General features: G+C 38.8%; 3 protein-coding genes and 1 long non-coding RNA gene across 6 annotated transcripts in view; 2 read left to right on the top strand and 2 right to left on the bottom strand.

The window, feature by feature from the left end:
- KIAA0408 (KIAA0408 ortholog) overlaps window positions 1-2948 on the top strand; it is a 9416-nt gene extending 6468 nt beyond the window's left edge. The window contains exons 4-5 of the mRNA XM_040965480.1: window positions 1-163; window positions 2357-2948. The exon at window positions 1-163 is cut by the window's left edge and continues 1137 nt beyond it. Of these exons, the coding sequence (XP_040821414.1) occupies window positions 1-163; window positions 2357-2530 (337 nt within the window). The 3' untranslated portion in view covers window positions 2531-2948. The remainder of the gene's footprint in view (window positions 164-2356) is intronic.
- A 24484-nt stretch (window positions 2949-27432) lies between these two features.
- On the bottom strand, window positions 27433-69969 carry LOC121146035. Its single transcript, XR_005882143.1, has 3 exons — window positions 68875-69969; window positions 47511-47559; window positions 27433-27668 (listed from the first exon to the last, which is right to left on the bottom strand). It is a non-coding gene; the product is annotated as an uncharacterized LOC121146035 (long non-coding RNA).
- A 352-nt stretch (window positions 69970-70321) lies between these two features.
- Window positions 70322-111206, top strand: ECHDC1 (ethylmalonyl-CoA decarboxylase 1). 3 transcript variants are annotated; one of them, XM_040965256.1, is made up of 7 exons: window positions 70322-70473; window positions 84615-84651; window positions 85170-85391; window positions 91880-92022; window positions 94081-94133; window positions 96714-96794; window positions 110725-111206. In XM_040965256.1, exons 3-7 carry the CDS (start codon window positions 85172-85174, stop codon window positions 111131-111133), a joined length of 906 nt encoding a protein of 301 aa, XP_040821190.1. In that variant the 5' UTR covers window positions 70322-70473; window positions 84615-84651; window positions 85170-85171; the 3' UTR covers window positions 111134-111206. The 3 variants fall into 3 exon arrangements, with proteins under 3 accessions (XP_040821190.1, XP_040821191.1, XP_040821189.1); XM_040965257.1 differs by lacking the exons at window positions 70322-70473; window positions 84615-84651 and adding an exon at window positions 79114-79123; XM_040965255.1 differs by lacking the exon at window positions 70322-70473 and having other exon boundaries at window positions 84287-84651.
- Window positions 111207-113224: 2018 nt separating this feature from the next.
- RNF146 (ring finger protein 146) lies at window positions 113225-130300 on the bottom strand. The gene is made up of 4 exons (XM_040965253.1): window positions 130222-130300; window positions 128106-128208; window positions 122321-122427; window positions 113225-114963 (listed from the first exon to the last, which is right to left on the bottom strand). Coding segments are annotated over exons 3-4 (1053 nt in total). The 5' UTR covers window positions 122323-122427; window positions 128106-128208; window positions 130222-130300; the 3' UTR covers window positions 113225-113912.
- Window positions 130301-144179: the final 13879 nt, after the last annotated feature.

Genomic DNA, 144179 nt, shown 5'->3' with positions numbered 1-144179 from the left:
CTTCCGAGATCAACGGACCAAATATAATTCCAGTGTCAATAGTGGCGTGGTGTTAAGTCAACATTCAGAAATGCTCCCAACGGAAGAAGACTTTCAGCAAAAAACATCTGTGTGGGAGCTACAGCAAGTGAAGCAAGGAGTAGATCGGAAAAAGATAATAGAGGTGAGAACGTAAATATTATATCTCGGTGGAACTGTAACTGTAGTTAGCAATGACTCTGAGTTGAATTAATTTGCCCATTCATTTAAACAGAATATAGGCATGGGTATGGCATCTTCTGTACATCTTAATGCTTTGCAGTAACTGTAATTGAACAGGGACTTTAAGGTGTAATCTTTTAAGATTGGATATACTATCTTATAACTTTTTGAAAAATCTGAAATGAAATAACAAATAGATTCTGGGTGAATCTATGATCCTCAAGATCAATTTAAAAAAAGAAGGTTTATTTGTTGTACTTGAAAGGCAGAGTTACAGAGAAGGAGGGAGAGAGAGAGAGATCTTCTAACCACTGGTTCACGCCCCAAATGGCAGCCAACAGCCAGAGCTGGGCTGGTGTGAAACTGGGAGCCAGCAGCTTCTTCTGCTTCTCCAGCGTGAGTGCAGAGGCCCAAGGACTTGGGCCATCCTGTGCTGCCTTCTAAGGCCCTTAACAGAGAGCTGGATAGGAAATGGGGCAGCCTGGATTCGAACAAGTACTCGTATGGGATGCTGCATTGCAAGTGGATAATTAGCCTATTACACCACCACATCAACACCAAGATGAAGTATTTTTTAATCAAATTGTGTATTTATTAATTTATGCAATTTTAACGTTTAGAAGATTTCTTTAAAGACAAATCTCAATTGCTTAGTATGATTAGTTCAGCCACTCTCAGCCTCTGATTCATATTCCTATCAGATTAGTCATATGTATTTAAACATGGCTAAATATCGCTTAAATCAGTACTCTTTAGAGTTATATCTGTGGGTTAGAAGATGCTGTATTTTATAGAAGCTAGGTCATTCTAATTTGTATATATCCTTAACATAGAAATTACCAAAGAAGGATGGGATATTTAAATGAACTATTATCATTTTTATTTGTATATAAAACATATTCTCTCTTTACTATGGGAGAAAAAGAAATTAAAGAAATTTATATTCACATTTTAAGAACTATTCAAAAATTCCTTTCGATGCACCTAATTTTAAGAGCAACTTACATGTAGGTACAAAGTGATAAGTCATAACTGTTACCCAATCCTTCTGAAATTCTAGTTTTACATAATACTGTGTGTATGCTGAATGGTTTGAACCTATCATGGTGGCCTCTTTCTGGTATCAGAAATTATTTTTATGTGCTTTCAAATCCTGCAAAATTTAGTGGCTTCATTCCATTTCATTAGAAACCTTGCCGATTTCCATAAAGTATTGCTTTTATATTTTGTATCCTGCTTTTGTATTTTTCTGTTTTCTAGTTGAGCTTATAAACAGAGAAGGAAAATATAAACATGTATATAATAACCAATCAAAAGTCTCAATAACGAACATAGAATACTCCTAAATGTCTTGTGTTTTGTATTGATTGAGGATCTGGAAGGGGAGCCTTCTACTAAAGATCACAAGCTCGTCCTGTAACTTTCAAGTTAAAAAAAAAAATGCAATCACTTTCAACCAGTTGAGAATAAATTAATGATCACGTTTAACCAACTGAGAAACACTGACAGAGGTATAGTTTAAAAATGAAGAGAAAATACAGGATTTTTATTGATTTTGCCTAAGAAGTGTTAATATGACATAGATTAGCAGCAGTTTCTTTTATAAATCATTTTTCTTTTCATATTTGGGCTGGCATAGTGGCATGGAGAGTTAAGCCAATATTTATAATACCATTTCCCCATATGGAATACAAGGGTTCCTATCCCTATTGTTCTACTTCTAAACTAATGTCCTTGCTACATGCATGGGAAAAGTAGCAGCAGATGGCTATTTGGGTAGTCAACCAATGATTTTTTAATTAATGTGAAATATTGTAGTTTCCTACTAAGAAACATCTGTAATTCATATCTGTCATTGAATTTGAACTTCTGGATCCTCAACTCATACTTAATTCTACAAAGACACCAAGTGTGTTGAAATCTGTCTATGTGAGTGAGATCTACAAGACTCCCAAGTGCTGTATTTCACAGTAAGATTGAATTGTTTTGATGAAAATGTTCAAGATCGCAAATTTTAGAGAACTATTTTCTTTAGTTTTCAGTGCATTCTCTTTCTTCCTAATTGGCCACATTAATCCCTTGGTTGGGATCCAGGATCTGTGCAGTCTGGTGTCAGTACCTGTATGGTGAGATGAGGTCTTCCTTTGTGTCCTAGGAATCCTTGGCAGTGAAATCCTCCTTCGCAAAAGGATTTTCCCGACCTGCTAGACCAGCAAATCGCCGCCTCCCATCCAGGTGGGCATCCAGATCACCGTCAGCACCCCCTGCCCTAAGGAGAACTGCCAACAACTACCCCATTTCTCCTGGATCTGAGGCAAAGATGGTCTAAGTCTCTGGCCTGGATTGCTAGATTACAAAAGCTGTCGTCCCAGTGGCTTAACAGAACAATCTGTGTGCTTGCAGCCAGTCTTACTTGATTCTGTATCTTTCAAGGTCACTGGAGAAAACAACTTAAACCTTAACTTTGCATCAGTCTTCAGTGTTTTTAATCTTTGGAACAGTTATTTTCCCGTGTTTTGATTTCTTAGACCAGAATTTGTTTAATGTCACCCTCATTAATTTCCGAATATGAATTTCAGTTGAAACAATGTGTACAATATTGTATATTCTAACTTTCTTGCAAGTGGCAGAAAGCAAGGTTATGTGCATGGCTCTTTGTAGGTGCATGTGTTGACATAGGAAATATCCTAGTGTGTGTTTAGGTAAGAAACATATATGTGCTAGTGTTTACTTTGAAATTATAACATGTATACTTATATATTCTTTGTGTTTATTTAAAAGTTTTGAAAATATACAGTACAGTTTATATTTTGTAGATCTTTTCATAGGTATCCACTGAGGTCATTTGAGATACATATATTAATTAATCACTTCCATGGCCCCCCACTTCATTGATAAACAAGCATTCTAAACACATCTAACACTGGTAGTTTTCTTAATATGACTCATAGTTGTTTAATCCATGTAAGAATAAACTAACTCTCTTGATCTCCTTTTTTATTCTTTCAGGCAAAAATGCCACAAACTGTAACAAATCTGCCTTCTGAAATAAGCATAAAATGTTCATGAAAGCTTTGATGTAACTTTCAGTAATCCAGCTGGGCTCTGACAGTGTAGTGATCTCCAGAGCCAGTTTTATGAGACCGGCTTATAAGTGACATGCTGAAATAATTTACTTTGTCAACTCCAGTGACAAACATCAGCTAAATGTGAAAAACATTAAAATATGCTGAATTTTCATTTTTGTTAAAATTGTCGGAAGCTTTCAGTTTTTCTACTTTATCTAGAGTCATACATGATTCGAGATGAGTTCAGTTTTCCATTTTAAACTATCAGCTGAAATTAGAAAATAAAAGACTAATAATTCACTGTTTTATTAATAAGGAAATGCAGGAATAATTTCACTGAGAGTCGAACTGTAATATGCTTATAGTGTGCTACAAAAAAAAAAAAGCGCCTTAAACTAACGTTTGGCATCATTTGCAGCTTAAGGAACCGAAACACACATTTGGGCATTTTATGCAATTTGCATACAGTGAACATTTAAGGTCCATGTTAAGAACTGATTTAAATAGGAATGATGAATTTTACTTGGAAGAGTTTAGAAGCAACTTTACTGTCCACTGTTCTATAGAGAATTAATTGTTTTACTATTACTTAAATACTTATTCTAAGTTTTTGTTTTACTGCCAGGAAATGTTTAATTTTCCCTATCCCAAAGGTATTCATAAAGCCATCTCTTTATTCTGATGATGTGGAGAAATTCACTCCATTCATCCTATACCATTCCGTAAGGTAAAGTAAATAATTGTAAAACAGCAAGCTGCCTTAAAAGGCCCCTGACTGCAGCATGGTGATGATCAGATTCATGCTTTACCATAAAGGGAGTTTCAGGAGTGAAGCTGAAATAACCTTCTAGAATGTGAGTTTGGATTGGATGGTAAGTAAGGGCTATAGATCCACTTTTCTAATTCTTGTTTCCTTCAGAAATATTCTTTTCCACAATAGCCCTATCAAATAAACATAATCTAGAAATCAAATGTTATCACTCTGATAAAATGCTTTATAACTACAGGGAAGGAAATGCAAGAAGGTGATTCCTGGGGTCATATGAACATGCACCAGTTAAGAAAACACCGCTGCCTACAGTGGTGCTGTGGGACTCTCCACCACTGTACTCCTGCACCCCAGAGCTGTGTAGAATCCGTGCTTCTCACCTTTACCTACAAATCAGAATACTGAGAGTTTCTGAATTATCGCTCTGTCGCATGATTCTAACGCAAAATTTCAAGGAGTGGAAAGTAGAACTCTAGTTGTTTAATAAATAAAGCAAGGGAAAATATGTGATGACCAGAAGATTTAAAAGAGATGAGGTTGTTATGTGAATTAAGGGATACTCTTGGGTAATCCCCTTCCTTCCCTGGAATTTGCCTTTCTTATCTGTAAATTCTAAGTGTTATACTTATCACTTAAGCCACTTATCATTTGAATGAGGCATTGGTACACATTTTAAATCTTGTGTTGACAAATCAGAATATCAGAACTAAAACATTTCGTATCTGCTAGTCCAAACCCTTTAATATAAAACTGAAGAAACTAAATCAGCTTACATAATGCTCTGTGTAAAATTGTTACGTAAAATTCTCTTTTAAAATATTTTATAAATTTTTATGGGAAAACATCTATCAGGTAAATGGAAATTATCCTTGAAAATATTTTTTAATGTATTGTGATTTTTAACTGGTAGTTTTTCTACTTTGAATGAACATTTTCTTCTCAGCAGTTCCTTCATTATGTCACTATTGAGGGTCTAAATATTTCATTACAAACACTGATAGATGTGCTCCCTAGCTGACATCTGGGAGGGGAGTCTTACATTGCTTCCACAGGATGGTATTTGCTAATCTCAGAAAGGAATTACAATGAGGCAGAGAAGAGATCTGTGTGTATTTGTATACACATTTGTATGCATGTGCCTGAGTGTGCCACCCTAACTTATGTTTTTTTTTCTATTGCCTTTATGTCCCAAAGACAAATACAAAAACTATAAATGATGTTTTGTATAATTCATTTCATCAAAACTCATGACTTTCCATTAGACAATGAGAATGATCTTTTTATTTTGCAATTCTCGCTGTTAAACATGACTCACTTGTACACACATCGATTTAACCAGGTTCCTTGTCATCCTGAGAAAACTTTTCAACCTTCAAGAGCATCTGCTTCCTTAAAAAAGATCTTTAAAATCATTTTTAGGCACATTTGCTGATAAACAATGACTAATATTGAAATCTCTTTCAGCCATTGGAAGCTGTTAAATAAAATAAGTGTGGAAATACCCGCTGTGGCATTTTTATACGTTCAGAATATTCTTGTTCTTCTCTTTTTTCCTCAAAATCAAGAGGCTGGTAGTATAAATTCAAGTGTGCACACAGTTTAACCTAGCCTTTCCCAAAATGCCTGCAGGTGCTGGAACCAGAGCTACAGTTGTCTGTTTGCTCCTGGCCACACCCAGTCTTCTGACACTGGCATCTTCTCTCTGCCCGCTTAGTAGATGAGGCTGCTGATGAAAGCGTTTTTGAAAAGAGCATTCACCCCTGAAACTTGACATTTATGTGACGAAATTCTTTACCACCATGATTGACTGACCCAGAAAAATGTTTCTTCAAACAACAGTTTCTAACAGTAAACATTTTTTGAGGGAAGGAAGCAATAGTCTCTACATAAGAAAAAATTACTTCAATCATTTTTACTGTACTTACACTTTTCATATAGGATGTAATCTTTGCTTTAATGACCACCAACTTGTAAAGTCTGATATATACTCCAATATCTTCAGATCCCGTAGTTCAGACTGATCGATACGTTCTGGAGGGAAATATGCTCAGATGAAGCTAATCAGGAATGTAGAAATTAGGGCAGAATCTAGATTTGGAAAGAGTTCTAGATTCGGATGAATTTCTCTTCTCATTTAGAGATGAGAAACCTGAAATTCAGGAAGGTCTGAATGGTTGCAGAAGTTACAAGAATCGTGGACCTGGGTTCAAACAACTGTGCCTGCTTCCTTATGTCAGTGTGCCATCTGTATTTATAACTTTATTGCTTTCAAAGCGCACTGATATTTTAATGAGTGTTACTTCTCATAATAATAATTTCAAAGCAATTAAAAATTTTTAATCACAGAGGGAAAATTGACTAGTGAAGATAAGAATTAGCATTAATATTTTCCATGATAATAGTTAGGAATAAATTCAGGATTCTGGTTCAGACTCCTTATAGAACATTTGTTGTTGTTTTTGTTGTGGTTCCCAAAAAGTAAGAGAAAGTGAAAGCAAAAAGCTGTTTCCTTCTTTTTTTCTTCATTTTGTCTTATTACGTTATACATGATATGGAAATTATTTTGTAGTCATTGCAGGGTTCTTAAATTGCTTTGTTCTCATTGAGAATTACTTTTTATTTTATCCCTCATTGCTTAAAAAAATAACTTATTTATGTGATACATGGGGTTACAGAGAAAGAGCGAGAGAGAGAGAAAGAGACAAAGCCAGAGAATAAATACTGATTTGTTCCCCAGAAGTCTCCACTGGCCAGGGTGGATCAGGAGACACAGCTTTCAGGTCTCTCACCTGTGGCATCTTGTGTCATCTTCTGCTGCTTTCCCAGTTGCATTAGCAGGAAGTTGGATCAGAAGTGGATTATCGGGCCCGGCGCGGTGGCGCAAGTGGTTAAAGGTCCTCGCCTAGCACACCCGGGATCCCATATGGGCGCCGGTTCTAATCCCGGCAGCCCCGCTTCCCTTCCAGCTCCCTGCCTGTGGCCTGGGAAAGCAGTCGAGGACTGCCCAAAGCTTTGGGAACCTGCACCCGCGTGGGAGACCTGGAAGAGGCTCCTGGCTTTGGATCGGCATAGTATCGGCCCGTTGCGCTCACTTGGGGAGTGAATCATCGGATGGAAGATCTTCCTCTCTGTCTCTCCTCTCTGTATATCTGCCTTTCCAATGAAAAAATAATAAAAATAAATCTTTAAAAAAAAAAAAAAAAAGAAGTGGATTATCCAGGACTTGAACTGGGCTCGTATCAGATGCCTGTGTTGTCAGTGGCAGCTTAACTGGATAAACCACAGCTATAGCCTCTGCCTTTCAATTATCTTCATCACTAAGCATTGATCTTGATTTCTAGGCTTTTTAACAAATTCAAGAAGTTGTGAACAAGGGCATGTTAGCAAAATAATTTTCACGTTATGCCCATGTTCTGATTTTATGTAATTGTTGTAGACCAGACAGGATATTGGAGATACAATCGATAAACAGCCAAGCAACTGTCATCTATAACATCAACTGAGTCATGACTTCCTCAGTGTTCAAAATAATCATAGAAAAGTGTTATACACTACAATCTATATTCATTCCAGAATAAACAAGAATGAGACTTTTAGAATAACATTATTTTTTCTCATGTCTTACATGTTTTTGAAGCAGCCAGTATGTTTATCAGTTTATTGCCATGACTTATTCAACCTACCCAAAAAATATATTTAAAAAGTGGACTTCATGAAGAAAAAAAAAAAAACAAAAAAAAAGCTAAAATGGTAAGTACTTGAAGCATTATCTTAGTCCCTCTTTGCTTCTATACAACAAAATGCCTGGGAAGTTGGTAACCATGTAATCCAGGAATTTGTTTTGTACACTTCTAGAGCCTGGACAGTTGAAAATCAAGACACTGCCATTGGAATCTCTCTGTTTCCAAGTTGGTGCCTTGTTGTTGTGTCTTCGTATAACATTAGGACAGAAGATCAAGAAGAGATCCAGTGTTGCTCCAAGCTTCTTTTAGAACAGTTTTATATCCCATGTTCAAGGGAGGCAGCCTCTTGACCTAAACATCCTTCCTCCTAGTATGATTACATTAGAGATGTAAATAGCAATATGAATTTCAGAGACACATACCCAAACCACAGCAGACATACAATTATTTCCTGTTTAAGTCTCACCTAAGATTGTATGACACCATTGGTTTATTCTTCAATCTTCATACTCTAAATAAATTATTTAATTATGTGGCAATTTTATAATAATGAAAGAAGTCAGCCCTTTGCGATTTTTTTTAGCTACCCCATACTGATCAGCCTCAAAATAATAACCAATTATCTAACCTGAACTTCATATTTCTCCATTTCAGTATTTGCTGAAATTGTGTGTCTAGAATTAACCCAGGGAAAGATTCTCTGATTCAATGATGCCTAAAGCGAAATTTCCAGTAAAAGCCACAGAAATAGCTACCATGTTTTGGTGTATGTTCTATGGAAGCAAGCATTCTACCATATTTTTAATAGCAGTTACAGGCCTGACATGATACTATAGGGTCAAAACCCTTACCTTGAATTGCCAGGATCCCATATTAGTGCCAGTTTGTGTCCTGACTGCTCTGTTTTCCATCCAGCTTCCTACCTATGGCTTAGGAAAGAAGTAGAGGATAGACCAAAGCCTTGGGATGGTGTACCCATGTAGGGGACCCACAAGAAGCTCCTGGCTCCTGGTTTTGCATCAGCTTAACAGCCACTTGAGGAGTGAACCAGTAGAGAAAGATCTTCCTGTATCTTCTCCTCTCTGTATATCTGCCTTTCCAGTAAAAATAAATAAATAAATAAATAAATAAATAAATAAATAAATAAATAAATAAATAAATAAATAAAACAAAAATAACAAGTCACATGGAAGAGTAATGAGAAACAACTGTTTCTGTTAAAACTCAAGAGGCAAATAATTGAGAATAAAGTTTTTCCTAGGAATGTGCAGGCGACAAGGGCTCTGAAGTGGACAAGGCTCAAGAAGACACATGGGCTTCCTCGGGATTTTTCATCAAGCAGTGAATCTGATACCATTGCTAGGGCCAGGTTCGAAACGAATTACCCAGAGAAGGAAACTGGCAAAAATCAAGATCTGATTAAAGAAGTCCAATACTGAGAAACAACATGCAGGAGAGGTAAAAGATTTGCCTGAAGTGGGGAGGCAAGAGTCACTAGAAATAGCAAAGGAGAGATCTTTGCCAGCACAGCAAACTGACACTGAAATCAGAACCAAAGCAGAGTCGGGCAGGAAGGGAGGATCCATTTGCAGGCAGAAGAGAGCAACCACCACTAACTTAAATTGAGGGTCACTGAAGCATGAACCTTCACCTGGTATGCTTTCAGGAACTATAATGGCTAGGATGACTTCAGAGGATCTCACAGTGAAGGACTCAAAAGGACTGCAAAGCTGAAGAGGTGGTGATGGGGTCTTTCTTTTCTTTACCCCTGAATCTAAACCATCATCTGATAATATGGCAAAGGAGGTCAAATCTAATTTATATATTACAGAGTGAGAGCAAAAATAGATTCACTAGAAAGTAAAAGTAAGGTTTTTCTCAATCACAATTAAAAACCAGTGCATAATTGACGATTCATGCCCTAGAACTTGGAAAATGACACCACATTTTCTATACAATGAAGTAGGTGAGCTCAGGGATTATTTTGCACTGATGAGAGCAGAATGTAGTTACAAAGAAAGAGAAGCACAGTGTGACGATAGCCAAAAATGAAGTATATCAACTGTCAGATCTCTATCTAAATGGAAGGGGCATGGCTGCCTGGAGCCCAGGAAGGAGATCCACTGTGGACACAGATCTGGTGCTGACGTATTGCTGTCCAGTGGAAAAGGCCAGGGTTTAAGTGCAGAATCCTTGTGGTCATAGGACTACTGCACTGTGTTGTGGCAGCTGTAGGGTGTCTGCAATGGATCTTTGCCACATACCTAGACCTGAAGTGGTCAACTCACCTCCACCTTCACCTACTGCCTTCTCATTCCTCAACCAAGAAGCTGATTCTTAGGCTGGAGGACATCTAAACCAATGTTTCTTAGATGTTTCCAGAATAATTTTTCTAACAGCACAGAAAATAAATAGCCATCCAAAGATATCTGATGGTAGCTAAAAACAGTCCATTGTAAGAGAAATTTTTTACAGAATTTTATTTTCAATAGGTTTTATTTTAAAAACTTGAGTCCATAAACTCAGATTTCTGTCTGTTTCACTGCTTATGCAAAGCACTTTAAAAAGTGCTAGCATCTAGTTTTAACACATTGGTGAAATATTTTTCATTAATTTTAAAGATAGATGCACTGAGACAAGATGCCCAGAACACTACCAAAGAAATAGTGTACTTGAAGATTTCAAATAACTGCTGATATAAACTTTGTTAAGTGCCGTTTAGCTGAAGCTCATAAGATTTACCATCATAAGAAATATCATTATGTTGTTCCTTTTTTCCTTGGGGAAAAATAGTTGAAGTATGAAAAATAAGAGGATTACATAGGCTTGTATCACCTGTAGATCAGGTAAATTTTCAGAATTTCACTTTCACAAAGTTATCCTAAAAATGGTGCTTCTACATAACAGAAATTTGGGAACTGCTGTTTTCATAAGGGCAAGCAACAATTCATTGATTTAAGCCATGTTTTATTCCATTGTCACAAGGTTTCCATTCTCTATATCATAAAGATCAATTCCAATTACCAAAACTTTGTTCAGGTAGGGCATCAAATTTAGTAGCTAAAGGCCAGTACCCCACAGCAGAGTCCATGGGCTCAGGTCCTGGTTCTGGCCCCTTACTCCAGCTTCCTGCTTAAGGAGACCCCAGGAAGAAGCAACAGTGGCTCAGGTAGTTGGGTCACAGCCTCCATAATGGGAGATCCACATGAAGATAACTGTCACCTGGCCATTTGAAGCATCTGGAGGGCGCACCAGCAGAGGAAGGCACTATCAAGAAACCCAATTAATTGCAACATCATTTGCTTCCTTCCAACCATATTAACAGAAAGCTGGATAGGAAGCAAGGGGAAGCTTTAATCCCAGGTTCTCAAAAGGGGATGTCAGCACTCCAGGCCCAGCTTTGCCTGTAATTGTTCCCAGTGCTTAATCAACTACAAAGTGCAAGAGGCTAAGCTTTTGGCAGTTAACACTAAGCTATTTTAAATTTGCCTCTCAACCTACTTGCTATTTTTATCTGGCTGTCATTTGCTGCTAGTTCATTTGAAAAGAGGATGGTCTATGATATTTTTCAGCCACTACTCATCATTTTCACTAAGAAAGCTTCAATTCTCTAGTTTTTCCAGATCTCTGACTATGCTAAATATTTTAAATAGTTATTGTTTTTCTATTTTATTCAATATCAAGTTTATGATGGAAGTGTACTGCATTAAACTAGGTTATTTATTTCTTCCCAATAGTATCACTCTTAAGATTGTCATACCTTGCCTGTGTAACTGAAAAAAAAAATGATGACTACCATTGGGAGGTACTATTTAAATAGAACTAAAACAAATCTATTGAAATTATATAGGAGAAATCAGCAAAGAAAGGGGACTTGGAGGAAGGGGAAATGCCAGAGCTTATAGAACTGTATCATAACATTTTTAAAAAATTAATTACTTTTTCAAAAGGAATTGAAACAAATCATATCCTGGAAAACAAAAATACACCATGAGAGGAATTATTATAAGTTGTTAAGCTCCGTTTTGTAGTCAGCTTTGGCTGGAATATAACGTTACATAGAAAACATAGATTCCTGCAAGACCACAATGATTTCTGTACAGATTGGCTGTACAGGTGTGTGAGGACATGCAGGATTATCATAGATTTTAGCCCTTGTGCTCTGGCAGCCAATGCCATATGCATCCTCAGCACATCCTGTTCTTCCCCCAGGATATAATCAGTTATGTATTCTGTCCTAACATGAAAACAACAAAGCATTTCCTACCAAAAAAAGATTAAATAAATAAATAAAAATACCTTGTTTTTGATTCTTTGGCATCTATCAAAGACATTTTTGGTGGTTCCTTTTGAAATAATAATAGATTCATAAGTAGTTGGAAAAATGGAACAGAGTTCCACACTCAGGTTTCAGTGATGAAACTTGTAACAAATTAATATAAATTATTATAATAAAAATCAAGAAAGTAACATTAAAATGTTTCTATTGTAAAAGCTGTGTTCAGGGAGTAGGCATTCAACTTGGTAGTTAAGATGTCAACATTCTCTATGAGAGTACAGGGTTTAATAGTAAGCTCCGGCTGCTGAGTTCAGGTTCTTAGAAACGTAGCGTATAGCAAGCAACAATGACAGCTCCGATGATTTGGCTCCTGTCACTTTGTGAACATAGGTTGAGTCCCCAGCTTCTAGCTTTGCCCAGCTCAGCCCTAGACAATGTGCTCACTTGAGGAATGACTCAGCAGATGGTGACAGCCCACTGATGCTTTCTCTAATTAAAGAATAAAATCTGCATTATTTTCTGTCTGCTTCTTTACATTTTTTTCCATATACAAATTTGTGTAATCATCACTACAATAGAAACATGATCTGTTCCATTTCCATAAACTCTCCTACTAGTATATATGGCTTCCTCTCCCTTACTATATCTGAGTTATTCCTGTACCATTTCTATGTACTAATCCTTACTAACCCCATCTCTGTGGTTATGCCATTTTGAGGATGTTAAATAAGTGAAACCATCCTGCAGGTAACATATTGAAGTTAGTTTTTTCAGTAAGTGTAATGCACGTGGAGTCTACCCAGTGTGTTGCTTGCATCAGTAGGTCATGACTTCTTGTTCTTTACTATTATGTTGGATGGATAGACTACTTTATTTACCCTTATAATCATTTGAAGACATTTGTGTTCTTCCCAGTGTTTTGGCACATTAACTGTTCTAAATATCCAAATTTATGTTTTTCATGAACACAAGTTTTCGTCTCTCTGGGATAAATGCCAGAAGTGTAATTGCTGGGTCATTTAAATAGTAAGTGCATGTTTGGTTTAGTAAAATCTGGTAAGCTGTTATTCAGCATGATTGCCCCATTTTAAATTCCCAACAACAATGTATGGGAAATCCAAATTTTTCCTGACTTGTCTAATATTTTTTATTTTAAATATTATAAGTATAAAGTGACAATTATTTGCATTTCCTTAGTGGCTAATGATGCCGAACATCCTTTGATACACTCATTTGCAATTCATATATCCTTTTGTACATCCTTTGCCCATTTTTCTCATTAGATTGCTTTTTTATTGTTGACTTTTGAGGGTTCTCCATATATTCTTATTTTAAGACCTTTGCCAGACATGCAGTTTGCAACTACTTTATATCAGTCAGTAGTAGGTAGTCTTTATAACTTCTATACAAGTTCTTTTGCAGAAAAAAGTTTTTAATTTTCACTATGATTGAGTTACTCTGTGTTTCATTTGTGGACGATATTCTATGCGTAGACTGTAAGGAATCTCCTGAAAGTTTCTATCCTCTGAAAATATTATGATTTGTATTTTACATTTATATCTACGGTCTGTTTTGAATTATTTTTTAAGTTGGGAGACTTATGTTGAGTATCAGTTTTTCCCAATTTTAATCTGTTTTATCCATTTCTGTTCTCTTGTCAATTATACTTTATCTTACCCAGAGAGTTTTTAAATATATTTCTTTGGTTAATTTTTTTTAAGATTCATTTATTTTTACTGGAAAGTCAGATATATAGAGAGGAGGAGAGACAGAGAGGAAGATCTTCTGTCCATTGGTTCACTTCCCAAGTGGCCTCAACTGCTGGAATGGAGCCAATCCAAAGCCAGGAGCGACGAGCTCTTTCAGGTCACCCATGTGGGTGCAAGTCCCAAGGCCTTGGTCCATTTTCAACTGCTTTTCCAGGCCACAAGCAGGGGACTGGATGGGAAGCAGGGCTGCAGGCATTAGAACCAGTGCCCACATGGGATCCCAGAATGTGCAAGGCAAGGACTTTAGCCAGTAGGCTAGTGATAGGGCCCTTGTTTAGTGTATAATGATTGCTCTAGCTATCAACTGTGTTCATATTTTTTTATCACAATGTAATAATTTAAACATCTTATTGAATTGAGTAGGTTTAGAAAATTTTACTTAAATTTATTCACTCTTTAGTCACCTCACTTTTAGACAATAATGTTAAGGAATTCCTCCACATATTTAAAGCAACACAAAAGATGATGTTATAATTTTAGTTGCAACTTCAAACTTGGTTTAAAAATTCATGAGATTAAAAAAAAATCAGTCTGTAATTTTTATTTCTATTTTTACTCATCCTTCTTTTAAATCCCTTCCTGTGCCCCAGCCTCCTCCTGTTAGTGTTTCCTTTCTATTTGGAGAATGTGGTATTAGAGGTTGTCTAAAGGTGGCTCTTCTCATGAGAAATTCTAGGGTATCTTTCTCCAAGGATGTCATCACTTCTTCCTGGAGGGTTATTTTCACTGAAGGTTACATTTGTACGTTATAGCACTTCATTCAGACTTCCACATTTCAGATAAAAACAAATCACTTTAACTTTAGTTATTTTTACCAAGTAATATAATGTTTCTCTATAGCATTTTCCAAGTTTGTTTTTTATTAATTTAGCTCTCAGAAGCTTAGACATGATAAAATTGACATAAATTTGGGGGGTTTATCCTGCTAGAGTGCCATTCAGTAGGTTTATGTCTTTCAGTAAAATGATTGTGTATTTTGTTTTTGCTGTGTGGAGAATTTAATAGATGTTTATTATATTTTGTCGGTTGCTTGTGTGGCATAGCTCTTTCATATTCTTTCTGTCTAACCATTTTACTACTTGTCCAGGGAATGGTATTCAAGTAGTATTTGCATGTTCTTTTTTCAGTTTTTTTTTTAAGTTTGACTAAACAAGAATATTTCAAATAGTTCAGGGAGAAAAAATCAAAAGATAAACTTTACTGTGGTATTAAATTTTCTTGAAATCCACAGGGTCTTCAAAAAAGACCAAAAAATTCATGAATTTCAATATATTTTACACCAAATAAACATATTTTAGTTCCAATGCCCATGAATTCTTAAGTTCACTCACACCTATAACTTTATTTTAAAGCTCTAAATTATATTTTAGTGACCCCGAAGTGTATATCAGCACCACATTATCATCAAATTACAGCTTTATAGTAAGTTTACCTATCCCTGAAATTTACATGTGAACTTTAGGATATACTTATAGAGAAAAATATGATTGGGATTTTGATAGGAATTTTGTTAATTGTACATAATTTGGGCAGTATTGTCATCTTAACAATGTTTTCTGTTGCATGAATATAGAATGTTTTCACATTTATTTAGACATTGTTTCATTTATCTCAACAATGTATTTTTTCATTCCACAGGTCTTACATTTCTTTTAAAAAAATTTATCCTAAGGCCCAGAGTGGCAGCCTAGTAGCTAAATCCTTGCCCTGTAACCACCAGGATCCCACAGTGGAGCACCAGATGTTCCATCTCCCACCCAGCTTCCTGTTTGTGACCTTAGAAAACAGCAGAGGATGGCCCAAAGCCTTGGGACCCTACATCCATGCGGGAGACCCAGAAAAGGCTCTTGGCTTCAGAGTGGCTCAGTTCTAGCTGTTGTAGCCACTTGGAGAGTGATTCAACGGATGGAAGACCTTTCTGTTTCTTTCTCTCTGTAAATATGATTTTCCAGTAAAAGCAAATCAATACATTTTTAAAATCCTAAATATATTATTGTTGTGTTTGGGCTATTCTAGGTGGATATGTCCTGCATTCACTCACATATAGACTCTGAAATCATTTGTCCTTCATCTCTATAACAATTTCCAGCACCTACTGTAGGACTGGAGCCAGAAGTTTTGCTTTTCTTTTGACTTTTTGCTCTTTGTCAGCACCAGCAGAATCGAAAAAGCCCAATCTTCTGCCGTCCAGGCAGAGCAAAAAAAGGCAAGCCAGGAAAATTCAAAATGTTCCTGTAGAACTCTTTGCAATTAAATGTTTGATTTAAAATGCTTTCAACAATAGGAAAAATAGCAGTAGATGGTATCCATTACATGGTTTTCTTTGTATATTAGTATTTTTAGAGCAAAATACAATTACCCTCAAAATGTATTTACTTATAGTTCATAGTAAAATCAACAAAAAGAATTTATAGTTTAACTTGGCAGAAGGTGCTATACAGAACTGTGAAACTGCCAAAGAAATCAGGAAGTTTGGCACTTTCTCATGCAATACTGAGTATTAATTTGTTCATATGAAGAAAAAGAGCAAGGAATGGGCTTTTACCATAAATTACTCAATCCATTAAAAATGTGGGAGGATAGATTAATAAACAATTGAGGATTATTATTACTTTTTATTTTACAGATGTGTCTTAAGCAAGTACCAGTAGCCTAGGGTAAACCTTGAATATTTAATCAAACTTGTGTATACATTCACTTATCCATTGTCTCCTTCCTAATTTTGCAATTTATGCTCTAAAATGTTTGAGCCAGGGCCTGGCACAGTGGCCTAACGGTTAAAGTCCTTGCCTTGAATGCACCAGGATCCCATATGGGCGCTGGTTCTAATCCTGGCAGCTCCACTTCCCATCCAGCTCCCGGCTTATGGCCTGGGAAAGCAGTCGAGTACAGCCCAAAGCCTTGGGACCCTGCGCCCACATGGGAGACCTGAAAGAAGTTGCTGGCTCCTGGCTTCGGATCAGCACAGCGCTGGCTGTTGCAGTCACTTGGGGAGTGAATCATTGGACGGAAGATCTTCCTCTCTGTCTCTCCTCCCCTCTGTATACCTGACTTTCCAATAAAAAATAATAAAAAAAAGTTGCCTTATTAAATAATGTTTTCACAATCATTTACATCTCAAGTCCATTTTAGGAAGGAATAAACACATTCAAAGCAAAATCTAATTAAAATATAGACTAAAAGAATTAAACATTTGTGTCTTTGAAAATCAGAGTTAGAGAGTAAGAAACAAAGAGAGCAAAAGAGAAAGGAAGAAAGTGATAATTCATCATTAGTTCACTCATCAAATTCTCACAACAGCTGGGGCTGGACCAAGCCAAAGCCCAGAGCCAGAGATTCTTCCAGGTTTTCCGCTTGGGTGCAGAAGCCCAAAAACTTGGGCCATCCGACACTACTTCCTCAGGTTCATTAGCAAGGACCTGAAGAAGAAGTGATGCAGCCCAACGTAAACAGGTGTCCATATGGGATGTCAGCACTGTAGATTGTGGCTAAGTTACTGTGGTGTGGGTAGCCATGCAGACTGGGCAGAGAGAGCAAGAGTATAAGGAGTATGGCTCCCCGGTTAGTTTCTGGCTGTGTGGCAAGGCCCTGTAGAATGTCTCTCTAATCACCTCATTGCTGCCTGACCCCATTGTCCGGACACTTGATCACCTCTCTGATATTTCATGGAATTCTACCGAGGATGTTGTTTTTCTGCAAATGTGAAATGATTTATGTAACTGGTATAATACCAAAACTGATTTTATCATTCATGTTACAGCAAAAGGGTCTTTAGTAACTTAAGACAATGACATACAGCTAAAAGCATACAATAGTACAGCTGAGTCCATATTTTTTCCAAACATTCTATTATGGGCCCACCTTTGTCCTTGAACTTACTCTAAGATATGTGATGTTCTCCTTAAGAAATGGCTTGATAATATCTTAGAATAGATGACAATCATGGAGGTACAAAGAGCTTGTTTACCATGCAGCCTCCAATTGCCACAACACACAGAATGATGCAATCATTTTGGCTTCCTATCATGTAAGCAAAATGTCTATGGGGCACCTTCTAAAAGAGAGATAAATGTTGTGAGGAAAATGACTTGAAACTTCTATCTTATATTGGCATTTATATTTCGAGAAAGAAAATAGTTTAAAAAGATAAAAAGAAGTTTCTTGTGAAGGCTCTCCGTTCATAGAAAGGCTGAGCTGCCATAATCCTTATCACTGTCCTTTAACAAAAGAACAAATAATAATTGAATCAGTACTAAGTGAAAGTGATGGCAATTAATACATGATTGATTATAAGATTTAATAAAGAATCTAAGATATATGCCTTTATAAACTGTTCATTTGTAAGCTTTCTTTTTAATTTTGTTTTCTTGATATCCTAAGTAATATTACTTTAAGTTTAGCGAACTTATTTTGGATATAAGTAAACTGCCTGTTACTAGGTAACTGCATGTGCTGGTAACCATGGAGTTCCTGGCTTCATCCGGGTGACTACAGGTTTGAATGAGTAATGGCTTATTGAAAAAAAAAATTTTAAGTAAAATAATAATAGATTCTTAGGATTGTTTTTGTATTCTTTTAACCATGAAGCAAAAATTAAGCAATTGGATGTTGTGCAAAAACTTGTGATGATTTCTATATAAATAAAGAAGGCAATTTCTCTGAGTTGCCCATTATGAACATCATGCTATAGTGGTCCACTGTGGGGCTCAGGGGCAAAAAGGTCACTAAGCCAATAAGATGGCGATAAGGTCAGTCCAGGTCACTGGTGGGTAAGATGGCAGCCAAGGACAAAGCCCTTCGCATGAACCAGGCAGAAGTCACGTAGCTCCAAGGAAATACTGATTGACCAGGGCCATCTCGCCCACCTATCCCTGACCTATGGAAGGTGGCTTCCTCAGTCATTCTACTAGTAATTGGCCCCTAGTTTCTCCCCTCCTGGAATTCCTGAAATTCCTGAAATTCCTGGCCTGAGGCTATCCCTTATCCTATATGAGAAATTGAATTTCCCCAGTAAGTCAGAACTGCTTAGACAGAATCCCTGTCTGTCTGTTTGTCTCTCACAGCCATGAGGTTGGGTTGTGGGCAGCAGGCTCATCCCCTCTGGCAGCGGGGTACTAAAGAAATCTGTGGGGGAGACCCCACAGTCCACGTCTCTTCTTGTCTCCTTTCCTACCTAGTCACACATCCTTCCCAAGCTCCAAACTCACTGAGCTGGTCTCCAGCACGTGTCACCGCACAAGCCCCTTTATAATATTTCTTTTTATAAAGAACAAAGGGAGATTTTCAGGGAGAAAAGTGACTGTAATGGTTGGAGTACTGCAGACTGGGGAGAGGGGCTGACACAACATTGAAAGGACTCTAGAAGTAAGTCCACCATGATACTACCACTCTACATAAAGAAATGAGAGTAAGAGCCATGGGAAATGGCTACCTGATTTTGACAGTCCAACAAAGGCAGTCTTCTTCAACACTGCTCTGGGACAATAGGAACCTTAGTGCTCCAGCACTGCTGTCAGCTTGCTGACTGAGCTTGGTGAGCTAAACTACCGTAAGTGGGAGGAAATGAGCTACCAATGTTAACCATCTCAGGTTAGACTTCTGATCCATAACAGCCAGGTGAAAAGAAAGGAAATGCAGAGAACGGTGGAAGACATAAATACCTACTCTTTTAACTATAGGAGAAAATGATGTTATATTATAGAATGCTGAAAAATTAATGGAATCACTTTTACATAGAAAAGTATTTTTGTATTTTCTACTCAAAATGTTTTTGGAAATAGATTTGTGAATACAGAAAATAAAGTTTAAAAGACATAAACAATATGATTTTTTAGCCCTTTAAGCAATGTTTTATTATTTAATGTCCAAATTGGAAAACTAAATTTTCCCCAAATAAGACAATATCTTTTGTACCTTCTAGTCACTTACATTTCAAGCATATAGGCATCAATCTTTATTTTAAATTTGTTTAATCTATTAACATGTTTTTAAGTAGTATGCTGTAAATGCTGAGCTTTTTAGTATATTTGTTGCTTTAAAATTATCATCCTTGGCACGGGCATTTAACTTACTGGTTAAGACACCTATTTCCCTCATCAGAGTTCAACACCCAGAGCCAACTGCTCCTAGTTTATCATATCCTAGAAGGAAGCAGAGATAGCTCCAACATTGGACTCCTACCATCCACATGGAAGACTGTTCCCAGACTCCAGCTTCAATCCTGCCTACTCTTCATGTCTTGCAATCATTTGAAGAGTGAATTAGTAGTTGGGAATATACATATATATGTATATATTTGTGTCTGCTGGATTTAACAGATAAGAATTAGGAATGCCCAGTAACATTTGCATTTCAGGAAATGTTTCAAATGTTATAAATATGTTTTCCATCATGCCTACTGTTTTATTAATAATTATTTCATAATCATATTAGTGGGTAATTAACCAATAAAACACTGCACTATGGGCTATATATAGATGCTCCCAACCCAAAATGCACTACACATTTGCCTAGGACTGCTCTGGTTTGAGTATGATTGCTCAGTAATTATTAACCCCCTTTCTCACGTCAATAAATGTCCCACTTTAAACATTAAATTGTAGCAAATTTATGCACATCCTACATAAAACATACCTCAGAGCTTTCAAAGGAACATTAGAAAATAAAAGAAAGAAAACCAGAGAGCAGAAACCAATGGAAGGGTTATCTAAAACTAATGATGAAGTGGATGCTTTGAAAAGCAGGGAGGGCTTTAAGTTGATCTCTATGGTTGGCCATAGCTCCTGGATATAGAAAAATGGTACTGATCTATGTGCCAGGCATATACCTCCAAACAGCAGCTCGGAGGAAAACTGAACAGTGTCCAAGTCATCAATGTCTAAGTAATTTGTAGGGCACAAAGGGACTTACAGCTTACAGTAAACCAATACTGTGTTTATAAACTGATTGGAGCTTTGAGATTCACCAATAAGTCGGATTTGGGGGGCAGAGAACACTGCTTTGTTGTTGTTTTGCAGATCACAATTTAATCCTGACCATCCATCTTATTAGGATAAAACAGAAAAGGCCTACACCACTATCAATCTTTTCACGATAAATCAGTTCTTTTATTGAAATTCTCTGTCAGTCAAGTGTAAAGGCAATATAGGGACCAAAAGGAATCAGTAAAATTGCTCTTAGAGGAGCCCACATTGTGATTTAGTGAGATAAAACAGTTCATGTCCTGGCAGCTACGTTTCTGATCCAACGCCCTGCCAATTCCCTGGGAAAAAGCAGCAGAGCGTGGACAGCACTGGCAGACCCACAGGAAGCTACTAGCTTCTGGCTTCAACCTGGCTAAACCCTGGCTGTTACTTTGGAAGTAAAATTGCAGAAGGGAGATCTTTCTCTGTGTATCTTCCTCTTTATCTGTAACTCTGCCTTTCAAATAAATATTTTTTTTTTTAAGTTTGTTCTTTTGAATTCTTGGACTGAGTAAAAAGTGATTCCTGAAAGACAGAGGACAAGGAAGCTTATCAGAAACCAGATCACATAATAACCTTGGAATACCAAGCAGCAGACCAAGTCCTGGTGCTATCTCTCTTTCCTGCTTTCCTCTGGCCATAAACAACAGAGCAAAGTATCCCTAGCCTCAATGTTATATTTGCCAAGGTCAAGCCGACAGACACTTCCATCCACAAATGTATGAAATGCCAAGTCTTCCCAGAAGATCAACACCCACCACGATGACAGATCACAAGCATGTGCAAACTGAGGAAATGATAGCTTCCCCAATCCCACACCTAAGATGTATAAAAGCTCAATGCCGCACATTGTGTGTGGCCATTTCCTTCACATGGTCAACGGCCATGTGCAAGTGGTCCTGGGCTGTCTCCAACCAGGGAGCAGTCCATCTCTCTCTCTGTGTGTTCTGATTTATAGAATCCTTTATTTAAACTAAGGAATTCTCTCTCTCTCTCTCTCTCTCTCTCTTTCAGTTGTCTTCATATCACTTTCATCCTCTACCAGTAGGCTGCTGCTCTCTTTTGTGCTGAGAGTTAACCTAGCCGGTAGGCCCTGGCTACCAACAATCAATGTTCTGTGCATTTCCTGGTGCATGGTGTGGGTTTGTAGCTCAAAAAGCTAACACGAATGCTATAGCAACTTTGTGACAAAATTCAAAAGCAAGACACATTTGGTAGAATAAGAATAATAGCATTCTGAAATGTCTTCAATGCTTAAATATTTTGAGTTGAATAGTGAAGCAATATAACAAAAAGTTTCTCTTTCAGTTATTCTTTTCCTTTCAACTTTTGTTCCCACAGTTTTGAATATTTTAAGGATATGCAATATTTATTAGCTCTTTAATGAGCCTTCAACAATTTGGTATAATTGATAATATTATCTTAGTTTATTTTATGTTACTATAATGAAGCACTGTAACTGGGATAATTAATACAATAATGATTCTGGAGGCTGGGAAATGCAATATCATCGTGTTGGCATCTAATGACAGCCTTCTTGTCATATCACCCCATGACATAAACCAGAAGGACCAGGGAGGATAAGAGAAAGTTAAATTTTCCATTAAGAGACCTCTCTTAAGGTAACTATTCTACTCCTGGCAGGTTGGTAGAATCCTCATGACATAACCAACTTGTAAAGATCACATCTCTCAACATTACAGCATGGAGATGAGGAAGTTTCCAGCATATCAAAATATAAGACACACATTCAAACCACAGGATGATGCATTATGATTAGAATTTATATGTACTATTTGACATCATTAAAAGGCAATCAATATCACACCAATTTATATTTATTGAGCCACTATGTACAACATCAATTTGGACATCATAGAAAGCTTGTATTTTGTCCTGAAATACTAAATTTATACTAGAAAAAAATGTTCATGCTATGAATCACTTCAAATGCTAACAGGTCAGTGAGTATTAGTATTGTTATTATACAAATCAGATACACAGAAATGGTCTACAACTTATGAGAGTTCAATTTATGATATTTTAATTTAATATCATGCAGAATACTCTTAAAATCATTGCTTTTAACATTAATAACAGTATTTAATAAACTGCATGAGTGATTCCTCATCTTAAAATAAAATAGCCTTTGTGTTAGATGATTATGCCCAACGATTGAATAACACAGGTATTCTAAGCACGTTAAAAGTAGGCTAGACCAAACCGTGATTCTGGTGGGTTAGATGTGATAACCATAATTTTTTATTTATGATGAGTTTATCAGGATATAACATCACCATAAGTTGAGGAACATCTATACATATATAATTAGGGCCAGTGTTTTTTGGGTAGTGATTAATATGACTATGTCCCACATCAGAGCACCTAGATTCAATAATTCTTTCCAGTTCATGACTACATATTAGTCATGTGACTAATGCTGACACCGGGAGGCAATAGTGACACTCAAATGACTGGGTTCCTACCACCCATATGGGGGACCTGAATTGAGGTCTTCAGTCATTTGGGATTAAGCGAGTAGAAGGGAGAGCTCTCTTTTACCCACATTTATTTCTTACACTTTATTTTTTGAAAAAAACACATAACCAGAATGGAAACAACATACTAAGAAGACTAATAATATTGCTAATCACAGATGGTGTCCACATCCCAGTAAGCAGATGGAGGTTCTGCAGGGTTCAAGTTGTCCTTATCCATTCTATGACCTGGAAGAAACAGATCCTCTGTACTCAGTCTGGCTAAAATCCTGGTGAGATTTCCGAAATACTCAAAAGGATATAATAAAATAAAGACTTAATTTGTGAGTAACTCATTCAATAAATATTTATCCAAGTCCTTGGATTTGAAGCTTCTTGCTAATGTTACCCAGGGAGGCAGGAAGTGATGGTATGGTATGTGGGTCCTTGTCACACACTGGGAGATCCTATTGAATTCTCATCTGTTGGTTTTAGCCTGACCCAGTCTTGGCCAAAACCTGGCTCAATCCTGGATGGTGTGGGCATTTGGAGATTAAAATAAAAGATGGGATATCTGTCTCTCTTTCAAATAATTTAGTTAAATATATTTTTTTTAATTTTGAGAAAGTGAGAGGATAAACTTAGATGTTTGAGGGAATGGTGTTGGAGGAAAAGGGCATAGCAAGTGCAGATATTCTGAAGCAATAAGGTGCCTAATATGTTTAAAATCACATAAAAAATCACTAGAGTGGCTAGAGAAGAGTGAGCAAGAGAGAAGGGATTAGAGTTAACATGGGTCAACCTGTGCATAGCCCTCTGGGATATTTATAGATGTAAATAATTTTTAAAGCCATTGTAGGTCTTTCAAGCAAAAGGGTAGTATGAATTTCCATGTGCTTCAAAAATATTAAACGGACTGCTACGTTGAGAATTAAAAGAAAAAAAAGAACTAAAGAATTATTTTAGGCTCTCAAAACAAGAAGCCTATGATAGTACTGTGTATCAATTGAAAAAAAATAAGAATGCCTTTTCCCCTTAGTCTACAAACATGTGATTTTAATCCATCCATACCCATGTGGGAATGGGGAACTGATCATCTTCTATCAGTAACCTTTCCACCCTTTTGATACTTTTAACTCCTCATTAATACCATCAAACAGCCAGCTGGTCCGGATTAGGCACTTCCTTTCCACACCAGAGATTGTCAGGAAGGAGTGGGCAGTGGAGGCTTTTCATGCTCAGGTGTAGGTTGAACTACTTGTTTCTCATCCTCCTCATAGTAAGAAAAATAGCAGTCTCCTCTCAAGGACAAATGAACAGTATTTTAGTAATAAAGCATACGGTTATTTTGATAACTTTTATAAAATGTTAAAATTCACTCATCAGAATAAAATACCAAATCCCAAACCTGGCCTCCGAGTTTTCCTAAACAGATAGCTGGTCTTTCCCACTTTTTTTTTTTTAATTTATCATGAATGCAGAACTTTAAGCTTCAGCCAAACCAAGCCAGTGCAGTCTGCTTTGCTCGCTCTTGATGTTCAGCCTAAAAAGCTTCCCCATCTCACATTGTTCCTGGCCTGAATCACACCCAAGACAAAGCAAGTTGAAAGACAAGAATTTAGGATTTATAGGTTTCTGGATTTAATAGGTAGCAGATGTCAGGCTGACCAATGTAAATCTTACTGTTGTAAAAGCAGGAACAGGAGGTCTAGGTTCAATTGAAGCTCGCTCACGGCTGTGCTGTTTCCTGAATTCTCCCCCTTTACACGGAGTCACTAAAAGACCTATTACTAGAATGTAGGCAGAGAAATGAGGAGAAAAACGAACCTAAACTGGCTATTTGAACAGGAACTACAGCAGAACCTGGTTAACGTCAAACACTTCGTCAGAATCTCCTAAAGTCATAGCAAGTTTGAGACAGCATTCAAACAACTTCCTTTAAAATTTGATTTCATGCTGTATGGGAATGTGTACATATTTTATATAATCAGTCATCAAACTTCTGAAAACCCTGAAATTGAAAGGAGTTGTAAATGACTTGTAGTCTATAAGATTGGGCCTATCTTATTCTTATTGGTCACAGCACTGTTATGAATTACTATCTAAATAATGCATGCAAAGGTAAAAACTACTCAAAATCTAGTTTAAATATTTTAGATCTCTTTCTTTTTTTAATTTGGAATTAGAATTTGGAAATAACACATGGAATCAAAACACACAGGATGTATGAGCTCATAATAGGGTTTTAAGATCAATTACAATGGAAAATAAAGTGAATTTCCTCCCCAGCAAAGTGGAAAGTTCAGGGGAATGATGATGAGACATCTATCTGGGGCAACTGCAAAGTGGAGAAAAATCCAGGGTCAGTGTGTGCTTCTAAGAATGGGCTTGAAGCATGACTAAGATGACATTGAATGAGGAAAATCAGAATCTAAGAAAAAAAGAGGATATTCTCAGTATCTCTTGCACACATGCATGCAAGGATACTTCAAAAAATTAATGGAGGGGCCATCACCATGACATAGCAGGTTGGGCCTCCACCTGCTTTCCCATGGGCACTGGTTCGAGTCCTGGCTGTTCCACTTCCAATCCAACTACCTGTCAATGAGCTTGGGAAAGTTGCAGAAGATGGCCCAAATGCTTGAGTCTCAGCACTTTTACAGGGGAACTGGAAGAATGTCATGGCTCCTGGCTTTAGACTGAACAAGCCTCAGCTTTTTTGGCCATTTGGAGAGTGAACCAGCAGATGGAAGATCAGCTGATGGATCAATCCATCTGGCTACTTATTTTTCTTCTCTCCCTCTCTCGTTCTTCCTTTCAAATAAAAACAAATAAATCCTTTAAAAATTAAAAATTCAGGAACAATTGAATTTTAAAATGCTTATTTCAGTGTAAAACTGTGGAAACTTCATGCACAAATGTTCTACCAAGTGCATTTTCCATGAATTTTTTGAGGATCCCTTGTAAAAGAATCTCAATTGGCACGACATCTCATGTTTCTCGTTCTTCTGTTTAATATATGTTGAGCGACTTCAAGGTGTTTACAATTAAAAGGGGAAGGCACACATTAAACCAGTAATTACATAGTTTATCATTTAATTATATTCCAGTAAAAGCCATAAAGAGAAAGTACACAATGCAGGGAGCATATAACAGGGTTGCATGCCTAAACTAGGGCATCTGTAAAGGATTCCTTGAGAAAGTACTATTTAATTGCTTCAATATGCTGAGTAGGAGTTAGTTAAGCAAACGAATGGAAAAAGAGTCTTCCAGATGAAGTAATAATAAAATACAGACTGTAAGTTGCCAAGAAAATTAATAAGCCTTCAGAGCTAAAAGCAGGTCAGTGTATCTGGAGCTGATCTAGCAAAAAGGCTAAATGTAGGAAAGCTGGGACTGTGCTTGGAGGACAGCCTACGATTTCAGTTCATCATAGAGGAGCTTGTCTTAAAATCATGTTTCGCAATCCATTTTCAAATTTATCCATCTTTGTAGCCTGATACACCCTATCAGATGTTTTCATTAATAAGTAGGCAATATTTTATTTTTAGAAAGATGCCCCTATGAAATCATGCAATAAAGATTAGATTAAGAAAAAAAATATTTGGTACTACACACAGGTTAAAATCAGTGACAAAAGCAAGATGACTACTAATAACAGAACGCAAAGAACTTACATAATCAGATTTGATAGATGCATACATTTAATAAGCAGCAGATGCTAGGCAGACCAATGTTAATTTTACTATTATTTCATCATTTCAGTAAAACTTAGTGCAGTCAGTACCTGAGTCTTTATTAACACACCCTAGGAATCACAGAAAACATTCTGATCATTATGTCTCTGATTTACAAATTTTATGACAGATCTCATAGTGTTAATTTTTAAAAATTAATGAAGTGTGATTGAACATACATACATACAAACACTTCATACTTTTAAAATTACAACATTCCATTTTTTCAGTGACACATCAAGTGACAGGGAACACATCAGAACACCAGAATAAGACTTTATGTTTTAAGGTAAAAAAATGCAGTCTCTTTAAATTTATCTCATCTGATCAAATAAAACATCAAGCATTTCCTGAAAGCATTTGTTGCATTAAAAATCAAGGAAGTGCTCATCTAAAAGGACACAATGATTAATGTATGAAGAAATGACACATGAGGCATCTTGAAGTGTTTTGCTTTTTAGCAATTTGTATCTTAATATGAGGATAGAAATTTCACTGACCAGAATAAGAATCACAAGCCTCCAATGGAGACAGATGGAGAGGAAAAGACACTTGCATTGGGCTGGTTGATGACTGATAAACATGGAATTGTAAAATTATCACCTTACCTGCTTCATCAATACTTACATTGATTTGGTCGTGAATAATCAATATGTGCTAAATATGAAGTCTGATGAGGGAGCTGAATTTGATAAATAGAATACTTCCAAGTCCTCAGGAAATCTATGATTTAATTCATAGTTGTAGAAGACAAGTTAATAAGCATGTAGTAGAAAAATTAACTAACACATAGACCAGTGATCAAAGTAAGCATCACTATAGTGACCCAGGTGGATAGTACACGCTTCAAGAAATGACTCCTTAGGAAGCACACAGCATCCCTTACAGGACTCTGACCAGCATGGCATTACTAGACTAGAGCTTTGAGGAAACATTAGAGGAATAGAGATTCAGGTAACAGGAAAACAGATACAAAAACTTTTTGAGATACATAATCTTATACTGGCTCCTTCTGTTATATGTATTATGAGAAACTGCCAAATTATAACATAGGTTATAGATTTGAAAATTAGTGCATCAATGTTAAATTTCCTCAATTTGACAACTGTAGTATGGTTACACCAGGCAAACATTGTTCTTACAGAATACTGGGGGCAAAGAGGTGTGATGCATTCAATCTATCTTGAAAGGCTACAGAAAAAAATGAGTCAGTATATATTTGAGAGAATGACGATGCAAATATGGAAAAATGAAAATTTCGCAGTAAAAGTCTGTGAGATCTCTGACATTTTCTTAAAAATTGCATAATTTGAAACTTTTCAAATCGTTTTTAAAGCACATGGCAGGCAGTTTATGTTACTTCATACAGACACATTTATAGACTTACAAACCACCACATCAAATCATCAGAAAACCTGTGGCAGAAATACTAGAATGTTGCATTTTACCAAGTGAAACCAGTCAGCCAAGTGCTGCCGGAAAGGCCTTCCTCTGACAGATTGCATTATTCTTATGCAGTCATTGCATGCAAGCTGAATTTTGGCTCTGTGACATCCATGAATTTTCACACATTTTCACAGCACAGATGACCTTGCTCTGCCCTGTATTGGTCCCTGCCTGCCTTCCTGCATAATACAAGTGAGAGTCACATGGTCTCGTGTATAAAACTGTGTAGCTCTCATGTACCTAGATTGTTTGAAGGTAATGTGTAATTTGCAAAATCCGTCTCACCCCGATTAGTGAGAGACTGTATTTTCACCAACGCCAGAAGTCTTTCCTCTTGTCAAAAATCTAAAAAGAGGAACTCTGAAGACCCAAGAATTCCCTTCTAGTTCTGAAATTATATGATTCTAACATTAATTGTGGTAATGGAAAATAGCAGGACACAATGTGCCATGTGGCAGCCAGTTAAAGTTGTCAGTCTGCACCTGCAAAAAGGATGTAAGAACTTTTGTAGTGACCTGAAAGACATTACATGGTCCTCAAGTACTGCCTAGCCTGAATGTCACTGTGTGTGTCAGGCTTACTGAGCCAGAGTGGCAGGCAGGACTGAGATATCCTAGCATGTCCTAGTCTCAGTTCTTGAAGATTTAAAAAAAAAAAGAGTGGTGAAGTGTTATGGATTAGAAATTGTGTAAAGCAAAACCTGGAAATACCAAAATATGAGCTTCCTCTGAAGAGAACAAATAGGAGTTTGCTATCTGCGTAATGTGAGAGAGGCAGCAAGACAGCCAAAGTATCCATTATAATGGGGTGGTGAGCGCATGCTATTAAATTGATGTGTTTTGATGTTTTTTATTTCAGTTTGGTTCATTCCAAATAATCTCTTTTCTCTAGTTGAATTCATCACGGGCTCATGAATTATACAATGGCATCATTTTTCCCAAGAGACTTCAGTGTTTCCTTTTTGTTATGTGTTGGTTACTCAGTGGCATGTTTTTGTTTGTTTTTTTCACATGGTACTGTAATTTGTTGTTGATGCTGTTGTTGTGGCTGTTATAACTCATTCCAGTTGTTGACCTTGTTCCATGGTTTCTCACTTATGGTAATATATAGTGATGGAGTACTGGGCCTATCATATACAGACATGGGGGTATAATGGAACATGCATCCCTGCATCCAGATGAAAGAGGAAATCCCAATGAAACTGTTGGACATGTGTAGACAATGGGATGCTGAACTGTCTGACATTGTCTTTACTGATAATGTTGGGGTACACTTAAATAAAATACTGATAGAATTATGATTTCCTATGAAGGATTACATTATTGTAGTAAAAGGGGAAAAATCTGTTGAGGTGTGGGAGTTTGTGGGGGAATCCTATCCTACACAAAATTGTACCACACAATTCAAAATTCACAATAAAAATTTATTTTAAAAAAATTGAGCTGTAAGAGAGTTCTTTTGAGTAAGTCCTGGGTCATATTTATTTTGACAGTGCCAACATGCCAATTAAAAACAAAACTTTATAAGTGAATGGAAAATGTCTACCAATTTGACCATATACAGTCAACATGAATATACATTTGAATGAATGTTATATACCACCATGTAAATCATTCTTGATTATTACATAGATGAGGCCTCAGACTGTCAGAGGTGAACTTTTCAGGGGGCAATTAGGAGCTTTTGGGGTCAGAGAATGGACGAATTGTTTGTGAGCTGGTCATCATTCTTTTTACTCTGTGGCTTTAAAGTGACAGTAGGTACACACCAAAATGGAGTACATATGGCATGGTGCCAAGGCGTACATGTGGGCTCCAGGACAGTACATGCTACATCACAGAAACAGTTACAGTGTCAGATTGTGCCCCTTTCTACCCAACACCAATGCAGTGCTTCTGTCTCCCGTTCAGTCACACTGGTCCTGTTAAGGATGTTCTTAATCATAGACAACTTCTGGCTTACTCTCATTTTTCATAAAAAGGTATTTTGAGCTCACTTATTAATTCTAGTGGGTAAAAGAATATCAAATTTTGCCTGACATGAATTAAACTCTAGAAGTGTTAGTAAAGACTTTTTAAAAGCGAAAATGCATTGAATTATATAGTTTAAAGGTAGAGTGACAGAGAGGGAGTGAGAGAGATATTCCATCTACTGACCTACTCTTCAAATGCCTGCACTTCAGGGGCCAGACCCTGTGCAAGCCAGTATCTAGCAACGGACATCCAGATCTCTCAAGTCAGAGGCAGGTATTAAAAGACCTGAGGCATCAACTACAACTTCTTGGAACATCAGCAGGAAGCTAAATTATAAGCAGAGTAGCTGGGACTTGAAACTGTATCCCAACATGAGACACAGGCATCTCAAGCAGTGTCATAACCTGTTGTGCCACAACACCCACCCCAGATTTTTTTTAATGAGATAACAAATTTAGTAATACAGTCTCTCTCTCTCTCTCTCTCTCACACACACACACACACTCTCTCTCTCTCTTCAAAAAATTTGTGAATAATGTTGGTAAAATATAGCTTCAATTTGGTGTAAAATATTTTTGAAATCTATAGAATTAATTCACAATATAGATTTTCTGTGAACTCTAAAACTCCTTTACATATGTATATATGCTAACTTCCCTCTTCAACATTGTTTTAAAGATTTATTATCCATGTGGAAAGCAGAATTACAGACAGAGAGGGTGAAAAAGGGAAGAACCTCCAGTCACTGGTTCACTCTGAAATGGCTAAAACAGCCAGGGCTGGGCCAGGTCAAAGTCAGGAGCCTGGAGCGCATCTGAGTCTCTCCCATGTGGGTGCAGGGATCCAAGCATGTGTGCCATCCTCCACTGCTTTCCCAGGTGCATTAGCTGGAATCTGGATCCCAGACTTGAACCAGCACTCTTGTGAATGCAAGCATCCCAGGCAGAAGCCTAATCCTTTGTGTCACAATGCCCACCCCTCTTCAGCATTTTTTAAACTAAAACTTTTCTGTTTTAATAATGCATGCCACTATGGCTCCAGAATACAGATATAATAAATGTTAATTTACTAATTTTCATTTGCTTCATACATCGTCAGTAACTTCATGGTTAACTTATGAACATTCAAAATGAATTTTAAATGAATTTTCCCAAAATGAAGACAGAAATCATAAAAATATTCATTCATGGAAAGAAAAAATCAATACACATCTAGGTTCAATCTTGATGTTGCTACTTACTGGTTCCTTGCTTTGGAAATAAAGAGTTCATGTCTCTGGATCTATTTCCTCCTCGCCTTAAAAATATGAAAATAATTTCTGTGGGAAAATGTTTTTCTAAAGATCCAATGTAATTCCATGAGAAGCTGCTACTCTGTGAGACATAAAACTATCCTCAGTAAATGTTTCCTCCCTTTTCCTAGTGACCTTAGATTTTGTGAGATCTTCACTTTGTCCCTCTTCTTTTTGACATCAAGTAGAATAATAATTGTTTCTAAGCTATATTCATTATTCAGTATTGTGTTCAAAGTCTCACAAAGGAAACTGGTTTGGAAAAAAAAAAAAGAATAAAGAAATCGGTTTGCAGTAGTGTGTCAAGCAGCTGAGCCTAGAGAACACTGAGTTACTATGTTATCAATAACTTAGCACGCACCAGTTCACAAATGCAACTGAACCTGTGATGTTCTCCTACTTGCACAGTACAGAAGCTCCTTTGAAGAAGATTCTTACAGGCTTGCCATGAAAAGTTGTTCTGGTCTCTGGCCAGGAGTTTAGTGAAGCCTGTATCTTATTACTCAATTCTCTAATTAAGTGAGACTATTTCAAATGTGACTCATGAGGATTCCTTATAATGTGCTCTTTGCACAAGTTTTCCGTCCATCTAAATTATTTCTTTAAAATGATTTCTTTAGTATAACTTGAAACTGGAGTATGAAGGGTATGCTGCTGTTGTCCGAATTGGCACACTCAAGGAAAGACCAAGAGTGACTGAATGCGTGTGGTGAGGGAAGAAGGAAGGGAGGCGCCTTGCACTGTTAGATCTACTCCGCATTCAAGCTGCCGAGGAAGCCAGACAGGATCATTAGCCACGGAGACTCAGGAAGCGCTCCCTTCCCAGGTTCAGAACTAAACTCCAGAAATGGTTTATTGCACCCTGATTCTGACTTCACTTCTAAAGATACTAAATTCTATTTCAAGTATATATACCCATTGCATGAGCATAAAAATAAAACTTAAGAATGTAAACATTTACATGTGATATAAAAGTGATGGCAACGGTCATTTTACATTTTTTTTTTTTTGCCAAATCACTGCTTACATATGTCTAATATAGGCATACTATTTCTATGTTAGGGTAATTATGGGTATGTAATTTAATAAAAATTAAAACTGAATTTGTTTGAGTTGAACGCCTTGATGTATATAGTTCATGATACAGTTCCATACGGACAGGGATTTTCCCTTCTACACTCCCCATTCCCCTCCACTGCTTTTGCCCAAATTATAATAATAGTACAGTCCTTCAGTGACAATTGCAAGTCCAACATTCTGCTATTCAAGTGTATCATGGCATTATAGGTACAGACAACATAGAAAGTCTAATATCCTATCGTCAAGATAAATTTAACAGTTTTATCAGGGAGTCTTCCTTTTACTCAGGAGTAGATATGCATCTTTTGTCTAAATGTGTGCATTATGTATGAGATAATCCAGGTATGGGATTGATTTAATACCAATTCACATGGCTACTATGTATTGGATTATAGACAAGCGCACAATCAACCTCAAGGAAGTTAAAACCCTTAGGAGACACAAAGGAATGTCACAATGTAGATCTAAAACCACCATCTAGTTCTGTAAGGAATATTCCTAAAATTTCTGTTACTACATATTTATAAGCATATAAATAATTATAAATCATTCATAAAACTTATTGCTGAACTTAGTTGGTATGCTGGTATTATAAGCACAAGGAAGGCTCTAACAGTGAATTTCTGATTTATAGTTTAGGAAAATAAATAGTGTGGAACTTAAAAAAGTAAGGGAGAATGTCAAAGATGTTGACCAAAGATAAGTAAAAGTCCACTTCAAAAGCAAAAACAGAGTGTGTTTTTCAAGGCAAGGGAAATTTTCATCTGAAAATACAAGATTTAAGTCCTAAGTGGGCCAGAGAGGGAGACATAGGACCTCAGAGTGTAGACAACATGAGATATGTGAACTGTAATTATAGAGGTGAGGACATCTATAAATAGATATCCATTTGGAATCTAATGTAATAGAATAAACTGCCTAAGGAAATGAAGTTGTTTTTCCTCAAATCATTAGAAATACACTTATCAAATGCTTTAGGAATTCCACTACTATGTTTCTATCCAAAAGAAGAGAAAACAGAAGATTGAACACACAGCTACACCCCCATGTTCAATGTGGCACTGTTTATATTTACCAAATTATTAAGTCAATATAAGTGTTCACCAATCAATGAATGGATGAATGAAGTGCAGCTTACATATGGGGAAGAGAAAGACAGTTCAGACTTTGTGGAAAAGTTACTCTTTAAATTCTATTTTTCCATGATTACTTGGAACTCCCTCCTCCCATACATAATGGAACATTATTCAGGTTTCAAAAAGAAGGAAATCATATAAATTCCAACAACATGGATAAAACTGAAAGATATTATGCTTAGTGAAATAAGCCAGACACAACAAGACAAATATTTTATTAACTCATCATGTGTGGGATCTAAAGCAAGTTGAGATAATACAGAATGAAATGATAGTTATTGTGGGCATGAAGCAGAGGTGGGGAGATGTTGGTCAGTATCAAATTTCAGTTAGATGGAATAATTTCATTACATTTATTACAGAGCATGTAAATACGGTTAACAACGTATTATAACCTTTAAAATTATTGAGACTAGATCTATAATGTTCTCATCATAATGCATACATATTTCAAAACATCAGATTTATATGATATATTCAAATCTTATTTGTCAATTGAAAAATACATGTTTTGCATTACACTGAAAAAAAGAAAAGGAAAAATAAGATGACTGCCTCTGTTTTCTTTAAAGGAGTCATTATTTTTTTAGCTTGAAGGGTAGATCTTGCAAGGAGACAGAAACAGGTCTTTCATCTGCTGGTTCACTTCCCAAATGGCTGCAACAGCCAGAGCTGAGATGATCTGAAGCTGGGAGTCAGGAGCTTCTTTCCCATCTCCCACGTGGGTACAAGGTGCCAAGGACTTGGGTCATCCTCCGGTGCCTTTCCAGGCCCTAAGCAGACAGCTGGATAAGAAGTGTAGCATTTAGAACACAAGGTTGGTGTCGCTGGCATTTAGCTAGATCTTAAGACCCCAGTTGGAATGCCCACATCTCAAGTAAATGAGAACCCTGTGAGGCAGCAGGTGATGGTGCAAGTATTTGGGCCACTATTACCTATGCGGGAGACCTGGACTGAGTTCACAGCTCCTGGCTTGAGCCTGGTGGAGTCCCAGCCATTGCAGGCATTTGGTGAGTGAGTGACCAGATGAGAGCTCTGGGTCGCTTTATAGGTTCTCATACAAGAGTTTGATTCTATTAACAGACATGAATCCTGTGAATTTCAAAATGGTTAATGTTTTTATTATTTCCCCCTCTCCTTTTTTCCTTGTGTTTGATGTGAAATATGCATGTGTGTATAAGGTTTGACTAAATGAGTAGAATTGATCTAAAGAATGTTACTTTGAGGAATACAGGGAGTGACCTCCATAAGCTATGTTGCTTCCTGCTTCAGATGACAAAGTACTTGACTGTGATTAATTAATGGGTTCTTCTTGGGAGATGAGGAGGGTCTTGGTCATGGAAAACTACTTTTACCCAGGCTGTTGTGGTCTTTCTTATCTGCCTCTTTACTACATGCATTCTAGTAGCTGTGATACTTTTGGCACCTCCTGAAATTATTTCCAATGTATAAAAAGTTATGCAATGCACCTTGCTAAACCATGGTGAGAAGCATTTTATTTATTACATTAAGTTAAATGATGACCACAATGGGATCTTTCCATAGACGATAAAGACGGGACTCAATTCTTCATGGGAACTTAAGGACAAAAAGAAGGATGAAGGCCAGAGTTGGAAAATTACTACGAGAAAGTATTAAGCGGCATGGACGAGTCTGTCTCAATCAGTCTAACAGGGTTCTTCCTGAAGATGCGTTAAAGTAACTAAGCATCTGGAGGGGATGGAGGTTGAGGCACCAGCTTAGCTATCAAGTGCAATTGGATGTGAAAGATGACAGATAATTGGTGAACTGACTTATCAGTGTTATTTACTGAAACTATATTTTATAAGACATAACCTGGTTGGGAATAGGAGACAGTTCAGGAGCTTAATATTAAACCAAGCAAAGAATTCTTGTTTCAGGATTCATAAGTCTTCTTGTCTAAAGAGCTAACAACACTGAATATAAATGGCATATAAACACCATGTCTGTAAGAAATTCCTTTCAATACAGCCACAGCTGTTTGGTGCATTTATGAGATCTGGGCCATGCTGGTAATCAGAAGAGGGAATCGGGTGACTCGGAATTAAATTAGTTGAGTTCCTTTAATGACAGGGAGAATCTGGACAGAATGTTCCATAGTTTTCTGGGTTCCTGGATCTGTCTTGCTCCATCCCTTATTTCATTCTTTTTTTTTTTTATCTTGTGTGATATATCTATGGTCTTCCAAGAAATTCTCTTGTCTTGTTTAGACTAATCACAAACGGTTCTCATTGCTCCATGCCAACATGATTTCATAAATGCTCTTATTACTGAGAATATATTGCTAAATAAAGGCACATTCTTAAACTTTCATGGCTGAGTTAGCATGCTCTTTGTGGGTGAAAATTTAAACCAATAATTGTGTTTCCCCACAAGTACTTTTGGGTTTTCTACAAGACTGCAAACTTTAGAAAGGCAACATTACTGATCTGCAGACTATTGAATCCTATGCACTTACCAAAGAGCCTGATGTTCAGGTAAGTGTGCCAATATTGTAACCATATTAAGCTCTTTGAAGAAGTCTAGGAACTTATCATTAACAATTTAGTCTTTTAATGAGCATGCTTTTAGCAACTTCGGTGTACCAGAGACAGGGAAGTATTTAATTGTTGACATCATTATAATAATAAAAAGAAAGGTAAGTAAATGATCACAGTCTGGTATAATCACAAAGGTAGATATGGAAGCAGAGATGGCAGGGAAAAGGTGGTTGGCATAGTGGTTAAGCCAACACTCTGATGTCTACATTGCATTTCAAAGGACACTCTCAATTGCAGCTTCCTACTAACTCATAGTGGAGGGAGGGAAAACAGCAGTGATGGCTCAAACAGTTGGGGCCTTGTCAACTCTGTAGAAACCTCAGATTGAATTTCTGACTCCTGGCTTCCACCTAGTCCAACCACAACTTTTGGAGGTATTCAGGGAGTTAACCAGTAAATGGCATATTTCTCTTACTTGCCTGCAATACAAATAAGTAAAAATAAACAAGAGGAATAGTGACGGCACATATAAAATCTAAAATCCACACTATTCTGCAGAGCTTACAAGACTCATGGTTACAGAGTCTTTTCACTTTTTAGACTCATTCCTGCTATATCATGCAATCCATGTTCCAACCTAACTAAGCATCTGAAACTTCTGCAAAATTTTCTTTTCTATTTCTTGCATTGAAATGTGGGCTTTCTTTCTTCAGAATCAATGGTACTACATATTTCCAGATAATATTTTTGGAGAAACAACCTAGATTATACATTCCCTTTCTTTCTGGCCTTTTATTTTTGCCTTTTGAAAAATGTATCAATTTATATGATTTTCACATTGCATATTAAAATCTATTATTTGTTCAGCAGTTGTTCTCATTTCACAAGAATTGAAATCATTTGACTTCTTCAGAAACGTCTTGAAATGACTTGAAATGATGTGAAGTTATTGCTAGCAAACAGTTTTTCATTTGTAAACGTCTCAGTTTTTCCTTATTCTTTTCTAAGATTCATTTTATATAATTGCTGAGCAGAGTGACAGAGGGGAAGGAAGATACATATACAGAAAGAGAGAGAGAAAATGATTTCACCTACTGGTCCATTGAAAAAAATAGCTACAATGCTACCTGCTGGGAGGGGTTAAGTCAGGAGCCAAGAGCCAGGAACTCCATCCAGGTTTCTAAATGGCTGGCAGGGCCCAAGTATTTGGGCCATCTTCTGATGCTGGATCAGAAGCAGAGCAGCCAAGACAAACTGGTTTTCCACTCTGGGATGCTGACATGGTATTCACCATAAACTTTGGGCTTGCATTTACACACTTTGCAATCCCTGGGAAACTCAGTTTCAAAGTACATAAAGCACCATTTTTTAAAAAGATATATTTATTTTTATTGCAAAGTCAGATATACAGAGAGCGGAGGAGAGACAGATGTGGTTAAGAACTTGCATTTTCTAACATATTGGTCACTCAATACCATGTCACTTAACTCCATAAGGTTGTAAACAGTAGTTGATGTTATATTGTGGCTTTTAATTGGTCGTGATGATATTCTGCCAGCTCTGCCTTCAGACCAGAGATGGTCTGCCCAAGAAACTGATGAACTTATCTGGACAATAAGATGCTGGACACTATGCAAAGTATATGCTTGCAATGAAAGAATGAGGATTAGATTTGAACTGTAATACTGCAATAAGGTGGAGAAATACACCATGGAGGAAAGTTACATGAAGGGGTTGGGGGAATCCCAGAGCCTAAGAAACTGTGTTATACAATCAAATGTAATTAAAAAAATAATAAATAAATTTTTTAAAAAGACACTATGTTTGGGCCTGTGCTGTGGCATACCAGGTAAAACTACTGGCCTGCACTGCTAGTATCTCATACAAGCACCATCCCAAACCCTAGTTTCCTGACTTCCAAATCAGCTTCCTGCTAATGTGCCTGGGAAAGCAATAGAAGATGGCTCGACCGCTTGGACCCCTGCACCCATGTGGAGACCCAGAAGCAGCTCTAGGATTATGGTTTCAGAATGGCCCATCTCCTCCCATTGCAGCGATTTGAAGAGTGAAGCAGTGGGTGAAAGATATCTATATTTCCCTCTCTTTTTCTCTCTCTCTTCCTCTTTCTCTCTCCTTCCAGCCCCCCTCCTCCCTCCCTGTTTGCTGAACTCTTTGTGTAACACCAGTACGTGTTCCCCCACATTGCATATCTGAGTTCCCAGGTTACAAGTCTCAGTTGCATTTCTGATTCCTGCTTTCTGATAATGTGCACTCTGAGAGAGCAGATGCCGGCTGAGGCACTTGAGTCCTTGCACCTACATAGGAACCCCAAATTGAATTCCAAAGCCCTGAATTTGGATCCAGCTGAGCCCAGGAGCATCTGTGGGTGGAGAGCAGACTAAGCACAAAACATGCCAAGGAGAGTGAAGGTGGAGAGCAGTGTCTTTGAGAAGAGTATCAGTGAACAGAAGCTAGAGCCAAAAGAAGGAAGAGTGAGCAGCAGCATGGTCATGGTTAAGAGCACCAGTTCCGCAGTTACATACCTAAAGTCAAACAGGCTGATGAACAGAGGACCTTAAACTTTGTTTCTAAAATATCATAAAGAATAGTATATTTCACTTAATAAATTTTCAAAGGAGGCAGAGATTGCTTTCTGCTTCTATTTTGCAGCATATTAAAAGGAGTTTCTACACTCACCAAAGGCAAAAACGTTTTGTGATTATACACAGATTGCACATGAAACCATTAAAATGGTCCTGCTTAAAATGTGTGTGAGGAGCCCAGCGCGATGGCGCAGTGCTTAAGGTCCTCACCTTGCACGCCCGGGATCCCATATGGGCGCCGGTTCTATCCTGACAGCCCTGCTTCCCATCCAGCTCCCTGCCTGTGGCCTGGGAAAGCAGTCGAGGACGGCCCAAAGCTTTGGGACCCTGCACCTGCGTGGGAGACCCGGAAGAGGCTCCTGGCTTCGAATTGGCTCAGCTCCAGCCTTTGCGGCCACCTGGGGAGTGAATCATTGGCTGGAAGATCTTCCTCTCTTTCTTCCCTCTCTGTATATCTGCCTTTCCAATAAAAATAAAATAAATCTTTAAAAAATAATAATAAAATAAAATGTGTGTGAGGTCCAGGGGCAAACATTGTGAGGCAATTCTTCCTTTGTACATACAATTGTACATACAATCATGGGGCAGTGATTCTCCCTTGGCCACCATCTCACTGCCCCATGATTGTATGTACACCATTTGCAAGAAAACTTATCATATATCAGTCAACCAATAACACTTCAAGTTAGCAACAAAAGAATTGCCTAACCATTTCCTAACTGGTTAGAGAATACCACTGGGAAATGACTTCTGTAGGTTCCCACCCCGACAAGAAGGAGGCAGAGACCTCTTAAAATGCGGAGACACTTCTGTCTCCTTTAGGAGACACCTATCTCCAGGGTCTCTCCCAGGAGGTGCTTTCCACTTCCTTCCTCTTTTCACATTAATTTGTTAACAAACATATCTTACTCTGTCTGTATCAGATACCTGACTTCTTATTTCTATCCTAAACTAAGCAAAGAACCCACAGTGCTTTGCTGATACCAGCACAGACACACTGTCTTTACACAGACAGTTTATCAAACTATGAAATTTTCTTTTGTGGAATCATGTTTTTAAAAATCTCAAGGGAAACATTTCTAAATCATGGTTGATGAGTGCAGTACAGGAAAAGTCACCCTGCATTCCATCATATTGATTACAGAGATCAACCCTAAATGCAAAAGCATTCTAGTCTGCCATGACTCATTGTTCCAAATACATATGGCCATGAGGTCAAGAGGACATGAAAAGAATGGGGCCTTCCTAGCAAAAGGAGTTGGTGGCTGCCTAGGTAACACCTCTTCAATGATAAATGAAAGGCTGCACTTCACCAAAAAAATCTCCTCCGTAGACTGAATCCTGAGGTCTTTCACAGAAAAAAAGAAAAAATTATTTCTAAAAAGAGGAATTTCAAGTAAAAATAATCTGTGCAACTTAAGGAGCAGACTTAAATTCATATAATTTTAATTAATGTCGTTTCTATTATGTTAGTCCACTTCTGATTTAATGAGTGTAATTACAAAGCACAACTTTACTCAGAGAAAAATTTGTATAATATATCTAGTGTGGAGCAGCACTAAACATCCGGTATCACTGATTTTCTTATCTGTCTATAACAATATGTCCATGAGTAGAAATTGATTTGCAACCTCAATATCTTAATTTTAAAAATACAAAATGTTTAGTTCTAAAGACAATGGTTTCTGGTTTCTAATAAATATCACTATTTAGATTTAAAGGGCTTCAAACTATTATAGCAGGATAAACTGTCACATGAGGAGGAATCAAAAATGGGTTTAGTTTTAGAATTCATGTCTATTGCTGTTAAAAAAAAAATAAGAGCCACAATTGGCAACTAAGACTATGAAGCTTTCAAAAAGTTTCTTTTCTGCTTGAAAGTGTCTCCTCTATGCCAAACAAGTAAAGGTAGAATTCACCAGAAGTGGCAGAAAGAGAACTTAGCAAGTTAGGGTGCACATGGTTATCCATTCATTTGACAACCTTGTCTTCATAAGACAAATCTAGCCTAGAGTTTTATGAGTAACATCTGTAGTTTATTTAAATAGTACAGACTCTAAACACAAGTTAATAATTGTTTCTAAATGTAGCAAATACACCCAGAAAAGAAATTACAAGAATGAGACAAATATGATCTTGTATGGGTGGTGGAATATAAATGTGTTGACTCTTCCCAGAATACAAGTTGGAACCAATTATAAAATGCCTTTGCTCAGGGAACAGGATTGTTGCAGGGGTTAAGTTTCCACTGAAGACATCCGTATCCCAAATCAGAATGCTTGTTGCAGTCTCATTTTATTCTAACCAACTTTCTACAAATGTACAGCCTGGAAACCAGGACATACTCAGGACCCTGCCACCTAGGTGCATGACATGGCCTCCTGGTTATAGCCTGGCCTGCACCTGCCTATTGCAGACATTTGGAGAACAAACTAACAAATGAATCATGTCTCCCTATTTCTCTGTCTTCTTTCTCTTTCTCTTTGTCTTTGCTGTTCTGCCTTTCACATAACTAAATTATGTAAAATAAATAAATGCAAATGCATTGTTTAAAAAGTTCACTCAGAATATTTTGATACTTTCACCTATCTAAGGCATTGCTTAGGGATTGTGTTTTAAAGATTGTATTGATGTATTTTACAGTACTATTCACGAGAACAAGAATTAACTCTCTGACATAAGTCATACCATTTCTATTTCATAAAATATTATACAGCTAGTAACAGTGTTTTGAAGCTTTTGACTTTTAATGTTTATTTTATTCATCAGTATGAAAGGGAGAAAATAAGTCAGGGTTAAAGATAGAAAAAGAAAGAGAGAAAAAGGGGAAGACAGAGATTGGGGGTGGTGATCGATTTTCCATCTGTTGATTCACTCCTCAGATGACCACAACAGTTGGAGCTGAGCCAGGCATAAGCCAAGAGCCAGAGCTTTATCTGGGTCTCCAGTATGGTGGTAAGGGCCCAAACATTTGAGACATTTTTCCACTGATATTCTGGTCATTAGCAAGGAGCTGGGGCATGAGCAAGTGTTCATATGGAAATGCTACCCCAGAGATCTTTGATTTTATGGTTCATTTCACAAGTGCCTGCAGGAGTCACTACATTTAAGGGTTAGTAGGTAAAGTTTTTGTAAATTAGTAAAAATTTCCATAAATGGGGCCAAACTCTAAGTTGATAAAAAAGAAAATCAAGGAAGTAATAGGATTTGGATTCTTGATACTTTCTATGGCCAGGCAACAATAGCTGCTATATTTACTGATGAAATCAGTTTTAATCCTGTCCATTAAGTCCATTTAGAATGATCCTGTCCTTGCTTAATTACTTTGCAAAATTTGAAGCCAGCCATTCTGCCTATCCTCAATATTAACTTCTGCGCAATTAATGCTCTGTTCCCATACCATATTCTATATATCATTTTCAACACCCATTTAATGAGGATTATAAATAATGATTTATGTGTGCAAGTTACTGCTTTAAATGCTTGACAATTATGAGTTATGGTATTTGCACATCTGGTATCTAGAGGCTTTAAGGAAAAAATAACTTATATATGGGGGATATATGAAGGAAAGACTGAAAGAGGAAGGGCTGAGGTAGGGAAGGGAGGAAGGAAAGAAGAAAAGAGAAGAGAAAATGAAAGAAGATGGATGGCAGGTAGGAAGAAAGATGGGAGGAAAAAAGAAAGTAAAGATGAAAGGAAGGAAGGAAGACAGGAAGGAGGGAGCAAAGAACGAGAAAATGGATGGAGAGAAAAAGGGACAGGCTTTGTGGCAACTCCAAGTGAAGAATTAATACTGAGTCCTATTCTTCCATCTTGCACAAAGTAGGACCCCTGAAAGAGTTTGCTTTCAGTATAAGTCAGGCAAAGTTATATCCTCAAAATAAACATGTCTAACTTAACTAGTGAAGAAAACAATGTCCCTTGAGAATCTATAAACACAAGCATGATTCAAGCAGTTTTAGAAACTTAATTTAAACCATAAAGGAATGTCAAGCCTTGAAATAGCATTTTTCTTCCTTTGGAGGATCCTGGGTGTCTTGTAAAACATTCCACCTAAAGGAAATCACTTTAATCCAGCTCACAAGACATCACTAATCAAGTGACAAAGTCAGGCCAAACGTGACCTTATGCCACAGAATTACAAAACTCAGTTTTTGTTGTAGTTGTTGTTTGAGTAACTGAACAAGCAGAAATAAACACAAAGGTACCAAGCAGCTAATTATGCTTCCAAATACAGGATGATATGGAGATTTTTCAAAACAAGTTGTAAAAATTAAAAATGAAATGACTGAATTTAAAAGAACTCAATTTTGGGAAGGCATTATGGTGCAGTGGGTTCAGTGGCCATTTGTGATGCCCGAATCCCATTATTGGAGTGTGGAACCTACTCCCAGTGACTTTAATTTTGATCCCAATTTCTTTTTTTTTTTAAAGATTTATTTTTATTGTTTTTTTTTTTTTATTGGAAAGGCGGATATATAGGGAGGAGAGACAGGGAGGAAGATCTTCCGTCCAATGATTCACTCCCCAAGTGAGCGCAACGGCCAATGCTATGCCAATCCGAAGCCAGGAGACTCTTCCAGGTCTCCCATGCAGGGTCCCAAAGCCTTGGGCCGTCCTCGACTTTTTTCCCGGGCCACAGGCAGGGAGCTGGATGGGAAGGGAAGTGGGGCTGCTGGGATAGAACTGGCGCCCATATGGGATCCCGGGCGTGCAAGGCGAGGACCTTAACCACTTGCGCCACCACGCGCTGGGTCCTTGATCCCAATTTCTACACTTGCACTCTGAGAGGCAGCATTAATGGCCCAAATATTTGTTTACACCTCTGCCACTGACTGTGAGACAGGATGGAATTCCAGTCTCCTGACTCTAGCTAGGCCAGGCCAGCACAGCCTATTCCAAGCATTTGCGATATGAACCAGAAAAAACAAAGACGTGTGTGTGTGTGTGTGTGTGTGTGTGTGTGTGTGTGTTTGGAGGCAAGGGGACATGTATCTCCATCATCCTACTTTTCACATAGATAACAAAAACTAATTTAAAAATTTTAAGCATTAAGTATTTATAAGAATAGTTTTGAGCTGGAAAAATCAACCTGAACTCGTTTTCAGAAATAAAGAACAAATTTTGTGGCTTTTCATTTAAGGGGATATATAGTAAATGTGTAATGGAGGCTATCATATCTAGTAGCATGCTATTTAACTTCATGGCACTGTAAATTTCTATTTTTCTTCCTGTTGTTGACTTTGTATGTTGTCTTTTCATTTAAAGGGATATATAGTAACTGTGTAATGGAGACTATCATATCCAGATGTGAGGATACAATGCAGTATGCATCTCTACTTCCAGACAAAGATGGACTCCCAATGAAACTGTTTACTATATCTTAACAATAGGATGCTGGACTCTGCCATTGTCCATGCCTGCAATGATGGACATATGAGTGCTTACAAAGAAATGTATTATAGTAACAAAATAGGGGAACCCAGTGAGCAGGGAGGGATTTGGGGAGAGGATAAAGGAAATCCCAGGGCCTATGAAACTATATCATAAAATGACAGTAGTAGTAATAATAATAATAATAATGAAAATAAGTTCAAAAATGAGAGAGGTCTATGAAGAGGGCTTGGTGCAATGGTTCGGTCACTAAATTCTGACCTTGCATGCTCTGGGATCCCATTTGGGTGCCAGTTCATAATGGTCGATCCCATCCAGCTCCCTGCTTGTGGCCTGGAAAAGCAGTCAAGGATGACCCAAAGGTTTGGGACCCTGCACCCACGTGGAAGAAGCTCCTGGCTCCTGATCGTCGCAGCTCCGGCCATTGTGGTCACAGGGGAGTGAATCAGCTGAGAGAAGGGCAATCTGTTTCTCTTTCTCTCTCTAAATCTGCCTTCTCAACAAAAATAATAAATAAATCTTTAAAAAATAAAATAAAAAGAACTATGAAGAATTGAATTAGAAAAATATTTATATGTTTACATATATTTAATATGTGTATTTAGTCCTAGAAGAAGTTTCCAGAAGAGAAAGAAGCAGTATTTAGAGAGACAATGGGAGATATGTTTTATAAATAATGAAAGGTAAATTCTTATAATCAGAAAAAATTCTTCCATATCATAGAAAAAATAAAGATCAAACATGATGTTAAGAGCAGTTCATAAATCAAGAGATATTACCTATACAGAATAAGTAGACTTGCTGCACATGTGTCATTCTGACATCAGAAGCCAGAAAATTTTCAAAGTATTAATATACCTTAAATTCAATCTATAGCCATATTCACAGTCATTCAAAAATATGAACAATATAAAATAATTTTGTAGCAAAAACCATGAAAAATATTAGTTCTTTGCCAGTAATCTCTCAACAATAGAAATTCTAAAATAGTATTTCAGAAAAAAAGAAAATGGTAACAGAATAATAGCCCCAAAGGAAAGAAGATATGGTAATCAGGAAATTGATAAAATTCAAAGTTCTCAAATACAAAACTAGGAAATCCAGAAAAATATCATGCATAAAAACCATGAAATAACTACAAGACTATGAGGATATTAGAGATGAGGAAAATATATCAATGTGAGCAACATTCTGCAACATTTTCCTTCCCAGGGATCTGTCAACTCAACAACTGACACAACTGTGAGGTTCAGCAAGCAGGGGCAGGTGAAAGTGTGAAAAAGTAAGCTGAGGTTTCACTCTCAGGAGCCTCTAAAGACAGATTTGCATTTCGGACTGTGAAAGTGCCAAGATTTGGAAGTTCTAGATCACAAGGAGAAAGGAAACGCACTCTCCCCAGCAGATTCGTTTGTTTACAATCAGCATGAAGCCAAGAGCCCAAGAGGACAAGGAAAAGCATTTCCAAAATGTTCCTATAGTGGTCTCAGCAGATTCAGGGGGCAAAATGGAACCCAGAATCCCACTAAAGGTTACAGTCATAGTGAAGTCCCCTTAGGCTCCCACAGGCACCCATTTCAATAATACAGATTGGCTAGGAATAGCTCAACCCTCATGATGACTGAAAATCAGCTTTGATCCAGCTCAATTCCAAATGGGATTAAAGTGATCCATTCTTGTCTATCAAGTCCTGGAGGAAAACCAGATTAGCAAGAGCCATGCTATCTTTTAAAAATTTTATGCACTTTTTTGTATTTAATCAAAATTATCAAATATGTCAGGAAATAATTATAGATGAACAAAACCAGAGGGAGAAAAAATTGGCATGTACAAAGTATACTAAAATTTGGAACTTTTGAGTTTAAATTTTAAAATATTTGTAATTGATATATCAAGAATTGCTGGGGTCCGTGGTGGATGTGGAAGACAGGAAGGTGTGAAGAGTATCATTCCTTTGCAGGCAAGGCCGCAAGGAATGTCCCGCTGTGTGGCAAGGCCCAGTGGATGTCTCTACAACACCTGAATGCAGCTCTGCCTCCCTTTGCATGGACACCGGACAACCCCGCTGAGAATTCTGTAATCTATTTAGGCATTGTCTGCCTCTGTGGAGTTACTGTTAAATATCAATGGGAGCTTAGAAGCTGATGTTGCTGTTGCCGTTTTTAGCCAAAAAACTGTTATTGCTGTTATGGCTGCATCCTGTGGCAATATGCTATTCAAGGGTGTTAACTCCCCTTTTGATCCTATGCTAATCAAGGGTGTTCTGTCTTCAGGTGTAGTGGGAATCTATTCTTTCCCTCTTTCTTTGATCTTTTAGGTCCCTTCCTTCCTTGACTGTCTCAAGACCAAGCTGTAGAGTAATTGTGGTAGGAATGTGTAAGTGATTGATATGCACCATCTATTGAGAACTTTTTCCTAGCCAGGTGCCAGGGGCCAGGCACCAGGTGGTTAACATCCTAGCCTTAGGTGAAACAAATGGCAGAGTTATCTTTAGAAACACCCACTTGACCATGATGTAAAAAGTCTGAGCCAGAGTTTGACTGATTCTGTATGAATAAAGCAGACAGCTTTTGTGCGTAGTCCATTATGATGATCAAGAGTTCCTAGTGGTCTGTCTCTTTCTTTCTTTGCACCTCATCCACGCACCCTTTGCGAGTTCTGAACTCAGCTGGGGCTGAGTTCCGGCAAAGAATCTCACCAGAGAACTAAACTATTAAAAAATAAGTCTCTACAACTTGAAATATAATGATTAAAAGTATAAAGTTAATACGCGGGAAATTGGACAGTAGCTTTTAAATGAACTCATAAAACAGAAGATAAGATTAAGGATATGAAGAGAATAAAGAACAAAGGAATTGATAAAAAGCACCAGAGAGAAATAGGTAACATTAATATAATCAGACTTAAATGTAATCTGAGTCCTAAGAGAAAGAAAAAAAATTGTACAGTGCAGACTGAGAATCTTCAAAGCTATAAAAAAAAAGTCATCAGCTCATGGTTATCAATTACTTTAAGACAAAAGTAGGAAAATATAAAGAAAATGACAGAAAAATATCTGAAGAAAAATACAAAGTAATATTCTTCAAAAATATCAGAAAAGCAATGTTACCTTCAAAATACCAATAATTCACTCACACTAACCTTCAGCAATGACGAAAGTCACAGATGATGGAATGACATATTTCAATTTCTACAAGAAAAATGAAATATTAAATTACATATCTAGAAAAATAACAGTGAAAAGTAAATATTCCAACAGTCACATATCCAAATAAAATATAACAGAATATGCCACAAGAGGATTCATACTATTAGAATGAAAAGAAAACTCTTAAATTTCTTACAAAATTGATTTCAGATGGAAAGTGAGGTAAATAAAAATAAGTAAAATTTAATCACCAGCTCTCATCCCCAGATGATCAGAGTACCTCTAAGGGTTTTAAAGCACACTTGCTTCTTCAAGCCTGAGACTTAAAAAGAATACTTACCTCCTGCAGCTACAGAAAAGGCATAGAGGTAGGAAGTGGAAAAAGCACAGACTAAGTTTTAAATAAAATGCTTTTGTTGTTCATCTGAGCTCCCATAAAACTATCCACTGCAAAACAGCCCAAAATCTGTGCTAGCCCAAATAAACATAGATGCATGCATACATATATATATTATTCTGTTAAATAAATATTCCTTAAAAGTTTAATGATACTATTTTGAATCCTGTGGAAATAAATATGTATGTACTCTTCAATTCTGTAGTTATGTAAGAATATCACTATTTTTCAGCTTTCTTTTCATTTTCTTCTCTTCAGCTTTGCAGAATATGTCAATATCAAATATAAAACCAATGTCATTCTAACAATCATCTCTCCTACTGAGCAGAGAAACATTAATATTGGATTTCTCTTCCTTGAGATTATGATTTATATCCTACAATTTCATAATTAAAAAAAAAAGAAACTTCATGGTACTGAGTCACGAGTTCATAATATGTTTTTATTTTCATTTAAAAAACAAACACACAGTGGACTACAAGTGTATTTTGAGAAGCATTCCATGCTGAAGGCCTAAGATTCAGAACTGTGCTTCCTAGGCCCCCACTCCCTCACCTCCTCAGCAAATGCGCTGTGCACTGCAGTGCTACTGCTGAGAATGGTCTCTGAGCTGCGAGGTAAGCTCCTCTGAACTCCCTGGACACCCTGTGCATGACAGCTACAAGACTTTCCACACAGACAAAAGAAAATTAAAAGCATGCTGCTTATTGAAATAAAGCAGAACACAGCTCCCTCACCCACTTGGCTAAAGTGGGGTCCAAGACATGTTGACTCCACAGCCAGTCAAGGGTGCCAGAAGGAACCAAAGCCTGCCACACAAAGCAGGTTCAAATCAAGTCACAAGTCCTATAAAAAGGAAATTGATATTTGCTGTAGTCAATAGCACATTTTTTAAAAGGTCATTGAAATGATTCAGATAAAAAGTTTGAAAAGTTTCCTCTGACTTGGCTTAAAGGCATACTTTATCCAATTTTTTCTCCCTTTTTCACTTTCAGTCATGGCTACATAAACCTGCCAGAGTTACAAATGCATCTTACTTTATTATTCCTTGGCTTTACTAAATATGGGAACATCAGAGAAACAGGTCCTTAAAAGAAGTAAATGTTCTTGCTGTTGAGGGGTGAGCAGGGCTGCCCTTCCCTTTTCTATTGCTTATATGGTGTTACAGGTCTTCCATAAGCAAGTATGTGCAACAGAAAAGTAAAAACTAGCTAGCTCCAGTGCATACTGGAAAATGAACTATAGGACAAAATGCACTTCCTCCAGATCACAAGAAATATTTTACCCTGAGAATGAGATCCTAGATACATGATGATGTTAAATTAAATTTTCAGGTTGTTATAATGACTACTAATTTGTCTTCCGGATTATAGTCATTGCATAACAACATTGTAAAAGTAATGTGGGCTTCTCTTACATCCTTGACTAAGATGCTCAAATTTTATGGGAGAAATAGTCACTGGGATACTGTATGTATTTAGAAAAAAAAAAAAGCGAGTGATCAATGCTGTGTGACCTCAGAGGAGGAAATATTCATTCCCCGTAAGGTTAGGGAAAGAATCTCTTGGCATCGAAAAAATAAAATCTTCCTTTTCTCCCTTTTTAATTCTATCTATACTACTACCTATACCCCCAAAAAACATGACATCTCTCTTTCTCTCTTAAAATGTCATATATTTGAAAGGCAGAGGGAAATCTGCCATCTGCTACGTTACTTCCTAGAACACCTACAACAACCCTGGTTAGACTTGAGCTAAAGGTCAAAGCCAGGGAAACAATACAGATGTCCCACCCAAAGGGTGGGGGACAGGAACAACGCTCTCTTTCAGGAATTGTATTAGCAGGAACCTGGAGCCAGGAATTGGTCACTGAATCTAGGAACTCCAATATGGGGCATGCACATCTTTAAAATATTTATTTGAAAGCTTTGCAGAGAGAGGAGAGAGAAACAAAGTCAGAGTGTTCACTTGGTTTACTTCTGATTCTGTACATGTATCTTTGAGAGCTTTCTCATGGTGGGCTTGTCAAAGTTATTTTACATAATTTTTCTTAATTTCTTTTAAACGCTTGATGACCATTTTTGCTTTAGCTATTTGACCAGGTGTTATCTTTTGCTGGTGCTTGGATGATGACTTGGATGAAGTGTAGCTTGGCTTTGCCTGCTATTTCAGCTCATTGCCCTTAGCAGCAAGTAAAAGTGAGGGAATGACTGAGACAATCTGATGAGAGAAAAATTTTATTATAAGTTTTATTTATCCACCCATTCACCCAACAGATAATTTTCAAGAGAATGTTTTGATTATTAAAGCAATTTTCTGTCAACCACCACACCATTTAGAGATGAACGAACCATAGGTAGTCTTGGCCTTTATGCAACCTAGAGGCGTGGTAATCTAGTGGCTAAAGTCCTCGCTTTGGATGTGCTAGGAACCCAAATGGGCACCGGTTCATGTCTCAGAGGCCCTGCTTCCCATCCAGCTCCCTGCTTGTCCTGGGAAGGTAGCTGAGGACAGCCCAAGGCCTTGGGACCCTGCACCCACATGGGAGACCGGGAAGAAGCTCCTGGCTCCTGGCTTCAGATTGGCTCAGCTCCAGCTGTGGTGGCCAACTGGGGAGTCAGTCACCGGAGGGAAGATTTTCCTACCTCTTCTTCTCTCTGTATATTTAACTTTCCAACAAAAATAAATAAATTGTTTAAAAAAAGAGTTTTGGAAAAATAACATGTATTAACCATGCAGATAATCATGAATACATGTACTAAAGTATAAAGTGTTATGGGTGTGTATTAAGACCTAATCAGGAATACATAACAAAGCTAACTTGAGTATCTAACCCAGGGGTGCTGTTACAGAGAACAACTCCAGAAGAAGTGAAAGACTCTGAAGTCCACAGCAAGAGAGTGATGCCAACCAGAAACATGGGAACTCTGTCTTACCACCGGACAAAGGGACAAAACAAAGAGGTGCTGGATCAGAGCACTGCAGCTGTGGTCACCTTGCGGGAGTGGGAGCCTCGTTAAGAAACACAGCTGCTTTCAGTTACAACAGTGTTGGCACAGAGAGAGGGAAACGTCTTGGCTTCCATTTTCCACCCGCTTTTGTAACTGTCATTGGCTGAAAATCAACTGGCATGGGAGTTTGTTCTTTCGCAATACAGAGCAGACCAAGAAGGTGATTTGGCAGTAAAGTGACCCAGGGCTCACACAATGAATATAAAATTCATTTTTATGAATCCAATCAAGTATTAGAAATATGAGCGAGTAAACTCACTACTTACTCCCCATTGACCACATAGTGAGAAGACATTACTGGCAGGGCAGTTTTAATAAACTTCGTCTTTCACTCAGACAAAAATCTGACCAAAGAAAAAGAGAGATGAAACTTAAGAAACTCTAAAATGGAGGAAATTAAAAATCTTAAACATTCGCTTAAACTCAAATCATTTGACATGAAAAAGTGGTGTCAAGAGTGGCTGGCAATTTGTATATTTGATAAAGCTGCAGCCTGCAATGTTGGCAACCCATGTGGGTGGCAGTTCATGTACCAGCTGCTCCATTTCTGATCCAGCTCCCTGATAATGGCCTGGGAAAAGCAACAGAAGATGGTTCGAGTGTTTTGGCTCCTGTCACCCATCCGAAAGACACAAACGAAGCTCCTGCTTTCAGCCTTGCTCAGTGCAGGCTATTATGGTCATCTGAGGAAAAAACTAAACATGGAAGATGTCCATCTCTGATGCCATAAAAATCTTTAAAATAAATAAATCATCTTTTTTTTTTTAAAGATTTATTTATTCCTACTGGAAAGGCAGATGTACAGAGAAGAGGAGAGACAGAGAGAATGATCTTCCATCCGATGATTCACTCCCTAAACGGCCACAACGGCTGGAGATGAGCCAATCCAAAGCCAGGAACCAGGAGCTTCTTCCAGGTCTCCCATGTAGGTGCAGGGTCCCAAGGCTTTGGGCCGTACTCAACTGTTTTCCCAGGCCACAAGCCGGGAGCTGGATGGGAAGTGGAGCTGCTGGGATTAGAGTCGGCGCCCATATGGGATCCTGGCGCTTTAAAGGTGAGGACTTTAGCCACTGTGCTATCGCACCAGGCCCAATAAATCATCTTTAAAAAGAAAAGGTGACAGAAAAAGACAAGGTTCAAGTTCAAATAAAGTGAAATAAGGGTTCACTTGTTTCTGCTCTCATTCTATAAAGCCTTAGGAGGATCAGCTAAAGTGTTCTAAGCATTCCATTTGAATACAAGAGAACCCAGATGGCTCAGGCATTATGGTGTAGTGGGCTTAGTTTTCACTTACAATGCTTATATCTTATATCATATTGTTTGTTCCAGTCCTGACTGAACTGTCTTAGTTCTAGCTTCCTGGTAATATACCCGAGAAGGCAATAAATGATGAATTAACCAGTGGGCCAGCCCCGTCACCCACATGGAGGATGCTGAAAGGGCTCCAGACTCCTGGCTTCAGCCTAGCACAGAATTAGTTGTTGACGTTGGGTGAGTGAACCAATGAATGGACTCTGTTTCTCCCTGTTTCTCTGTCACTCTGCCTTTCAAACAAAAATAAATGTTTTAGAGAAGAAACATAACAATTATCAAAGCACTCTTTGGGTTCAAATTTTTATGCTTTGTATTTATAAACTGTGGTATCTTTGGTAAAATATTTAGCAAAACTCTAAATTCTTCATCCACAAAATGAAGTTAATAATGTTTCATTTGGCGTTTTCTGTGACAATATCCATGTAATGGAGACAAAGTAGACGTGCTGGTTGGGAGAGTAGGGAGTGAACACTAAAGTCACATTTACACAAAAACAACTATCGTCCACCACAGTACTGTCACCAATTAAAATCAACAAGTCTAAACTACCTGGATACATATTAGGAGCTTGATAAATATCTCCAATAATTATGTTTAAGTTTAGGCAACCTCTGAGCCTACAACAGAGTTTCCTAGGGCATGGCAGGTCCTGAAATTGCTGCTGAAATTAAGGCTATCTTTCACTAATGACTTTTTAATTGGTAATTCTAGAATCATTCAGTTGCTGAGACCAGCAATTACAGAGCTACATAATATAGTTTTGGTGGCTATTATAAATATACATGACATATCAAAAAGCTCAATCTCTTAATGTCCCAATGTTCATGTTTCCAAACCACTTATCTCTACTTCAGTTTTGCCTGATGACTCTGAATTGTTCCACTTTGCAGACCGAATCTTGAGAATCTGCCTCCATCTAATCCTTTCTCAACCCTGGGCTCCTTCATCTATCAGTGGTCATTAATCCTTATCACGGTGTGTTCTTGGATTTCAATTACCTCCTCCACTTTTTAAAAACTTGCTTAGCCCATCTTTTTCTATTATAATTTTTAAAACCTACTTGAAAGGCAAAGTGAGAGTGAGAATGAGAAGGAATGAACACAAGAGGGTTTCTATACACTGTTTCCCTTCACAAATGCTTTCAAAAAGCTATAACTGAAGTCAGATTCAGAAAGCACCTTCAGGGTTTCCCAAGTAGTAGGCAAAAACTTACTAAGTCTTGAGCCATCAACCTATGCCTGCCAGGATGTATTACCAAAAAGCTGGAGAGAAAGCAGAGATAATGGGACATGAGCGAGCACTCTGACATGGGAGCTTAACCAACTGTACCACAACATCTACTTCTCCTTGGTCCTTTTATATCCTTTCAGTACAGTAGTCATGTTATGGCTCCCCATACTTATTTGGCTTAATTCCATGGTCACATATTCCAGTAATGTCCTTCTTGCCAGAAACTTTGAATTCCTAAGCTCTGTAACATTCCACAGATTTACAAAATCAGTCCTTGTGTCTTGCTAACTTCCACATTCAGAGCTTCACTTCCTTTTCTTGGAATGTCTGATGCCACCATATGTCACAAGATGGGGCCAGCTGGATAATACAGATTTCCGTCATTTGTTACCTCAGCTCAAACAATATCCTAATTCATTGTTGTTGGCTCATAATCACATCCCTAAAGAGTCTCTTAAAGAATATGTTTTCTCTCTCTCCTCTTCACTCTCAGTCTAACTGTGCCTCTGAAGTCCAGTGTGAACTTCACTTTCATTCAACCTCCATAGTTTTTAACAAAATAAAATGAGGCTAAATTTATGAAGAGGACATCTACCTGCACCTCTTTGCCACAATGCACTACAACAGTGTGATCACAGCTTGGATAGTGTATGGAGGAAGTGCAGGATTTGTGGTTGCCTGTTAAGGAAGTTATCAGCAAAGCTGACACTGTCTAGAGCCACAATTTGTGTGGTGTTGGGATTATTATTATTATTTGGCAGCTGTTATTGCATCTTTGTCAGAGAGCTATCCTTGGACCAACCTGGAGTGCACAGCAGGACAGATGTATTTGTTTACTGACTACTGACAGTCTCCAGTGACAGATCCCAATGGGTAACTCCAAGGAAACTGTCATTCCTGGGCTGAAAAAACTGGGAAGCCTGCTTAGTCCTGCTGGGCTCATTTATTTACTGTGACGGTATACTCTATAGCATTCCCTTCACCTCAGGTGTGTTCCTAGCAACTTCCAACAAACTGTTGCATATGAATCACCAGGTTAGGACCTGTTAGATGTGGAGACAACAAGGAAAGACATTAAGAAACTCTAACGCGTAATTTTCTTTACACACAATATTGGAAACCAATGCTTTAATAAGGTCAAAATCTGTATTCTTAATTGATCTTATCTTTCTTACTTTTCATTTTCAAAGCACATGAAGGCATACCTTACCACTGATCAAAAATTAAATGAAGACCTCCCAGTCACCTTTCCTAAACTTCAATATTTGGGGAAAAAGTAAATGTACTCATTATCAAGACTTTTCACTTTCTTGTGTACTTTCAAAAAACAAATCCAAAGACTATTAAAAGAGGTTGTCTTTATTTATCTCCATTCTTATGCATTTCATCTGTGACCCTGTCATACTCTACTTTGCACCGAACAAACAAACAAACAAATACTAGAAGCTGTATCTTTAACTCATTGTCTTCTTCACTACTTGGGTTTTTAGTCATCTTCATTCTTCTTCCTATTTTAATTAAAGATATTTTCAAAAGTAACAACAGAAAAATGAGTGTAATTGGTTAAAAAAAAACACAACCACTTAATGTATCTATAAAATGAGGGAAGGACATACAATAAAGATGTAACATTTATTTAAGAAAATCTAAAACTCAGCAGGAACTGAGGATCTGGGGGCTTCCTAAATCACAAACCTGCTTTCTACCTCCCTTCATCTAACTCAACATGAAGGAAATTTCACTCCACCATTGTTCAGCCAAGGACATGGGCTCTGTCTCATCTTGGCTGTTTGCACTTATCGAACAGTATGGCTACATCATATAATGCCACATTTCAACAGACTTCATAAGAGACCAGAGGACAGAGGACACCCCCCATTTCTCATCCAGTTCTAGTTAATGCAGAAGCTGTACCAACAGAATCATTGGCTAGGACTGGAGTGTTGATGGATCTCATCCTAGTTATTTGCAAGGTAAAGGTCATGCTGCAGGGAGACAAGCCAAGAGAACCAGGAGTACTAGCTCCACCAAGCACCCCTCTCCTAAGACACTGTCCTACATTTGGAGACCCCCAACCGTAGCTCCATAGCTCAAAGCTTTTTTTTTTCCTTAGAAGCAGCTATTCAGAAGAGAGAGATCTGAAGTTCTCCATAGAATCACTAATATGAAAGAGTGTTACAAAGTTAAGGCAAAAGGTGATCTTAAAAACAACATAGGTGTTTACAGAAAGTGAAAACATGCTGAAAAGTTGCCCAATGAATGTTCCATAAAAGGTAAGGGAAAGAAGTATAGAGAACCACTTTGAGATTTTAGAGACATTCTTAAATATAGTCTTGCATAATTACCTGTAAAATGAGGCCCAGATTAAAGTGCAAAAAACTGTGAAGTAATTCATGTACAAGGACATTGTGAAAGTTGTGGAGCAATCAGCCAATAATTAGAGGAGTCTATCATGTAGGTGTAATTAGGGGAAAAGACAGAGAGAACCCTTCTAACACTGCTCATATCCAAGGTGCCCCAATGTCAAAGGTGATGTCCTCTGAAAAACAACATCAGAGGTCTGTCACTAAAACAGTACCAACCAGAGCAAAATAAACAGGTAAGCAACAACAAGTTAATGGGGTGAACAAAAATTATAACCAAAGTTGCTTTAATATATTACCTAGATGTGCCATTTAAAAGAGAGAGAAAATTTATCAGATGTGGAAAGAAAATATCAGATGTGGGGGCCTGATGGGTGCAATGGTACTTTTGGCTAATCCTCAACCTCCACTGGGATCCATGTGGGCTCTGCTTCATGTCCCTGCTGCTCCACTCTCCTTCCAGTTCCCTGTTTATGGTCTGGGAAGGCAGTAGAGGATGGCCCAAAGCCTTGGGATCCTATATTCTTGAGGGAGACCTAGAAGAAGCTCCTGGACCCTGGCTTCTGATGTGTTCAGTTTTGGTCGATGCGGCCACTTGGGGAGTGACCCAGCAGATGGAAGATCTTTATCTTTGTCTCTCCTCCTCTCTATAAATCTGCCTAACCGATTAAAAAAAAATCTTCAAAAAAAATACATATGTATGACCCATTTAAAGTTTTCAAAACAAGAGAGAAAAAAACGGAAATTTTCTTTCAAGGACCTCATGTGTTAGTCTCAGCAACTATATGAATATATTCAAAGAAGCAACAAAAACCTTTTAAAAACTGTGTGATAGAAACGTCTCAGTTAAAAGACAACATATAAAAAAGGGAAATAAGATAGAACTGGATGAAAATTATGAAGAAATTATGAAGCTTAAAGCACTGTAACCAAAATTTAAAGATCACCAATCTGAGACCAATCACAGATCTGAGCTGGCAGAAGAAAGAATCAAATATATATATATATATACTTCCGCTGGGCACCTAGTGGTTAGTATACCACTTTGATGCCTGTGTCCCACTTGTGAGTATCAGGATCTAAATTCCAGCTCTGTTTCTTTTCCAGCTTTCTGCTAGGGCAGACCTGTGGAAGGAGGAATGATGACTCATGTAACTGCCATCTAAATGGCAAGTCTGTTACTGGGCTTCAGTCCTATCCCAGCCAGCCTCTGTCATTGCAGGCATCGGGGGAGCCAGCACTTAGGAGCATGTATGCTCTCCCTGTTTTTCAGATGAGAAGACTGGATTGAGTTCCCTGTTCCTGGCTTTAGTTTGGCCAGGACTAGGCTATATTTCAGACATTTAGGGAATGAACCAGTAGAGTTGAACTAATTGTGTGTGTGTATATGTGTGTGTGTGTGTGTGTGTGTGTTTCTGAAACAGTTAAACAAAATTAAAATTAAAAGATTTTTGAAAGTCAGCTCCACTGAGAGCCAGGAAGAAAAGGAGTTCATTGGAAACTCAGGAGGTGAACCCAGCCACAGAACTTAAGCAGAGCTTAAGCAGTCAGATGTGGAAACAGTGGATTTAATGATCCAGACCACCAAAAGTGCTATAGTGGGCTAAGAAAGAGCAGTCCCCAATAGCAGAGAAGAATGTTCAATACCTTGGAATAAACTTAACCAAAGACATGGAAGACCTCTATGAAAAAAATTACAAAATATTAAAAAAAAATAAAACAAGACATTAAAAGATAGAGAGAAATTTACCATATTCCTGGATGGATCAAGATCATTAAAATGACCATATTAAGAAAAATAATATACAGACTCAATACAATCCCAATCAAAATCCCAACATTTTTCTGAGAACTAGGAAAGATGTTAGGAAAATTTATCTGGAAGCACAAGGGAGCACGAATAGCCAAAATTATCCAGAAGAAGAAGAACAACAACAAAAAGTTAGAGGAATCACAATGCTAAAGCTCAGTACAAACTTCAGGGCAGTGGTAATCAAAACAGCCTGGTACTGGTACAGAAACGGAGAATTAGAGCAACGGAGCAGAATAGAAACCCCAAAGGCAGCCCACACATGTACAACAAACTAATCTTTGATACAGGAATAGAAAATAATCCATGGAAAAAAGCCTTCTTTTTTTTTTTCCCAATAAATGTTGTGTGGACAATTGGACAGTAGCCGACAGAATTAAGAATCAAGATGAGATCCCTGTCTCCAGCACTGCATCCATGTGGTGAGCTGTTCCCGGGTCTGCCTGGGCTCTGGGGGCTGCTTGCTTTGGGGTAAGTACACTGAGGGCAGAAGTCTCTGTGACTGGGCAATCCTGGGGCCCACCTGCCACCCTCATTGAGTGGTGGATGGGATTGGGGAGGGGTGTGACCTTGAGCCTGGGGGGTTTAAACTTCCTGCAGCTTGCTGGCTGCAGGAGGTTCTCAGGACAGGGCACCTTCATGCTAAGATCCCTGGCTCCAGCCACTGCGTGCATGTGATAAGCTGTCCCCAACAGCCAGAAAGCCATTTGGTGCCAGGTTCTGCCTGCTGGCTACCCAGCCAGTAGCTCTGGGGTTTTGGTTCTTTGAATTGCTGTTTAGGTAGCTCCAGGTTGAACCCACTGTGCTTCTGGGATCAATCCTAAAAACTCCCAATGACAGTAACTCTTCCTTTGAAGAACTTGTAATCACTTAACAATGCTGAGCACTGAACACCAGTCCATGCAAAAGCTAAGGCTCAGGGCTTGTCCAGCAGGATCATATTCTATTACCTGACAGGAGGATGGATGAGCAGACAGGTCACATTAGGCAGGGCCATGACATTAACTAGCACTTGAGAACCATATCCGGGGGTACATTCTGTGGGGGATACGTGGGCCAAACCCTGTGGAAATTCTACTCCCACTGGTTAGCACAAGAGTTGGGGTAGTCATGGACTAAGCTAGGTGCCAGAAAGGAGCCTGCCATCAATCACAGATTAAAGAACTGACAACAGTCTGGACTGGTCAAGGCAGCAGCACCCAAATGTGCATCCTGAATAGGATGTGGGGTGGACCAGGCTGCAACATTCACCAGCTCATACAAAGCCAAATGGAAGGCCAAACTTTGCCTAAAACCCAATGGCATGTACGAGAACTGGGTCTGGGAGTGGATCAAGTGGAAGAACTTGGGAAACGCCCCTGGTGAGTCATAGCTCCCGCTGGGGAACATGTGGTCCAGACCTAGGGGTCAGACAAGCTGGGCAAAGTAACTCCAACAGCTGGCTAATGTGTGAATTGGTAATGGAATAGGGTGTACCAGTAGGACTGAGCAAACCTTAGCCAACAAGCAAAACTAGAAACCAGGATGGAGCACAGGTCATGCTGAGATAGGCTCTTGCACCTACTGTCTGTGTGAGCCAGGGACACTAAGCCACAGTGTCTAAGGCAGAGGCCGGGACAGGTGAGAGACTGAGCCAAGCTGAGTCAGAGCAACCACTGGCATGCAAGTGATCTATGGCTGGGAAGAGGCCTGGCTGGGGAGCTAAGGAGACGTCCTAACTGGGTTGAGGTTCCCACCAAGGGGCACGTGGGCTGGAACAGGGGCTGAGTTCTGATCTGGAAACAGTTGTAGTCTCCCTTGGCACAAGTGTGGACTGGGACTGGATGCACCAAGCTTGGCCAGACTCCAACACCATCTGGTGTCCTGGAGGACCAGGGTAGATGTAGGACAGACTAGGCTAGGTCTCAACTCCAACTGAGTCATGTGTGAGCAATATGTGGGTATGGACGAACCATGGCTGAGCTGAAACTTCCAACAGCAAGAACCAGAATGAGTTGAAGGCCAATCAGGAAAAGCCACTGTTCTTGCTAGGATAGGAGGTAAACTGAGTAGAGCTGGCTCATGGACCCCCTGGTATGCACAAAATCTGGCATTGGGAGAGGTTCTGATGGAATAGCCTGGGCAACTCCTCTGGCAGGACACAGACCCTGCGGGTAAATGCAAGAAACATGATAGGAAACTGCCCAGAACAGGCCATGGGAAGTTTCCCAAAAGCATACATCTGCCATGGGTTGAGGGGTAGACCAGGCTGAATCAGTTCACATCATCCACTGGCAAATCCAAGCACCAGAACAGAGTGTGGGTCGAGCCAGGTTCGGTTGCGACAAAAACCAGCGCACAATATGGAATGAAGTTGCCTGTACCAGATTGCAGCGCCCAACCAACACACATGAGAACCAGGAAGGGAAGGGGCAGAGCCGACAGGGGGAATATGAGTGGGTTCCTTTGCTGAACAGCTACTCCCACTGGAGCATGAGCTGGGATGGGGGCAGAACAGACTAAGCAGGGCTACAACACCTGTGCACCTCATGTGGACTAAATCAGGGAAAAGCCAGGCTGGGCTGATTATTCCTACCGGTGCAAAAAAAAAAAAAAAAAAAAATAGAGTGGGAGAGGGTTGTTTGGGTTTAGCCACAGCATCAGCTGGTACAAGGGGATTAATTCTGTCAAGTTAAACCACAGAACCAACTGAAGAGTGCATAATCCAGGATTGGGAGAGGCCTGGGAGGGAAATAGTGGGCTCCTCCCTCTTGGGTTACCACTTCCATGGGAGGGCACGAAAACTAGGACAGGGGCTGGGGTGGCTAGACAGAAAGGCACCCAACAGCATCTGTGAGGGTTGGATAGTTGAGCTGGTTAGATGGAACTAAGCTTTAATACCCATTGACATGTATGAGAACCGAATGGGGTGTGGGACAGACTGGACTAGTCTGCTACACATACTGGCAAACCAGGGTAGGGGGTGGACCTGGTGGGGGTTATCATGGGTGGCTCCGACTAGGCTGCAGCTCCCACTGGTTTAAGTGAGGGCCAAGTATGTGCTGGGCAGAACCAGGCTGGACTGAAACACCCATTGGTTCCAGTGGAAGTCGGGGCTGAAAACAGAACCAATGCAGCAATTACAACCACCAGCTGATTGGGGCGCTGGACTGTGCCAGGCCTTATACTTGCTAGTATATAGAAGAATCTAGTCTGACAAAGTTTCTTTGGGGATCTCCACAATCGAACTGCTGGACTCAGAAACCTAACCAAGAAAAGACAAGACAGAACAAGTCAATCAACTACCTCAGCTATATGTGGGCAGCGAAATACTGGGCAAACAGAGACTCTATGATGGACAATGTCAATCAGTGGATTTTTCAACGATTGCATCGTGTTTGGAGAGGCGAGATTGGCAGCAATTCATAACTGATGAGATATCAAAACCACTTGAGCGGGTATCTCAGAGCATGCCCCACATGCAAGACTTGGGGTGGGTGGAAAACCGGGTGGGAATTCTCCCTCAATATCCCCCTTTACCTCAGATATATGAAGGAAACAATATGGAAATAGTCTTACCCACTTTCCTATAGCCTTTGAACCTATTTACCCCAATTAACTATGTAAAGATTGTCAAAAATATAATAAAAAATAAAATAAAAAGAATCACTATACTAGGATGGTTATAAAAAAAATCAAGATCTCCCACCTTTCACCTTATACAAAACTCAGCTCTACTTGGATCAAGGACCTAAATCTGTACCAAGCAACCATCAAACTATTAAAGGAAAACATAAGAAGCACTCTCCAAGATGTCAGAACAGGGGAAGACTTACAAGCACAGGTAGCCCAAGCCAATATAAACAAATGGGACTATATCAACCTAAAAAGCTTCTGTACCGCAAAGGAAATGATCAACAAAGTGAAAAATCAATCAAAAGAGTGGAAGAAAATCTTTGAACACTACACAACTGCTAGGGGACAAATATTCAGGACTTATAAAGAGCTTCAGAACCGCAAAAATAGCAAAACAATCAAGCTTGTGAAGGACAGGGTGAAGGGAATAAACAGACATTTTCCAAATGAACAAATCAAATAGCTAATGGACATATGAAAAAATGCTCACGCTACCTGGCTATCAGGAAAATACAAAATAAAAACCTCATTGAAGTCTCACCTAACTCCAGTAAGATTGTCCTACATTTAGAACCTTACTAATAACAACTGCTGGCATGGATTTGGGAAGAAAGATACCCTACTTCATTCTTTGCAGGAGTGTAAGCTAGTATAACCACTATGGAAGTCAGTATGGAGACTGCTATGACAACTGAAATTTCATCTATGATATGACCTACCCATCCCATTTTGGGGAATATATCTAAAGGAAGTAAAGTTTACATAGAAGAAATTGATCTATAATTTCACATTTACATCAACACAATCAACAAAAACAAAGACATGGAAACAAGTCAGGTGCCCAGCGAAAGAGGAATGGGTAAAGAAATGGTGGTACATCTACTCTATAAAACATTCAGCCATTAAAAAGAATGAAACTGTACCACTTGCAACAAAATGGTCCCAACGAGAAATCATTATACTCAGCGAAATAAGCCAATCTCCAAAGGACAAATATTATATGTTCTCTTTCATTCAAAATACAAATAAATAAACATATAGGTAAACATGTGTACAAATACATTCTTATACCAGGAAGTGAAGATACATTGCAACATGAATCTCTACACCCTAATAAAAGGAGGCATCCCAATGAAACTGTTTAAATACATCTTGACAGGGCCCGGCGCGGTGGCGCAAGTGGTTAAGGTCCTCACCTTGCACGCCTGGGATCCCATATGGGCGCCGGTTCTATCCTGGCAGCCCTGCTTCCCTTCCAGCTCCCTGCCTGTGGCCTGGGAAAGCAGTCGAGGACGGCTCAAAGCTTTGGGACCCTGCACCCACGTGGGAGACCTGGAAGAGGCTCCTGGCTTCGGATTGGCATAGCATCAGCCATTGCGCTCACTTGGGGAGTGAATTATCAGACGGAAGATCTTCCTCCCTGTCTCTCCTCTCTGTATATCTGCCTTTCCAATAAAAAATAAAAATAAATCTTTATAAATACATCTTGACAATAGGATGCTGGACTTCTATACTTACAATGCCATGATGCACTTAAATAGCAAAATGTTAAACTAGTAACTGTTACAAATGGACTATACTACTGGAATAATATGGAGAATAATGGTGAAGAAAAGGTTATGGAACCAAATCATGAAAGATTTTAAAAAGAAAAAATTCCATAGACTAGACACCTTGCCAATATGAGTCTTATTTCCTATGGTAATGGTGATTGAGAAGTTCAGGAGCAACGCTCCTGCAGTTTTGACTTCAGGTGAAGCCCATTTCCTGGCCTACAAATGATCAGTTCTAATATGCCTCATGCATGTGTTAGAAAGCGTAAGGCAGCTCTCCACAACCTTTTCTAAGGCTACTAATCCCATTCCACTTCCACGATCTAATAAGTTGCTAAATGCCTTACTTTCCAATGCCTTCACCATGGTGATTAAACTATAAAAATACAGAGCGGGAAATAAGCAGTTGCTTATAACACCAGCATCCCATTCAAGTGCCAGTTTGAGTCCTGTCTGCATTACTTCCACTCCAGCTCCCTGCTTAAGTAATGTAAGACTACTCATTTCTGTCTCAGATGCCTCACCTTCATTTCTGCTATTAAAACACCAGTCCAGTAAAGCCCAGTTCCCATGTCAATATCTCTGTGACTACTTTTCTCAGGACTTATCGGAGGCATACACCCTTCCATGAAATGCTTTTTATCATGTGTTACAATTATCAGATATTAATATATAGTTTTGCTTATCCTTGTGTATGCATTTTTCTTCTATTAGAATTTAAACACCTACAATTAAATATATCTTATTCAGCAAAATTTTCAAAGGCCTTAACATAGTTCCTATTACATTGTAAATGTTCCCAAAGATCTTAATACAATATAACTATTAATTTCCTTTTCAAATGAGAAGTATTGAAAGTATCACCTGGAAAAGCATTCATTTTTTATATTTAATAATTGTATGGGTTGAACAAAAGGCTCTAAATAGCCAATTACTTTGAGGGAGAAAAATTGGGAAGCATTATACTACCTGATTTTAAAATACATTACAAAAGTAAGTAATTAAACCAGCATGGTATTTGCATAGAAATAGATTCACAGACTAATAAAATGAATTAAAAACCCCAGAAGAAAGTTCACATATCTGTAGCTGAGTGATTTTTGACAAAGGGACCAAGGAAATATATTATAAAAAGTATTGGGCCTGGCGTGGTGGTGCAAGTGGTTAAGGTCCTCACCTTGCATGCCTGGGATCCCATATGGGCGCCGGTTCTATCCTGGCAGCCCTGCTTCCCTTCCAGCTCCCTGCCTGTGGCCCCGGAAAGCAGTCAAGGACGGCCCAAAGCTTTGGGACCCTGCACCCGCGTGGGAGACCCGGAAGAGGCTCCTGGCTTCGGATTGGCATAGCATCGGCCGTTGTGCTCACTTGGGGAGTGAATCATCGGATGGAAGATCTTCCTCTCTGTCTCTCCTCTCTGTATATCAGCATTTCCAATAAAAAAATAACAATAATAACAAAAAATAAATCTTTTAAAAAAAAGTATTTCATTTTTAGCAAACGGTTGGGGAAAACTACATATCTACATACAGAACAAAGTAGACCTCTTTATTCACCATATAAAAAATCAACTCAAAATGGATGCAATTCCTAAATGTAAGGTCTGAAACTACGAGAGTATAAGAGGAAAACAGGGAAAATGAATCAGAAATTAGAAAGGGCAAGGATTTTCTATATCAAACCCTAAAACACAGCAAATGACCAAAATTAGATGAATAGGATTACCAACCTGTAGGGCTCGGGGCAGAGGTCACTAAGTCAACAAGATGGTAATTAACAGTCAAGGTCACTGGGTTACAGGAGGTGGGCAAGATGGCGGCCAAGGACAGAGCCCTGGGCATGAACCAGGGCAGGGGTAATGTTGTTTCAAAGAAAGGCTGATTGGCCAGGGCCATTTCACTCACCTACCCCTGGCCAATGGGAGGTGGCTTCCGCAGTCCTGCTGCTAGTAATTGGCTCCTAGTTTCTCCCCTCCTGGAATTCCTGAAATTCCTGGCCTAAGGCTATCCTTTACCATACATAAGAATCTGTACTTCCCAAATAAACCACAATTGCTGGACAGAACCCCTCCCATCTGTCTCTGGGTGGTGGGCAGCAGGCTCACCCCTTCTGGCAGCTGGGTACTAGAGGAATCTGTGGGGGAGACCCCACACCAAACTAACTTGCTTTTGCACAACAAAACAATCAATAGAGATAACCTCCACAATGGGAGAATATTTGCAAGCTATAGATTTGACAAGTACACATAAGCAAATAAAACAACAGAAAAGAAATAAATTGTAATTTAAGATTAGTGGACATTCTCTTAAAGAAGACATATAGTTGGCTAATAGGTACATGAAAAAATGTTCAACATTGCTGGTTGTTTAGAAACTACAAATCAACTACAATACCAACAGTAAAACTGGCTTTTATCAAAAAAGTGAAAGGTAACAAGTGTTGGCAAGGATGTGGATAAAAGGGAGCGCCTGTATACTCTTTGTGAGAAGGTAAGTTAAAAATGGCACAGAGCCATACACACACATTCACATACATATAATAAATGTGTACTTACAGACATGAAATAAATCTATAAAAACAGAACTACCATACTATCCAGTAATCCTAATCCTGCCCGTCCATCTGTCAAAATAACAGCAGCATTTCCAAGTTCTCCGCAGCACTATTGACAATAGCCAACGTATAGGAAGAAGCGCCTATTCACCAATGAATAGATAAAAAAAATGTAACACAAGTGGGCACTTGAATATTATTCAGCCGTGGAAGTATGAAATTTTGTCATTTGAAACAACATAGATGTGATAGTGGTCATTATAATAAGTAAATTTAATCAAGCTCAGAAAGGAAAGTGCCACATGACCATATGAGCAAATAAAACATAGGTGAAAGTAATAGAAACCAAAGACATGATAGTGGTTATCTGAGTCTGAGGAGGGAGCTGGGAAAGGAGAGATGGGAAAGGTTGACTGATGGACACTATCTTATAGCTCAAACAGGAGCAAGACGTTCTGAGGTTTTATTGCAGAGCATGGGGACTTCATATTTGAGTATGCTTCATGTTTCTTTGTTAAGAAGCATATATGAAATAAGATTCTGGCTGCTTTCACTATAAAGGACGTTAGATGTTTGAAAGGACATTTTTATTTACCTAAATTGGATATTAAACAATATGTACATGGAAAGAAAAAATTCATAGCACAAAAAGATGTACAATTTTTATGACTTAAAATTCTTTAAAAAATGCATATGTTGAGAAATGTTTAAATTTTATTTTGCTATGTATTGTGTAGACTGGGTTGTATATAGTTAATGCCATAGATAAAATACATCAGTATCTTTTAAATATGTTTAAAAATTAGCAGCTTTTTCTATGTAGAAGAATTACGGAAGAATTTCATTTTTTTCTTTCACGTACACATGAACATTTTAATCAGGAAATAAATTTTTTTAAGATTTATTTATTTTTATTGGAAAGTCAGATATACAGAGAAGAGGAGAGACAGAGAGGAAGATCTTCCATCTGATGAGTCACTCCCCAAGTGACAGCAACAGCCAGTGCTGCGCTGATCCGAAGCCAAGAGCCAGGAACCTCCTCCAGGTCTCCCATGCAGGTGCAGTATCCCAAGGCTTTGGGCCATCCTCGACTGCTTTTCCAGGCCACAAGCAGGGAGCTGGATGGGAAGTGGAGCTGCTGGGATTAGAACTGGGGCCCATATGGGATCCCAGCACGTTCAAGGCAAGGACTTTAACAGCTAGGCCACAGCACTGGGCCCAGAAAATAATTTTTTTTAATATTATAGAATGATATATATATTTTTAAGTAGCTGAAAGTGGGGTTGGTGCAATGGCTCAACGAGCTGATCCTCCACCTGTAACGCTGGCATCCCATACGGACACCAGTTCATGTCCCTAAGAGCATCAGATAAGAGTTTAAGCTTCCCACCTTTGACCCAGCTCCCTGCTCAAGCAACTGGGAAGGCACTGGAAGATGGCCCAAGTCCTTGGGTACCTGTCACCCACAATACAACAGGATGGAGTTCCTTGCTCCTAGCTTCAGTATGGTGCAGTATCAGACACTGAGGTGATTTGGGATAAATCAGTAGATAGAAGATCAGTTTCTTGGGCCCAGCGCGATGGCACAGTGGTTAAGGTCCTCGCCTTGCACGCCTGGGATCCCATATGGGTGCTGGTTCTAATCCTGGCGGCCCCACTTCCCATCCAGCTCCCCGCCTGTGGCCCGGGAAAAAAGTCGAGGATAGCCCAGGGGCTCCTGGCTTCGGATCAGCATAGCATTGACCGTTACGCTCACTTGGGGAGTGAATCATCGGATGGAAGATCTTCCTGTCTTTCCTCTCTGTATATCCGCCTTTCCAATAAAAAAAAATATATATATATATATATAAAGAAGATCAGTTTCTCCACCCCTCCTCACTTTCTCTCTCTCTGCTTTTGCAAGCAAGCAAGGAATCTTCAGCCAATCTTTCAGGAGGAGTAGATAATGGAAGTCCTGAATGCCAAACAAGGTAGAGGTCATAGAAAGAAAATAATAGAAGTGGGCCAAGTATGGCAGTAGGAGAATAATTACAACTGAAGCTGTATTTTGTGAAAATCCAGATGATTTAAAAAATGAACATCAGGTATTTGTTGATCGAGTCAACTATTAAAGTTCCTCTAAATATTGACATACTACGGTGCATTGTCAATTTCTGGCTTACATTATGGGAAACATCTGGCATGCAGGCCATACAAGGTCTGTGAAGTCATCTCATTAAATTTTTGCCAAGTCAAAACTTAGAAATATATAGCAGGCTAATCCTTAAGATGGCAAGTTAGTATGGGAAGCAAATTAAGTTAAATATACCCAAATGGCTCTTGGTTTATCACAAAGGTAATTGCAATAAAAGGGATATTCATACTAAGTTATACATATAGGTACTTTGAAATGTCATATATATAGGTGAATAATCAGAATATTAATGGAGGCAAAAAGAAATGAGGAAGTTTAGATTTTTGTAAAAGCAAACTCTTTTTAGATACATGAGAAGTAATGTCAGGTATCTTGGCCCTATGCCTCATCTCTACCTTCTTGCTTCTCAGAACATTCAAGTATCTAATTAAAAAAAGAGATTTGATTATTTCATTTGAAAATCAAAGTTAGAGAGAGAGGTCTTCCATTTGATGAATCCCTCCCCAAATAGCTATAATGGCAAGTGCCTGGACTGTCTGAAACCTGAGCTTTCTGCAGGTCTCCCATGTGGATGCAGGGGCCCAAGGACTTCAGCTATTCTCTGTGGTTTTCCCAGGCCATAAGCAGAAAGCAGGGTCAAAGTGGAGCACCTGGAACTCAAATTGGCAACCATATGGATGCCAGTAACTCAGGCAGAGGATTAGCTTGAGACACCACTATGCTAGCCCCTGAATATCTTCCTTTGAATTTAGTCTGAAAATCTATTTTAGATTTTCAGGCTAATTACAAATGTAAACATATAGGTATCAAAGGGAACTGCTGTAACTGAAATGCAAATATTAACAGAATTATGTACTGCCTAACACCACTGAACACATCTCAATACAAAGCCTCATCTGACTTCATTTAAACTCCCAACACTACGGGTGTACAGGCCGTGCTTTTTTGCGGAGCTGAAAAAGTGTGTGTCATTTCCTGTTAGCATCCATAGTCACAGTACTGAAAAGCAGATCTTTATGTGTGTGTGTCTAACCTTTCCTGAATTTTCAAAAATCATCAACCTTTTTCTCTCCCCCAAATTCCTAAAGTGCTTAGGAATTTTTTTGGAAAGATTATATCTTTTTCCCCCCACACCTCTCAACCTGTTGTTTAATTCTTTGTCAACAGGCAAGTAACAAAACATGATAAAAGACATGGAAATAACATTCTACTTTCAATCTATTTAAGGAAGAAATTATCGTAGAGCTACACAAAAATGTACATGACCTTGGAAGACTGAAGTGCCACAAATCCATAAACAAGGAAAAGATAATAAATAATAATCTTAGCATCCTGATCACTCTACAAACAGTTCTCCAAGATCAATGTTTAATCAACTTACTTTCCTTTTCCACAGCACATGATGGCTTCAGATGGCTTAAGTAGCCCAAATCACAATAAACTGGAATTACATAATTCTAACTATTTCTTTCTACCAGGCCATACTGGGCTCTCATTTCTTCTTTTGCTCTCATATACAACTCTGTACCCAAGTATTTGGTATTCAAGTCCCGTGGCACATTGCTTTCTGTGCTAGAAAAATCTCCTTTATTACTTAAACCTGATTTACAACAATTCTATCCAAATATCTGCTCTAGGGGACTAGATCAAACCTTTGCAGGTTTTTCAGCAGCAAAAATCCATGTGCTTCAGACAACTCCAACTGCCTTGCAATTCTATCTCAAGAGAGTGCAACTATCCCTTCTAGCCAACAGGCAAGAATGACAAATCCTCCACCACCCTTTCTCAGGAATTCTCTAAGGACTTATCATCATAAACACGCATTAGGTGCATCTTCAAATATCCTAAAGGCATTCCTTTGAATGGAACCGTCAAAGATGAGGCCCTGCTCCCAGTGTGGGAGAATGAGATTCTAATATGAACATCTGGCAGCCAACAGACACAAGTGCCCAGTCACATTCAGCCCAGCTCTACCTTCCCTATCTGTGCTTCCCTCACTCCTGGAAAATGGCCAAATTACCTCTACACCAATTGGAAGGATGATTTTTTTTTTTAATGTCACTGCTTTTATGCCCCGCACTGATCTCCAACAGCATCTCCTCCTCAAAAGAAAGACGCTAATCCTAAGCAGCTTTCCCTTCAAACTATTTCCCAAAGTGCTACTTCTGTGCGTTATGAAGTAGATGTCGGCACAGCATACTGAGCTTTATAAAGAGCACATCACACTCAGGGCACAAGAGAAGTATTCAGCTTTAAAAGCAGAAAATATTTTTCCCTCAGCATATGGCATATCAGAAAAAGAATGACCGCAGATCTTTCCCAAACTCCCTTCCTTTTTCACTGTTCCCCCAAACTGCATTCCTGCCTTCTCCTTCTTCCCAGGTTCACAGGGAGCAAAGAAACGAAGCCATGTTCTGTGACTACCTTCCCAGGGCGGAAAATTCGAAGCCGGGGGAGTAAATGCCCGCCGTGCGGAGGGAAGCAGCAACCCGCCAGCGGAGGGCACAGAGGAGCAACTTGGCGGGGGAAATGGGATGTCTCGCGGCCGGGGCGGGACTTCCGGGGTCACTGAAGCCCTCCAGGGATCAGGGTGGGCGCGCTGGGAGGAGAAGGAGCAGGTGCTGAGCGGGGCGCGCGTGCGGTGAAACCTGAGGGTCTCCTTGCAGCCTCGAGGGGACTCCGAGGAGCGGAAAGGGGACCGGAGGGACAAAGAGGGGGCCGGGGGCGGGGGCCGGGGGCCGGGGGAGGGTCCCGGGAAAGCGGAAGGGGAAGTCACTGCCGTCGCCTGCGGAACCCTGTGTCCCTAAGGGCTTCCCTTCGGGTAGCGTGGAGCCAAGTCCTGAAGTGTCGGCGCGGAGCTCCTGAGCTGCAGGCCCTCCGGCTCCGCTGCCCGCTCCCTGCCCGGTCCCTGCGCGGGCTCGCCGCCCTCTGCTGGCCGAGAGGACTCGGGGGGCCCAGCGCCACGGGCCGCTGTCGCCAGGTGAAGGAGGGCGCGGGCTAAAACGAGGGAAAGCGTGGCGAAGAACCTGGGAAAATGGTGACGCTGTCTCCGTGAGGATAAGGAGGCCAGCTGTCAACGCGCCTGCTTTCTGAGTTAGGTGATATTCCCCAGGGCCTCCAAAATCGTGTTTTTTATGAGTTGTATTTTCTTGCGTGAGGAAGACATTCTTTTATTTCTTGCAGACAACTTTCACCAACAGAGTGAATCGATTCAGTTCTGGTGTGGGTTCCATCACTGTAGACTGCTTTGAGCTGTAACAATGCTCTCAATTCCTAAGACGCAACAGGATCATAAATACAGGAGGTTCAATTACATGGGCTGTTAGTTACTTGAGAGAACCTTGCAGTCATCACTTCTCATTTTCTCATCTGAGAGCTTGCTTTTTAATTGCCAGCCACTGCTGTAAGTGCTAGAGATAAAATGTGTTGGCAGGAGTCACAAGCACGAGTTTTGATTTGAAACACTGGGCCATGTCCTGAAAGAGGTAACTTTCCCCAAGTTTATTGCTGCGTGGGGAGTGGCCTTGCGAAATCCAGGGCAGGGAGGGGCGTGGTAACAAAACAGCTCATATTTTCTTGAGGTCTCATTGGGTTCTGAGCCGAAAGATGAGTGAATACTAATCAGCTGGGTTGCGGGCAGCGCCCAGCCTTCCAGTGTAGGGGAAGAGCTTGTGAAGAGGCGCGTGCAACCACGGGGTGAGTGGAGGAGTCAGAGGAGAGCAGGAGATGCATTTGTTGATAGACTTCTTAAGTCTTTGTGTGGAATTTAGTCTTGGAGGAAATTTTAACTGCTTGCTGGGTTCCAAGTACTGTCAGTGACCTCTGGCAGCTAAATCTAATGGGAAAATTAAGCTAAAGAAATAATTAGGGTGAAGTTGTTAATGAAGGCTGATAAGGGGGATGGGGATGAACAGAAAGTAAGGGGACTTTGGTGAGTTAACTCTGGGGGAAATATTAGTGTTGACAGGTGTCTGTGTCACAGGTGCAAAGGCCTGAACTAATGAGAAACCCGTGGTGGGTTTGAGGAGCTCCATATGTTCCTGTTGGTTCAATGAAGAAATGTGTGAGTGGTATACAGTGTAACTTGAAGCATAGTTTATCTGATGACAGCCCAAAACTTATCCATATTTTGTCAACCTAGAATTAAATTAAGATGACTATTCCTTGTTTGCTACCTGCTGTGGGCTAATCATTTTTTTAATAATTTTTTTTTTTGGAAAGTCATATAGACAGAGAAGGATCTTCCATCTGTTGGATCATTCACCAAGTGGCCGCAATGGATGGAACTTAGCCTATCCGAAGTCAGGAGCCAGGAGCTTGTTCTGGGTCTCCCACGCTGGTGCAGGGTCGCTAGGCACTGAGCCATCCTCTACTGCTTTCCTAGGCCACCAGCAGGAAACTGGAAGGGAAGTGGGGCAGCCAAGCTTGTGAACTAAAATCCCAGTGCGTGCAGAATAAGGACTTTAACCACTAGCTTACCACACTGAACCCAGGCTAATCAATTTCTTATTAAGCATGTTTGTGTTTGCTATGTGAATTAACTGATTTCAACATAAGGTAAAAACAGGAAAGGAGCTCTAAGAGAAATCTAGCTTGTTGTCTGTGTCCTGAGGATAAATATGTCTGTTCATGTTTTCACTGCTTGGTCTTTGGTCTCAGGTGCCCATGAAGTTTCTCCTTGTTTCCCTTGCTAATGACTTGGCAGGAAATGCCCTCCTCCCAGTAGCATGTGCTTTGTGGTGGGACAGCATGGCATTCTGCAGGTAAATTTTAAACACTTTTGCCCTAAGGGAAGTTCATTAAATTGTAAGTGCTTCAAAACATGGCTTTTTAGTACTGGAGTAAATCCAAGATACTACCTGTGTATATAGAACTTGGATATTGGATTTTATTTATTTGTGGTTTCAGGAACTGGGAACAGTAAGTTGGCTTAAGCCTTATTGCCTCAGCACTGGATTCCTATCTATTTATCCTTGAATTTAGATTGTGGTTGAAGGTAAACTTAATAAATCATTATTAACTTTTTGGACTGGATTCCTAAACTTAGAACTGGCAAATCTTGCAGGCTTAATTGGTGTGTTTGAGTTTTTCTAACACTACTGTTGTAGAAAAACAAGAGCATATAAAAGAGAAAATGGACAGTTAGTACTGGGGACAGAAAGAGAGAAGAAAGAGAGCCAATACAGAATACTGAAAAGGCTGTATATGAAATTGTGGTATAAACCTTTCTGCTAAAGTCAGCATTTCCAAGCTAGGTTAATGGGTTCTAATGAGACAAAATATTATAGAAATATTTAGATGATGAACTAATTTAGGATAATAAAATGTAATCGATTTTGTGCATACCAGTTGTCCTAATATGAGATATTGGAAAGAATATATCAAGACAGACACCTCATGAATGAGAACGGAATATATTTTTCTGACAGATTTATTATCCCTCACTAATATTTAAAAATGGTTTGGGTTTGCATTTGGTAGAGAGCTTAATTTACTACTTGATCCACATGCCATATTAAAGTGCTTCATTTCAATCCTGGCTCCTCCAGTTCTGATCCCAGTTCCTTCTAATGATGTGGGATAAGGTATACTAATCTTTAGTACTGGCTCTTGTCCCATACAGAGGCAAGCATTCTAGGTGCAGACACATATAAGGGGCACAGGTGATAGCAAGGGTGAGAAAGCAAATGTATTTGCCAGCAGGAGCTTAGCTCATCCCCCATGTAGATACTCATCAGAGTGGATAGCAGGCCAAATGACTACCTGAAGAGGAGGAGGGTGGAGGAAGGGAGACCAAGGCAATTTGCTTCACACTTCTAGCAATGAGAGAGAGAGAGAGAAGGTCCCCCATCGTTGGCCTCTTTTATGAGGCAGCACTTCTGCCCCTGCAGGCATGAAAGCACCTGGGAATTTTATGCTACCTTCACAAGTTGCACAAGGGGCTTAATAGCCATATTTTCATGGTGCCCATCCTAAGTCCCAGATAAGGCAGATGCATCCCAGGAAAGGGGGTGTTTGACATGTAGGGTAGAATTAAGTATAGGAGCATGCAACTTGCAAGTCAGCAGATGTGTGTTATTGCCTCCTTATTCCCGCATTACTACTACACACCCTGGAAGGTAGACTATGATGGCCCGAATACTCAGTGCCCACCACCCACCTAGGAGAAGAGAATGTAGTTCTGGCTTCATCCTGGCTCATCTGGCTGCTGTGACATTCAGGAAGTAAACTGGCAGCTGGAACGTCTTTCTCTCTAGATGTTTTGCTTTGGTTTGTTTCCCAAAAGTTTAGGGTAGGTAGGCATTTAGCTTAATAAAATGCTTGTGTCCCATAGTAAAGAAATTGAGGGCTTCAGCATTTCCATCCGGCTCTTGGCTTCCGCTTCCTGCTAATGAGGATCTGTATGTCAACAGTGCTGGCTCAAGTAGCTGAGTTCCATCCTCTTGATGGGAGACCTGGTTTGAGTCCCGTGACCTTGGCTTAAGCCTTGCCCAATCCCAGCCACTGTGGGACTTGTGGGGTATATCAGCTAATGGGAGCGTTCCTCTCTAAATCCTGTCCTTCTCCCACTTCTCCCTCTCTCTTTTCTCAAATAAATACTTCTTGAAATTCTAACAATTTTTAAAGGCTTTACTCTTATTTTCTGGTGTAATGCCATGTTAATGTTCCAAAACAGAAGATTATATAAAAATATTGCCAATTTTCTTTTCTCAAAATAATCCTCTGATCCCTTAGCAGCCTTCTTCATCTTTATTTCTGTAGTCATAATCTTCATGTAGAAAATTAGGGTTTCTGCTGCAAATGATTTTTTCATCATTTAATTGATTTTTGTCCGAGACAAAAACTTTGTGCTTGATTCTGTTCTGAGGGAAATCAAACATAGAGTACAAGCTGCAAAAATGCAAGGTCTTAAGAAAAACCAGAACAAAAACTACCAATTTATTGAAGACCTTGCATATCTAGAATACTCTTTCAAGTCTTTCTATAGTAGTTAAGACTCACAAGTCTCTTGAATGTACAAGAAAATACTTTAGACATAGACTATGTGATGAAATAGTTGTAATAATGAAAATGTAAATGATTAGTCTCTATATTACTACTTTTAAAAAGCAATATTTGCTCACTGATTGGAAATTCAGAGGCAGTAGCACTAAGCATTTTTAGGGCTATTTTCTAGAGAAAATGAGCTCTGAAGGTCAGCTCAGCTCACACAACAGAGACTGACAGAATCAGACATGTAGTATACCCCGGAGTATTTCTTTCAGAGGAGGGTCGTGCTCTGCTTTTTAAGACAGCGTTTCTTTTTAATAGATCATTATATTCTTCTTATACATGTCACATTCTATGTATGTATGTTACAACTACTTCTCATTATTTTCTTAAGACTTGTAGAACTATATGATACGTAACATGGTCAACCTTGTATGTCTATCAGTCACCTTCATTTCCTATAAAGTTTTATATTTACAAAATAAAAAATCGTTTCATTTCTGGGTTTCTAAGAAATATTCATGTCTGAGGTATGGGGCTAGAAACGTGTGAGAATACCATAGTAGGAAAGAGGAGCTAGAACTGTTAAGGAGAAACAGAGATCGCCCATCCACTGTTCACTCCCCACGTGGCTGCAGTGACCAGAGTTAGGCCAGGCCAAATCAACATCATCTTCCAGGTCTCCAATGTGGGCTGCAGGGGTTCAGGTGCTCGGGCCATATTCCATGGCTTTTCCCTGGCAATGGCTGGAGCTGGATCATAAGTGGAGCAGCCAGGATACTTACCCATGTAGGATGCTATTGTTACAAGTTTTACTTATTGTGCCCCAGTGCCAACCCTAGTAACCGGTTTTTAAAAATGTACATAGGGGAAGCATTTGACTTGATGTTTAAGACACTGCTTGGAACCCCACCGGGGACATGTGCACCTGTTGTAGGAGTGCTAGGTTTGCATTTGCTTTGGTCCTAGTTCCAGCTTCTTAGGAGTGTGCACCTTGAGAGGCACCAAGTGATGCTGTGAGTGCTTAGGTCTCGTAGCCATGTCAGGAGCATGGGTGGGGTTCTGGACTGCTGTCTAGGTTAGTCCACCCCCGACTGTCACAGAGATGTGGAAACCGCACCAGTGAATAGGAGTCCTCTTTCAAAGAAACAAGTTTTAATGTACGCATTCATTTGAAGGAAAGTCAGGAGAACTTCAATTGAGAGCTTTTTAATTTTTTTTTTAAGTTTGACAATAAGTGTATCACTCTAGATCAAGAGTGGGGAAATTCCCACTTGCAGGCTTTATAGTGCAGGGGGAAATCATTTGGTCTGGCCCTGCTAAAGCCGATGGGACTCAAAATTCAAGAAATCTATAGTAGGCCAATTCTTAAGTTGATAATTTTGTGTGACCTGTGAGTTGTGCTATAATAGCAAAAAGCTCCCCATTCATGAAAGTAACTTTTTTTTTAATAATTAGATTGCATTATGTGACACAGTTTCATAGGCTCTGGGATTCCCCCAACCCCTTCCTGTACCTTCTCCCCATGGTGATTTCTTCCACTTTGTTGCAGTATTACAGTTCAAGTTCAGTTGAGATTCTTTCATTGCAAGCATATACCAAGCATAGAGTCCAGCATCTTATTGTCCAGATAAGTTAAACAGTTTCTTGGGCACACCATCTCTGGTCTGAAGGCAGAGCTGGCAGAATATCATCCAGACCAATTAAAAGCCACAATATAACATCAACTACTGTTTACAACCTTATGGAGTTAAGTGACATGGTATTGAGTGAACAATATGTTAAAAAATGCAAGTTCTTTACCATATCCTGTGACTACTTCATTAACATTTCAATATCAGTTTATACACAACTGGCTGCGATACACTTTAAAATGTTTATAGGATACTATTCAGCTATTTAGTGTCTATTTTCCTTTTTGTATTTAATAGTTAATAGTGTTGAAGCATAATTTTGCTGAACTTGGCAGATTTTAGGATAGTCTAAACTGGCTTATAACTCTAACAAGACATATGTCAACAGTTAAGGCACAGAACAATTTTAGGAGGGGTGTGCAGAGAAATCTTCAATAGAAGGTAAGCTTTTTTGACTTATTTATTTGCAAGGCAGAGTGGCAAAAAGAGAAAGAGTTCTTTTGTCCATTGGCTCATTGCCCAAGTGGCCATGATGGTTGAGGCTAGGCCAGGTTGAAGTGAGGTCTCCCATGTGGGTTCAGAGGCTCAAGTTCTTGGGCCATCTTCTGCCACGTTCCCATTCACTTTAGCAGGCAGCTGGATAAGAAGTGGAGCAACCAGGACTCAAACCAGTGCTCTGATATGGGATCTAACATCAGGAGCAGGAGTTTAGCCCACTTTACCATAACAGTGGCCCAAATTGTAAAATAGGAATGCCTTGTTCTGTTTTGGGCTGCCCGAATATCTGAATGGGAAATTTATAAAGAATAGAAATTTATCTCATTGTTTTAGAGACTGGGAAGTCCAAGATTATAGTGCTAGAGACTCAAAGTTACCATCTGCTTCCAAAAGCCTTCCTAAAAGGTGTAGTCCTCTGCAGAGATAAGCTGTGTTGTCCCATTGGCAAAAGTGAAAAGGCTAGAGGAACAAAGTTCCTCCTGTGTCAGGCCCTTGTTTAAGGACACCTAATCCCGTTCTTAAGGGTGGAGCTGTCATGACAGGTTCATATCCAAAAAGCCGCACCTTCTCATGCTATTTGTATTGGGCATTAAAATTCACTTTGAATTTTGGAGTAGAGAAAAACCTCATACCAAAATTAATTCTTATTTCCTTTAGTTCTAAACTTGTTTTGAAAAAGGAATTATGATTCTGTAATTTTTATGCTGTAGTGGACTAGCAAATTTTTTGAAGAAGTGATGCTCTGAAAAATGTAAAACTGAAAAGTTTTTTTAATGTATTGCCTTGGGCCCCGCGCGGTGGCGCAAGTGGTTAAGTCCTTGCCTTGCACGCCCGGGATCCCATATGGGCGCCGGTTCTAATCCCGGCAGCCCCGCTTCCCTTCCAGCTCCCTACCTGTGGCCCGGGAAAGCAGTCGAGGACAGCCCAAAGATTTGGGAACCTGCACCTGCGTGGGAGACCCGGAAGAGGCTCCTGGCTTCGGATTGGCATAGCATCGGCCGTTTCACCCACTTGGGGAGTGAATCACCAGACGGAAGATCTTCCTCTCTGTCTCTCCTCTTTGTATATCTGCCTTTCCAATAAAATATAATAAAAATAAATCTTTAAAAAAAATGTATTGCCTTGTATCAGTAACTTGGCCAAAAGGAAATGCACTGAAGAATACTCAGTCTGTTTGTTGCTAGTTACTCACCAGCAGAGGTGGCTTGCTGCTTACCTTTTGTTGTAATTCTGCTTAGGATGTTTAAAATTAGAATGAAGAAAAATGGAGTATCTTAAGCTGATGCCCAGGTTTAGTGTCTTTGAATCTATTTGTACCTTTGGATAGTCATTACATGAGAGAAAGTTAGCAGTAGGAAAAGAAATCCTTAAAGAAGTTAGGGCAGTATTTCAGATTTAATGCAAATCTCTAATACAGCTAAATAAAAGGACTTTATTTTCAATTAGATACAGGTGTTAAGTATCAAAATTGATCTCACATGCTTGGAGACCCCAAATTTGCAGGCGCTCTGATGCCTTTATATAAACTGCTGTAATGTTTGCATATAACCTGTGCACATCCTTTTGTATGCTTTAAATCGTCTTTAGCTTACGTACAAGTTAACGATATATAGACGGCTTACTTACCATGTATGTGAAGAGTTATTAGTGTATTATTTAAGAAACAATGAAAACTATCTGTGCATGCTTAACACAGATGCAGTATTTTTCTGAATATTTTTGATGCTCATTGAGTGAAACCTGAGTGAAGAACCCATGGATATGGACGCAGGGGACTGTGTTTGAATTCTTTTTTTTTTATGTGTGCATAAAGTATCCAACGAACTGATCATTTCCATTGTAAAGGTGCTTTTTTTCCCACTCTGAGTTAACTAGCAAAGAGGATGTGTCTGTAAGAATTTAGTAAATACCCATTGAATTACTACTGAATAGCCTCTTATCAAATGCCCTTTGCATGTTTATGCACTTGGATCCCATTGTAAGAATTCTTTCTCTTAAGAACCTAAATGCACTGTAATCTCCTAACTGGTACATATGCCAAAAAATGAGTCACCTCTTTTTTTTAGGTTATGACTATGTATAACCTATTTACATAATATATAAAAGAGCATCAACCTATTTGAAATTATTTCTTTTAATTGATGTTGTAGTTATATATTTAGAATTTTGTCTTTTGAACTGGTGGGTTGGTTCAGCTGGCTAATCCTCCTCCTCCACTTGCATCCCATATGGATGCTGGTTCATGTACTGCATGCTCCACTTCCCATCCACCTCCCCTGTTCATGGCCTGGAAAAGCTGCAGAGGAAGGCCAAAGCCTCGTTATCCTATACCCACTTTGGGATACCTCAAAGAAGCTCTTGGATCCTTGCTTCAGATTAGCTCAGCTCTGATCATTGCAGCCATTTGGGGAGTAAACTAGTGGATGGAATATATACATATCCATCTATATATCTGCCTTTCCAATAGAAATAAATAATAAATCTTTAAAAGTTTGTCTTTAAAACAAGGCTTCAGAACTCCTTTTGGGTGATACTTTTTTTATATCTCCTTATTTTTCACACAGATTTCGTGTAGAGAGCTGGCTCTAGAGATAGTGAAAAGAGGTAGAAAAGACTACAGGTGGGAGACTGAAGGCTCATAACCCTTAACTGAATGGATAAACGCTACTGCAAAATAAATATATCCTGACATGAGAATATAGATTTGGTTTGCTAATTTGTGTCAAGCTCAGTTGTTAGTTATTTCTTTATAACTTCTGAAATTTTTAATTTTGTTTTCTTTAATTAGTGAAAAGATATTGAGACAACTTGATATTTGCATCTCGGTGATAACTTAAGACATTTTCTGCTTCAGCTGCCTAAGTTGCCTTGTACCTACGCAAGTATTAGACTGCTGAGAGAAGAGCAGCCAGTGGGCATTCTGGACCTGGTTAATCCCAAATTTGTGTTAATTACGCCAGAATGTCAGAATAGCTGCTTAATTTTATGTTTTAATGATGGGGATGGTGGGAAACAGGAGGCGCATCTTGCCACCCAGGTGCTGGTAGCGAACTTTCCTGCTAAGCCACAGCACCTGCTGTTGAGTGCAGGCCAGATCCGGCTGGGCTGTAATACCTGTTGGCTTATGTGAGAGCCAGATGTGGGGATAGGCCAGACAAGGTCAGTCCATAGCACACGCTGGCATGAGTGACATGGCATGGGGTATACACCATGCCTGGTAGCATAAGGGCTGTGGGCTAGGAGTATGCCTGGCTGGGCTGGGCTACAACACATACTCTCAAAGGCCAGAAATGGGAGTGTGCCATCTCAGACTGGGCTGTAGTGTCTGCTGGCATGTACAAGACCAAGAGCTGGGAGTGGGCATAGTAGGAGAACCTCCACAACTCCACTGCTGGGTTGTTGCTTCCACAGGTGAGCATGAGAGTTGAGTTTGGGGACTGGCCATGTTGGACTAGGCTGTCACAGCCACTGGCATGAGAGCCAAAATGAGAGTAGGCCACTAGGTGGACTCTGTCAGCCAATAGACCTTAGGAAGATTTTTCTCTACCCTGGCACGGTGAAGCCAAAGATGTCTTATAAGTGCCCAAACCTCTTGGGTAACACCCTTGGAACACTCTACCCAACCTGGGGTCTCTAGGCAATCACCAAATGACTGTCCCCACCTCCAGGTGCTGAGGTAGTCTGACAGCAAGGAAGTAGCCTCCTCCTCCCCTGTTGACACCGGAGGAGAGGGGACTTGAAATGTGTCCCACCCACCTTCTTCCATACCTGACCCTTCCTACCATAATTAGAGGCCTTACAAGGGCATGCATCTTTCTCAACTATATAAACAATATTAAGAAAATTTAAAAAATAATAAAGCAGTCTTCAAAGTTGTGTTTGCTTTTTCCCTAGACACTTTATATTTGTTATTAGGCAATAATATATTTTTTTAAGTCCTGCCATACCCAATTTGCACATATCTGAATCTTCTGCCTTTATCAAATTATTTCTGCTTTAGATTCATGCTCAGCTCCTGAAGGGCCCTCTTATTTTAAATCAAGTCATTTTCTTTGAGAATATCTACATGTGTTTGTACTTCTAGAAGTATAGATTGGTTTTAAATATGTAATCACTAAAACTGACAGTGCAGTTATGTGCACTGGAAGGCAAGAAAGCCCTCAATAAAAGGATCCTTGTTCATGATCATTTTGCTTTCTTTTTAAAGAGAAAGTTTCCTTAAATGAAGTAGCTCATTTTCTAATGATAGTAGTAACAAGTGACCTTAATTTTGTAATTGCCTTCCTTCATTGATCTTTTTCCCTTCTGTGAAAATGGAAACAAATCTTTGAACTAAGCTCTAGTTTTGGTAACTGGACCAATTATAACAGACAGCAATGCACAAGATAAGGCAAATATAGGGGAAATTGGCCAAGAATGAAGAGTAATAGATGCAAGGAAATTATTTCAAATCCGTGTTTAAAAATTAAACAATTTATTATTTGGGTTTATAATAACATTTTTTGACACTTTGAAATTCCATACCATTCTTTAGCATCATATTATCCTAGTATGCAATAATTTTATATATTACCAATAAAGTACCAACTACACTAATTTAGAAACTGGAAACACCTGTAATATAAACCTAAAATCAGATAACATCAAAGTACCAGTTACCTTAACTGTATCATTTTCTGATTTAGTAAGGTAGGACTGGTGATGGAATGGGAGGATATTGGATAAGTTATGGATATTCCATGAATTTTGGAAAAGGACTCTGAAATAAGCAACAGGTAGAGATGTTAACTTTAAGTATAGAGATAATTTCATTTTGCAGTTTTTAGGATTTGACCTCTTGATTACTTGTTTTGTTATTCATGTTGACTCAGACCAGTATTAAACATAATCATGAATCAAGGAGTTCTAGTTCTTGAATCAATGAGTTCAGCTACAGGCATCTGGTCACTTTTTTGGAGAGAGGGAAGATACAAATTAAATCCACAATTAAAACCATTAAAGGAAAGAATATGATGATTGAAAGTAGGTCCTCTCACAGCCAGGACAGCAAATAAGAGCACCTTTGTTCTTGGAAAAATAGCTTGAAGTTCTTATTTGTGGACATCATTCTCTGAGAAATGAGCACCTCTCTACTTTTTTTTTGATGCTTCTAAACCATCTAAAATATATTTTAGCCCGTTAAGTCACAATTTTCTAATATTAGTTACATTTTATGTAGTTACCCTGAAGAGGCTTAAGAAATATCTTGGTCTCATCAATATTATATTTATAAATGAATTTAAGGAATTAAATATTGAGCACAGTTCCCTAGTTCACAGAGTGTAACTCTTAGTTATGCAGTGCTGAGCACTGATGAGCACATCACTGAAGGTAAAGCAACTTAAGAAGAAAAGAGGTGATATCATATTATAACCTTTATGTTGTATAATGCCATTTATATCTTACAGAATATAGGCATTTGAAAAATTATAAACTGAACTTGTAGCATTCCATTTGGCTTCTTGATGTTTCTATTTCCTTAACCCCATTTTCTTTCATTAACCACCTAATGAGTAGCCGTGTATTGAGTACTGTGCTGCACAGTTGTGACAGAGGATGTGTGCTTCAGAGAAGTTCTTCAGAAGTATCCTTCCCACTGAGAAACACACATGAAAAGCAAAATAATCTGCAGAATCCATTTAAATGTAGTAATATTATTACAGTATATTAGACTAGGATAAATATAAAACGAATTTAACGTGGGTCTTGGGAATTTGGTATTCAAAGATAAACTGGGGATTTAACAGATATGTAAGGAAGGAAAGAACTTATAAGCAGGAATTAGTAATTAAAGTACCTGGTAAGTTTGCAGGACTTTTGTTATTTGGTACCCAGTACAGATTGTATGTAGAGTTGTTATGAGAGAAGAGATTCGGGGATTAGATAAGAATCAAATATAAAAAGTTTTGGACCTGATCAATTTGGTAGTAGAGATCTGCTTAAAAATCTTAAACTTGAAATGCCTTAGTTGATTGACACATGACTTTAAGAAGCATCGTGAAACTAGTGGATGATTACTTAGGCTGTTCCAGATGAATCTAATGGAGTGTGAACTGCATTAATAGGAACGGAAGATAAAGGATGATACACTATGTTAGAGGTTCATTGCTTATAAGAGGTGAAGGAAGGAAGATTTAGGTTGGGCTATAGATTTTCTGATGTGGATCTATGTGTTGAGGATATTGTCAGTATTTAAAGAAAGGTTTTTAAAAACCAGTAGATTTTAGTACAAGTATGATCTCATGTTTAGGCAATAAATTTGAGACACCTGTAATCTATCTAGAAAACATATTTCTGGTAGGCAATAATGGGTTAGTGTATAAGGTTTGAGTTAGAGAAAGAAATCTAGGATTTGTCTTAGGAAAACTGGACCGAGAATAAAATATCTTCAATAACTCAGGACCAGGAAAGCAGATAAATGGAAAACAGTGAACAAGAAGCTTGAAAGCATTTCCACAAAATGATAGGCAAATGGATGATAAACATAAGAAAGTGGGGCTTGGCTTATTATCATTAGACATTATATGTATACAAATTAAATTGCAGTGAGAACCCACCAGTTAGGATGTCTAAAATGGGAAGGAAAGGGTGAAAAAATAATAGCAAGTGATGGCAGCGTTGCGGAGCAACTGGAACAGTTACTGTCTTTGACAGGATCTTCTAACGAACGAATGGATAAGCCATATGTTATGACTGGTGATATGTGTGTGTACGTATGCACATGCTTGTGTGCATGTACCCATGTGGTGAGTTGTGGGGATTTGTATCTTATCCTATGATCAGTTTGAATCTACCAATGGTTTAAAACACTACTTGCAAAATTCTTCAGTGGTTAAGAATTAGTAGAAGCTTTTGCAGTTCCACTTCTGGTTAGATAGCCATCAGAAAAAAACATACATTAACCAAAAGACACATGCTAAAACATTTGCAGCTACTCAATTGATAATGTCAAAAACTACACCTGGGCGGGCAGGCATTGTACAACAGATTAAGCTGCCTCATGGATGCCTGTAACCCATATAAGAATGCCTAGATCAAGTCTTGCCTCTGTTTCTGATTTAGCTTCCTAAAATTGCAGCCACCGGGAGGCGATAAATAATGGTTCAACTAGTAGCGTCTTTGTCACCCCTATGGAAAGAAAACCTGAAACAACCCAACTGTCTCTGTGGTATATTCTTAAAAAAAAAAAATCTATTTGTTTATTATTGAAAAGTCAGAGTTACAAAGAGAAAGAGAGACAGAGAAAGTTCTTCCATCCGCTGCTTCACTCCCCAAGTGACCACAACAGCTGGAGATGAGCGCATCTGTTGCTGGGTGCTGGGAGCTTATTTGGGTGCAAGGTCCCAAGGCGTTGGCCCGTTCTCAACTGCTTTCCCAGGCTACGAGCAGAGAGCTGGATGGGAAGTGGATCAGCCAGGATATGAACCTGCCCCCATATGGGATCCTTGTTCATGCAAGGTGAAGACTTTAGCCACTAGGCTACTGTGCCAGGCCTTCTGTGGTATATTCTTGGAATATGACAATGAGACTGACATTCTATTTGGACTCTAATTACACACAATGAATAGAAATGTATATCGAAAACATAAAGTTTAAACCAGACAGAAAAAGATATATATCATGCAATATTTGTAAAGCTCAAACGCAATCTAACTGATTTTGGCTACTAGACATGAAGGTAATGAGTAACCTTGTTTGACAGGTCATGACTGAAAGTGACACAATGGTACTTTTCAGGCTTAGATTGTGTTGTTTCAGAATTTGGATGCCATTTACTAGAAAGTACTAACCTTGTTTCAGTTCATTGAGGTGTAACGTGTACTTTTCTGAATGTGCATTCTATGTAAACAGCAAAAACAAGATGTGATTACTCAGGAGGTCCACATGCCTGTGTGCATGCGCCTCCAGACCTCGAGGAACACAGAACCCAATGTGCATTCCTGCTCTCCTTTTTCCCCAGGACTCCTTGCAGCTGTTGTCTGACAAAACCTAACGAGGTCAGAATAATGCAGTTATGAGGCTTTGTATTAGAGAGCAGGACTGCCCTTGGAGCATTTCTGCATACAGACTAGTACAGGGCACACTTGGAGTAAACTGTCCTTATGTTTTAGAAACTTTAAGAGTTGAAGGACAAGCAACTTCTATGAAGAGAACTACTATCTAGAGACAGGAGATGTTGCTGTCTGATGTGAAATAGCTTTCTTTTTCTTTCTTTCTTTCTTTTTTTTTTTTTTTTTTTTAGCCTTTGTAAGGTAGTAAATCCCAGTATGTGCCTTTCAGTTGTTCCCTCTCTTTGATTAACTGAAATGATGTGGCCTGTGAATTATTTCATTTCAGGAGACAACAAATAAGGACTGCCATACTCCTAAAGGAATGTCTCCTAAAGGAATGTTTTTACAAGTAGGGAGAGAAAAACTTCCCATTCAATAAAAGTGTCCATTATTTCATAAATGTCCATTTCCCATAACACTAAAAATGTGAATGTTTGCTAATTTGCATAGTCTATCTTTTCCAGAAATGGCAAACAGCCTTTTGAAGACATCATCGCTATCTATGAGGACCAAATTGCTACATCAAACAGGAGTGTCACTTTATAATACATCTCATGGCTTCCATGAAGAGGAAGTAAAAAAAAAACTTCAGGAATTTCCTGGTGGATCTGTTGACCTCCAGAAAGAAGACAATGGCATTGGGATTCTTACTCTGAACAACCCAAGTAAATTGAACGCTTTCTCAGGTATCAATGATCTTTGATTTGATAGATCAAGAAGGAAACTATATCAACAGGTGTCTGCCAGAATTCTTAAAACCCATGATACTTTTTGTAGAACATGGGGAAAGAAAACCCCACTAAAATTCTGTAATGTGAACCAGGAACATTTTTACTATGAGTATTTTAAAGTTTTCTGAAAATTCATAATCACAGATGTTGACTGAAAGGAGTTTCACTTTCTCTATGAGGCTTTAGATGATCGGTCTGAGTGTGTTCAGTACTTACTTGACGCAGAAAAGCCCACAAAATCATAGGAACTTCAACTCCCAAGATACTGCCCAGACCATCAAGGGCATCCATGTACAAAAAGTGAGAAAATATCTGAATGATGTCACATTGAAGACATGACACGCACCAATAGATGGTTACAAATGCTGGATTTGGTAGGTGTGCCCAGGTCAGGGGTTACACAGGATCTGTGGCCCAAAAAGAGTGCTGGGCTTTTTTTGTACATGCTTAAATTTGCCAGAAGTAATGCTGAACATCAGAGTTCTGGCGTAGATTCTCTGATTTCTTGAACACATCCAGAGGAATAAACACCCAAGATGCACAGCAGTATCTACAGAGATCATGGTTGGATTAACCCAACAGGAGCTCTCTGTGCTCAGCTGGGGTGATCCTCACTGACAAGGAACAGGTTGTTCCTAAGCCGGAAGAGGAAGTGGCACGGAGGAAGATATCCCAGAAGAAGCTAGGGAAAGAAAAACTAATGCCTTGGGAATAAATGCAACATAAGAATAAATGGTAAATTAAGACAAAAAAAAAAAAGGAAACTTAGGTTCATGGTGGTTATTTTTGCAACTGGAATGTAGTTGGCATTTTATCAACTGAAATGTATTTGCTTTTAGCTAATGCCACTGGGAAACAAGGGGAGGAAAGTTCCAAACATTTTTTTTTCTTAAGATTTATTTTATCGGAAAGGCAGATTACAGACAGAGGAGAGACTGAGGGATATCTTCCATCCTCTGGTTTACTCCCCAAATAGCTGCAGCAGCCCAAACTAGGCCAGTGCAAAGCTGGAAGCCAGAAGTATCTTCTGGGTCTCCCATATGGATGCAGAGACCCAAGGACTTCAGCCAGTCTCCATTGCTTTCCCATATAGGGAGCTGGTTCGGAAGTAGAGCAGCCAGGACTCGAGCTGGCGCTGTATGCAGAGGCTTAGCCTACTGTACCACTGTGCCACCCTTCAGATATTTCCTAAGACTGAACAGAAAAGCCTCTACATTAAAATGATTCCTTTAAAAAAGATTTATTTAATTCAATTGCAAAGGCAGATACAGAGAAAAGGAGCTACAGAAAGAGGACCCTCCATCTACTGGTTCACTCCCTAAAGGGCCATAATGACTGGAGCAAGCCAATCTGAATCCAGGGCCAGGAGCTTCTTCCAGGTCTTCCACATGAGTGCAGGAGTCCAAGTACTCAGATCATCATCTGCTGATTTTCTAGACCAAAAGCAGGAATCTGGGTGGGAAGTGGAGCATCCAGTACACAAATTGGTACCCATGTGGGATGCCAGCACTTTGTAGGTGGAGGATTAGCATGTTGATCTACCACTCCAGCCCATGAAATGGTTCTTTAAGTTTTTATAATTGAGATAAGAGGACTATCATTTATTACTAATGAAAGCTTTCATTTGCTCTTCAAGATTCTTAGCCTGTGATAATTCTGTATCTCAGAAACTTGAAGATTCAGGACATATAGTGATTTGTAGTTTTTGCCAAAACTCTCATGAAATTATTATCAGACTTAATGAATAATGCTGATTGCCATTCACATTTCAAAGTAACTGCGATTATCTCTACTAATTATAATTGTGCATATAATAAGGTATAAATTACATTCTCTAGTAGTCCAGTTTTGAAATATTGGATTCAAAACATCCAAATAAATCTTTATATATCCGCTTTATGTAAAATAATATCTATAGGTATAATTCAGTAGACTGCACATTTTGTAAATTTTTGGTGGTACATCTTGAGCTGTTGCTCAGTACCAATGCTGAACAAGAGAAATGCAAAACACTAAGGTGAGCCACATATGTAACTTTAAATGCTTCAGTAAGTATAGTTTTAAAAAAAGTAAAGAAATAGCTAGGATTGATTATAATGACATATTGTAGTTAAATCAGTGTATCCAGCACATCATTCCAACTTGTCACTCCTGTGAAAACTTACCCTTTGCATTTTCACACGAAGTGTTATGAGATCTGATGTTCATTTTATGCTTAGTGCTGTGTCAGTTTGAGATAACCACACTTCAGATGTTTAACAGTTGCATGGGACTGATGGCCACTATGGACAGTGTGGCTCCATACTTTAAATTGGTTGTGGAAAAAAAAATCTTAAAATTTAGCCCAGGGAAAGTAATTTTAGAACAACAAAAAAGGGTTAAATTTAATGAACCATTTTAAATATTACTGAATAGTTGCAAATAATTTTTTTAAATGTAAACATAATTTGATGTATTATATATAAAGATGGTAAAACTATAGCTGCTCGGGTTTGGGTAATAATGTTTAGTTTGGTGGGGTTGAAAGAGGTGACCTAGGTCCTCAGGTTACTTATTTAGAAACCACCTCAAGGTCTCTTGAGTTTAAGATTAAAAAGTTGTATAGATTTTTTGATACTCAAGCTCAAAATAAGTCTCTTTTAGAAGTTTAAATGTAGGCCCAGCGTGATAACATAAGGGTTAAAATTGCTGCCTTGCATGTGCTGGGATCCCATGTGGTCACTGGTTCCGATCCTGGTGGCCCCACTTCCCATCCAGCTCCCTGCTTGTGGCCTGAGGACCCTGCACCCATGTGGGAGACCTGGAGGAGGATCCTGACTCCTGGCTTCAGATTGGCGCAGCACTGGCCATTGTGGTCACTTGGGGAGTGAGTCATTGGATGGAGGATCTTCCTCTCTGTCTCTCTCCTCTCTGTATATCTGACTTTGCAATAAGGGTCAATAAATCTTAAAAAAAAAAAAAAAGTTTAAATATTGGGGCCTGCACAGTACATAACTGACTAATTCTCCATGTCCAAGCATGGCATCCTCTATGGGTGCTATTTCGTGTCCGAACTGCTCCAGTTCCCATCCAGCTCCCTGCTTGTGGCCTGGAAAAGCAGTGGAGGATGGTCCAGTCCTTGGGACCCTGTACTCTTGTCAGAGAAGAAACTCCTGGCTCCTGGCTTCGGATCAGCACAGCTGCAGCTATTGCGACCATTTGGGGAATGAGCCAACAGCTGGAAGATCTTTGTCTCTCCTCTTCTTTCTAAATCTGTTCTTAAAAAGAAAAAAAAAAAGAATTTTAAAGAAAATGTGTTTAAATATTACAAATAATTGAAGCTCTGCATTTACTTATGCAAATTTATTCTTACTCTAAATGTATAGGTTCTTTGTTTTCCCACTTAACTGTAAGCATTTACAAAAAAGAACTATATTTCTCAAGCACCTAGTAGCAGGTACTTCGGAAGGACTACAACTTAAGCAGGGTATAATTATCAATTAGAAAGAGAAACTGCATTAGTGGTTTGTGAGTTAATAGCATTAATTTAACATTGTGGATCCAATTTACTGATTGCCTCAAAAATGACCAAGAAAGCAATAGTTCCTGCCATGTGGGATTTGATTCCGGGGTCGTTTAGTGTCAAACTTGAAAACACAGTCTACATTTGTTTCCTTTTCTCCTTCTCCTTGTGCCCCTTCTCTTCCTCCTCCCCGTCCTCTCCATCCTCCTCCTCTTTTCAGCCAATTACATCTCCTCTTTTGTGAACTTCACATTGTTTTCTTTTTTAAAAGATTTATTTTATTTTTATTGGAAAGGCAGATATACAGAGAGGAGAGACAGAGAGGAAGATCTTCCATCCGATGATTCACTCCCCAAGTGAGTGCAATGGCTGATGCTATGCCGATTCGAAGCCAGGAAGACTCTTCGGGTCTCCCATGTGGGTGCAGGGTCCCAAAGCTTTGGGCCATCCTTAACTGCTTTCCAGGGCCACAGGCAGGGAGCTGGAAGGGAAGCGGGGCTGCTGGGATTAGAACCAGCGCCCATATGGGATCCCGGGCGTGCAAGGCGAGGACCTTAACCACTGTGCCATCGTGCCAGGCCCCACATTGCTTTCTAAAGCATTTCCGAGAGGAAAATAAATTCATCGTACTGAGAACATTAGGAACTTTATGTACTTGAACTATCTAAACATACCTGAAAATTGCTGACAAGATTCTGAAAGATGGTCCCTGATGTTACCATTTTAAATCTGTCTACTATAAAACATGCTTTGACATAATTTTACAATGATATCAAGATAACGCACCGACCTTTAAATTGTAGGCCTGTGTTAGTAGGCCTGTGATGCACTCATAGCACACCTCAGGCCCAGCACAATTTATAGGACACAAATGCAATGTGTCCTTTCCTGGACTAGTACCTTGTTACACTGCGTCAGCGTGAGTAGGGTAGAAATCTTAAATTGAGATCTTATTGTCTGATGCTATACTCGTGAAACTTGTTCAGCCTGTTGACTGAGACAAGTTGAGACTTAGATAAATCTGAAATCAGATCTATGTTTTATCTTTAAGTAACCATTTTCTTATTTCCATATTGTGTTTTTTTCATTTCAAGTTTCTATTTAGGGACTATATAATATATTCATATTTTTCTTGCTAATCATATATTTATAAGATTTTAAAGTTTTTGCTAATATAAAGAAAACATGTTCATGCCTTCCATAGGCACATATCCCTTGCTGACCTGCTTCCCCTATACTACTTCCTCCCCTTCTATCTCATCAACAATTTTTACACAGTCCTAATTTTAATCCATTCTATATTCACAGCCTTAATTCACCAATAATCATAATATTCCAGAAGTAAAAACAGGATTGCCGCAAGACCACATTTCCACTAGAGTATAAACATGGGCTAAATTGACAATTCAAACCAAAGCAGCCATTTCATTCCTATACTTTTTTTGTGTGTGTTCTATATTAGCTTCCTAACATCAGAGAAAACCTGTGATATTTGTCTCTTGGAAACTACTTCAATTGCTAAGAATAATGGTTTCCAGGTATACCTATTTGGTTGCAAAAGACAATATTTTATTATTTTTAAAAATATTTATTTGAAAGGCAGACTTACAGCGAAAGAGAGAGAGAGAGAGAGAAAGAAAGAGATTCTCTGACTCCATCTGCTGGTCACTCTCCAGATGACCACAATGCAGGGGCTAGACCAGGCCAAAGCCAAGAGCCAGGAGATTCTTCCAGATCGCCCATATGGATAGGGGCCTCAAAGACTCGCCATCCTCCAGGACTTTGAAAGGCGTTTTAGCAGGGAGCTGGGTTAGCAGTCAACAGCCAGGTGTCAGAGTATCACCCATATGGAATGCAGCATTGTAGGCAGCAATCCAACCTTTCTACCCCAGTGCTGACCCCACTTGCATGAAATCTTTTTTAAAAATATATTTATTTTTACTAGAAAAGATAAACAGAGAGGAAAATCTTTTATCCATTGATTCTCTCCCCATGTGACCGCAATGGCTGGAGCTGAGCCAATCCAAGGCCAGGAGTCAGGAACCTCCTCTGGGTCTCCCACGTGGGTGCAGGGTCCCAAGGCATTGGGCCATCTTCGACTGCTTTCTCAGGCCACAGGCAGGGAGCTTGATGGGAAATGAGGCTGGCAGGATGTGAACTGGCCCCCCATATGGGGTCTCGGCGCATGCAAGGCACTAGGCTACTGTGATGGGTCCACATGAAATCTTAACATAGATAGATAGGATAGGATTGGCAGTATGCAGTTTTGGCTGCTGCTTTGGAAAATCAGATATACAGAGAGGAGGAGAGACAGAGAGGAAGATCTTCCGTCCAATGATTCACTCCTCAAGTGACCCCACGGCCAGAGCTGCGCTGATTCGAAGCCAGGAGCCAGGAACCTCTTCCAGATTTCTCATGCAGGTGCAGGGTCCCAAAGCTTAGGCTGTCCTCAACTGCTTTTCCAGGCCGCAAGCAGGGAGCTGGATGAGAAGCAGGGCCCATATGGGATCCTGGTTGTCTTCAAGGTGAGGACTGCAGCCACTAGGCCACGGCGCCGGGCTCTAGACTGCTGCTTTAGATGTGCACATGTCATATTGGAGTGCCAGTTCTAGTCCTGACACCTCTGATTCTATTCCAGCTTCCTTTTCATGCATCATGGGAGGCAGTAGATAAGGGCATGAGTATTTGTTCTTGGGGTGAGGGAAGGGAGAAAGAGAGAGAAGAGAACTTTAGAAGAGAAGACGATGGTGGGTACTGATTAACTCGAAGTGTCTGCCACCGCTGAGCTAGGCTGAGGCCACATCCCAGAGCTGGGTCTCCCACATGGGTGGCAGGATCTCAATTACACTCGTTACTGTGCATTTTTATGAATTCCTAAATTATTTCGTATTTTTCTAGTGTATTTTATGTCCCAGCAGTTTCTTCCTTTCCTCCCTGGCAGGTGTTATGATGCTACAACTCCTAGAAAAAGTCATTGAATTAGAAAATTGGACAGAGGGGAAAGGCCTCATTGTCCGTGGGGCAAAAAACACGTTTTCCTCAGGATCGGATTTGAATGCTGTGAAAGCACTAGCCACCCCAGAGGCAAGTGTTTTATTTTATGCATTAATCTTACATGCTTCTCAGACATCTGTGGATGAAACATTTCTATTTTATCATAGGATTGTTTTTTAATTTCAATTTTTGTTTTTCATCACATGGGTCCATAGGCACTGGGATTTCCCCTTCTCCACTACTTTCACCCATATTATTGCAATAGTACAGTCCTTCACCAACAGTGACAACTCCATCTTTCTGCTATTTATACATATCATGACCTTGTAGATACAAGACAATGGTAGAACTCTAGCATTCGATTCTCAAGATGTATTTAAAGTTTCATTGGAAGTCCTTTTATTCAGGAGTAGAAATGTATACTGCAACGTATTTTCACTTCCCGGAATTCTAGTCTCCATTATACAGTTCATCTATGAGAATATATGTGTATACATGTTTACTTACATGTCTAATTATTCATATTTTGTATGAAGGTTGCCTTATATCAGAGTGAACATAAGATATTTGTCCTTTCTGCACCCAGAATCCATCAGACTATTAGAGGAAAACATAGGTAGCACTCTTTAAGATACAGACATTGGTAAAGGTTTTTTTAAAAGTCACAACAAGCATAGGTAGGCAATGCCAAAATAAACAGATGGGATTGTGTCAAACTAATAAGCTTCTGTGCCGCAAAAGAATTAACAAAGCAAATAAGCAACCAATAGAATGAGAGGAAATTTTTGTGCAATAAGGAACTGATAGGGACTAATGCCAGGATTCACAAAGAGTTGCAGGAACTCAGCCACAGCAAAGCAAACAACACTGTCAAGAATTGGGCAAAGGAAATGAGCAGGCATTTTTCAAAAGACAAAATTTAAATGGCTAATAGACATATGAAAAAATGCTCAGGTTCCCTAGTTATCAGGGAAACACAAATAAAAGCCATAGTGAGGTCTTACCCAACTCCAGTAAGATTGACCTACCTTTGAAAATCTACAAACAACACCTGCTGACGAAGATGTGGGGAGAAAGGTACCCTACTCAAATGTGGGAGTGTAGCCTAGTACAGCCACTGTGGAAGTCAGTATGGAGTATGCTCAAACAGATGAAAATTGACCTAGCATCAAGCACTTGAGGGAAAACTCTTACAAAAAGTTTGAGTTTGGCAGAATTGTGAATTGAAGAGTCAAAGATAATAATAAAAAATTTAACCTTGTTGGCTATCAGTTTAGAACTCAAATTTGTTGTGTTTTACAGAATGAATATATTCATCTTTGTGGCTTTTGTAACTATCCTTTAATTCAACTAGGATAGATTTCTTTTTGTTCTTCATTGCTTTTGAAAAGGAAACTTAAGTCCACATTTATGGTTTGATGAATTTCTTTTTATTATTAGTTTGAAACACTAAGATTTAAGTCAAAACTAAGGTTGTGTATGTGTGTGTGTGAGCCCTAGTTGTTTTTGCAATGCTGAGTTTAAAGTATTGGCAGAATGGGAACATGCCTACCACATTTCAGCACTTAACATATAAACAGTAAAGTCATCTCAGTGGATGAGGTATCCAAGAAATAAAGAAAAATCATGGATTGGATTTGGGGTCATACATGCATTTAGGGAATCAACTAACAAGCTAAGAAAAACAAATAAAACCAACTTGAACTACTTTCCAGAAATGTGTAATTTGTGGAGATAAAAATCCAAATTGCACCAAGCTTAACATAACTGTCCTCTTCCTCCCTTCCTCTCTGGGCATTTGTCTTCTCAGGAGGTAGCAGATGGCAGGTTTTCTGTGTCTGCGTAGACAGGATTGCACCTTGCTCTGGGGGAATGTGATGTGACTCTGACTCCTGTGTCTTTGTTAGTACCTCCTGCAAAGCTGAGCTCAAGGACCACTTCATGTCAGTGGTGAAATATGGCGTTGTTGGGATTTCACATAGCATTGAAGAATTTTAGATGGAAATCCCATTAACTAAACAAACAAAACCAAAAAAATCATGAAACAACTTTTGGTTTCATGATTTTACTAAAACTTGAATTAAAAAATAATTTCTAGGTAATGTATTTGTGTTTTACCTTTGTGTTCATGCATATTTTTATTTGTAGGAGGGAGTTGCCTTATGTATGTTCATGCAAAACACATTAACAAGATTAATGAGGTAATGTATTTCTTTTTTTAAGATTTGCTTTTGTTGGAAAGGCGGGTTGCAGATAAAAGGAGAGACAGAGAGAGAGAGAGAGAGAGATATCTTTGCCCTTTTTGTTCACTTCCCAAATGGCTGTAACAGTTGGAGCTGTACTGATCCAAAGCCTGTAGCCAGGAATTTCCTCTGGGTCTCCCACACTGGTGCAAGGGCCCAAGGACTTGAGCTGATTTCCCAGGCTCCAAGAGGGAGCTAGACTGGAAGTAGAGCAGCTGGGACATGAATCTGTGCCCATAAGAAATGCTAGCACTGCAGGCAGAGGATTAGTGTGCTAAGCCATTGCACTGGCCCCTAATTTTAAAAATAGTTTTATAAGACTCAATAATGGATCTTTATTTTTCAATTTTTTTCACTTAAAATGTAACAGCTGATTTTCAATTTATATTTATCCTAATATGAGCTACATTGTTGTGCTGTTGGAGGTAGTCATTTAATTAAATAGCACAAAATATTTTTTAAAGAGGAGAAATGAGAAATAAAAACAATTTAAGACAGAATGCTTTTCCCCAAAAAGCTTACATAACTGGCTACATGAAGGAGTACACATTGAGAAAGTTAAGTGGTTATATTAGGGCAGAGTAAAGATATTAATCAGGAGTTGACACATGAAGTTTACTTCGTACTGAAAATCAGTAGGATGTGTATTGGAATGGTCTGTGACCAGCAGAAAGAAAAAGAGCCAGGGATTGGAGAAGGTCTTTGTAGCTTTCTTAAGCAGATGGGTGTAATGTGCACCTGGGTGGGGAAAACAGGGAAAGTATATTTCCTAGCATGCCTAGCGTTTGGGTTCTCAGGGGTGGCGACTTTTGGCTGAGTAGCATTCTATTTTCATATTCCAAATGTAAAAAAAATTGAAGAATTATGAAAGCTATAAAAATCATCCATTTCAAGCATACTTATTACTTGGACATGATAATATCTTCAGTAGTATCATATCTCAGAGTCCAAAAATAATAGAATCCTAAAAATGCCATTCTAATATACCTTTGTTATTGGTTGAGCTCATGTCCACCTCATTTTTTTTATTACATTTGGCTTTCTTAGCTGAACATGTAGAATTATTTTTAAAGAAATAATCCCACCTGCTTTGGAAAATATTTATTAAGAATATTTTAGTTTGGGCCCAACGAGGTGGTCCAGAGGCTAAATCCTCATCTTGATTGCACCAGGATCCCATATGGGATGCAGTTCAAGTCCTGGTTGCTCCACTTCTTTCTAGCTCCCTGCTTGTGGCCTGGGAGAGCAGTAAAGGATGGACCAAAGCCTTGGGACCCTGCAGCCACATGGGAGACCTGAAAGAAGCTCCTGGCTCCTGGCTTCAGAATATCTCAGCTCTAGCCTTTTCAGCCGTTTGGGGAATTAACCAGGAGATGGAAGATCTTGCTCTCTCAGCTCTGTAAATCTACCTTTCTAATAACAATAACAAATAAACCTTTAAAACAAATATATTCCAGTTACTCTTAGACCTGTATTTTTGAACTTCATTAGAACTTAGGGGGAAAAAAATCCCAATGGTTTTGATACATTTTAGATCACATTTTTAACTGTTCTTCATGAACAGAAAACATAAGAGGATTAATTTGCCAGAAACTTGTGTTTCTATATAGAATTACCCAGTGGTTCATTTCAAGCAATAATGAAAGATTTTTGCTGGGAACCTTAAGAGCATACTTTTAGAGCTCTGAATTCTATACTATATTTCCTCCCATGGGAAACTCTTAGTTGATGTCAGCTGACAGTGCTACATCAAATTATTCCCAGTTGCCAGGAATAACTCAGTGAAGTTGCAGGACATCAAAGTTGCTGGCATTGTGACACCCTGCTTACATCCACCTGCCAGTGCATTGTCAAAAGCAGCATCCCCCGCAGGTATTGGTTTAAGTCCTGGCTTCTCGACTGCTGATGCAGCTCTCCGCCAGTGCTCTTGAGAAAGCAGAAGATGGTCCAAGTGCTTAGTCCCCTGCCGCCCATGCAGGAGACCTGGAGGGAGGTCCTAGCTCCTGATCTTGACCTGGCCCAGCCCTAGCCCTTTGGACCATTGTGGGAAGTGAGCCAGCAAATTAAAGGATTCTTCTCCCCCTTCCACTTCCCTTCCCTTTCTCCTTAATCCTTCTCTCTCTCCCCCTGACTTTGTCTTTCTCCCTGTCCCCCTCTCCTTCCCCGAGTCTCTTACTGTCCCTTTCTCTTTTTGTAATTCTATCTTTTAAAAAAATTCAGTAAGCCTTAGAAGTCGAAGAGCTGCAAGTTACCAAAGATATGTATTTATTTGAAAATTACAATATGACTACAGTGTAAACTTACGGTTAATTTTTTAATCAAACTGACATTCAAAGAGGTAATTTGATAAATCTTAGCATTTTGGTATACTTATTATGTCTAACTAGAAAGGTTCAAAGTTTAGCTACTCTCTGATGTGTTACTGGAAATACTACAATTATGTTGTACCCAGTAAATATAAAGAGTTTTAAAAACAGATGTTTGTAAATTAGTACTGAAATTAAGATACTAATGTCTACTTTTTCCTTAAATATGCAGACTTCCCTTAATCAGCGTTGCACTGGTTCAAGGTCGAGCACTGGGGGGAGGAGCAGAATTTACAACAGCATGTGATTTCCGGTATGATGAAAATTGCATTATTTTTGCACAAATTAATTACTATGTACTCTATTTTATTTTTGCTTTCATATCAATTTTATTTCACATATTCTTAAATAGGAACTTTTTGTTATTAGAGTGGGTGCTTTGAGTCTGGTGTAATTACCATGCAATTCAAAAAATTAAGAAATAGCAATGATTCTGGATAACACTAAATCCATATTAGCTAAACTATAAAAAAGCTAAGTAAATTTATGAAGATGTTTAAATTCTTTAAAGTCCAAAAGAATTTGTCAAATAAAAATAAATGTCTTTTAAAAATAAACAACAACAAAGGAAAAGAGAATGGAGAATGACAGACTGCTATAGCTTTCCTTTTGCCAATAAAACATTTTCTGAGATCCATTTCATATCTTTCCTCTACTATCATTTATAGAAACTCTGTGGTGCTTTGAGACTCACTTGGGAATAAAGTTATTTGGGACCAATAACTCTTCAGTCTCTAGAGTTATTTTCTGTATTCTATAATGATACTACTTAGAAATAACATTTGTTGAAATCTAATGCTTTACATGTGCTTGAAACCATTTTCTCAATTCCATGAGCAAGACCTGGTAGTGCAATATCAGGAGACCAGTACTCCATAATCTGTGTAAACACAAACCTGAGCCTCTTGATAATGTGAATGTAGTATAAATGGCACAATTAGAGAGCGGCGTAGTGTCTCAGTATGTTGATCCATGAAATCAAATTACCTTCAATAAATATTGATGTGAAGTTTAAACAACTGTGTGGATGCTGTATTTGCCAGGTCAAGCATTATAAAGTCTGGAACTGAGCAGGAAGCTTGATGTTGAAAACTGAAGAAGGAAACTCCCAATCGATATAGTGAGTTTATAAAATAAACTTACAAGACATCAGCCCAGGACAGGCAACAGTCCAGGCATAGCTGCAGCATGATTTATTCTACACAGAGTAGAAGACACAAGCCTTTGTACTTTTGTAAACTACGAGGGGGCTGAGGGTTGGAGTTCATATTACAATGTTCCTTTACTATTTGGTAATAGCACCCTAGACCAGCTTCCTTCTGAGAAAAAAAAAAAAAACTCAAGATGACAAGATTCGCTGTCACATAACATAATAACATTTAGATTTCCACATGCTTAACCTAAGGGACACGTTGGTATAAACATAATATTATTGTTTAATGTCTTAAAATTACCCTCTACCACTATTTTTTTCACATGGCAGATTTTTAAACTATTTCCAGTTTGGGATGTTTTTCAACCTCAGGGCTCACTAGCCTGAGTTCTTATTTTTTCTATTTTTTATAAGTTGATTCTGGCTGACAAAAATCTTGTAGTTATCCACAGGAAACTTTTAACTCTCACTTTCAAACTCTAAAGAGAAAGGCGTTCTGCTGTGGCATGTAGTATTCTGGATGCTTCAAGACATCCTGCACTGCACCTCAGCAATTTCGGAAAGTAACTCTATTGACGTATAGATTAATTGTATAGTGTAAGTGAATTTTGAGGAGCATATATACCCATTTGACTACCTCCACAATCGAAATACAAAATATTTGTATCACTCATAAATACTTGCATAATAGCACTTCTGAGTCACTTTCTGTTCCTTCTTCAAAGAAATACTAGTCACTTTCTCACTTTAGTTTTTCTGTGTTGCAGCATTTTATATAAATGTTTTTATATAACACAGACTTTTGTGTCATGTTTCTTGAATTCAGTAGAATTACTCTGAGATTCATTCTTGTGGTAATACTTGATTAATTTTGAAAAGGTTTCCTTTTGAGATTTGTCTACATTATTGCATCTCAGTGTTTTTGTGTTTTGTTTTTCAATAGTATTCCTTTTTGTACTTACATAGCACCGTAGGTATCACATATTAATGGATATATGTTCTCTTCCCAGTTGGGAACTCTTATGCCTGAAGTTACTGTGAATATATGTGTATAAGATCTCATACATACAAGGACATAGGTTTCATTTCTTTTGGCCAAAAGCCCAAAAGTAGAAGCACTAGGCAATGTGATATGTGCCTAATTTGAACTAAGAAAATGGCTTCTTTTTAAAAATCTAACTTAATTTTTAATATTATTAACATAGTTGAAAGGGATGCACAGCCATGCAGTCTCTGAGTAGAGTGGGGAGGCTGAGGTGTGGAAGAAGGAGGGTGGGATAAACGTTTCAATTATTTTTCTCCTATTTCCCCAGAAAGGGAATGGGAGGGCGCACTCCTTACTGCTGAACTAGAGGCAGTCGCTTTATGTCACCTTAGAGACCCTCATGTGGGAAGGAGTGTTCTGACAGTGTTTCTTGAGTGATTTTCATAGTTCTGAGATGTCTTTAGCTTTGTTGGACCAGGGCTGAGAATATCTTTCCAAGGTCTGCTGACTGGCCACGTCCATCTTAGTCGTCCAACCTCTTCTTCTTTCTATCCTCTAATGAGACAGTCACTGTCCTCTTCTGGCCTACATGAGCTGGCTGTCATGTCCCCTCTGTGGGCATCATATCCACTTCACAAGCATCAGCAACTGAGGAGGTCCAGTCCCAAATACGGACTCTAAGGTTATAGCACGTGCATTGTGCTTTTCCCTGTGGCTGGGGTTTGAGTCTAGCCATTTAGTGAGGAATCACCCAAAAAACTTTGCCTGGGGTGACTTTACACTGTACCAACCAGTGTAAGCTCAGGTTTGGTCTGTCACCCACATGAGCCAACACACATACCAGTGGATGCAGCTGTCTGGTTAGTTCTGCCTCAGGCCCCATCTCATGTGAACTCATGGGTACTGTAGCCTAGCCCAGCCCAACCTACCACAGGCCTGGTCTTCACATATACCAACGGAGCTGTGGCCTAACAGTGGAGAACCCTAATTTCCCTATCAGGGTCATTCCCTGCTCTAAATCTCAAATGTGTTGGCAGGTGCCACCACCCTATCTGGAATCTACTTGGCATCTACCATTAGTCTTGGCCTTTACATGTGCCAGTGGGTGCTGTAGCCTGAGTGAGTGCCATAGTCCAGCCTGGCTCAAAGTGTCACCACCCCAGCTCTCTGCACAACCAGCAGGTGCTATAGTCCCACAGAGGTGAGCCCACAGTTCCCCTATAGAATATACCCCCAGATCTAGTTCTCTTGCATTCTGCTGGGTACTGTGATCCACCCAGTCTGATGTTGCCCACCTCCTGCTCTGACACTCGCAGGCAGATACTGCAGCCTAGCCCAGGCAGGCATACTCCCCTGCCTGGCTTTTGTGATGCTATTTAGCCCAGCCCAGGGCTCCCACATGGTCAGGTGCCTTGGCCTGACCCAGTCATGCCCTCCAATTTCTCCCCCTTTAAACCATTCCATCTCAGTTCCCTTTCTACCAGCAGGTGCAGTGGCCCCATCCATGGAGATGCCAGATTTCAATCCTTCCCTGTCAAACATGCCCTCAGCTTCTCCCATTCCCTGGGTAATCTGCAGGTCCCCTGCCTGGGGCCAGGTTGGCATGTCCTGGCCTGGTATTCCCTGCCTTCCCCACATATCTTTAAAATATAGTTAAAATAGAATAGACTACTATGCTGGCACACTGGTATAGTTAACACAAAATTGACATTAACCAAGTCCAGAGTGCCTGCCAGCTATCAACTGCCTTTCTGGCAATTGTGTAAGATTTGCCTACATACAAAGCAACCTAGCCAGTTGCCTACAGCTGGGAAGAAATTGATTTTTTAAACCTTTACTAGGTGGGTTGTGGAATTTTACTCTCCGGTCACCAATAGATAAAAAATACAGCTGTGCCACATATATGCCAACTGTTGATACTAAATCTTTTTTTTTTTTTTATATTTAGACATTTAATTAATGGGAACCATTGTGGAATCTCATTCTCTTTTCAACTGCCTTGATAATTAATAGTGTTGAGCATCTTACAATATGCTTCTTGGTCATTTGTTTAAAAAGGAATATGGATTTCAAGCACCAGTAAAGAAGATTCTTTATTTATCTATTTATTCTTTTTTTATTGGTGCTTGAAATCCATATTTCTTTTTAAACAATTGATTTGTCTTATTATTGAATTATAAAAGTTGTTTATATATTCTGTATAAAATTCCATAAGTCAAATATAGTATCCTTTTTGTTATATAAAAAAAAATTGTGATTATTTTCTCCCCTCCCATGACTTACTTTTTTCTTTTTAGTGTCTTTAAAGACAGATTTTAATTTAAAAAGTGTTTTCAGCTTCTAATGTTGAAATATTTATAAATGTATGGCAGACTTATAATAATCATGTATAATCTCCATATATGTTTTACAGTTTCTCCAAATGTTAATATCTCATATGTCCACAATATTATTACAAAACCAAGAAATTTAAATTGATATGAGGACTACTCCATATGCCTAAAGGAAGTTTTTTGAGTTATCATACCAATGCCCTTTTTCTGGGCCAGGATCCAATTAGGAATCTATTTTGTTGATATAGATATCTCAAATGTTTCAGCTAATATTTTTCTATAATTCCAACAAGACCTGTAATGTTTTGTATGGCTTCATAAGGTAAATATTAAATACTTTTTTTCAACATCACAAAATGGAATTTTTTATGGTTTATTTATTTTTATTACAAAGTCAGATATATATATAGAGAAGGAGAGATAGAGAGGAAGATCTTCCATCCCATGAGTTACTCCACTTGTGACTGCAGTGGCCGATGCTGTGCTGATCCAAAGCCAGGAGCCAGGAACTTCCTCCAGGTCTCCGACACGAGGTGCAGCAGGGTCCCAAAGCTTTGGGCTGTCCTTGATTGCTTTCCCAGACCACAAGCAGAGAGCTGGATAGGAAGTGGAGCTGCCGGAATTAGAATGGGCACCCATATGGGATCCCGGCGCGTTCAAGGCGAGGACTTTAGCCACTAGGCCACGCCGCCGGGCCCACCAAATGGATTCTTATGACAATAAAATAGTATGATAAAAGATTAAGTTACTCTATGCAAAAGAGTAAATTTTTGTGTTTTTTCTTTTCAAATTTTTGACTTGGGTTTCAATTTATCAAGGTATGCTTTTTGTACTCAAATAGGAATTTTGAGATACTTTTTAGTATGTAGGACAATTTATAAAAACTCAGGCTTACTAGAGATTCTTGTACACAATGAAAATAATTGGTCAGTGCATGTTATAGTGCCCTCTGCTGTCATCAGCACAGATTGCATTAGGATGCTACTGTGTTTCTCTCTGAGTTCATAATCGTCATTGGCTTTAGGTATGATATTACATTAAGACATAATTTCTATGAAGGCATTAAACCATCATCACTTTGCCCTGAAATGCATGTACTTGTGATATATTAGACTTTAATATATATACATGTATAGTTTTAAGAATTATGTATTTATGTAATTTGTTAAGTTCTGAGGTATATGTGTCTTACTATATTGAAAAGCTCTCTGTATAAAAGTAAGTAAAAAACAGACTTTATAGATCATTTGGAAAACATGAAAACCCTCTAATTTGAAATGTACAAGTGTTTTTTTAACCATTTATGAAAGTTTTGCATCTTTCTTCACATTTATTCCTCATCTGTGCCTGAGTATAAGTAGGTTTAGAAAAAAAAAGCAACATAGGAAAATGAACAACTGAATCTTCCAGTACTATTAGTTTATCACGATATGCTGTTGTATGAATTAGGAGTGTAATGTGTCCTGGAGTCATTAGATAATTTATTTTGTTATGAGATATCTGAAAGTACTGCTGTCTGTCAGATGTTTCCAATAATTTTACCAATGCATTTATAGGGTAGCTTGCCAAAGGGAACATGTTTAATTGTGGACCAACTTTTCTGGAACTGTTGTCTCTTTCACAATTTTTAGCATCCACTTTTATCAGGCATATTCACTATGGTTTCATTTTTCTAGTCTTTTTCCATATTTTGCTAATTACTACCCATAACCAATTGCTGTCATGCTCTGCTTTGTCTTCCATGGTCACACACTCTGCAGTTTCAGTGACTTTGCAGTCGGTTGTGGGTTGAAACGATTGAGTGGTGATTTTAATTTAAAATGTATATTTTAAAACATATGCCATTCTGTCTGGCATGATAATGTCTCATGACATTTTACTCTGTCCTGTTGTCCAGCAAATCCACTGTCTCTGCCACATGCCTGTAAATCCTAACAGCTGTTATCAGGTCACTTGTCATAGTGTTACAACACAGAAATATTGCTCAAGTAACATTTATTTTACTTCAAAGTTACCACAGTGTGCAAGGGTAGTGGTACTGGCAATCTTACCACTGTATGGTTTTAGAATTCTATTTTATTACTCTTTATTACTAATATCTACTCTAATAAATTTTACCATAGATGTGCATCTATATAAAGAGGAAAAACATAGTACATATAAAGTTCAATATTCAGGCAGCCCCTCGGGCTATTTAACCTATCAGCCTCAGAAAAGGGGAGGCATTTACAAAAAAGTAACAGGATCAGCAAGTGATGAAACTGATCCTAGAATGCTGAACAGCACTGTTAAACGTCACTCCTTTTTAAAAACTGCATACCAAGAATAACGATCGTTCTTTAACGTCATAGGCTAGTAAAAAGGGTTGTGTGTTGAATGAAATACAGTACTGACGCCAGTTACAAGGAAGTGATAATACAAGATTCTCTAGCTGATTTCCCTTTATCAGTTCCTTTCAGTTATCATCCATCATCAATTGCTTTCTTTGTATTCTAAGTATATATATGTGTGTGTGTGCCACTCATTTCAAGGAATGCCAGGATTTTTCATAGTATTCTGCATAACAGATAAGTTCCTTCTTTAAGCATACATATAGATACTTTGTATCTTGGTTAAGTTTACTGAAAGTTACTCAATTGACATTGTCATCAATGTACTCATTGATGCTCCACATTCCTACTTTTTCTTGTTGAACACTTTATTTAGTGGAGTCTTAAGCCTATGATTATAAAGCTGAAAGCATGTTATCACAAAATTAAAAAAAAAAAAGAAATAGAGAAAGAGGGAGGGAGGCAGAGAGGAAAGTGTCGTAACATTCTTGGAGTTGTAGCTATGCCATACATGAACTGTATTCTGCTAGCATCAGTAAACGTATTTAAAATGTGATCAAATAATCTCATTAATTAATCTACCTTGAAAGATTAAAACTCTGTAGAATGAACAATACATTAATAAAATGCCTATAATTTTCTATTACCAAATTAGCACAGATTTAAAGGCTTCAAACAATATTAATTTATTGTTTAACAGTTGTAAACATCCAAAGTTTGACTATGCTTGGCTGGTTTCTTTAAACCATGCCCAATAAGAACAGGTTCAAAGTATCAGTGGACAGTGCTTAGAAGACTCTAGAGGAGGATTCTCATCCACCTGATTCAGGTTCTAATTTGAAGAGCTCAGTTCCATTAACTTACAGGACTAAGCGCTGTAATATCTTGCTGACCACCAGCCAGCTTGGGTCTTTGCTCCTCGTGTCTGCCTGTTACTCATGATTTCTTTGAACTCTCTTGCAGCAAAAGTGGGTCAAGCTGCGTCACATTTCAATGTCTCTCATTTGCTCTCTGATATGTCTTTGTGACTCTAACTGGAAAAAGTTCTTGGCTTTGTATGTTCTTATGATTAGATTGGGTCCACTCAGATAACCCAAGATGATGTCCCTATTTTAAGGTTGTAACCTGAATTATATCTGCCATGCAAGGTAACATGTAAACCGTTCTAAGCACGTGCAAGCTTGGCAGAGAGAATATAGTTTCCAGATTCATTGCTAACTTTTATATTCCCATTTGATATTCCTATGTAATCACTAGTGATCACTTTGTTATTTGGAGTTTGCTTTATAAACTGTATTATTGTAACTCTTGTTTAAGTTCTTTTTAGAAAGCATTAGCGATATATCCCATATATATTTAATAAAGGTTCATTGATAAGGGATTACTTAATGATTATGCTAGTTTCTTAGGTCACCTTCAAGCTCAAAATTCTAGAATATGCTTTTGAAGGTACTTGAAACATTGATTTCTTACCTGATTTTACTTTCTGTCTCATATCAGTCATTCTTAAAATAAGTTACCCTCTTGTAAACTGATAATTTCAAAATTTCACCATAAATTTGTTGTTTCTCCTTCAATTTTAGAGTTGATATTGCTCTAACAAAAGCTCTTTTCAAACTTATGTCTCATGTTTCTTAATGCTTTTCAGGAGATCCTATTTGGACAAGTTGGCGTGAATTTATCTTGGCATAAACCACTTGAAATCCATGCATAGTTTTTTCTCATATGTATTTATATGATATATAATATATAGGTATATATATTGCTTTTTAAAAGATGATTGATTGATTGATTGATTAATTTGAGAGTTGCAATTACAAAAACAGAGATGTTTGGCCTGACCCAATTTCTCTCTCCCACTCCACCTACTCCCTTTTCTGTTTCTCTTACCCTCACCACTCTCACTGTTCACTTGTCACTTAAATAAACAAACCTTAAAATAAGTCTGCTTTTTAAAAACAGATGTCAGAGTTTGATAACAACATAGCTTTACAGAATTACATCAGGATTCCTTATTTGTAAAGCATGATTCAAGAAGGTATGTTATCTCATAAGAGAGCAAAAGGAGCAAACCCATCTGAGAACTATAAGAATCTTCTGTTTTTTAAGTAAATACAATGTTTGTACTTTATTTTAACTGGTTTTTACTGAATTCAATGTGAATTGTAGATTCATTTCTAAAAGCAAAATGATATTCCCTTCCTTATGTCCTATATCCACTTTCCTTCTGCTCTTCCTATTGTCATTATTTTTTTAGTTATTACAGTAATATTTTAAGTGTGCATTACAGCCAAAAAAAAAGGGGGGAGGGGGCTTATTTCTTTACCAAGTAATACAAGATCGGGCACGTTCAGGGTGGTATGATTGGGAACAGTATGTCAACAGATGAAGAGGTTAATGAATCAAAAAGATGCTAGTTCAATGGAAATACAGACCATGGCTACAAGCACTAATTGAATGGGAAAATGACCTTTTCACTCAAACAGTAAATTTTAAAGTAATCACAGTTCATTAAAAATACAGTAGTATAACATTCTTATTCATTGGTTTGACAAAGGTATAAAACAATGTTTTACAGAACTATTTGTAGTGATATTAGTACATTTAGACATTCCTCTCTTCTATGATTGTTTTTGAAACTTTAGCTTCCATATGTAAGACAAAACATGCAGTATTTCTCCTTCTGGGTCTGGCTGATTTCATTCAACATGATGTTCTCCAATGGAATGCAATTTTTTTCAAATGGTAGAATTTCATTCTGTTTTGTAACTGAAAGACATTTCAGTGTGTCAATACACCACACTTTATTCATTGGATGATGGCCACAGGGCTGATTAAATTTTGGCTGTTGTGAACAGTGCTGCTGCTATAAATGTGATGGTGCAGGTAACTTTGATTCATTAGGTTTGAATCTTTTGGGTAGACTCTGGGTCATATGGCAAGTCCATGTAGTTTTTTAAGAAATCTCCATATTGCCTGCTACAGTGGCTGCACCAATTTACATTCCCAGCAATAGTGTGTGTTTCCTTCTCTGTACCTCCTCTCCAGCACTTGTTACTCTGTGTTTTGGAGTTTTGACATTCTGAGAGACAAGACGATACCTCGCTATGGTTTTGATTTGCATTTCCCCTGGTGACTAGTGATTTTCAGCCCTTTTTCATATATTTGTTGGCCATATGTATTTTTTTTAAGTTCTTTACCCATTTCTCAGTTGGACTGGTTGTTTTTCTGTTGTTGAATTATTTTATTTATGTTTTTATTGGAAAGTCAGAATTATACAGAGGAGGACAGAGAGGGAGATCTTCCATCCAAAATACTCCCCAAGCAGCCACAATGGGTAGAGCTGAGCCAATCCAAAGCCAGGAGCCAGGAACCTCTTCTGGGTCTCTCGCAGGGCTACAAGGGTCCAAAGACCTTGGGGTGTCCTCAACTGCTTTCCCAGGCCACAAGCAGGGAACTGGATGGGAATTAGGGTTGCTGCGACACGAACTGGCGCCCAGATGGGATCCTGGCACGTGCAAAGCAAGGACTTTAGCCACTAGGTTACCACGCTGGACCCCAATCTCATTGCTTTTTGTGGATCTGTTTTGTTGTCTATATCTTCCCGATGTAATCATGGTATGTTATATGAATAAAAGAAAGTATCTGTGTCTTCAGTTTCTCAGTGTATTAGCATATCATTATTCATGGTAGATTTTATTTGTATATCAGTGGTATCTACTGTAATTCTCTTCCATTTCTAATTTTATTTGAGTTTTTATCTTTGTTAGCGTGGCTAGATGTCTATTTATCTTCTCAAAAAACAACTTTTTGTTTTTTTTTAATTTTTATTTGTGCTCTGATTCATTTCTTGAGGTTTAGTTTGTCTTTTTTTCTTATTTTTCTAAGTATTCAAGATGTATTATTAAATCTTTCATTTAAGACGTTCCTGTTATTATTTTTTTAATGTTAGTACTTAATGCTATAAATTTCCCTCCTAACACTGCTTTTGTTGTATCTTGTAAGGCTAGTCTGGTGGTGAATTTTGTCTTTTTGGTTTTTGTTTCTGTGGGGGTTTTTTTTGCTTGTTTGTTTTATTGCTTATCTGGAAAATATTTCTGTTCACTTTTAAAGGATAAGTAATAATGTTGAGTGGCAGGGTTTTTCTTTTAAAACCTTGAACATATCATCCTCCTCTATTCTAGCTTGTTGAATTTCTGCTAAAAAATGTGATGTTAATCTAACTGGTTCTTTTGTATGTAACTTGATGCTTTTAGTTGTCTTTATTATTCTCCCCTTTAACTTTTGACAATTCAAGGAAAGTACCCATTGGAGAAGACCTTCCTTAGTTGAATCTGCTCAGGGTTCTTTGAGCTTCTGTATCTTGGCGTCCCATGTCTCTCTCAAGACCTGGGAAATGTTCAACTGTTATTTCATTTAGCATGTGTTCAACAACTATTTCCTTTTTTCCCTCAGGAATACCTATAATATGGATATTTGGTTGAATAATGGTACCTCCATATTTCACATAGACTTTCTTCATTCTTTAATCTTTATTTTTGTCTGGGCTATTTCATAATTCTTGTCTTCGAGGTCAGAAATTCTTTCTTCCACTTGCTCTGTTCTGCTGTTAAACTCTGAATTTTATTTTCTATTCCTCTAATTGAATATTTAATCTCCCAAATTTCTATTTTGTTTTTCTTAATGAATTCTCTTAGTAATATTTTCATTCATGTCACACATTGATTTACTCATGTCTTTACTGTGTCATTTCATAGATTTCTTTTAGTTTAGGATGTAATTCTAGATTACTGTGTTCTTTTGAAGGTGTCATGCTATTTTGCTTCTTCCTGTCTCCTGTGTCCCTAAGTTGATGTCAGCCCATCTAGTGTACATGCAGGTAGAACCTTCTTTGCCAACTGGGTGAAATCCAGTGGCACCAAGAAATTTAGAAAAACTGTTATAGTCTTAGTGTTACAGGGCATGGTGGGATTATTACTCGGATCTCATAGGGTGGTCTGCTTCTGGTGTTAGCCTCCAGGAGCTAAGGCAAGTCTCTGGCCTCTGTAGACTTGATACATAGGTCTGGGGGTGATCCTTAAAACAGTTCCAGTTTCAGGATGTAGAGATGTGTTCTTTGCTCCACACATCACCCTGACTGCAATGCTGGTAAGAGAACAAAGACAGGCTGTGTGGCTTTCTGCTGATGAGGAAGGGAAGGAAAGCTAACCAACTCAGCTTTCCTGCTGCAGTCCAGCAGTGGCTCAGACAGTCAGTTGACTGTGGTATTCCCTCTCTGTGAGTGGAGGGATGCAGTGATTTCCTCCTACCTTGAGATGGTAAGATGGTGGCTCACAGCCAGCAGCTTTCTGCCTGCTGGCTTGCTGCACTGGGGTCTCTGTCTTCCTCCTGGTGTCCACTAAATTTTCTTTGGGATTTTTTATTTTGTTTTTGCTTCCAAGCCAAAAATCGTCATCATTTGGACTTCTTAAAATGTATTCTTTCCTTTGTCTTTTCATATTCCAGGGCAGTTTAAAATTGTGGCTATACCCTGTTTAGCCATCCTGGATTGCTGGAGACTCTTTAGAAGCCAAGAATCCCAAATGTAAACATGGTTAATGTGTTGTACATTTAGTCACTCTTTGTTGTACGAACTCACCTGTGTTACACCAAAATTAAGTCTTTAAAGTCTTAAATTCTGTTCAGTTGATCCTGTATGCATTTATTCGTGACACAATCCTTTTCTTCCTTGTTGGCGTAACTTTAAGCCAACATCAGTGTCCAATGCAGTAGTTAATTTAGACAGTGACAGATTTAATGGATTTCATTAGAAGCTTTACAGGATTCAATTTAATCTTAAAAATATTCTTCTCTCCAACACCATGACACATGCCACCTGCAAATTCTGTTCTTCAATATTTGATATTATTTTCTATTCATCGTAACAAGGCCATTCTCTAACAATTTTGGACCAAGATTCTTATTCTTTCCTCCTTCTCATTTAAAAATTATCCAACGAGAGCTTCTATTTTTGTGCTTGTCACTAGAAGCATTTGTTCAGAATTGCAGCACATTTTTCTTTGTAAAATTTTCCCAATGAGTAAAAGATTTCTGTGAGAAACTCTATTGGAGTATTTCTCCTGACTAAAGGGGTAAAGAATTCAGTTCTTTTTGGTGGTAATAACAAACGAAATCAGCCTGCATTTGAACATTTATTTTAGAAAACTAAAAAAAAAAATCATTTTAGTAGTTTGAAAGACATGGTTCTTCTTAAAAATTAAAATTCTGACATTTTAATCCAAATTAAATTAACATAATGAAAATTTCTTATTGAGGCAGTCAGTCCAAATATAGAGGTATTGTTCCTTAACAGTAAAGTTACATATTAGGCTATTGATAGTTGTCAAATATATAACTAGCAAATATTAAACCTTTCATTATTTCCACATATTTTTTCTTACATTAACTCCTGTTTATTGTACCACATTGCTTTTTAATCACTCTGTCCATCAAAATGCAACTATTTGGATAAAATGAACTTCTACTATAGAAAATCACTATCAGTATAGCACAAATCCTTGTCAAATTTCTTACTGGTATCCTTGCTTCCATCTTGTCTAGCCAAACGTCTGAGTCATGAGGTTAAGAAGGAGCCCATACCGTGGGCTGGGTTTAAAGCCTAGGTTTAAATCCTGGCTTTTGGGGCTGGAATCTGGCATATTGGGTAAAGCTACCAACTGCTGTGCAAGCATCCCAATATGGGTGTAAGTTTGAGCTACAACTGTCCCACTTGTAGTCCAAGTCCCTGCTGATGGCCTGGGAGAAGCAAAAGAAGTTGGTCCAGTGTGTAAGGTGCTGCCAGCCAAATGGGAGACCTGGAAGAATCTCCTGGCTTCAGCCTGGCCCTACCCTGGCCATTGTGGTCATCTGGAGAATGATCCAGGGGATGCAAGAGTTCTGCTTAGGGTCTGTTGTCTCTATTTCTCATCTATAAATTGAAGATATTAACTTATCTCACATAGCTATTTTGGGGATCAGGGAAAGTTTATTAAAGTTTTCAGAGGCAGGCTCTGCTCGAGATGCCTGGTACTGAGTCTCATTTTTGCTCCTGATCCAACTTATGTGCATCCTGGGGACACAGATCATGGGACAAAACTTGGACTCCTACCTTTAGCTGCTTTCCCACACACATTAGTAGGGAGCTGGATAGAAAGTAGAGCAGCCTGGACTTGAACCAGCAGTGCTTAAACCACTATGACACAATACCAGCTACATTTTCTTAAAACAAATATACCTCTAAAGATCTTAGATGATTTTTCATCAGATCATGAAATGGGTATTACGCTGCTTATAGTATATTTGTGTATCTACAATAAACTTTTTTTTTCCCCCTTCTTTTGCAGGTTAATGACTCCAGACAGTGAGATCAGATTTGTCCATAAGGAGATGGGCATAATACCAAGCTGGGGTGGTACTTCCCGGCTTGTTCAAATAATTGGCAGTAGACAAGCTCTGAAAGTGTTAAGTGGAGCCCTCAGACTGGATTCACAAAAAGCTTTAAATATAGGAATGGTTGAAGAGGTCCTGCAGTCTTCAGATGAAGTGAAATCTCTAGAAGAGGCACAAGAGTGGCTTAAACAATTTACCAGTGGGCCACCAGAAGTAATTAGAGCTTTAAAGAAATCTGTTTGTTCAGGCAAAGAGCTTTATTTCGAAGAGGCATTACAGAATGAAAGAGATCTTTTAGGAACACTGTGGGGTGGAAGTGCAAATTTAGAGGCTATTGCCAGGAAAAAGAAATTTAAAAATTAGTTTAAAATGTGAATGTACTGTTAAGTAAAGCTGTAATGATTAGTATGCTTTGACACTAAATGCTTTTGAATATGAACAGCCCAATTGCTTTCACACTATCAGCTTTTAAAATAATTTTTCAATGCCTGTACTCAGTAGCCTAGTTGTCACTATCAATTCATTTAGGTATTTAAGAAATACTATGTGATATTCAGCTAATATGTATAACACTTAGGGGCTTAGAGATTACATGTCAAATTCTATAATAGTTCTTAGTTTATAGGTGAGTTGTTAAACACAAAACCTTTTCCTGTGATTATCATGAAATTTGTGTGTGCTTACCTGGAAATAATTTATGAAAGGTAATATAAGAGTCTTGTAGGTGAAGAATCAAATTGAGGAGAAACTGGAGAACAAGAAAATAATAGCTGTCATTTCCTTCCTTTTGCAAAGGGACTAAGTCACAGGAAATGGCCCTTCATTTTGAAAAAGGATTTGGCCCACTATCCTCTAATGGATTTGGAGCCTTACTTACTTTCAATGACGAGTTTTCCATTTTAAAGTGGAAGCTGTGATAAGCAAAGTCAGCTGACACCACACAGTAATTTGTGCTCCAAGAATCCTAAGTTAGTAATGTGTACTATTGCTGCTGTGTCCTGACGGCTCATTCATGAAGCATCCTGAAGTATACATTTGCTTTATGCAGCAGGTTTCAATTTGAATTTTTAAAAAGCTTATATATATATATATATATATATAACTAGCTTTGAATAATAAATCTAGTTACATAAGCTTTAAAATTACTGTGTTGGTAATATACCTTAGTAAAAGTAGATGTCATAGGGGGCCTGGTACAATAGCCTCGTGGCTCAATCCTCACCATGCAGGCTCCAGGAACCCACATAGGTGCCAGTTCATGCCCTGCTTGCACCACTTTCTACCCAGCTCCCTGACTAAGGCCTGGGAAAGTAGCAGAGGCTGGCCCAAAGCCTTGAAACCCTGCATCCTTGTGGGAGACCCAGAAGAAGCTCCTGACTCCTGGCTTTGGATCGGCTCAGCTCTGCCCATTACAGCCACTTTGGGAATGACCCTGCGGATGGAAGATCTTTGTCTCTCCTTCTCCCTATAGATCTGCCTTTGTAATAAAAATAAATAAATCTTTAAAAAAATGTCATAGCACTGGTGCCATGGCACAGCATATTAGGCTCTGCCTGCTAAACCAGTATCCCAAATAGGCTCTGGTTCATGTTCCTGTTGCCCCACTTCCAATCCAGCTTCCTACTTACGGCCTAGGGAAGCAGCAGCGGATGAAGGCTCAAAGTCCGTGAGACCCTGTACTCATGTGAGAGACCTGGATGGGGTCCCAGGCTTCGGGCTTTCTCAGCGATGACCACTGCGACCGTTTGGGAGTACACCAGCAAATGGAGGATCTCTCTCTCCTTTCTGTAACTCAGTTTTTCAAATAAAATAAGAAATACACATCATAGAGTTGTCACAATTCTAACTTATCATAGAGGTGAAATTTAAAAGCAGTGGCTATTTTTCATTTGCAGTTTTTATTATGGAACTCTTTAATTCACATTTGAGAATTATACTAGAATTTATCTGTATAAGTTTTATCAATATGATTGTATTTTTTGCTAGGAAAATATTGTAGAGAAAATTCATGTTACTTTATTTAAAACAAATCAAGATTACAATGTTAACACAGTATTTCCTACTTAGCCATAAAAATAAACTGTCCCCAAAAGAGGTCTGCCATATGGTACTTTTTTAAGTGACTTCTTTCCTACTAATTGTATTTTTAAGTAGATCTGTGTGCAATCCAGTTTTTGACTAATATAACAATGACTGATGAGGAAAATATAAATAATTATGGTACTGGTTATCTGCTAAGTTTACATATCACAGGCTTTAGGTTTATTCTCACACACATTTCTCCCATTTATACTGCCTGCAAATTCTGCTTAAGTATGAGGAAATCAGACTTTTCTGAGTAGGTGACTGTTTTAATTTGTATATAACCAATTTAAACCATTTTTTAGTTGGCCACAAACATCAATATATTTCCATCCAACTTCTAGATTAAAACCAGAGACAAAATGCTTTTGATAAATTCTAGTATTTATTAAATTATAAGTCTTATAATTAAAAAGAAAAATGCAGAACAAGAGAAATTTCAAACTACAAAGACTAGACAACAAAGCTTATGGGAATAAATGCCATAAAATGTGTTACAAAGATTATGAAACATAAGTGATTAGCTTTATTTTACATTTCCATTTTTCAGTAACTTTACTATAAAATGGCTGTTATTCATCTATTTTAAAGTTCCAAATTCGTATCTACTCTCATATTCAGTTTCCTGCTCATCATATCAAACATCTCATGGTGCCAAATTTTAGTAATAGTTTGATGCCAATCCATGCAGAAAAATAAACGAATCAGATGACGACCATTAATGCACAGTTAATACACACACTGGCCAAAAAACAAAACCTAAAACTTAAAAAAAGAAAGAAAGAAAGAAAGAAAGAAAGAAAGAAAGCACATACATCTAAAAACAGACCTCAAGATAACTCAGTTATTACTAAACAGCTCTCAACTATTAACACTCAAGCTCCTTACATTAAATAAATTTCTCAACAGACAGGTTAGACATTTAAATTCAGAGCTGTCCTTCCCATACCCCATCCCACCCCAACTCCCCAAATGCACTACGAGGGATGAGCATAATGTTATGTGGGCAGAAATTTACAGATAACCATTTCAACCTTAAGCAAGGAGCTGAAGATTTTATTTAAACTTCAGTTACTGTGCACTGTCCATCAGGCCTTCTAGATCTGACACTGACCGACACTGTCCCACCCCCTGCTACTGGACGATCGGCTACTGTCTGGTTTGCATTAGGAACCATAAGTCTTTGTTGGGGCAAAGAGTGCTGAGCAATAACTGCAGAAACCTCCTCACTATCACTACTGGCATCGGATTCAGTTTCTTCAATGGAGGTGTCCGGTACCCTGCCTGAAGATGGGGATTCATGATCTTCTTCTCCTTCCCCTCTGTGACTCCTTTCAGCTATGCTGTCGCCACTGAGCTGTAAATGAGCAAAAGAGTCTTCCAAAGAAGTGCTTGCATCAGGAGATGGTGTGGCAGGGCTTGTTAACGGCCCATCTACTGAAGTTGTGGGCCTTGCGGAAGACGACGCTAGAGGCTGAACAGAAGCTCCACTCTGGGCTGCTACGCTGTCCGCTCCATCAGCAGAGCTCTCTCTGGCTAGGTTTACGGTGCTAGTGTCACAGTCCAGCCTAAGTCCAGCTACTCCCTTCTTTGGTATATCTATTATATCTCGCTTAATCTTCCTGCGACGTCCATGTTCATTTCTCCTATATTGAACCATATTTTCAAGATCAGCAACATACAGAAACCCAGCAATTAACATTTCCGTGTTCTTTTTACCTTTGGAAAAAGCATCTTCCAGTTCTCTACTAGTACGTTCATCATACTGCCACCACCCATTTCTTCCTTCATAATACCATGCGTATTCACCATTTCCTCTGCTTGCGGCCTTGAGTTCCTCTGGTGATAGCAAGGTTGGCTTGTCAAGGAAATCCTCAGGAATTTCTTGTCGGCAAAGTGCACATCTTTTTCCAAGCCATGAAGCTCCCTTTACACACAGATAGCAAAAAACATGTTTACAGGGCAGACTGACTGGGTGAACACAAGTTTGAAGACAAATGGCACATTCAGGGACGGTGAGAGAAGGTGCAGTATTTGAACAGGACTCATTTGCTTTCCTGTTTGTAGGAAGCATGTTTATTGAGTGATCAATTTCACCACAGCCAGCCATCCTAAGAAAATAAGAAAAGATTTTTAATGCTGTTTAAGTTCCTATAATGCTATCAAAACTCCAGAAAGCATTCATTCAGCGTATTATGCAAACCACATACTAAACAATGGGGATACAAATATAAATATAAGAAAAAAACAAACAGAAAATCTTTTTGGTTTTTGTTTCTCATCAGTTTTGATCTGTAGTGGGTAACAAGGTACATAAATGTAAAACCAAACCAAAACATCCCTGTTTGTTATAACTACACAGACACGCTTATACCTATACATGTATAAAGCATAGATTTTAAATAAATACACTATTTCTACCTGGACATAGAATTTATAAGACATCTAAATACAAAGATTTAGAAATACAATCGGTTCTAAATTGACTTTACAGTCAACCTGGAAGGTAATTGGAAAAACAAAATCATAATTCAGATTACAATTACAGAAATAATTTAGTAGATAGAGCATCACTGTATTTCACAAATGCTGCCATGTATTTTTTACACATCTTATGTATTTTACTAACAAGCAGATAAGTACAAAATTAAGATGAAAGTCTTAAAAGTTCCCTGTCCCTAGAGTATATATAAAAATCATTGGCTCAACCAGTAATTTCAGTCGCATTTGCCCATCTCTTCTCCCTGAAATGGGCAGACACCTTTGTCTGTGCTTCTAAAGCCTATGTTCTCAATCTACTTTTAAAATGATCTATACTCTCTCATCCATACTCATGGATTTAGTTACTACCAAAGTAGAAATAACATACTGCCATCATTACCCAAACCTCTTTTTCTTTGGCCATGGTTTTTCCAATTGCCTATCTTAGACTATAACCATGATCTACTCTTTTTTGTTTGATAAAAACTCCAAAGTGGGCCAATGTGGTAGCCTAACAGCTAAAGTCCTTGCCTTGAATGCACCGGAATCCCATATGGGCACTGGTTCTAATTCCAGTAGCTCCACTTCTTATCCAGCTTCCTGCTTGTGGCCTGGGAAAGCAATCAAGGACAGCCCAAAGCCTTGGGACCTGTAACCACGTGGGAGACCTGGAGGAAAGTTCCTGGCTCCTGGCTTCGGATCAGTGCAGCACTGGCCATTGCAGTCACTTGGGGAGTGACTCATGGGGTGGAAGTTTTTCCTCTCTGTTTCTCTTCCTCTGTCTGACTTTGCAATAAAAATAAACAAATCTTTTAAAAAAAGTACTAATTAACACTATCTATCAGCATCTTATAACCAAATACCCAGTTTAGCAACTATCTTTTTCCTATACCTCTCTATCTAAAATATTGATCAATTTTTGTCTCCCTAATATCTCCTGAATCTACTATTTACCATTCTTCCCTGGCTATCAAGTAAAAAATTGTTTATTTTATTACTGCATATACTGTTTAATTGGTCCAGGCATATTCTCTTAATATAATTTGGTTTTAGGATGTAGATTAAACCGGCCTTAATACACCCTGCCTTATCTGACCCTCATCTCTTATCAACTCTCCCATTATTAGTCTGCTAATGGTCCTGACCACTACTTCCAACTAGGCTTGCTTTATGCAAACACTACCTCCTCACTACCTGCCTTCTGGAAGTTATTCTCCATCTCGGAGCCCCTGGAGCAAGCCTCCAGGAGTAAGTAAGCCCATCCCACTAATTTCTTATCAAAGAATCCTCATTTCTTAACAAACTGAAAGATACATTTACTTGTATGATTATTTTGTTAATGTCAGCCTTGCCCACAAACTAATGTGCTTTATAAAGGCAAGAACAGGTCACTTTTTGCTTACTGTTGTGTTTGTACTGCTGTGTTTGTGTTCAGGATCTGACAAATAGAGGATGTTAAATTATTTACTTAGAAATTTGTTTTTTTTTTTTTCAGCAGCTTCCACCTGCTATGGGCTGCATCCCATATGGGCAATAGATTGTGTCTTGGCTGCTCTATTTCCAATCTAGCTCTCTACTTGTGGCCTGGAAAAGCAGCGGTGGATGGCCTGAGTCCTGACCCCTGCACTTGAGTGGGAGACCTGGAACAAGTTCCTGGCTCCTAGCTTTGAATCTGCTCGGATCTAACCACTGAAGTCATTTGGGGTGTGAACCAGCAGATGGAAGGCCTTTCTGTTCTCAACCCTGCATTGTAAAAATCGGCCTTCCCAATGAAAATACATAAATCTTTAAAATAAAAGCTTCTTCAGGCAATAATATGAATATGACATCATAAAATGGATAGTGATTTTATTTTACTTTAAACAACACTAAGTGAAACCACCTGACATAACTTTATTTAATCACATATTTACACATCCTGAGAATGTACAAAAATTCTGCCAATGAACTTGCAGATCAGCCCTAAAGTAGCATAATGACAGACTATATCATGAAAAGCTACAGCCAGCCACAGGAGAACATGTAACCTGAATTAAGGCAGCTGCTATGTTGTTAAAGCAACACTAGACAAGGAACCTCAAATCGTATCTGCCAGAGTTTATAAAGCTTAGGCTTACAAAAAAAACATTTCATAAATGACTAAAGCCCCAGAAGATGATAACCTATCAAAGACCAGGAAAAAAACCAGCATGCATATCAAAGGTGTTCTGAAGCAGAGAGAGAAAAAAAAGAAAAGCATGATTTGTCAAAGTACTAATTAAACACTGATAATATTTGGAACTTTTGCCTGATCAACTCAGTCAAACACCTAGTAAATATCTATCATGGTTCACACACACTACTGGGTATCCCATGGCTGAAAGGATGAAACAGCCAAACCGCTAGTCTGCTATGCAAACATGCATGCCTCTTGATAATGAAAACAAAATGTTCAAACACATCCAAACATCTGTGTCATGATGAGGGGTCTTGGAAGTAGACCTGCAGAAGAGATGTGCAAAGCACTGAACCACATAAGCAATGGGACAACAGGAGGTAAAGCTATTTTCATTAAAAACTGCTAAGTGCTACTTAGAAAGGAGTCATAATCTTTGCCAACTATTTTTTTTGGATTAAAATATGGAGTATTTATTTATAATTGTTGTTAAGGCTCTTTTTTTTCTCTAAGATTAAGCATAGAAAATGAGAAGAGTAGCATTAAAAGGAACAATGAATTGTTAGCACAAATCAAAATTTGAAAAACAGTATTATACTTTCAATATACCAAATTTCCTTTCGTAACAATCATTCTTGTACAGCTTCTTTTCTATATCCTTTATCTTCAGTTGAAAAGGTTTAAAGTTGTAGAAAAGGTGTTTTGTTTTTGTTTTTAAAGATTGGACTTATCTAGAAAAGGCTGAAACAATCTCAATGAAAGGCCTAATTTTAAATTCTGTTGCAACTACAGAGTTCCAATTAACTTGTTTACCAAAAGCTCTGGATTAACAGAAACTCAGCAAAGTGTAATTTTTGCCTAACTCATGATAAGTTCCAAATAAACCAAATATTTCTTCTTAATATCAGTCAGGTACTGCAGGAGTCTCAAAAGAGCTTAAGATCCCTTCAAAGATGTACTAATAAATAAAGAAAAGAGGGCCTTAATGCTTTTCACCAATTTGTAAAAGTAATACCAACATTTTACACAGAAGATCTACATCCTAAATCTCTAAGCACCTACGATCACAGAGAACTTTAACAAATTTAAATTATAAAGATATCTAACGTGTCACTTGGACCAATGTAGTATTTCTATATGCACAATTTGAAACATGTTGTACTTAAGTAAAATTGACCAACTGTCAATTTTCCATTAGATGCAGTTAGTTTATCTGCAAAGCAAAGCTTTCAACCTAAAAATTTTTTCTCCAAGCCACTTAACAAGATCAATATTTTATACAACTTTTACTTTTTTATGTATGAATCAATCTAAGCATAAAATTTCAAAATGGGAAAGGCAATTAAACTATTCCAGGAGATAGCATAAACTGCAAACAACACATTTGAAAAAAAACAAAAGCAGTTTTTTCAGGGCAAGCATTTTGAGTTTCTCAGAAAATGAAGTAAAACTGACTTCCACTTTACAAATATCAGATAACTAGAGGCCTAATGAAAACACAAGTATCAATCTATTGTAACCATCATCAACAAAGCAATGTTGAGACATACACAATATCTCATCTACGATTCTGAATAAGGCACATCGGTTGTATTAGGTGAATGACAAAGCAGGTCAAACCCCCTAGCCTACCTGTAAGGCACCCTTCACTGCGTTATAGTCTATTTTACAGCTTTAATTATCTTAAATATGCAAGAGGCTAAAGATATGCAAAAAATCCAACAAGAGTTTTCCCTTAGTGAATAATTATTTTAACAAATTAAAGTATTAACTCTGAACAAGATTTATTTTCACATTACTAGATTAAGAATCAGTAGATAAAAATTCAAAGCAAAGTTAGTCTAACTCTGCTAATAAACAAAGAGTAGAGCACTCATTTTCTAAGACTTTTAATAAAATAAGTCCATACGATCTTTTATTCAAAAATCCCATTGTTCCCACAGGTAATCTACTTAAGTATTTCTGCAGGGGAAGTAATAAGACTCCATAAGATGAAACATTGAGGGGTATAAGCAAAGCAGGTGGGAAATCTCCAAACATTTAGATTTAATTGAATCTTTAAGACATTTAGTTAAAAGAAGGACAAAACTATTACAAATACAAAAGATACTTAGCAACGCACAGTACTGAAAAACTTTTCAGCCAGGAATACAAATTTTAAACACTGAAAATCAGACTTTTCTAAGCCTCAGGTGCGTGCACAGGGGTTTGGTATAGCAGCCAGGGTCGCTGGGTGGTCCCATTTCCATATTATATTACATGCCACAAAATTTCACTATTTCATTCCTAAGGCTAAATGACTCCAAAATCCAACATCCGCAACTGTTCCACCTAACAATGTTTCCAGTAATGTATTCAAAGTTTATGTTCAAAATTCTCCTTGCACCTAGAATTAATATAACTTAACATAAACTAAACTACCTAGAATTAACATAAACAAACAACCAAACAAAAACCCTTACTTTCCTGAACCTGCATCCTTGTCCTTTGCTCTCTATCTTGGCTAAAACCTGGACCAATAACTGTTAAGAGTATAACTTAGATTATGGCATCTATTATTTTCCACCTACAGAAGTTATAAGTATTTTGAAGTCTTATCGAATTCTGAATCTCGGTAAACAGTGTCATCATTAAACATTGGTAAGCAAATGCTTTCATTTCTGTTTATTTAGTATTGCTTAAATGGTACTGTCTCCCTATTCCTTGGTGACAACTCTCTTCAATAACAGAAATGTCCCCTGCATTCCCAAAGCTTATAGCTCTCAAACACATTCACTTGTGCAAATACCAACCTTACTTCCCTCTTTTTCTTCCCCTAGTTGGAAATGTTGAATTAGTCTTTCGAGTCTTCTATTGTCCACATAATCTAAGTCCTAAGCACTGACTTCCAAGACACAGATACAGCCTTAATGGTAAACAGACTTAATTAAAATGCAATGATAAAGAGACTTAATTAAAATCCAGCACTATCCATTATTCGCAGAGTGTGGAGACCTAGGTCAGCATTTCCCAAACTTGTCTAAAGTTAAGAATTAGCTAGTGAGCTCTCTCCTGGAAATCTTTATCAAGGGTTCTAGGTTAGAGTCTAGGATTTTTTTAAAAAACAAGCATTCCACAGGATTATTCCAAGAAACTTGGTAAACACTGGTCTAGGCAAGTGACTTAGGCCTCTAATTGTGCCTTTAAAACTTACCTATTTGCTTTATGGCATTGTGATGAAAAAGGGGGAGAAGGGTAGAGGGCAAGAATCCCCAAGTACTGACTCATTTTCCAAACACCTACAACAGTTTAGGTCAGAAGAGGATGATTCCAGAAGCCAGGAAGTTCCCCAGCTGTTGTAGGACCCAAGCATTTTGGCCATGGTCTGCTGCATCTCAGGTGCATTAAGAGACTGGATCAGACTCATGGAATACCAGGCACTAGAGTTAGACCCTCTAAAATGGGGGAACTGGGAATCTCAAGCAAGGGCTGAAATCACCCTCTCACTCTGCCGTATCAACAAAAATGAGCCTATCACTTCATACAAAGTAACTCATGTTAATAATCCAAGCAAAACAATAGAAGTACAGTGTGTGCTAAACATCCATTCTTACTTAAAGGTTTCTTCCTCCTACTCTGCTTCCCCACAAACTCCTGTTCCCCGAATCCCCTCTAAAATGCCTCATGTTCAGGCATCTGCAGCACTCTCCATTTCCTTGGGTTGAAATACAATTTCTAATTTTTCTTAAGCTGTTGAAAGTCTATTCAATCTTAAAGCCAAGCTAAAAGTTCTGTTCATTCTGAACCCTTCAGATGGAACTGACCTCTTCCTCATCTAAGTATGACATATGTCCCATGGTTTCATGGTTCATTATTCCCACGTTTTACGTTAATGTGTCTCACTTACTGGGCCACAATAAATCTCCTGATAACCAGGACCCAGATTACCTCACCTATAAGATTTTTTAAAATGCTGATAGATAGAGGTAGGAATAAATGATAGATTTGTCTCAATTAAGAAGAAAAATTCTCAGCACATTACTATTGTTGGTCACATTCTCAACAGTAGGAATGGTAGTCTCATGAGTCAGAAGTATGCAATCAGAGGTACCACACTGCAGAAGTCGATATCAAGAGATAAACATCAAGCAATAGCATCTACAGGGTCAATGTTTGGTCCAGGTCCAAGAATTTAAACACTACAATCATCAAGACTCAAAGACTTAATAAAAACATAATTTAAACTTTTCTAAGTGCCATCAACTTGGATAATGTTCATATGAATTTAGGAGGTAAAAATATTATACTGATCATGGAATATGTTTTATTGGTAATAAGGTTCAGCATAAGCAACTCTGAGGTCATATAACACTTTAAAGTACATAAGAGGAAGACAAAACTAGTTAACTGATCATAAAAGTCAATCAATCTAAAATAATGTACTACATTTTAAAAAAATCAATTATGGTATGAAAGCATTGCTTTAATTTCATGAAAATAGCTTCTGGTAACCAGTAGTTTTATAAGCCAAGTCTTTATTTATAGAAACTGACATTATCTTATTTACCTTGACTGCTTAAACACATTTCTATGTAAAGAGAAATCAGAACCCCAAAGACCTGGAACTCCTCCAGCCTCCTATAAGCTAATTCACAGCAATCACTTCTTGCAGATATTTTTTTCCTATGAGAAAGTGTTGGAATTCTATATTGATGATAATTACAGTAAAACTATTAAGCCAAAGTCTGCGCAAGTCAATAAATAGGCCTGTTTCCTATTATTAAAAAATAAATATGATGCTTTATTTACTGTACTCTTAACTTACTGTAGCTTTGAAAAATCCACAGACTTACATTTCTATTATAAATTCCACAGATGCCTTCCACAAAAACAAAACATCTTCACGAGGAGATAGCCAGTTTGCAATATTTTCTTTTCCACTGCTTGTTCATTCTTCATGCTGAAAAATAAAATTCAACATCAACTTCTTTGCATACTATAAGCACAAACCCAAACATTCCCAAGGAAGCTAATAAAAGACCTTTACCAAAGTTGCAGGTCACAAGTTACAAACACACCCCAGTTGTGTTTCTACTCACTAGCACAGTCAAAAATGGAAATCAAGAAAGCAATTCCATCTGAATTACAAGAGCTCTAATTATGAAAATAATCTTATAAGGAAAAAGAAAAAGCTGAAGAATTCATATTTACAAATGTCAATCTTAGTACAAAGCTATGGTTACCAACACACTGGAACTAACATAAAACAGGCAAGTACACAAATGAAACCGGAACTTCAGTCCAGAAATATTCCCACACATCTATTGTAAAAGAATTTTCAAAATGATGTCAAACCCTTTCAAAGGTAAAGAATTGTCTCTTCAACAAATGTTGCTGGGAAAAGTGGATTTACCATGAAAAATCATACCATTACACATCTGCCTTATATCATATTAAATTAAGATGGATCAATGATCTATAACCACAAAATTCATAGAGGAAAATATTAGTACAAATTTTCATGATTTGGGTTTGGCAATAAATCTCTAGATGACACTAAAACTATATGACAAATTGTAACATAAATTGGGTATTATCAAAATTTAACACTGCGCAAAGGTCATTGTCAAGAAACTAAACAAAATACAGGACAGGAGAAAATCTTTGCAAAGCGTGTGTATGATAAGGCTCTAAAATACAGAAAGAATTATAGTCTACCAACAAAAAGACAAACAAATTAAAAAATAGGCAAAAGGGACAAACATTTCTCCAGAGAAGACACACAAAGAGTAAGCACCAAAAGATGCTATTAATTGTTAGGGAAATGCAAATCAAAATCACGATGACAGCTCTGTTTGGATGGTTATAATCTTTTAAAAAGGGAAATTAAGTGTTGGTAAACAGAAACCAGACCCTCCAACACTACTGGAGAGAATCTAAAATGGCACAGTTGCGACTGGATAATCATTTAGTTTTCACCCAAAAAATCAACCATTATAACACAGTAGCGTGGGGCTGGTACTGTGGTTCAGGGTAAGCCACCACCACTGAGACCAAAATCCCACACAGGAACTGGTTTTTGTCAGGACTGCTGTGTATCTGATCCTGACCCCTACTGGTGTGCCTGGTGAGAAGGTCCAGGCCTGCTGAGGTTTTGGCCACACCTTCAGGTGGGCAGCACCAGCATTGCCCACCAATTTCCTAACTAAGAGACCACCAATGGGGAACATCTTACCTGTGGGCTCTTCGCCCAGCAAGTAGATGTCAGGGAATGCTTAAAATCCCAAGAGCCTTCCTCAAATCTTTGGTGTCTCTCTCTCCTTCCCCTTTCCAGAGGCACTGGACCTCCTGGCTTTCTCTCCAAAGGTGCTTCCCCCTCCCTCTCCCTTCCCTGCTCAACTGGTCGTTTTGCAACTTTTCAGTCTGCAACAGATTCCCGACTTTTTATTTCTATACTAAGCTGAGGAAAGAACCCACCGGGCATTTCTGGTAACACCTGGGAGGGTAACAGAAGATGGCCCAAGTACTTGAGGCAGTGCCACCCACATGGGAGACTGGAATGAAGCGCCTGGCTCCTATCTAGCTAAGTTCAAGCTCCTGCAGCCACCTAGCAGATAAACCAGCAGAGAAGCTCTCTCTGCGTCTCTTCCTTTTTCTGTAACTCTGCCTTTCAAATAAATGAAATAAATCTTTTAAAAAAGTAAATAAGTAAAACAGTCTATTACTCAGTATAAAAAGGAATAAAGTTCTGATATGTACTGTAACATGGATGAAACTTGAGAACTTGTAATAAGTGAAATAAACCAGATACAAAGAAGTAAATGCATGATTCTACTTACATGAAATATCAAAAGCCTAAAAACAGAAAGAACATTACAAACTATCCGAGGCTGGGAAAAGAGACTAAGCTATTATTGTCTAATATGTGTTTCTTGGGAATGATAAAAAAAAAAGTTGCAGAAATGCACACCAGTGATAGTTCCATAATTAATCATAATTAATTGAGTATTCACAAATGGTTACAACAGCATATTTTATGCAAACATTGTGCAATAAACATTATGTCAAACAATTTTGGCATGAACATAGTAACAATAAAAAAGTATCCCATCTTTCATATTGAATGCATTCATCATCACTACCTTCCTACATGGCGAAATTTGTAAAGGCAATGTCATCATACTAATTAGGACTTCTCTATATGTAGGTATCTGTACACACGTTATAGTCTTTAAGTAACCTTCTCTCAAAATGCCTCTCATCCAGGAAATTCAGAGGCACAATTCAGAACAGCATCTTAGGCATTTTTTTAAAAACATTCAGTATTTTCTTCTCCCATATTACCAGATCCACACAAAACTACACAGTACTTACTTAAAATCAGGCACTCAAAACTAAACCCCGAGCTCACAATCAACAACACCGAGAACCAGAGAACGCTCAAAATGGACTCAAAGTTTCTAAGTTACCTGGCTTTTTATTTTACTCTGACTTTAGATAATACAGAGCTCCACTGTTTCTGCCACCTTTTTCCCCCTCTCCCCTCTAAGTGCCCACGACTTCAATGCATCATGAGCACTTCACACTCTTTCCTCCTGCAGTCTTTTCAAAACAGGTCTATGTTCACACATAGCCATTCATTCCCTACTGACATGTATGAAGGGGTACTCTATTTTGTGAATATCACCCCTACTGCTTACTTACTTAATCTTTGAAGTCTCTACCACTGACTGCAATACACATATTCCACAATCCCCTCCAGCTGCTTTCTCAACTTTCAAGTTTTATTTCACCTTACTTTTTCACTACTGATCATCATCTTCACTGTAACTTCTGACATTACTATGAGCCAGTTTAAATAATTGTTAGAATGAACCACTGAGGGCCCAGCGAGATGGCTTAATGGCTAAATCCTCCCTTTGCATGTGCTGGGATCCCATATGGGCAGGGGTTCATGTCCCAGCTGCTCCACTTTCCATTTCTGCCCTTGTAATAAAAATAAATAAATCTTAGAAACAAACAAAATTTTTGAAGAAGCTAGTGAAATGTCAATTTTTGTTAATTTGAACTTGCAAGATGGAAAAAATTACTTTTAGAAACAGCATTAAACAATCAAACACATGCACTTACATGTATTCTAACTGCAAACAAAAGACCACATGGGAAGAAGCAAAATATATTAATTAGGGACCCAACAGAAGATCTGTCTGTGTCTCCTGTTGGTAAATCTGCGTTTCCAACAAAAATAAATAAATCTTAACAAAAAAAAAAGAGAGAGAGCTAGAGAGGGTCCAGCATGGCAGCATAGCAGCTAGCAGCTAAAGTCCTGCCTTGTACGTGCCAGGATCTCTTTGGCCAGCGGTTCTAATCTCGCAGCCTCACTTCCCATCCAGCTTCCTGCTTGTGGCCTGGGAAAGCAGTTGAGGACGGCCAAAGCCTTGGGACCCTGCACCTGTGTGGGAGAACCAGAAGCAACTCCAGGCTCCTGGCTTCAGATCAGCTTAGCACCAGCCGTAGTGGTCGCTTGGGGAGTGAATCATCAGATGGAAGATCTTTGTCTCTGTACATCTGCCTTTCCAATAAAAATAAGTAAATCTTAAAAAAAAAAAATCCAAAAACAAGCCAACATGAGTTCCACCAACCCTTTTTTCCCGGTAAAGTTAAGCTCTTTAGCTAGGAAGAACATATCAGATCTACCCAGCTTCTATGCAATGCAGTTTTTTTTTTCCTGACTAAAAGACACCCTACGTTTTTGGAGCATCACTCAAATATCAAGTTATTCTTAACCACAATTCTAAGAGAGTTTTTTTTGTCCACAACTTCCTGCTAGGATTGTTGATGGCCTACTTTGCTATGTTAAGTCTTTAGAACATACTATTCAATCGTTGTAATCTGTTACTCGAAAAATACTTTGAAGGCTAAATTTCCTAGTGAAATTAAAGAAATCTTTAAATATTTTTAATCTATATTTCAATTTTGATAATTAAATACTTTTTACTCCAATGAATACACAGAAAAACATTCCAATTTCTAAGTCCTCCTTATTTATCTTAAATCTATTCTATTCCCCTCCATTCACTCATTCATGATTTTCCATAAATATTTTTATTAAAATCTAAGTTTAGGCATAAAGGAATCCAACAAAACTGAAACAAAGTAAAATCAAAGGAATGCACAAAAAATTCTTCAAACTCCATCTTCCTCATATATATGTGAACATCCAAGTAAGTTGTTCAGAGTTGAAATAACGATAAAGTAACAAGTATTAAAAGCAAAGGCTTTGCTACATAAACACCAGAAGACAGTATTTTTAAGAACTCCAATTAATCCAAGAATGAAGAAACAAGTGAAACTATTCAACGTATATCTAATTTTAAAATGATAGCAATATTCTTGTATGTACTCTTTGGAATGCACATCTCATCCCACACTGGCCACAGATCACATGACCAACAGCTCCACAGGGCTTCCAGCTCTCCTCCTGAGCAAGGAAGGCACAGCAAGCAGTAAGAACCACGACACTAACAGAGTACGTCCTGGAGAGGCAGGCATTACTCAGAAACAACACGAAGAAGTCCTCAGAAAACCATATAATCTGAAACCAAACATGTTTTCAAATGTGGGAGAAGTGGTAGCCAGGAAAAGAAATACCAATACTTTTATTTTAACCAAAAGGAGGACATAAGACAGAATGGTGCAATTTAACTACAAGCCAGCATTCAGCATTCATCTAAAAATAATTCATACATAGTTCCTGCTACAATAAATGACTTGCAAACTATACACCAAGTTTAATAAAATGATCCATTAAGTAAAAAAAAAAAAAGAAAGAAAGAAAGAAGAACGAAAGAAAGATCTGAAATTAAATTAGGTATCTAGTCCGCTAACAATACTAAAAAAAACACTGACAGCTGGAAATGTTCTGTACAAAAGTCTAGATGTGACAGAATGAAAAGTCCTTCAACCTTCCAATTTTCGGTACATATATCACACAAAGTAAAGATAAATAAGAGGAGGGGGTATCTGAGCCACATCTCAGGATTTCTGTAGAAGCAGCCACAAACTGAAACACACAACCAAATGGCCTAATGTTTCCACTTTCATTCTTCCTAACTTTCTTGTAAAAAAATCAACTCACAAAAGTCTTAACTGTAGGTTCATTTAAACTAAATGCAGTCCAATATTTGTTTTCAAGAATTAACTTCTCTCATTATACCTGTTCCTTTTAAAAACAGGATGGGTCTACTTACTAATTTCATAATCTCCACACTTAAGCACTAAAGCTTCAAATTTTCCTTGCAAAAAGTGGGCTTTACATTACATTTCAATCAAATTCACACCAATACTGCTTAATCACTGAAACATGTAAGTTTCATGGCCGGCCACTACTTTGTGATTAAGAAAGGCTCCACTGCTTCTCAAATGTGTGACCTTGTCGTCAAGTCACGACTTTCATGTCTGCATTTCTTCCTACTCTTTAAATCTGTAATTCCAAATTACAAATACTTAATTAACAGGTATTTAACAGCAGGTTTGATTTTAACCTCCTCAAAGGTAATAGGCCATGAACACTGCACATGATTTATAAATAAACACACCCAGCTGTAGCCCCGTTAACAAGTTGGTATCTATACTCACGAAGATTCTGCCTAATCCAGCATGGTGTTTCAAACTGGAGACTCCTCTCACCAGGCAATCAGGTAAGAAAATCGAAAAGGCTCAGCTCCTTCCAACGGCAGCACTATGGAAAACAAAGACAAAAAATAAAACACACTCAACTCCCCAAAGGACAAGTTGTCAGGAATTTAATACATGAAACAACAGTTAAATGTATACAGTTAACACAAAAAACAGTATTCTCCAAAATTATCAATATTTCAGAAAAAACTATCTCCTTAAATCAGGAAATTATTCTGGATCCTTCTAAAAATGATTCTAGACTACTTTCTTATAACAATCCCAAACATGTTACCATCTGACCCATCTCCTAAAAGAAAAGCATTCTATTTTTTTTCTTTCTCTTCTCTTTTGGCCAGCTATTTGGATCAAGTTTTCCTACTACCTTCTCAAGAACCAGCAAATCACAAAATCCTTCAAGCGTCTATGTAAATGTTCATTTGCCCACAACTTCTTACAGATCCATTTAACACATAAACCGTAAGAACTAAGCCGGGCTTAAAATACTCCAAGATACTCAAGACCAAAACAAATGTTGCTATAATTTATTTTCAGAGTGTTATTCACTCCGCGGATTTTTTTAACATACATTCATTTCTATTTAGTTTTACATTTTTGTAGACATCTTGTAGGGCTTCTTGACTGGTCTTCCTCCTCCTCCATCCTTCAGGTGACTTTTCCCTGACCTATTTTCACGCATATTCGGAACACCCACACTCGGAATACCAGCTGTATTTGCTAGTCAAAAAAAAAAAACTAACATCACAAATCCTATCTGTGAGGGCCATTTTCTGTGTGTGTCCTAAGATGCTTTCTAAAGTCTAAATACAGATGCACTTAGTAAAATGTCCTATGCCTTCCAAATTCTGTAATGACACGCTGCTTTCAATGCCAACGACATACATCCACTTCCCACTGGACCTGCACACACAATTCCGAGTTGGAGTGGAGCGGGGTGGTTAAGGGCCCCTGGCACCCGGAATGTCAATCATAGGAAGAACAAAGCGTTTTCCATCCTTTCTCGGTTCTCTTCTCCCTTCAGTTCCACACAGTTTCAAGATATACACATATGAAACTCAGAGAAATACAAAAAAACACCAAACGAAACAATGAACATCACAGACAAAATTCTGCTCTCAAGAACATGTGTGTGTACACCTAGCAGTCTGGACCTGCTACGTGCGGAAAAGGCTCCCTTTGCACCTCTAAAAACAACGTTTCCGCCTTTCCCAGGAAACAAAACAGAGACCCTAAAGCAAGCCCAGCGCTCTCGGACTGCCTGGACCTCCGCAGCCAGCCACCAGAACAAAGCAGAGCCGGGACGGTGGAGGCGCCTGGAGGTCTCGGGGCTCTCTCCGGGGCCCTCCCCGGGGCCCCAAGCCTCCACAGCCACCAGAGCAAACCAGACAGTGCAGCGCCGGCTCTCACCACGACAACAACAGGCAAGACCCAGACACTGAGCAAAAGGAGAAGCACAGCAGACAACGCGTGAACAGCAACCCAAGACGCTCGGCATCAGACACATCGCCGGGACTCCATGTCCTGGCTCCAGTTCCCAGTCCCGGGGTGTGGGACTGCACAAGCGGAACAGGGTACCCCCAAACCATCGCAGCGTCAGGAGGTCCCCCTCGGGCAGAGGCCTGACACCCCCGCCGAGGAGGAGGAGGAGGAGGAGGAGGGACCTGGCGGCCACCAAAGACGCCGACGCGGACCCGGAGGAGGAGGCTGCGCAGTAATGGCCGCTGCCCTGCCTCTCGCACCTCGGCCCAGGCCAGCAGCGGCCTCGCCACGGCAGGGACTGCGGCCCCACGGCCAAGCAGAGCTCGTCACAGTCCAACTGCCTGCGACGAAAGCCTCGGCGGGGACGGCGGGGAGGCCACCCGGGCCCGTCCGCCACAGCCGCGGTCGCGCCGGCCAAGGGCGTCCATCTACGAACCGGGTCCTGACCCCGCCGCCGCCCCTCTCCGGGCCCGCGGGCAGGCCGAGCCCGGCCCCGTGCCTGCGTCCCCCCGCGCCGGGATCCCGAGCGGCAGGTCCCCCGCCGTGGCCTCGGCCAGGGATGAGCCGCGATCCCCACCTCGCTGGCCGCAGCCCCGGCCACCTCGCCGTCTTTTCTCTTCAGCCTTGGCACCCGCAGCGGCCGGGGACGCGCGCGGCCGTCACGTGACCGCCCGGCGCGTCGCGGGGGCGGAGCCGAGCGGACCGGAAGCCGCGCCTCGCCCTCGCGGAGCTCGCACCCGCCGGGCTGTCCGGGTCAGATCCATCTGTGATTTGCGGAACCGATGGTGGAGATGCCCGGAGAGCGCTGTGTTTTGCCTCACTTGCGGTGGGGACGAGAGGCCTTGACAGCGTGCAGGCCCGTGGGGGAAGTAAGACGTAGGCACTGCCAGCAGGTGGTGCTGCTCCAAACTCCGTATTTGCGACCCCAGAGAAGCCCTGGGCAGAGACCTTCCTGAAAAAGTTCCTCCTTTTCTGCTAAGAAAAGAAGAGAGTCGTTACGGGGTGAGGTAAAGGAATCTTGTAGGATCCATTCCCTTTGTAAATGATTGAACAGTTTAACCAGAGAGAGAGAAACTTGATGTTACTGTGCTTTGGGACCCAACCTGAGTAGAGTTGAATGTAAGAAGCTGGAGGAAGAAGTTAAGTCAGCTTAGGATTCAAATTAAACGGACAAAATGAGTTGTGAGCATGAGGTATTAAGCCTCAAGACACAGGAGTTATCCCATTTAACACATGCATTGCCTTTTTTTTCATACTGAGTAAATTTGCTAGATTTACAGTAAAACCAAGAATGGGAAAACACCTTTTATCTGTAATAGTATATATTCAAAATTTGATTACAATATCTTCTTATTTATGAAGATGTTGCATTTTTGAGATTATTCCATGCAAGATTGGGAATTTTTTGTGTCCAAATACTCTACATTTTCTTTTATTCCTCTGAAACTTAAGGATTCTATTCATATGCTGGACACTCAGAAACTGTGGGAAATTTACATTTTCAAGGACTCTTATTTTTTGACATGTATTTATTATTTTCACTGGAAAGGCAGAGATATACAGAGAGAAGGAGCCACAGAAAGACCCTCCTTCTGTTGGTTCACTGCCTGAGTGGCCACAAGGGCCGGAGCTTAGCTGATTGAAGCCAGGAACGAGGAGCTTCTTCTGGGTTTGCCATGTGGGTGCAGGGTCCCAAGGCTTTGGGCTGTCCTCCACTGCTCTCCAAGGCCACATGCAGGGAGCTGAACAGCATGTGGAGCAGCAGGCACAGTGCCCACGCTTGCAAGGCCAGGATTTAGCCACTAGGCCATCTTGCCGTCCCCCAAGGACTCTTACAAAACCGCTTTGATGCCCATATTTAAACCATATCTTTGAAGGTGACATCTTGTTCAGGAATGTTTTCCCATGTTAACATTACTATTTTTTGCGGGGGGAGGATTCTCTGAGTATAGAAATAAGAGTGCTGAGGTGAATGTACTCTAACCTTAATTTGGAAGTTCACTAATATATGTTGCAAGTTACCATCTGGCTTTCCATCAGTATACAAGACAAGAATGGATCAACAAGGCTTGCTCAAAACCGTCCTTCCAGATTTAAGCTGCTGCCTTGCACACACAATCTTCAAGTAAATTGTCCCACCTTTCCTTTCTAAATCCGTTTTCAATTCCTCAGTTTCTTGTCCTTATGTTCCACATCTACTGTGCAATCAGTATGCTGGCTCTGCTCTCACAGTACATCCAGGTTCAATTACTTACTGTGTCTACTCTGATCTACTTAAGTCATGTTTGGATTATTCAAGTAGACAAGGGGACTGGTCTTGTTTCTGTTGCCCTACCTTTCCTACTGAATGTATTCTTAACCCAGATGCCAAAGTTAACCTATTCAGAAGGAAGTGAAGGGCCTGGAACAACAGTTTAGTGGCTAAATCCTCACCTTGCATGTGCCATTATCCCATATGGGCACCAGTTCATGTCCTGGCTATTCCACTTCCCATCCAGCTCCCAGCCTGTGGGCTAGGAAAGCAGTAGAAGATGTCCCTGAGGCTTAGGACCCTGTACCCACGTGAGAAGCCAGAAGAAGCTCCTGGCTCTTGGCTTTGGACCTGCCATAGCAACCATTTGGGATGTGAACCAGTGAATGGAAGATCTTTCTCTTTGTACTTTCTTCTCTCAGTAAATATGCATTTCCAGAAAAAATAAATCTTAAAAAAAAATAAAAGGGAAGTGAGATCATTCTGCTCCTCTGTTCAAAGTCTCCCTTGGTTTCCTGATACAAAGTAGAAATCAAAGTCCTTATAAGGGTTTAAGGTCCTCCCCTCATTATCTGACTGCACACCCCTCAATCAACCTCGTGTTCCTTGGAGACTGCCCGAGTGTCTTCAGTAGTCCTTCCCTCTCCTCCGAATGCCCCTCTCGTGCTCTCTCTGTTCTGAAATCTCATGTTTTCAGTCGGTCTTCTACTTCCCACTATTTTCAGTCTTGACATTGCTTGTCCCAATGTTTCCCGTGTTCCCTTTAACTTTCCTAATATGTATCACAATTCAATGGATGATTTGTGTTTTTTTTTTTTTTGTATCTCAAGTGCCACAAATAGTGCCTGACACATTTAGAAAGGTTCCCTTTTGTGTTGAATGAATGAAGATAACATGTTTACATACTGTATGTATGTAAATTAATACAAAGTGAATCTGTTTATGTCACAACTGTGTAGAGGAACTGTATGTGTAGAGTGCTATTCTTTCCCCCTCCACCAACATTCAAAAGATAGTGAGAAGTGTGTGCCTCTTCAATGATACAAAACAGCACCTCTCAACCTTGTTAAAGATACATTTTTTAAAAAGTAGCCAGTCTCCAGTAATTGTCAAGTGCCCATATTATTAAATTAACACCTCTCAGTGTTGGTTAGAATTTTTAAAACTGGCTAGTTTCCAGTGATTCTTAAGTGCCCATTTCTTTAAATTATTTACTAAAAGAAAAAGAGCTTAACATATTAAAGATATAACGGTACTTCCCAAAGTAAACAATTCAGAGATTTTTTATTTTGGTGGAAAAAGATTGAAATTCAGGCACAATTTTCTCATAGCAAGAATCTTTTACGAACTTTTAAGTAAATTTTATTTACTTTTGTTGAAAAGAAAGAGTTACCTTCTGAGGAGGATGGAGAGATCTTCCATACACTGGTTTATTCCCCAGATGGACACAGAAGCCTTGAAGCCAGGAGCCTCTTTGGAGTTCCCATGTGGGTGCAAGGATCAGGCTCCACTGTTTTCCCAAGCCATAAACAGAGACCTGTGTCTTAACTAGAGCAGCCAAGAGTCAAAATAGTGCCCAAATGGGATGCCAGTACTAAAGCTGGAAGCTTAGCTTGCCTCACTACTACAGCAGCACCTTTTCATGAACTTTTCAAAGACCGTTTATATGCGTGAATATCAAAGAGGCTTTCACACACAGAATAGTATCTGTTAATTCTGTCATGAAATTTTGAAGACCTCTTAATGATGCTGTGAATTGACTTTCTCTTTTGATTTATTGAATCAAAGATGTAAGTGCTGGGAATTGTCCACTATTTATAACCTTGTATCTGCTTCCACAAGATCATCGAATACTTCTGTGATTATCACCCATTTTTCCTCAGTGCCTCCTTTCCCAAAATACCCCCTACCCCAAAATTAGCATTAGATGAGAGAAAGAGAGAAATTCATTATTTTTGTGCAGGAGTGCTTTTCTGGGAAGTCATAGAGATGCGGGTCTATGCAGACAGAACCTAAGACATGATGAAGATCCCAAAGGGCCTAGTTCAGAGTCTTCTCCAGGCAATAGTGGCTTCCATGGTCTCTGTGACTGTGGCCCACTCATCTTGACATGTCCTTCTGCATAGCCTGGAAAAGAGCATGGCTACCATGCTGACTTGGGGTCTTCTAAAGACACTCATTGACTGCACGCATCTCCTCAGGTCGTGGAAGAAGAGGCCCCAGCCCATGAGAGCTAAGTGTCCATGGTGGAAGTAGAAACCCAGAGCGAAGTAGGATGGGAATACACACTAAGACAGTTGAGGCAGCCATCGTTTCAGTGGGTTGATTCTGAGGAATCTGGGGTGTTCATGCTTGTCCAGAGATAAGGAGAGAACCACAGAAATGGTTTTGAGTGGTCCTAGAAACAGGAGATAGGCAAGAAGTGGTTCCTAAAATTGTAATCATTGCAGAGATAGGAGGGGAGGCTGCAAGCAGCAGAGTCCAGGGCACTGATTGGTTTAAATGCTGGTAAGACAAGAGGCACAGGCCTGTGCACAGCCAGCTGTGCTGCTTAATGTACTTGTACTTCAATATTTCATGGTCAAAAGTGAACTTTTCATTTCATTTATTGTTTGAAGACTCCCATGGAAGTTTACATGAGGAAGTTATTGCATGTTATGGTGAAATATATTTTAAAAGCTGTTGACATAACTAGCGTGAGGCTACATTTTTACAGGGTTTTCTAGTGATCCCAGAAGATCCTTGTGATCCTTGCCCAGAATCTTGGTTTTGTGATGGATGATATTGGGACGCTAGTTGACTGGCTTACTCCCTATGTCTCTTTCAACTCAACCCCGTGGTGGTGTCTTCCTAAAGCCATAAAATGTACACTGTAGCAATAGATAAGATGTAGAAACAGGGATGAGAATTTGGGTCATATCTCTCTTTAATCTGTGCATTAAAGAGATTTGCAAAAATGCAAAATGTCATTTAATCAGTATTTTTGAGGAATGTGACTTTTTATAATATATACTTTTTATAATATAAATGTATATTATAAATGTATATAATATATACTTACATTAATATTTCACAGGTCTGTAATTTTCAAGTTAATTAATATGTTAAAAAATTTGACATTTGCATGAATTGCACACTTTTCTGTTAGAAGTAAGATGCTTTCTAGAACTTATTACTTCCCCATGGACTAGTTGCTTTTCTGCAATATTTATATAACCCCTTTCTAGCCAGATTTTTCCAAAAGTGTGTGCCACCCCATAGGTATGTTTAGAATCCATGTATATATTATCTCCTTTGTTCTCAAGCAGTTTTGAAGCTTGATTGAGAGCATAAAATTCACAGATTTGGGTTAATTGTTAGGTTATTGACTGCCTTCACATAAGGATTTGCTGTTACTATCTTTGACAGCATAAGCACTGTGTCACTTCTCTATTACTAGAGCAAACCATCCATGAATAGTCTCATCGTGTCCTGCAGTGGGGCTTTCCTGACAACGGCCCTGACCCTAGTCTGGTAGTCTAAGCAGTTGGGGTCTGACACTTCTTAACTCTCCTTTCCATAGGAAGCCAGCTTGGTGTCTGTTGTTAACATTAAACCATCTTTGTAGTAATATGGCCTCATAATTGAAATTTCAGGAGTCTGTTCGCTTTTTTTTTTTTTTTTACTTAAAATATTTCTGAGCTGATGTGGAGTGCTCACTACCAAGGCCTCATTAAAGGTTAGTCTTCTACACATTCTACACATTCAGGCCATTCTCTAGAGAGAGGATCACTGGATTTGGAAGCAGAAGCAGCAGGTTGCCTTCCGCCCCCCCCCCCATATCTGGCTAAGTACTAGGGGAAACAACCTCATTTACCATCACAGATCGAGAGGTGTTTCTAAGGCTGGGAGGACAAGGCCTGTGCTGTAATAAGGGATTCCTTTGATTTCTTCTACTTCTGCAATTTCTTCTGGCTACCATAGAATGGGATCAGGTTCTCCATCTAACAAGTTGTTTTAGACCCTTTTTCTTTTGAGCCTAGGAGCCAATCAACAATCTGCAACAATCGTTTTTATTTTTGGAAAAGGCACACTCATAAGTCTGATATATTCTGTGGGTGAACTTATCATTTTCCTTCATTTTGAACACCTGTGAGTTTTTCTTTCCAAAAAGTTAAGCAAGTTTATAATGGTCTCTGATACTTTATCCCCCTTTTTTCCTGTGATTATATTATCTTCAAATTGTAGCAATTGAGTTTCTGTAGAAGTTTGGAACTCTCCCAAATCTTTTTCTAACACTTGATCAAATAGGTTTGGGGTTTCTGTAAAGTATTGTGGAAACAGTGATGTTGTTTCCTCCAATATCATGATTTTACCATTCAAAAGTAAATCAAACCCAAACCAAACAACAACAACAGCTACCTTGCAAAAGAGGGTTGAGGTTTGGCACTATTGGCTCGCAGGCCTGGACAGTTTGATTTTTAGTATTAAGTCCTGCATTAATCTATTGGACCAATATGGTTTCTTAACTGGAAGAATTTTTTTTTTTGGTATTGTGTGGTGACATGTAAGTTCTAGTATGATATCTCTTATTAACCCCTCCGTTGCTGATTCTAAAACTGTACCATAAACATTCTATCCTGTTTTTAAAATTTGTAATGTAATTTTCAATCCGCCTGTGTATTCTCTCTTACTCACACTAGGGAGTTGATATTTCTGTCCTCCTTAGTTAGGATACCTGTTCATGTTTTTTTTTTTTTTTTGGCCCCTTGTCTACTTGTAATCCTAAACCAAATCTCACAATCAGGTTTCATCACAGATTAATTCCTGCCTCAGGTATGTATGAAAAATGATCTCCAAATTTGTTTTGATTAGCATTTAAAAAATATTGGAACCTAGAATTATCCCCTCTTTATTCCCTAAGCCATCAAGTTTTGCTTGGAGAATTCTGTGGCCTTCTGCTGATGCATCACAGAAGAAGGAGTAGCTACAGTATCAACGAGAAATGCCATCTCCCCTTCTGGTCCCACCATTAGGTCTATCAAGGGCTCTTAGCAAGACCTACTCAGAAGGACCCCAAATTTCAATACTTTTCATAAAAAAATCATGAGAGGCATTACCTTTTCTTCTTTATTCCATTCTGTGCATTCTCTCTTGAATTGTCTCATTTTCCCATACCTGCAACACCCACTTCCATGTTCTGGATCTCCCCTTTGTATCCTGCCTAACCATTTGTTGAAATTTTGTATCTCCCCATCCTTCATGAAGTGGATTATGATTCTATCTTTCATAAATTATCTATTCTACAATGGAAATCATGACTTTTCCTTTTTGTTTTTTTCTCTTCCTATGAAAACTTTCTGCACTTCCCTTGATAGTTTCTCAATTGATTTGTCATCTACCCATCAATCTTTTGTAGTTTCTGTATGGTAGCAGGCAGTTTTGAATTACAGAATCAAACTTTTTAAAAAGATTTACTTTATTTTTATTTGAAAGACAGAGAGACAGAAAGAAATCTTCAATCTTCTGGTTCAATCCTCAAGTAGCTTTTCATCCAGAGCTGGACTTTAAAAAAAAAAGCCAGCAGCCAAGGAGTTTCTTCCAGATGTCCAATGTGGCAATAAGGGCCCAAGCTTTTAGGCCATCTTTTGCTGCTTTTCCATGCCATAAGCAAGGACCTGATCCTAAAGTGGAGCAGCTAGAACTTGAACTGGTTCCCATATTGGGTGCCAGCTCTATAGGCAAAATCTTAGCTTACTGTTCTTGTCCCACCTGGTCCTCTGAATCTTGTCCAGAGTATTTTTCCTATTTGACCTCTAGCACTCCATAGAAAAGTGGGGTAGGGGTGGCCCCCATTTTCCTGTTAAATTTTATGTATTTTATTTTTAAAGATTTATTTATTTTTATTACAAAGTCAGATATACAGAGAGGAGGAGAGACAGAGGGGAAGATCTTCCGTCCAATGATTCACTCCCCAAGTGACTGCAACGGCTGGTGCTGCGCCGATCCAAAGCTGGGAACCAGGAATCTCTTCCGGGTCTCCCACGCGGGTGCAGGGTCCCAAATCTTTGGGCTGTCCTCGACTGCTTTCCCAGGCCACAAGCAGGGAGCTGGATAGGAAGTGGAGCTGCCAGGATTAGAACTGGCGCCCATATGGGATCCCAGTGCATTCAAGGCGAGGACTCTAGCCACTAGGCCATGGCACCGGGCCCTCCTGTTAAATTTTAAATACCTTAGAAATATTTTGTGAGCTGACAGCACAGTCTCTGTTCTCTTTAAGTGTTAGCTCTTTGAGATCTTACATCTATGCTCTGCCCTAAGACCACAGGATCAACATTTAGGAATTTTGTTTGATCAATAAGATTCCCACCCAGGAGGATGTGCTTTTTCCCAAATGGCCATGGCTGCCTTCCTAACCATTTCACTCTTCTCCCCTGTGAACAGAACCATCTGACCTCAGTACTGGTCCTATAGGAACTTCCTGAAGAGAGAATATACTAGATGTTGGTGGTTTGGGGTCAAGAAGCAAAGGAAAATAGAAGTTTTCTAACTCCTTTTTCATATGCTCTATGGCATTTCTTAAATTAGGTTAAGGATTTGTGGGGACTATTGATTAGATTTTCTTATTTCTTATGATCCCCTGATAGTTATTTATCTTTTGCTCTTTGAGTTCCTTGTCCACCCTAAGGGACATACAGAAGGGCAGACATGATGAGGAATCACAAGGCATTTCTTTGGGACCCATCTCCATTTCAAGCAAAAATAGAGGATTCAACTCCTCCTTACAGCACAGTAGCAGAAAATTCTTGGACAAATTTTACTTCAGTTTTGATTGATACATAATTGACCTTATTGATTGGGTACACTGTGATATTTTCATACATGTATTCATTGTATAATCAAATTGCAATAACTAGCATATTTACAGTCTAAATCATTCATCATGTCTTTGTGGTGGGAACATTAAAATCCTCTCTTCTGGCCATTTTGAAATATACACTATGTTCTTGTTAACTGTAGTTGCACTACTATGCAATAGCCCATCATCATTTATTCCTTCCTCCTGTATAATTCTAGCACTGCATCCATTGACTCACCTTCCATGTGACCTTCCCATCTTCTACATCTCCTTCCCACCATCTCACAAAGAATATCCTGCTTTGGCTTCTAGGAGATCATTCTTTTTCATACTATGCTTGTGAATGAATGAGAAAAATTGGAATATCAGTTGTTTAGTGCCTGGCTTATTTCTCCTAATGTACAATCCTCTAGCTTAATCCATGTTGTCACAAAAAAGTTTTTTTTTTTCATTTTTACGGTTGGATAGTTTTCTATCATGTATATGTTTAATATTTTCTTTCAATATTTATCTGTTGATGGAAATTTAGGTCAATTGCATATCTGGATGTGTGTGTGTGTGTGTGTGTGTGTGTGTGTGTGTGTGTGTGTGAATAATGCTATAGTAAACAGTAAAGCCCATGTGTCTCTTCAGTAATCCGATTTTATTTCCATAGGCTAGATACTCAGTAGTGGCATTACTATGGATGAAAATAATTGTTGTTGTTTTTTTAATTTTTCAAAGAGACAATTTTGTTCCATCCATTCCAGAAAATTATATGAAATGCATATATTTTGTCCTAAACACAAATTCAGAAAATTAATGTGGAAGCAAAATTTTAGAAGAGTTCCATATATATATTTAAGAAATTAGGTTCATTTTAAAAATCTTCACCCAAAGACAAACCTCAGTAGTTTAACTAGTCATTTCTACAAAACATTTATAGACGATATAAGAACACAATAATATTTTCTTTCAGAAAATGGAGAAGGATCACATGCATCTTACCACACTGCTTAGGTTAACTAACTACACAGAAACTTTGGGCCCTGGCAGCTCGCTTTCTGGCTCCTGCAACTTTGTTAATTGAATGTTTTATACTTCGTGCAGAAACTGTGTTGCAAAGTCTAAAGCTCTCAAGCTGATCAGAGGATGAGAGCTTAAAGACCCCTGACTTTGGCTGCTTGGCACAGTGGCTCCTGAAATGCAGCAGAATCTGCTTCTCCAAGCTTGACCAATAAAAACTCTTCCTAATGTCCAACACTTGTGTTCAGCATAATCTTTCTCACTCTCCTCAATAGAACCAAAGTGAGTGTTGTCTATTCAGCCAAAACCCAATACATGGCCTTCAGAAAGATTTTTCTATGAAATTGCTCAGCAAAGTTGGTGGAATCAACCGACCACTAGATGCGCAAAAGACAATGTAAGGACTCAAAAAATGGAAACTGTTGGGTTGGCACAGTGGCACATCAAGTTCATCTTCTGCCTTATGGTACCAGTACAGGCTCATGTTTTGGCTGCTCTACTTCCAATTCAGCTCTCTAATTATGCCCTAGGAAAGCAGTAGAGGATGGTCCAAGTCCTTGGAACTCTGTACCCACACGGAAGACCTAGAAGAAGCCCCTGCCTCCAAGCCTCATATCAGCTCAGCTCTGGCCTTTGCATCAATTTGGGGATTGAATTAGAAGATGGAAGATTTTGTCTCTTCTTCTCTCTGTGTAAAATTTGCTTTTCGAGTAAAAATAAGTCTTAAAAAAAAAAAGATAAAAGGTGTTAGGTTACATGATGCCATTAAAGGAACACATTTTTAAATGCCTGAAAAGAAATTCAAAATAGTTATTTTAAGGAAATTTGATGAAATACAAAGAATGCCAGCCATGTAACATTAGGAAAACAATCTATACTTTAATGACAAATTCAGCAGAAACACAAACCATACAGAAAAATCTATCAGGGATCTTGGAACTGAACAACTCAACAAACGAAATAAAAATGATTTAAGAGCCTCAATTGTAGAATTGAGCAGGGAGAAGAAAACATTTCTGGGTCCAAAGATAGGCTTTGAAAAAAGTCAGCCAGACAAACAAAGGAAAAAGAACAAAGTGAGACTGAAACTCCTGGGAAAACACTGAGTAAACATTCACATTATAGATATGCAGGGAAAGAGAAAAACACTTGTATTCGATTAAGTGACTGCTGAAAACTTTCTAAATCTTGGGAAAGATATGAATATCCACACTGAGGAAGTCTCATGTATCTGTAATATAAACCAAAGATGATTTTTCAGCTATAACTAAAGTTGGTGATGACCAGATTAGCTGCTGGTCCTTTAGGTGGGGCAGATTCCCCGGACATCCTGGGTATGACATATTAGACTGGCTGATGTGAGAATACGTCTCTGTGTGTGATGTGAAGACAGCGTCATCCCTGCAGGCGCAGGCAAGTGATTCTCAGCAGGGTTGCAGCAAAGTAGGATGCTAGAATCTGATGATTGTGCAGGTATCTCCATAAGGCCTCTGTAGCAGATATGCTCATGAGACCTGCACATTTTCCCAGGCATGAGGGTGATAACAGGGCCGAAGCTCTTACTTCTCAAGGCTTCTAGGGGCTGGGTTTGTGAGCATGGATTGCTGAATTCCTTCCCAGAGCTACAGGAGGGTGTCCAGAGCCTCTCCAATGCCATCTCAGGTTTGCTCAGAAGCTGCTCCTCAGCTGACTCTTGTGATGGTGAGTAAGTGAGTGAGTGGGAGGGCTCATCTGCCTGCCTGGATCTCCTAGGACAAGCCTCTCAGGGATAGCTGTCCAGTTACTTCCCAGAGCCAGTGGTGTTTAGTAGGTCATGAGGTTGTTTCCAGAAAAGCAGAGAATGGGTAAGCACAACTAACTTTTTCTGGGGACCTTTTCAGGCCCACTGCTGGGGGCAGTGTGTAGCTTAGATTCTTCCCATGGCCAAAGAAGGGTAGGCTGAGAACCCTGTTTATTTCACCATGCTAGGTCTATGGAACTGCTGGAAGCAGTTTCTTCATAGGATGTTGGGCGAACGGTGTCATGAGACAGCTCTACGCAGGCCAACTTTGTGTAGTGTCATACGGGCTGGACTCAATACAGCAGTGTGTTAATCCATGAGCTCCCAAGCATGGTGCGAGGCATGAGTAAAGGGAGCCAGGAACTTTCTACTTTCCCTTTGCTACTGGACAGAAACCCCCTTAGTTCAAAGATGATCTCCAGAGATGAAATAAGCAAATGTTATACGCTTATCCTTTCTTTGGAAGACCATTGTGTATCTTCTTCATCTGCAGAATCTGAGCATGTGTTCACCTTCCTCCTCTCTCACCCCCTTCACTGCAGTCCTTTCTACAAGCTGTGCTGTCCAGGGCAGGTGGTGGTAGTGCTGGGAGCATTGCCTTCGCAGCCTGCTAAGTCAGTGCCAGAGGCTCAGTCTGTGGGAGCTGGCCACGGGTCAGGTGCAGAGGGGTCTCTTCCTGGCAGTTGTTTTTACCATGATGGGTCCTGGATCAAGTTTGGTACTAGGGATGGATTTAATTTCCTCTCCCTCTAAAACATAGCAGGTGTTTATTTTTACCGTAAGGCTCTGGAAGTTGCAGGAGAGGTGACACGAGCAATTTTTTCCTTCCTCTCTTCCTCAGTGCATATCTCTTAGTATGCTGAACACGGGCTCTCTAGTCTCTTGCCGGACTTTGTTGGTCTTTAGTATGTTCATAGATGTTCAAATTGTTGTCTTTGTAGGAAGAGGATTGGTGGAGAATTTAGTGCCCTTTACATGGATTTTCTTTCCCTGGAACTCTTGTGAATTCCTTGCCATGATGTGTCAGCTTCAGTGTTACTTATACAGGGAATTTTTTTTTTTTTTTGCTGTCTAGCAGTTTTTTTTTTTATACCTGATTTAGCATGTCATTTTCTGTGATATTACAGTCTTAATTTTGCCAGCTCATTTATCATTATTGTGTTAAAATTAGTTTTGGCTTATTATCTTCTGAGAACATAATTTCCCTTTTGAAAGGAAGCCTGTGTTTCTTTTTCCTTAATGCATGTAGAACACAGGTTCATAGTAGGTAACATTGATAGTCTGAAGGAAATTTTAAAAATGATTTAGAAAAACACAACTGCCTAATGCTAGCATGCTTGAGAAAGCAGCAAATGATATGGTCTCTGGCACCCCTGTAGAAGGCACAATAGGATTTTGAGCTCCTGGCTTTGGCCTCATTCAACACTGTTGTTGCAGACATTTGGGGAATAAAGAAGTGGCTATAAGATCCCTTTCTCTCCCTTTCAATGCTCTCTCTCTCTCTCTGCAACTCTGCCTTTCAAATAAGTAAAATTTAAAAAAATCGGAAATTAGGGCCCAGAGCAGTAGCTTAGTGCCTGAAGTCCTCACATTACGTGTGCCGGGATCCCATATGGGCACTGGTTCTAGTCCTACAACCCCACTTCCCATCCTGCTCCCTGCTTGTGGCCTGGGGGAGAGGTCAAGGATGGCCCAAAGGCTTGGGACTCTGCACACTTGTGGGAGACCTGGAAGAGGTTCCAGGCTCCTGGCTTCAGATTGGTGCAGCTCCAGCTGTTGTGGCCACTTGGGGAGTGAATCATGGGACAGCAGATCTTCTTCTCTGTATCCAATAATTATGGAATTACCTCAAAAATGTTTTAACAGTTTACTGCTTTCAAGCTTTTAAATTAAATGTTTTAAACAGTTTACTGCTTTTAAGCTTTTAAATTAAACTCTGAACATTAAATAGAATGTTTGATAGCTCAGAAATGATGACCAGTTGCTTAATAATAAGCTCAAAACACAAATAAAATTTTTTAAATTTCTTAGAACCTATGGAAATTTAAGTCAAATATTTAGATACAAAAATCAGCATATAAATGTCTATTGATATTCCTATGTTATTAGTAACAATAAAGGAACTGTACTTTAGTCAAATCTCAAAGAATAATGTTGTTGGATAAGGTTATTCTTAAATTTACCTAACTGTACAGTAAATAATTAACAAGAAAACTGAAAAACTATAGCAATGAAGGGATGTTTACTTTGAAATAGATGAGGATACTTTGTTTCACAATTGTTAAAATGTTTTCAAGAATAAATAATAGTTAAAATTAATTTATCATTATGAAAATAATATGAAATTGGTAGACTATGCCCATCAGTGAAACAGCTAATTTATTAGCATTTGGCCAGAAAGAATAAGATCTTTAACAAGAAATATCATGCCTTTCAACAAACAATGTTGGGGAAAATTATCTACTAGAAGAGTATATTGCCTTCAGCTTTTACATTACATCTCAAAGCTGTGGCAACTGGTCATCTTTGCACTAAAGTGGTACCACAAATGCATCCTATTTTTGCATGGCATTTTAAGTTTCACATCAAAATACAAATGCTTTAAGAAAATCTCTGAAAGAGGAAGTAGATGAAAACTTAGAGCAACACTAGACCCATGCT

This window comes from Ochotona curzoniae, unplaced genomic scaffold (assembly GCF_017591425.1).
Source record: "Ochotona curzoniae isolate NIBS_2020 unplaced genomic scaffold, NIBS_Ocur_1.0 scaffold_3890, whole genome shotgun sequence".
NCBI classification, from domain to species: domain Eukaryota; kingdom Metazoa; phylum Chordata; class Mammalia; order Lagomorpha; family Ochotonidae; genus Ochotona; species Ochotona curzoniae.
The sequence above is the reverse complement of the archived record's forward strand: the minus strand, read 5'-3'. Positions and strand labels throughout refer to the sequence as shown.

What these genes read in the sequence shown, in the direction of transcription:
- ECHDC1 (XM_040965256.1), top strand. Translation starts at nt 85,172, where the DNA reads ATGGCAAACAGCCTTTTGAAGACATCATCGCTATCTATGAGGACCAAA. An exon ending in ACATTAACAAGATTAATGAG is followed by an intron (nt 94,134 to 96,713) that starts GTAATGTATTTC and finishes TTAAATATGCAG; the next exon opens with ACTTCCCTTAATCAGCGTTG. An exon ending in ACAACAGCATGTGATTTCCG is followed by an intron (nt 96,795 to 110,724) that starts GTATGATGAAAA and finishes CTTCTTTTGCAG; the next exon opens with GTTAATGACTCCAGACAGTG.